A 134,747-nucleotide genomic window follows, 5' to 3' on the forward strand; every position below is an offset into this window, starting at 1 on the left:
TTTTAAAAAGCCTGGAGCCAACAGCGGTGTTGTTACGTGCATGACTTATATTTGATAGACTATTTTTCGATGTTCACTGGGGACGTGCAACATCATATGATTTTTGTTAAAATATCTACTCATGTTGATCGCGCCAAACAAAACTTCTTACCGTTCGGTCGAGTGGTAAAATTGTGGAACACTTCACTTATAGAGCAACGTTAACTCACTCGTATAGAATAGAAGCATGACGACACTTCTAACAAAGGGTATGTGCGTTAATGACCTGTATATTTGTATGTTTACACATACTTGCATAACCAGTATACCATTTCATTTTTGTATTCTCTCTTGGCTAATTTTCACCAACATTTTCCATTATCATTTAGACCAATTGTCGCTTTCCTAGTTTATTGGCCTAAACGAGCGTTGCCTACAATCTTGTCACTTCGGATACTGTCGCAACATCTCCCGATGCACCAGTTGTCGTAGTCTGCACAGTCGAAGTGCCTGCATCTTGAGTTGGTCGCGGCAGATGTGAATAGTATCCCATTTGACAACTATTGTGATGCGATACCTTTGCTGCCTGATTCAATTGATATTGGGCTGCCTTGAGCGCCTGTTGCTGCTGTTTCGTCATACAATCGCATGGTGTCTGTTGTACAGGAGCTGCAATCAACTCCTCCGTTGATTTAGCCATAATTTTCGTTGTTGTTGTGGTAGTAATCAGTTCTTCAACAAACTGTGAAGGTGGTGGCGCATAATTTTCTACATCAGTGTAAGTTGAATATCGGCCGTAAGGATTCTTGCGTGGTATGGAATGGCGTTGTTGCGCGATTTGCAATTTCACTGTCGGTTTCACAGTTACCGTATCCAAGTAGCCATACCCAAAACCATAACCGCTCACTGCTTTCGTTGTTAGATTATCCCAGGACTTCGGTTTTTGCACGTAAGTTGCTTGTGGATAAATCTGTGAAGGTTGAACCTGTGTAGCGGTTATATGATATCGTTGTTGATAGACGCCGTGCACATGCGCTGCCGGCTGTTGTTGATGATGTGAATGCTGTTGATGTTGCGGCCTTTGTGATTGTTGTGCATGTTGTTGCGTTTGTTGTTGATAAGACTGTCGGGATTTGGTGGAATGCTGGCGAGATGCAGTGTGCTCGCTGTTTGGATCCCAATACAAAGTGTCCGTACTAAGCGATGTAGTGTAAGAAGTAGAGTCAGCTGGCGGAAACTCACTAGAGGTGCACGAGTGTAAGCTACAATGGCTCATTAGACCTGTTGTCAAATCGAAATAACGCGAACGTATACTGCCATTATGTGAATCACAACTACCGTGAGTTTGTTGCTGCTGCTGTTGTGGCGGTAAATGATGGTGATGATGATGTGGCAGCTGCTGTTGCTGTTGCTGCTGCTGCTGCTGCTGCTGCTGTTGCAACATATCTTGTGTTGTGTGATGGTGATGATGATGCATATGATGCCTCGTGGTACCGGGAGAGGTGTGCGATGTCTGTGATTTGGGCCTCTGCTGACGATCTTTTGAATCACGTTCACGATCACGATGTTTATGCTTGTGCGTGTGTTCTTTGTGACGTGTTCGGCGACGCGTTGGCACACAATGTGCGTCACAGCAAGGACTAGCCAAGTCGTATGCATCTAAGCTGACATTGTCAAGATTGCCATTATTACCATTACCACTGGCGACACCAGCGCCACCCGCACCGCTCACTGCAGCGCTCGCCGTGGCGGCTGCCTTTTCTGCCGACTTCCATTTAAAATGGCCAATACAAGGATTGCAGGAATGCCCATAGCAATGTTTGCCAGACTTGTGTGGCTTCTGTGTGGTACTTGTTGATTTTAATTGATATGGCTGTTGTTGTTGTTGCTGTTGTTGATACTGTTGCTGATCCACTGAGTGCTGTTTGTTTGGTTGTTTGTGCTTTTCGCAAGTTCTTGGCGGGGGTATAGGTGCTTGAGATCCAGCACCGTTCCTTTGCTGGCTTAAACCACTTCGATGAGAAATATTCGCCATACCCGTTGCCTTATCAAACGATTCTGTGTGCCGCAAAATAAAATGTTGCTCACTTGGGCTACGTTGTATGCCGTCAGGGCCACTCGTAGAGCCAACAATATACTCCCCGCTGCTATTGGAAATAGATGGCTTCATTACATAGCGATAAGTCGGATCTAAATAATGGTAGGTAAGCATAAATTGCGCAGGCGGCGGTATAATAGCCTGTTGCGACTGAAGCCTGGCCATGCTGGGAACATCTTCGGTGGAAAGTGCCGGTCGATAGTATGGCAAATTTTGCGTTTCTCCATCTGTAGGCGAAATGCCGCTTTCAGCGTCCGTGGGTGATGTGGTGGCTTTTTTGCGTGCGGGCAAACTATGTGTCTTCCATTTGCCCTCAAGTAGTTCGCGTTCACGAAGGCAAATACGTTCCAATTCATTCATTTTGCTATGTAGAAGGTTTTGCAAATGTATGTAGCGCATATGAAGGTCGACCTATGAGTAGCAAAAGAGCGGTTACAAGCAAAATTAATATAAAAATTCATTCTCGTTAATACAATTAGAATACCTTTCGCACACAATCTTCAAAAAGCACCACCATACGCATGCGCGTATCAGAGCTTTTTATAAAATCCACAATTGTCTTATGATCAGCTTTTTCCATGTCAGTGCCATTAATGGAGAGTATAACATCGCCTTCTCGCATGCCTGCTTTATATGCCGGCCCATCATATTCCACGTAATCGACGTAGGTGATCATCTCAACTTCCTGATCTTTTTTATAGTGTATACCATAACTCTGCAGAGTGAAACCGTACGAGTCGTCCTTCTTTTCAATTATGATAGTACGCCTACGACGATCTTCATCGGGCTTCGATGCGAGGAAACGTTCCGACCTGACTCGTCCAATGATATGTGTAGACTGGGACAACTGAAAAAACGGTAAAATATTAATATTAAGATTACCCATAGCACTGTGCAACATTCTGAGTTCGGACAAGGGAGGATGGATTCCAGCTAATGGTTTTCATTTTCTACCTTATTTTACTTTTTAATTAAATAAAAGACATATTTTTTATTCAATGTCTTTTTATTGGCATGCAGTCTGCCTAATAGAAGCGTGATTGGAAAAATTCAGACCTACAGTTCCATTAATTAATTTTCCGTTCTAAATTTTAATTCTGCTAAGTAGGTGTATCCTTTTCATAAAACGCGTTACGCAATTTGTTAGTTTTGTGAGAATTTACAAAGTGTGCGTTCTTTTTACAAAATGAGTTCCGCATATGAAAAACGATTTGAAGCAGTGTTGCTATGTACACACTCTTAAGGTCTAAAAATGGCACGGGTATCTGCAGCAAAATTTTGAAGAAGTCAAAAAAGGTCCTAAATACACGGGTGCAATAGTATACCGAAATTTAAATCGTTGATGACTTTCCCAGAGGAAGCCCAAAACACTGCCTCTCCTCTAAGTAGTCGTATCATCCCACAAATACGCAACCCCCATAAACAGTGGTGTTAATGTATCCAAAGACATCATTCGTGAGGACTTTACGTGCGGAAGACCTCAAATTCCGGAGCATATTCCGCAACTCTCACTCATTGAAAAAGTCTTGCATGGGCTAAGGCAAACTCAGGTCGGAATTGTGCAAACTTAATATTCGAAGATGATTCTTCCTTTTGGACCAATAGTTGCATACGTCCTTCCTGGTGTACTGCTGATAATCGACAACCTTAACGAACTTTTAAGTATCCAGTTAAGGTTCGCGATGTTGTGACTGCTTTTCCGAAAAATATTTTGGCCGTTTATTTGTGTTTACCGCCAATTTGAATACAATTTTGAGGAATAAAATTTAACACGAAGCAGTATTACCGTAAGCTGCCAAAATATTTGTAAGAACTGGTCAACCTTGGATTTTACAAGAGACAACGATCCAAGCATCGAAGCCGACGGTCTACAGCGTGGAAGCACCAAATTGGGATTAAAACGTTGAATTTACTTTCACATTCGCCTGATGCCAACCCTATTGAAAATATTTAGGCAATAGTTACGTAAAAACTCAAAGAAAATCAAATATGGACGGTCAAACAGTTAGCAAGGCAAATTTGGCTTATTTGAAGCCGATTATATCCACAAGTTACGTAGAAATTAACAAAATGTATGACTCGAAGATGTGAACCCATCATAGCCAATGTTAGGTTATACTACTGTGGGCAAAAGTAAGGTGAATTTGGTTGTAAAATGAAAAATCTTTATTTATTCTTGTAAATCACTTTCATCCCCTTCAAAATAATCCCCTCCCGATGAAATACACTTATGCCAACGATTTCTCCAATCCCCGAAACATGCCAAATAGCCCATTTCCGGTATAGCAATCAGCACCTTCTTCGATTCAGCTTTTATCTCCTCAATCGACTCGAAACGCGTTCCCCGGAGTGGTCTCTTGAGTTTTGGGAATAGCCAGAAGCCAGGCGAATACGGTGGTTGCGGAACGATATGCGTGGAATTTTTGGCGAAATGGTCACGAAGAACGAGTGCAGTGTGAGGCGGTGCATTATCGTGATGCAAAAACCAAGAGGTGTTGGCCCATAATTCTGGTCTTTTTAGATGAATTGCTTCACGTAAACGACGCATAACGCTCAAATAATATTCCTTATTAACAGTTTGGCCAGGTGGAAGGAATTCATAGTGCACCACACCACGAAAATCGAAAAAAACTGTCATCAGGAACTTTATTTTTGAACGACTTTGACGTGCTCTTTTCGGTCTGGCTTCGCCTTTATTGGATGTATTGCGTTTAATAAATATTATAAGCCTGTATAATGCAGTTTCTAGATTTCGTAAAATAGTTATGACGGTCATGCTTCTATTATACAGACTGTACATACTTAGATATGTAAAAGGTTTTCCAATAACAAGCATTAGGTGTTAAACAGGAGAGATGATTAACAATTTTTTATGGCCTGAATTGGATGGTATTGATCTGAAAAAGTTTATTCTCTACAAGACGGCGCTACGTTCCACAAAAGCAATGAAACCATTGATAGGGCTTCCGGGAAAAGTTTCCGGACCGTGTATCTCTCGAAGAGGTAATTGGCCACCGAGATCTTGTGATTTAACACCTTGTGACTTTTTGCTTTGGGGCCACGTAAAAGAGAAGGTCTACGCCAAAAGCCCAGGGTCGATTCAAGACCGCAAAGATGGAATTCATGAGGCTATCGAGGTCATAGGGCAGCCACTTTGCAATTCAGTTATGGAAGATTTCATGAAAAAGATTTGGCCTGTAAGCGTGGTCGTAGTGGCTATTTGCCTGATATTACTTTTCACTCTTAACGGCATAATGAAATAAACATCCGATCATTTATATTAAAAAATAGCCTTTTTCTTTGAATATCAAAATAATACCTCTTATTGGAAAACCCTTTAGTATAGAGAGTACAATTTCTGAATAGAGGATAGTCCTTCAGTAAATATTATAATAGAAACGAAATTTAGGCATAAAGAAATGACGTGGTTTTATCTGCTCTCAATAACATTCTCGTTATTTCGTTATCGAGATCCCCAAATTATCCAAAAGTTAGCCTGGATCGAAAAAAATGCATCAAGGAAGTTGAATCAAATTTTGTATAAAAAAATTGGAATTACTATAAGTGCACAAAAATACTTGGAATGTTGACAGTGGCATACGGTGAGAATACTCTGAGTCAGAAAAATATTTACACGTAGTATAGTCTGATGAAAATGTTGAGAAAGTTGCTGATGATGTCGGCATATCTGTTGGCTCACGCCATGCAATCGAAAATGTTGTACATAAAGCGCGTGGCAAGGAAGCTCATTCCAAAATTGCTACACTTTTACCAAAGTCAACGTCGCTTGAGCATCGCTCAGGAATTGTTGAATGATGTCAACGATGATCCAGATTTGCTTAAAAGGGTCATAACTGGTGACGAATCATTGGTATATGGCTGTGGCATCAAAACTACAGCCCAATCATGCCATTGAAAGAGTTCAGGAGAGCCAAGAGTCGCCGAACACGCAAAACACTTGTCTTATTTATGCCTCTCACAAACAAACTAAACATGCTCGTATTACTAAAAACCATTAACATATCTTCGAGTCGAGTGTATCAATGTAAAAAATAATAATAATCGAAAGTCGAATGTACATACCCCACGAAATTGAAAATTTACCTTATTTCTTTAACAAACCTCGTATATGATACTTTGCCCAAGGTAGTTTGTATCTAAATCTATGCATGTCTATATCTATCTCTATATTTACCTCGATTCCTTTATTATTTTGCATACAACCGTTATGTGAACAAAATTATAAAAAACTTGTGCACAAGTGCGCGCGGCTAGTTTGATTTAGTTTAGTAGTTCAGACGTCGACTCCATTATACTAGACCAGGTTAGGTTAGGTTAGCCCTAAAACCCATTGTTATACCTGCATTTAATTTGCGTCCCCTAACTAAGTTGAATATTTTTAAGAAGGTAACCTCTAGTGAGACATTTCACAAATTTCCAGGATCTTTAAAGAAATAATCACACATATATTTGGCACGGCTTCTTTGAAGTGCAGGACATTCACAGAGGAGATGTTGTACCAACTCAATTTCTTCTTCATTTCTGCAGCTCCTGCAGAAATCATTGCGAGGTACACCCATTATACTGGCTAGGGTGCCCGTTATAACACCTATGAGGATGTTGGTAATTGATCTGTTGAATCCAAGCAGACATTTTGTCTAAGATTCAGTTTTGGCCAGAGCGCTTTGGAGAGCCTGCAGGTAGTAGCCAGGCACCACCAATCTATTGGTTCCCATATTCCTGACTAAGAACTTATGTTCTCTATTTTCTCTATGGAGACGCTATTTCGCTGAGCAGAGAAAAAATTAAATAAATTAATGTCATAACTTCTGATATAATACCCCGAAAAAGGTTTAAAAGCATCACAGTAAAAAAACACATTTTTGAGCGCTTTTATGTTACAAGCTCATAAAAAAGTATAATAAATAAACAGCTATAATAAAAATTGTTGCATTCACTTCCTTTTTAACTCATTTCGTTTTGCTGCTACCCTTAGTCTGCATTTGCTCATACACGCATTGAAATGTCTTTGTACTTGCTGCTGCGCCCAAAGGCATTGCTCATCATTTCTAAGCGCATAAAATTCTCGTTAGTTAATGGCAACTTTTTCAAGCAATCCCTTGTGATCTATGTTTGTTAGTACATTCTTACAAACAAGAGCGGGTACTCACACATGCTTGTTTACATATTCCCTATAGGGAAAATCTGAACTACATAGTTAAACAAATTTCTTATTTTGAATTTGCCAATTGCAAACCATTTCTGTACTCAGTGTCGAGAGTAGATGCATATATCTATCCGGAATGGTACCGAATATTTCGATAGCTCAGCAACGCAAGCAAAACAATAATTTGATTTCCCATACTTATACATATAAGAAGGTACTATAACCTCGACACTATTGAAAAGGGAATTCACTGTTAGTTCCGTACTATCGTAAAAGCTATTCAGAGAAGAACAAAAGATACCTGCTTGTGTGTCGCCATGAAAAATTTAGCAGTGATTTAGTTTTAACTAAAATGTAAGGGCTATGACTACTGGCCCTTATCTTTTATGCGAGTTTCTGATTATGTGTTCGTACTTACTGCATATAAGAAAGACGTAAATGTCACAGAAAAACCTCCATATGCATTCTTTCTCTTATAAAGACTTCATATGTATGTAGGAAAGATCTTTCTCACACACCCTTTCAGTTGTGCATCTCCTATATTTTAATATAATGTCCTTGTTTACAAATATGCACCTCCTTTCTCTATTTTTTGTAGTAAGTGAAAAAAATTTAAAAGTGCGCAATGTCAACACAGTGTTGCTATAAAGTCTTTTTTGTGAAACAACACAGGTCACATACGCAATCAAAACTTTCTTATATCTAAAGGGTGATCAATTTAGAGGTATAGGGTTTTAAATTGAAATAAAACAACGAAAATTCCAATTGATTGAACACTCTTTATTATTTTTGTGTAGCACCATTCATGACATTTATGGTATTTTTAAAAATAATCCCTTTCAAATGTTGGCCGCAGCTGCGCAGTAAATACCAATCGTAAACACCAAGATTTTGAAGATTTCGCTCGAAAAAAGTATGTATTTAGTTTGAGAGTAGTCACGCGCTTCTAAACGTAAAGATAGAAAATTGCATTGACGGTTTGGCCCGTTGACACGAACTCCTTGTGGAAAATTCCCTTGGAATCGTAAAAACAAAAGAGCATCGAATTGATTTTTGACTTTTCCAGTTTCCAGTTAGTTTCAGGTTCATGTTGGAAGCACCACGTTTCATCACCAGTTACAATATTGTAAAGCAAGTATTTTCTCCTCTCTTTAATGAGGTCTTTCAAATGTTGAATTCTGAGAAATTTTTGATCCTCAGTTAACTTGTGCGAAATGAAACGTGCACAAACCTTTCGTAAGCCCAAACGATCAGTTAAAATGCGATAAATCGATGTTTTGGAGATATTCAACTCCAATTTCATGAATTTCAACGATGATTTCGGTTTCAGTATTGGTAAATTTACAAACAATTCCCATGAAGTTTTCGGTGATTACTGATTTTGGGCGGCCCGTATGTTCATTGCCAATTATGCCCTCACAACAATCTCTGAAACGTGTAAGTCACTCATGAACTCTGGCACGAGATAGACAATCATCGCCATAAACGTTTTTCATCAATTCAAATGCTTCGGTAAACGTTTTACCGATTTAAAAAAAAAATTGATATTAGCTCTTTGTTCGAAACTCATTTTTGTACCGATGGCACAAACATACTGACACTTTAGACGCAATAACTTCGCTTCCACTGAACCGAATATCACCAAACTTTCACTGGAAGTCAGCTAGGAATGTAATTTCCAACGCACTAACTCATTAAAAAGATGGCGCCATCAAAAACATTTTTATAACGTCAGTCTTATTTATTTTGGACTTCACCTTGTATATGTAATAAGTACTGCTATAATTTTATTTAATTATTTAAAACCATCAACCTAAAATGTATCTAGTACCATAAATTTAAAAATAAATAAATGAAACGAAATTAATTTTTTAATGTTGATCAAAAATTTAGTTTCATGTATCTACAAAGAGCTATTTTTATCAACGTTGCCAACTAAATCTATCTTTTACCGCAAATAAAGTATAACTAAAGTTATGGTCATTTAAATTAAAAATTGAATAAAAACTGTACTTTGTTACTTCTATTGCGTTGTCAACCCTCCGTTCTTGTTTTTCATTTTCCACTTTTTAAATTTGCTTACAGCTGCGTTTCGGTACAAAATTTACTAAGTTTAACACAAACATCAATCGCAACTCTTTGATTGAACTCATTTTCCGGCCGTACTCAAAATATAATGACAAATAACGAAATAATTAAAATGTTCTCACAAAAGGGAACCATAAATTCTTTCTATGTAATATATATAAAGTACATTTGTGCTTAATAGAGGGTGTAGATTAAATGTATTGTATTTTGATCACATAAAAAAGTAGTTTGTATTGTAGAAATGTTGAGGTGCGGTCTTTTAGTAATTACGAGTACACCGTTGCAGTGGTGGCGGCCGGCAAATTATTGTATTTCACGCTACATTGTGACACATTCTACGAGTAAATAATATACGAATATGAAAGGTGGAAAATGTTAAAAACGCACAAAGTGAACAATGCGAAGTGAACACTTAAATACTTACATATACCTATATGCACTTATATGTGTGTAGCATACATAAAGTGGCTGTAAAAACATAGTAGTATATACAGAATAGTTCATACAATGTTTTTTTAGTTAAACAAATTTACAAATATTCATTTTTTCGGTATATTACTGGCTTATTTGAAAGAGAAAACATTCTCATTATTTACGGATCACGGCCGTAATCATATGGCTGTCTCGGCTGGCTTCGCAGTAGCGCATTCAGTTAACCCAGTTTTCCAAGACCTTAGTTACGATTTCTGGCTCCAATTCAAGCATGGCTTGTTCAATATTCGCCTTAACCGACCGAATCCTTAATGGATTTTCTTGCATAACATCGGCCCTTCAAGGCACCTCAAAAATCTAACGTGATTAATCACAGCTTCGAGAGAGCCGACTACCGAATTTGGCGGGCAAAATATTTATTGTGGCATAGGCTGTGTGGCATGACGCGCCATCGTACTGAAATTAAATATCGTTCAAGTTCATGTTTCATGCATTAGGAAATTGCCTGCCGAAAGCCCACAGTGGGTTTCCTGAATTTTGGCATCTAATAACTTGCCCTTCTCTTTTAGCACATCACTTGTAATTGGTAAGTTGTTGGCCCTTTGATCGGTAAACCATTTGAACACGCCTTTTTTATTTTTGGAAACTCAGAAATCTTAAGAGTCTTCCTTTTAGCTGGATCGGGGTCAGATCGTGTACCAAACTACTTTATAGACTAAGCACTTTGGTCTTGGAATGCCGAGGTGTATGCTGTTCAAGAAGCGTTGAACTTCGTTCTGGAAAACAGATGGAGAGGCAGATGTATATGTATCTACAGCGACAGCCAAGCTGCGCTCATGGCCTTAGACAGCCCCCCAACCACATCAGGAGTAGTCGAGTCCTGTAAATCCAGGCTGAAATATGTCGGTAGACATAATAGCCTGATGCTAACATGGGTCCCGGGACACGTATGTATCGTGGGTAATGAGACCTCTGACTCCTTAGCTAGGATGGGCTCTGAGGCCAACTTCTGTGGCCCAGAGCCCGTTTTGCCACTCCCCTCTGCAGCCATCAAAGCCACGGTTAGCAAATGGGTTACTACAACCCACAAGCGAGCTGGGAAGGCTGAGAGAAGCTGCAGATGGACCAAACTGATGTTACCTGTCATGTCCGATCGACTGTCGCAAATCCTCCTGTCATTAAGCAGAAGGAAGTGCATACAGCTAGTTGAACTGATGACGGACCACTTTCTATGGGCGAAGCACATGGAAAAGGTAGGCATCTCAGACAGTACACTTTGACCAGCTTGTGAAGAGAAGGATGAGTTGGCGGGTCACTTCCTGTGCGTCTGCCTGCCTTCGTTCGAATCAGGTTTGCGGTCTTTGGCACTGATGTGTTAAGAAGCGACCACCTGGGCTCCTTCGGTTTCTTCGGAGATCGGGTAGATTTAAAGAAAATTAAAAGAGAATCCAAGTGTAGTACAATGGCCTTAATTAATGTCTGAGTGCTGCACTTGCTAGTTGTTGCAGCGTTAATTTTCCCTTTTGCCATTATGAGACCACACCATGCAAAAGTTAACGCAAAACTGTCATTCCGTCAGCAAATTAATTAAACGGTGCTTCCTCTAAATTCATTAACCTGATTCAATCCAAAAAATGTCATTACCAGAGTAACATCGGCGGTACTTCCCTGAGCTTTATTCTCAAAAATACAACATGAAAAGAACAAAAGAGATAGGCAAAACAAAAATTGTTGGAAGTATCGAGCTAAAAATATTCTAATGTCGTAAGTACTGAGTACACAATGAAAAATAAAATTTGTGTTGCAAGTAACGAGGTGTGCAAGCATCGAGTTTTTACTGTATATACTTTCTCATTTTAAATCTACGGGCTGTTAAGATTAGAGTTAGACGATCTTGAGCACTGATGTCACGTCTATTATTATATTATTTATATTACACTCGTATGCTTGTTTTAATATGAATGCATACATAACTGTACTTATCGAAAATAAAAGTACACATATACTATTATTACTTACATATGTATACGTAGGTATATAAACCGAGAACCGTGCCGGTCGCAGGGATTTTGCTCGCAAATTTAGTTATTCAGTTAAATCTCAATAAATCGAAAATTATTTAATTTTTTACCTAAACTTTATTTATTTTATATTGAAATATAATATTATGCCGTACTAGTACATGTCTCGCGCTCAAGTATCAATCGTCAGAAATTGTACTAGTACGTGTCCCGTGCACAATTTGTTAACACTTGATTGATTTGTGCTAATACACTTGACCACACATGCCCTCACACTTTAACGCTCATAATCCCTTTATCACTTTTCAGCCAATTCGCCAATGTACATATGTACATACACGTATTAACATGCTTACATATGTACATATTTTCCTTGCTTCCCTGTAAGGAAAAAATACGACATTCCATACCGAGTTTTGTAAGTTCTGACAATCTAAATTTTATTATGCGATGTTTCCGTGGCACATAATTCACTCTCTAATTCCTAATTCACGTCTCAACTACCCTTCGAATTACGTAATTCGCCATACAAAATTTTGAAAACGAATTGGTGCATTTGTAAGTAAATCAGTCTTAATTACCTTACAAGTCGTTATATACTTTATCGGACAATCATGAAAGCCTATCAATTATTATTGATCTACAATATTATTATTGCTATCAAACCAGAACAAAAAGGTAAAACAAGACAAAATTAACAAACGTTGAAGATATCCAGAAAAAGTTAAATTTTAATAGCACTCATAGAAACAAAACAAAATAATGGAAGTAAATTGGCCTCAGAGTTTCCATGCCTGTATCACCGAGGTCACAAAACCTGGGCTCTGCAACTACTGCATCATTTTTAAAAGCGTGTGGCTATTTTTCCTGCAGCCACGCAACTCGTTTCTTTATATCCTGTTGCCATTTGCTGGAACTTTCCTTATTACTGGAAAATGGAGGGAATAAATCAACACAATCTTCGCTAAAAAATAAAGTAAAATCTTTCTTCCTCCAAATAATGATAATAATAAACAAAGAACAAGAACAAAAATAAGAGTTGTCAAAGTGAATTATGAATGCGCCGTGGAAACAGGTTAATTCGGGAATTACTTAGCAAATTACGTGCCCTGGGTATTTGATAACCAAAACCAATATAACCAATTTTGTCTAGCGGTAAGTGGCTTTCACTACACCTTTAATGGTAATGCGTTCCAAATTTCAATTTCGAATACCAGTAAATGAAACGTTCAGTGCACTTAAAATTTAATGCACTGTGCCCAACTAAGCTTTCGGAAATAGTTTATAAAAATTATGTTTAATTACATGTAGGTAAAGGAGCCATGGGTACCCTTTTCAAAATCATTGCCATGAAAGCTTTCTATAGTTCGAAATGGGCATAAAACTGTAAGTCCCTCTATTTGCAATGCGTCATTATGCATCCCATTTCAAACATTCATTTAAATATCTTTCGATGATTCATTATTAATCCTCAAAAGACTTTCGACTAAACAAAATATACAATATTACCTTAGAAATAAGTGTTTGGCTGAGTTCCTCCTCCTATTTTTTGTGTGTTTGGAGGTGTTGCGCCACAAATTGAGATACCTACATTTTTAAGCCGACTCCGAACGGCAAATGGTTTTTTATGAGGAGATTTTTCATTGCAGAAATACACTCGGAGGTTTGCCATTGCCTGCCGGAGCGACCGCTAATATATTAGAAAAAACTTGTTCTATCATCAAAATCGGATTTAACTCGTGAAAAAATGCATAGAAACTTTTCTAACCAAATTATATTTAGCGGTGATACACATACACTCCTAGACAAAATTGCTTTGTTTACTGTCATTCACTTCTACTTCCAAAATGATTTTGAATAAATCGTTACAATCAAACACCACATCTGTCGATCCATGAGCAAGTAGGTTTTCTTTAAAAAGTTCCAAAATATTTACGAATTATTCTATAACATCAATTTGTTTTCAGGTTTTCAGTGTAAAAAGATACTCTATGCAATAAATAATTATCGAAACTTGACAGCTGCAGCGTGAGACCACCCATAGTTTAATATATATGAAATACATTTTATCGATTGATTGTATGGCCGAGTACAGCTGGCTCTTATTCCCCATTCAAACAAATGGCAATAGTTATTATGCCCTTTCCTGCAAGGCCTTTCTAATGTTGGTTGGAGCATCATCGCAGAAAAAATCTTGCAAATTACAAATATGTTACATATGTATACTGTATTTATATGAAATTTATGTATAATGACGGTGGCTCATACAACATACCTATATTCTTAGTTTAAAGCTGTGTTACCCCTTTGTTAAACCCTTGCATAACTAATATTATTTAGTCACATATATAAAATATTCCTTTTCATCTCGGGCCAATACTCGTACAAATACTTTTGATGGAAAATGTGATTTCTGCTTTATGACTTAACAACATCGATACACTGCCGTTAAAGGTTTTGGTATTGCCATTCTGCTGTGAATTGCTCTAATAAAGCGTAACACTCGTACACTGGCTAGTAGCAATAAAAAATATTTACATGAAGGTATAAAATTTGTTAAAGCATTTAATGTATTTGAAAAGAAATCTTAATGTGGGAAGAAAGTTCAGAAGATGGGAACTGTGAAATAATATTGTAGCTCCACGACAAAATGGCGGCAGATCATCGGCCAAGATGGGGAAGATCGTTATCGTATCATATTTTCGCGATACAAAATGGATCGATGATGTCGCTTGAATAACTTTTCAAAGTATACAAAATTATTTTCGAAGTGGGTATTGAAAGGAAGTTTGGGGCGAAAAATATTTGCATTATTACGGCTTATGTTGGCGGCATTGGCAAGTGGTCGAAAGTACTGCTATTGGATTATTCGGGAAAAAATTTCGTTTTTTTTTGTGGATATATCGAGCCTCGAGGTTAAACCCAAGTCTTTCAGGGGGTCATAAACAGTTGAATTCGATAAATTTAACCTCTCACCAATCTCACGTGTTGTTATTCACCGGTTTGCATAAACTAGCGCCTTTATCTCGTCTTTATCAGCTAAAACCGGCCTTCCAGAACGTGGTGCATCTTCGACATCAAAATTGCCATATCAAAATTTTGCAAACCAGCTCTGGCACTGGCGTATTGTCAACACATCTTCTCCATACACTTTGGTTAATTTAATTTCACTTATCCAATTCCATCTTATAAAAGTCGGTGCTTGCTCATTAATCCAAATTCACTAAATATTAGAAGGACTATTCTCGCCATAGCGGCCGCCGTAGCCGAATGGGTTGGTGCGTGATTACCATTCGGAATTCACCGAGAGGTCGTTGGTTCGAATCTCGGTGAAAGCAAAATTTATAAAAACATTTTTCTAATAGCGGTCGCCCCTCGGTAGGCAATGGCAAACCTCCGAGTGTATTCCTGCCATGAAAAAGCTCCTCATAAAAATATTTGCCGTTCGGAGTCGGCTTGAAACTGTAGGTCCCTCCATTTGTGGAACAACATCAAAACGCACACCACAAATAGGAGGAGGAGCTCGGCCAAACACCTAACAGAAGTGTACGCGCCAATTATTTATTTATTTTATTCTCGCCATTACTTTCAATATTCCTCGAAGTTTACGGAATAATTTTTTTCTGGTTAGGGATGGTAAGAACTAATTATAGGTAGTTCCAATGCTCCGAACTCTGAGAGAATTTAATGCGCTTGCAAATCATACTGGCCTGGATTTCTTCAACAAAGAATCACTTCAAATTGGTACTAAATGAATTGTTGAAATTCTTAGTATTATCTTATAATCCTCCTCTCTTTCTTTCACTCATTACCATTGAACCTAGTGAATTGTAAGTTTAATTTTACTTTGATTAATTTATTTAGCATTAATCTTTTTTCATAGTCTCTAAGAAATACTGTATTTTGTAGACTATTAATTGAATAAATAAATAAATAAAATAAATAAATTCTTCCTACATTTGTGATGCTGAAAGGTTTCAATGTCGGTTAGTTCTCCATAATTGGAAGTTATTAGGAATAAAAAAATTGTTAAATTCGGCACCTACCGAATGGTTGTCACGCACGAAACATTGGGTCACCATTCATTAGTAAGCTTAGCAGTGCAATTTAAATTATGATTACACTCACTTACCGATAAAAACCCAATAACCCTGTGTAAAATCGGTCACTAAGTCCGAAAAACTAGAATTGACTTTTTTCTAAGCTTTCGTTCTGGTAAGCCTGCGTACCGTAAAAGCACTATTATCGACCCCGTACCACCGCTCCTTCATATTGGAGCTCAGCTCTGCTGAAGACAAAAAGCGAGATCGTGGGCATAAGTTTTTACAGTGTGCCACTTAAATTACCGTACTCTTTTTATATTTGCACAAATCAGCCTGTAACTTGGCCAAATTTTTGTTAAATTTAAAAAACTTTGATTCAGGCTTACAAAACAATATATTTTCTTTTAAATTATGAAAGCTTTCAAACTTAATGTAATATTATTAATTAAAAAACAAAAGGAACTTCAATATCTGCATCATCAAAAGTCCACGTACTCTTACAAACTAATATAACTTAGTATTTAGTGGGATAACCCTTCATCTTAATCACCTCTCTGAGGCGATTTGGCATTGACATCACCAGTTTTTCAATGTAATTGGGATCCATTGCGCACCACTCTTGGTACAATGCCTCTCGCAGGAGGTTTTTATTGCTTATGTGGTGCCTCCTTATTTTTTTTTTCAGCATATTCCACACGTGTTCAATCGGATTGATATCCGGGCTCTGTGGTGGCGTCTCCAAAAGGCATGGAGTGTTTTACGCGAGGTACAGCCTGGTGTTCATTGCTTTATGTTTAGGGTCGTTGTCTTGCTGAAAATAGAAATCCGAACCTATTTCCAATCTCTCGGCGCTGCTCTTCATATTTTTTTTTTTTAGATATCAATATACACGTATTGGTCCATCACTCCGTCAATATATTCCAAATTTCCGACTCCTGCTGCAGCCATGCAGCCCCAAACCATAATACCTCCGCCGCCGTGTTTTACGGTTTTTATGGTATTCTTTGGATTTAGGGCTTCTCCTAGTCCATACGCGGAGACGCCCGTCTGAGCCAAAAATATTGTATATTACTTCGACTCATCTGAGAAGATGACCTTCCAACAGAAGTCAATTGGTTTGCCCACATACGCTTTCTCCAATTAATTAAATTTATGTGCGGCTTCTTGAGAGGAGTGTAGGACCTAACGTTATATGTTTTTAGCGCTCTACTTACTGTTTCCGGGTGCATCTCCTTGTCAATGTTACGACGGATCCTTGTCCACCAGATGCTTTATTGTGCGCCTGTCACGATCGGAAAGTGCAGGGAGCCGGTCGGATCTTTTGTTATTTTTAATGCGCCCTTCGTATTTGAATCGCCCAATGACAGTCTGAATAGTGGATTTGCTTCTACCCATAATCTTAGCTATCTCTGCATAAGATTTTTGCTCCTTTGTGTGGAGATGCAGGATCTTACCACGATCATCAAGTGATAACTCTTTTCGAGGCATTTTGTCTATAAAAATCGAATATTTTGTCCAGCTCAAGCAAAACACGCCAACTATAATGAATTGACTCATTACTGCGCACCCCGTTATTTCTAAGAAGAACGCTGGCCCCGGACAGCACAAGAAATTAAGAGTAGACTTTTGTTCACGCAAATATGTGAGTATGTTTACATTCGCGCCAATAATATAAGACTAAAATTGAAAGTAATTGTTTTTCTTTTGTAGCTTAGAAGAAAATATATTGTTTTATTAGCCTACATCACAGTTTTTTAAATTTAACAAAAATTTGGCCAAGTTATAGGGTGATTTGTGCAAATATAACAAGAGTACGGTGATTTAAGTGGCACACTGTATAAATTTCATTTCATTCTGGCACAACAATAACTTGGCTGCATTCTACTCGTCCTGCTAATATATTTCTCTAGTATTAATAATATTTTAATTTTCTCAATATAACTCAAATATTTTTCATTCCTCAACGTTAAAATTAATTTCAAATTTCGTAACAAAATAACAAGATCGGCAAAGGGTACTACTACTAATGTTCATAAAAAATGATTGCCAGCAAAAAAACGACGCAGAAAATATTGTAAGAATTGAAATCTATTCAAAATAGACTTATTCTGTATTTTGTGGAGTGGGAACTTTTATCTGCAGAGTACTGTATTCCAGTTTTAAGCCGGCTTCAAACGGCCGGTGATTTTAAGAGAACCCTATTCACAGCAGTTCGCCATTACTTGCTGAAGTATAGTCCTATTGGAAAAGAAATGTCTATCGTTTGATTTTTCACATCCACAGTGAACATTAAATCCGGTATCAACCGAAAAGTAACCATGCACCAACTCTCCGCCGTTTATGCACATTATTAATATGTATGTACGAGTCTATTTATTCACCTACTACATACATAAATATTGTGCTTGTGCAAAATATAATCGCATATTGTAAATGTCAATTACCCAATAAAATTACCTGAGAATAATCGAGCTCCTCATCGCTTGCATCCAGACTCTTATGTTTGTGATGGTACTTGAGACGGCCCAAACTTCCAGTGCCATTGACATAGTGTGTTGTCGAGCGTTGGCCCGGTGTTGCGCCGCCAATGACAACCGTACCCAAACTACCTGCACTCGGGCCGCTAGCCGAAACGATGCTTTGGCAACTTGTGCTGATGGGATTGGCGCTGACCGCGGCCATTGTGAGTTGAAGTCTAGTAATTGAGTTTTAAAAATTGTTTAATTGCAATTTGTCGAATATTTCTCTATTTAATCTTCATAATTATGCACTCTCCATATGAGTATTTGACTGTGGCAAAGATCGCAAATGCAGTCGGCATATTAACGTAGCTGAATATGTATATTCTATGATAGACAATCCGTGTATTCTATTGATTTCTATTTGGTTTTGTATGATAAAAATTTCTTTTGCTGTTTCGCTTTTTGTATAATTACTGGAAATTAATTTTTTTTCTTCACTTTTGTTAAGCAATTCACTTCATTAAAATTATATAATTATTATACAAAAACTAATGGATATACACGTACACATATATTTATTCCTATATGCATGCACAAGCGAAAAGTACATTAACAACGACGGATTTTAATATTTTTCACGCTTCACAGGGTTTTTTTTATTCAACATGAGAATGATAATATTTCCCGGTTTCCCCTTTTAACATATTTTACTTATATTTTTAATCAACTCTTTCCTGTTTGATAATGTGTACATATGAATTTATTGCAACTTTCGTATTTTCCGTTCGTTGTTCTGCGCAGGCCAAAGTCATAGGCGATACTGTCATATTCGTAGCCACAAAAAAGGCAAAATACATTTGTAGGTATTGGCATACCCAAATACCACCTACAGTTATGCTTGTAAATATACATAAGTATATAGATACATATAATACATAATGTTTGTAGTTAAGCCCACATTTATGTTCATTTGAAAATAAGTATATATGTATCATATTGTGTTTTGTTTAAACCAACCACCTTTACATTTAACGTCCTTTTGTTTTTGTTAATATTATCGCAACATTTCCATACCGTCAATGTCTCACTCAATGTTTTCAAGCCATAAGCGGAAGTTCTCTCATCTGGAGCGGTTGTACATACTTACGTGCATATCCACATAAATGATTACGTATATGCAAGTATGCATACTTATAAATATATTTAGAACAACTGACTTTATGGCGCACATGTTGCAATCGGAAAGCTGTAGCATATGCGCAGGCGTTTATACAAACGCCAGATATGGGCATACCGAAGCTATCGATAACTAGCTATTGATAATTCTATGATTCGATAATTTTTTCGAAAAGTTTGATAGCTTTTAGCATACACTTATATACAACGTTATCACTTACGAGCTTTATTTGTTCTGTTTTCAGTGATTTGGAAAATTCAACTTGCTGAAAAATGGAAATTTCGTGCGATGATTTATTACGATGGTTGAAGGTACATCTATGGCATCGTAACAGGTGACGAATCTTGGACCGATGCATATGAGTCGGAAACAAAACAGCTATCGACAGTATGGGTGTTCCAAGACGAGCTTAATCCAACAAAAGTTGTTCGGGGAAGAAACAACTCAAAGCAAATAGTCACCTTTTTTTCGGAAAATCTGTTCATAACGCCACTGTACCTCTAGAGAAACTTAAAAAAGTCAATTATAACAGGTACATAACCATTTTTTAGTCAGAAGTTTATGGAGAGTTAAGGAAAACAAACCGCCGAAGACAAATCATCATTTTGCACTAAACAATGCGAGTTCTCACGTAGAGTTCTTTTGTACTCAAAAGATCGAATTAGTGGATTATCCGCCTTATAGCCTTGATTTGGCACCGAATAATTTCTTTTTGATTCCGAACAACAAATATAAAATGTGAGGTCAACGTTTTTCGCTAGAGAAACGCATTACACATCTTGTTTTCGAGATAAACATAAAAAGTGTCAACGAAAGTGCTTTGAAAGTTGGTTCAAACGAATGCAGAGGTGTATTGACTTTCAAGGAGATTAAAAAAAAAGCGTTCAAAAAATTATAATGAAATATTTTCCTATGTTTTCATATAAAAGGCTACCCTCGTAACTAGCTGCATTAAAAAATCGAATAATCACTACATACGCCTCTGGTTCGATCAAACTCTGCCAGCAAATGAACACTTTTTAGAAGCTACCAATTATCCTAGAAGTACTTATGCATTCTGTATTCGCCACATCCTGCTACATTGTCAATATCCCTCATCCATGCTCACCAAGTTCTTTGAAGATAACAATCGAATCCAATCGAAATCGAAATCCAGCCCTGCAGAAAACAATGTACTGCTTCCTAAAGAATATTAGCCCGCCCTGAGCCTACCTTTACATACTCGACTTTATTTAAGAAGAAAAATAAAAAGCTTCAAATTGATTAAGGAACCGTTAGAATTTATATCAACATTTATTTCGGCAGAAGTGTACCCCGAAGTTTCGTTTTGTTTTTACTGCCAGTAGAGTATAAAAAGTCAACGTGAAAGCCCAAAAAGAACTCCTAATAGCGAGTGATTTTTTAAGTTTTTAAAGGTGAGAATTATAAGTGTTTATTCTGATGCGGAATTTTTTTTCATTCATTTCATTTAAGTTAATTGGAGTTTTAGAAACAAATACGTTAACTTCGACTGGCGTCGATTCAAGTTAAAATTACTTTTGTGTGGTACTACATTTTACTGATGGTTAATTTCTTTTAATTTTGAAGCAATGGAGTGTAGAAATAGTGAAGAATAATTACTGTAGTGAATGGAATCAGTCGTGTTAGATGAAGATGATGAAGATTTTAGTGATGAAGCATTGGAAGACCCGAATTATAAGCCAGAAGAAATCTCTCCGGGTGACGAAAAGAATATATCAGCATGTCTGCAAGAAATGAATTAAAGGTCTGAGTCATTTATTCCAACCGCTGATTTAAACCGTCTCTTTAAATTGCTGGCTTATCTGACGTCCCTTCTTCTGGTAAATATACAGGAGTTAGTGTCATATGTATTTTTCACTAAAACCATACAATTTTCTTTACATATAAGATAAATAGGATTACAGATCTCGAAGCTAGCTTGAAAAATTCAAGCGAGTTTTCCAACAGTACACTTTAAGGAGGACTGATTACATCGTCCAAATGGTGACAGGAGCGAAAACCATAACGTTACTTTAATGTGGGTCCCAGGAAATCGGAACATTGACGGAATAACATTACTGCAGAATCTGTATTCACACCACTGGGTTCAATGAATACCTACAAACCTGCATATATCTAATACCTGCAAAAATGATATGTAAACAAACAAACATTAATAAATATGAAACTAAGGGTTGCCGACAGATTCACGGCAGTGAAAACTGGCTTCTGGTCTATAGGGGAGCAAGCAGGCAAAATGTATATCCCTTACAATATAACTGTCATAGTTGTAATTAACTGGAGAAAAAAGAAACTATCTTCCACTTTTTCTGCGAATGCCCCGCCCTATGTACGGCGAGGATGTTAACTCTTGGCAAACCGCTTCTGGAAAACCTCTAATAGCTGGCTGGTATAGACGTAAACAACCTTATAAGGTTTGTCAATCCCACAGACTGGATATAGTCGTGAAGGAATAACTCAAATAACTTGTAGATAGCGAGGATATGGCAACAAAATGTTGAATCACCACTTCAGCCAACCAAGCAAGCATATATATATATATATAATTGGCGTGTACACCCGTTTTGGGTGTTTGGCCGAGCTCCTCCTCCTATTTGTGGTCTACGTTGTTCCACAAATTGAGGGACCTACAGTTTCAAGCCGACTCCGAACGGCAGATATTTTTATGAGGAGCTTTTTCATGGCAGAAATACACTCGGAAGTTTGCCATTGCCTACCGAGGAACGACCGAACCAACGTTCTCTCTGTGAATTCCGAATGGTAATCACGCACCAACCCATTCGGCTACGACGGCCACCAAGCAAGCATACAAAGGTCAAAATCGGTCCTCTGACACTAAAAAAATTGCTGGGTTTTTTCCTTTAGGATCTCAACTTTGTCTGTTAGATGGTTAAACTACAATTTTCACATATTGACTAAGCCGTAACCATTGGAGAAGAAAATAGAAAAGAAAAGGACGAACTGCATTGAACAGCCGGTTTTTCGTTATTTCATTTTGTTCTGGCATCCGAATGTACACGGTGAAAGAAAAAAACAAACCAGCCGGTCTACTGCTAACACCCAAGGCGAATTGAATATCTAAGGTAGTGCCATTAAAAACAGTTACTTTATTTTCGCGATTTTGACAAGTCTGGCGTCAGCTCACTTCGCAATACAAAACACACCAAAATAGGAGAAATTACATGTTTGTGAAAATTCGGTGAATGGATTGGTAAATTGTGATTTGTGAGATTTAAATTAATCAAACTAATGAAAATGAAGTGCCGTGTGTTAAATTGTGAAAATACAAACTAATATAAAGCTTCTAAATTCAATTTGTTTACGCTTTTATGCGTAAGACGCCGTGGCAAGAAAGCATGTGTGTGTATAACTTCTTGTGTTTGGTTATTTCCATTGATTTCGCCTACTCCTCCGCTTCAAAAGCTAGTAATTCCCCTTATTTTTGCTTGTTTATTCATGGGCTCTTATGACATGGCGAATTCGGAAGGCGCAATCGTGTATTCTATCTTTTTTGGCTATCATCTATAACCGATTCGCCTTGAAACTCAAGAATCGAGAATGATAGAATAAGAGATTGCGCCTTCCAAGTTCGCTATGACGTCAGGCTCCGAAAATATACTGTAACGAACCGAACGACTTCGCGAACCGACTGGCAACAATACGAGCGAATGAGATACTAAAATAAAAACATGAACTCGCCTTGAAACTACGATATCTATTAAGCCAAATATGATAGAATACAAGGTTTCGCCTTCCGAATTTACTGTGTCGTTAGAGCCCATGAATAAACGAACAAAAGGAAGGAAAATATTTTTGTGTGAAGAATAAGAGTAGGGGAAAGCAATGGAAATAATCAAACACAAGAAATTATATACACGCGCACATACTTTCTAGCCACGGCGTCTTCCGCATAAAACCCAAACAAACTGCATTTGAACTCTTCATATTCATTTGAGCTTTCAGAATTCCGTTTTCCTTAGTTTGTTTAGTTTAAATGCCATTCACTACATTTACACAAACATGTAATTGTTTTGTATTGTTAAGGAGCCTGTCTTGTGAAAATCGCGAATTAACTGTTTTGTAACTTCGCCACCTTCAGTACTCAATCACTGTGCTTTGTAATCACTTTATCTCCAAGGATGATAGAATGCATGATACGCCTTCCGAATTCGCTATTCACATGTAATACTCCTTTTGTTTGTTTTGTTCGTTTGTTTTGTATTGGAGAGGGAACTGACGTCAAACTTGTTTAGGAAGGCGCCATCTATGGTATTCAATTCGCCTTGCTTTCTCTCACTCAAATGCAAACTGCGAGACATTTTTTTCTATCTATTATACAGGCGTTAAATGTAGAAAAGAAGTCGGTTAGGACCACGTATACTAAAAAACGAAAATATCAATTGTATTAATTTTGGCTCATCGAAAAATCATTTGAAACTGCATAAAAAAAAATATTCAATCTCAGTTGATGTAATGGATAAAAAATAGCAAAATGCGTATCTTTTTAAAGTATTTTTTTCTCCATTTGATGGCATCACTATAAGCTGCTTGCTACTAAGGCGAATTCATCGAAGATGGCTTTAGTAACGGAACAATTATACATGTATTCATTTTCTGCAATTTGGTGGTTTGATTGTCAAAATATCTACGAGAATCTAGAAAAAATCAATTAAGGTAACAAGAAAGAAGAGTAAATTAGCATTCAAACACCGAATGGCAAGAAAAAAACACAAATCAACTGCTATAGCGAAATTACTTTGTATGGGTTTGTTTTACTTCAACCCCAACGATGATAGAAAATCGCGAAAAATAAAGTAACTGCATTGTACAAAATGGATCTTGCAATGAGTAACTGCTTTGAGAAGCCGTCACCTTCAGTACTCATTTCGCCGTGGTTCAACCCTGTATAACCGGCACAGCTGAAAACAAACTCCACATTTTGTTGATCATTTTGCATTATTTTCAATCATTTAACGAAATCCCTTAAAGCAACTATTTTAAAATAGAAAATGACTGCAGTGCCTCCGCCTTCGAATGTATCCACATTGTTACCACTCGGTATGTATACCATAGTATGTAAAAGGAATATTTATCAACTACATTAACGTTTTTTTGCACGCGCAGAATTGGTGGACAAATGCATAGGCTCCCGCATACACATTATCATGAAGAATGATAAAGAGATGGTTGGTACCTTGTTGGGGTTTGACGATTTCGTGAATATGTTGTTAAATGATGTAACGGAATATGAAAATACGCCGGAAGGTCGTCGTATAACCAAACTCGATCAAATACTTCTCAATGGCAATAATATAACAATGGTGATTAGCGGCAGCATATGTGTATTATTTATAATCATTTAAGAAAGTATGTTTCGTCTTACAGTTAGTCCCTGGCGGCGATATACCGGAGTGAGAGGTTTGAAATAAATGAATCAACTCTTCTCTTAGGATTTACTGAGAACAGCTAAAAATATAATAAAATTAATTTAATCACTAAGTATATACATTTGTGTCTCTTATTTCTTATTGTGCATAAATGTGCACACTATCTCGATGTAAGTTCCCTAATTGACCTTCATAAATTATATCGTTTATGGCTTTCTTTGCGTAAATTTGTTGCTCGGGTGTCATTTTTTGTAATTCCATAGCCCATGTTTCAGCCAACACTTATATACAACGTTATCACTTACGAGCTTTATTTGTTCTGTTTTCAGTGATTTGGAAAATTCAACTTGCTGAAAAATGGAAATTTCGTGCGATGATTTATTACGATGGTTGAAGGTACATCTATGGCATCGTAACAGGTGACGAATCTTGGACCGATGCATATGAGTCGGAAACAAAACAGCTATCGACAGTATGGGTGTTCCAAGACGAGCTTAATCCAACAAAAGTTGTTCGGGGAAGAAACAACTCAAAGCAAATAGTCACCTTTTTTTCGGAAAATCTGTTCATAACGCCACTGTACCTCTAGAGAAACTTAAAAAAGTCAATTATAACAGGTACATAACCATTTTTTAGTCAGAAGTTTATGGAGAGTTAAGGAAAACAAACCGCCGAAGACAAATCATCATTTTGCACTAAACAATGCGAGTTCTCACGTAGAGTTCTTTTGTACTCAAAAGATCGAATTAGTGGATTATCCGCCTTATAGCCTTGATTTGGCACCGAATAATTTCTTTTTGATTCCGAACAACAAATATAAAATGTGAGGTCAACGTTTTTCGCTAGAGAAACGCATTACACATCTTGTTTTCGAGATAAACATAAAAAGTGTCAACGAAAGTGCTTTGAAAGTTGGTTCAAACGAATGCAGAGGTGTATTGACTTTCAAGGAGATTAAAAAAAAAGCGTTCAAAAAATTATAATGAAATATTTTCCTATGTTTTCATATAAAAGGCTACCCTCGTAACTAGCTGCATTAAAAAATCGAATAATCACTACATACGCCTCTGGTTCGATCAAACTCTGCCAGCAAATGAACACTTTTTAGAAGCTACCAATTATCCTAGAAGTACTTATGCATTCTGTATTCGCCACATCCTGCTACATTGTCAATATCCCTCATCCATGCTCACCAAGTTCTTTGAAGATAACAATCGAATCCAATCGAAATCGAAATCCAGCCCTGCAGAAAACAATGTACTGCTTCCTAAAGAATATTAGCCCGCCCTGAGCCTACCTTTACATACTCGACTTTATTTAAGAAGAAAAATAAAAAGCTTCAAATTGATTAAGGAACCGTTAGAATTTATATCAACATTTATTTCGGCAGAAGTGTACCCCGAAGTTTCGTTTTGTTTTTACTGCCAGTAGAGTATAAAAAGTCAACGTGAAAGCCCAAAAAGAACTCCTAATAGCGAGTGATTTTTTAAGTTTTTAAAGGTGAGAATTATAAGTGTTTATTCTGATGCGGAATTTTTTTTCATTCATTTCATTTAAGTTAATTGGAGTTTTAGAAACAAATACGTTAACTTCGACTGGCGTCGATTCAAGTTAAAATTACTTTTGTGTGGTACTACATTTTACTGATGGTTAATTTCTTTTAATTTTGAAGCAATGGAGTGTAGAAATAGTGAAGAATAATTACTGTAGTGAATGGAATCAGTCGTGTTAGATGAAGATGATGAAGATTTTAGTGATGAAGCATTGGAAGACCCGAATTATAAGCCAGAAGAAATCTCTCCGGGTGACGAAAAGAATATATCAGCATGTCTGCAAGAAATGAATTAAAGGTCTGAGTCATTTATTCCAACCGCTGATTTAAACCGTCTCTTTAAATTGCTGGCTTATCTGACGTCCCTTCTTCTGGTAAATATACAGGAGTTAGTGTCATATGTATTTTTCACTAAAACCATACAATTTTCTTTACATATAAGATAAATAGGATTACAGATCTCGAAGCTAGCTTGAAAAATTCAAGCGAGTTTTCCAACAGTACACTTTAAGGAGGACTGATTACATCGTCCAAATGGTGACAGGAGCGAAAACCATAACGTTACTTTAATGTGGGTCCCAGGAAATCGGAACATTGACGGAATAACATTACTGCAGAATCTGTATTCACACCACTGGGTTCAATGAATACCTACAAACCTGCATATATCTAATACCTGCAAAAATGATATGTAAACAAACAAACATTAATAAATATGAAACTAAGGGTTGCCGACAGATTCACGGCAGTGAAAACTGGCTTCTGGTCTATAGGGGAGCAAGCAGGCAAAATGTATATCCCTTACAATATAACTGTCATAGTTGTAATTAACTGGAGAAAAAAGAAACTATCTTCCACTTTTTCTGCGAATGCCCCGCCCTATGTACGGCGAGGATGTTAACTCTTGGCAAACCGCTTCTGGAAAACCTCTAATAGCTGGCTGGTATAGACGTAAACAACCTTATAAGGTTTGTCAATCCCACAGACTGGATATAGTCGTGAAGGAATAACTCAAATAACTTGTAGATAGCGAGGATATGGCAACAAAATGTTGAATCACCACTTCAGCCAACCAAGCAAGCATATATATATATATATAATTGGCGTGTACACCCGTTTTGGGTGTTTGGCCGAGCTCCTCCTCCTATTTGTGGTCTACGTTGTTCCACAAATTGAGGGACCTACAGTTTCAAGCCGACTCCGAACGGCAGATATTTTTATGAGGAGCTTTTTCATGGCAGAAATACACTCGGAAGTTTGCCATTGCCTACCGAGGAACGACCGAACCAACGTTCTCTCTGTGAATTCCGAATGGTAATCACGCACCAACCCATTCGGCTACGACGGCCACCAAGCAAGCATACAAAGGTCAAAATCGGTCCTCTGACACTAAAAAAATTGCTGGGTTTTTTCCTTTAGGATCTCAACTTTGTCTGTTAGATGGTTAAACCAGAGAACGTAAATTCATAGAGAAGGCGCAGGAACGAATGGACAGGTTAAATGTCAAAACACATCAAAACGAGGGTAGGAAATTAACATAAGAGAGTTAACATAGCGGAGCGTAGTCAACATAGCGGAGCGTAGTCAACAGAAATAAATATAGCGTTTGCATTGAAATGTAAAATGCCATGATTTGATGTTAGGGAAAAGAAAATAACAGCAGACTTGTACATTTTTCTTTCATGCTTATTTGCCGTCGGCATTTTGCATGCGCAAATGGATTATTTCTTGTGAGATGAATAAATTAATTCTAAGTAACGCAATAGCACCGTAGGCCTAAGTAGCTAGAGTGCTCTATCAGTTAGTGTTATATTTCATATTTCTCTAATAAATAATAATAATAATAATTCTAAGTATATGCATGCACGAATATGAAATTTTAAGTATCTCATTGACTAAATTGTATTGAATTTAGGTCTATTATCAAAATTATTCAAATATCATAACACAAAAAATAACTTTGTAAACCATTCATTTACATCAAGGTTTATTATTCAGCAAAGTGTTGAATTAATATAACATCTACCATCCATATTCATGTGGGCAGAAAAAAACATGACTTGCCTCAAAACCCAGCTCATACACCTCTCATACAGATCTACATATAAAGAATTCAAAGCAAATAGACAAACGTATGCAAACATATTTCTAATATACATATGTATGTATGTATGTATGCAAAAATCACATTTCTTTTTCATGCTTATTTCCCGTAGGCATTTTGCATGTCTATGTATTTCTTGTGAGATGAATAAATTAATTCTAAGTACATGCATGCATGAATGTGAAATTTTAAGTATCTAATTAACTTAATTGTATTGATATTAAGTGCATTATCAAAATAATTTCAAAATATCCACATAAAAAATTGGCTTTGTAAACCATTCATTTGCATCAAAGGTTATTATTCAACAATATGTGTCCTTTTTAAATTTTTATATCCATATATATGTATATTCATATACTAAATAGATATAACATCTACCATCCATATTCATGTGGGCAGGAAAAAATCTTGACCTGCCTCAAAACATAGCTCATATGTATCTACATATAAAAATTTAAAAGCAAATAGACAAACGTATGCAAACATATTCCTAACATATGCAAAAAAACTCATCTAAACGGTATTCGCGTACATATACATATGTATGTATGTATGCATATACATATGAATACATATGTTGGGACAACGTACATATGTACAATGAATATTCGTATATACCTACATATAACCGCACATACTTACTTTATGCCTCTACATGTGTATGCTTCCAAAACTAAATTCTAAGCCTAGCGACTACAAGAACAAAATGCATTCCTAGGAGTAGCTGCTGCGGCCATGATTATTTAGCCGCGACGGCGCTGAACAGTTTCAAATATTAAAAAGCACAACAAAAACAAATTCATTGATAAGTTCGAGCTCATATTTCTACGAGCAAAGTACTTTCATTCATAAAACGAGCCGTCCATATGCCAATTTTCACGACCATTCGAAAATAGTCAATATTGGAATATTTCGCGTTGAATTATTTGCCAATATTTGGTAAATCTTGAATTTTTGTCAAGTCGAGTGGCCGCGGCTCCGTATATATGTATGCATCAATATATGTATGTAAATACATATGTGTATATGTACAATGCTGTGCCAATGAATGTGCGCTGCGCCTATGAATGCGCGCTGGATTTCTTGATTTCTGTCGCAAGTGCTCGCAACCTCATATGTATGTATGTCTATGGAAGTTTGTAGGCATGTATTTATGTGTATGCGTGTTTGCTTTTGCACGTCCATATGAACGATTTTTCATATACAGATGTTCATTTGATTTAGCTGAACGAATATATTGATTTTGTAAGGAAATCCTGTCGAATTAAATTATTGGTATATGGTCATTTAAGTTCTTCTTACCAAATAAATATTATTATCCTTAAGAAAATGAAATACTAGTTTTTTTAATTTTAATTTTTTATTTTTATTCACAAGTAATTTAAGTACTCTTATATGTATATGTATGTATATATATTACAATACTATAAATAATAGGTATTTACATTTCCTGAAATGAAAACAAAAATTATATAAAATTGTGAAAGCACGAATTACGAAATTGTTCTCATACTATAACAATTTCTCACACGACTTCGATATTGACATCGATTAAGTCAATGCGATTTACCTGATTTTTAAAACACTACTCTCAATCCATCGTGATTAAGTGAAAATTGTAGTGGTTTAAAAATCTAGGCTCAGGTGCTACCTGAAAAAGAAGATAAAAGGAAAACCTGAAAGATAGAGAAAAATCTGAAAGATGCAGAAAACCCTGAAAAATAAAAAAATCTGGAAAATAGGAAAAATAAATATAAATGAATACATATAAGAATAAACAATAAATAAACGCTGGTTTTACTTACCCTAAGGACCTGCGCAACTCACCTTGTTGGACCCTGACCTACAACGTACGACAACTTTTTTAGTTTATCGTTGCGCTTCTGACACCTGACTTGGGTATTTTCTTGCCGTAAAAGCCATTTCGCATTTTTGAATAGAAGTACATATATCAAAAAATCGAGTAGCTTGATGCGATGATCCTGACATTCGCCAGATAGTGCGAACCAATGGGGAAATACTTCTTCGGTTTTTTGTTTTATAACCGGCAACATTAGATTGCGAATATTACCTACGTGAGCATATTTTGCAAAAAGCTGACGGTACCACATCATCTGAAGGCGACACACTTCGAATACCCTGTCTTCAGGATTCACCAGTCTCAAATCGGTGTCATCCGTGAAATTTTTAGACCTTATCAGGGCTTCGGAATGCAATTTTAAGTCTCCTTGTGTTTTCATCATAATGTGGGCGCATTTGTCGCATTTTAGCTTACACAGTAATTTTTGGTAAATACCATAGCCAGTGTAATAACGCTGCACCTGTACCTCAGCTATATTTTGTTCTTCGGCAAAATTCTCGTCTCCTACCTCTATATTTTCTAAAACGAGTTGCTCATTTAGCGGTTCTCCTACTTCTTCCTCCAGATGATGATCCTCAGTCCCTAAATTCCAGTCTAAATTAATATCATCATCATCTTCGCAATTATTGCCTTTGTTTTCGAACCGCTGTCGTAAAATTTTCATAGATATCAATCGCGCTACTATATACTGTACTTCGTGTGCTGTGGGATGAGTATTAATACCCTGACTAGCTCGGACCCGATAAAAGAAATTTTCTAGACAATCTTGGTTTAACTTTCCAAGGAAAATAAATTTTAAATTTTGATGCTGTTGAAAAAGTTCCTCGCACAATTCCAGCATCGATTTTATGGTAGTACGAAAACCTTGGATACATTTAATAGTGGAATATGCACGCATTGTAGACATTGGACTAAAGAACTCGAAGTAACTTAATAGTCTTTTAACTTTGCGTTCATTTCTTTAACAAATATCTGCGTGGGCTTGGCAAAATTTATCAAGTTTTCGTCATTACCAAATAAATTTTGACTACACATCATGTCAATACCTGACGCTACCGAATTGCTCAATACTTGTGTTGCGCGTGAAACGCTCATTTTTTCGAAAATGCTTGGATAAATATGAGCCTCCGTCAATTTTGGGCAAATTTTAAAATTGGAATTCTTTTGATCAATATCAAATAACTTCCTAATGACCTTAAAGCTTGCAGTGCCATGAGCGGTTGGAATATCATATTTCATAAATACATTACGGATGGACTTTATGAGATGGCAATAGTCAAACATACAAAAAATTTTATTGTTTTCGTGCATGAAAAAGGTGTTAATTTCAGAAATCTTCAATTGATTAAATAAAGTTATATTCGCGGGCCCTTGATCGCAAATCATAACTTTTATATTCAGTCCAATTTTCGTAATTGCGGAAATGTTACTCATCACAATTTGATGTAACTCTGTACCATTAAAACCATTTTTGGAAATATAGTAGGAAAATACATACTTCCACTTAGAGCACAACCCTTTAACCATAAAAACACTACATTTGTTCCCTATTCTGCTTTGACGTTGGCCTTCCCCATGGTCCACAAACCCATCAATTATATCCCTACTTTTATTATAAGTAAGATCCGGCTTGATGCTCATTTCATCAAATAATAAAATGCATATGCGTTCTGTGCCGGACATTTTGCTAGCAATTTTGCTTAAATTGTTAACGACATTGGCATCGAAACCTGGAACAACATACCTGATGGGGCGCCAACGCAAAAGAGATGATTTGTGTGGTAAACAAAAACCTAGATCGTCACGCATAAAAGAATATGCTTTAGTGGACATATAGTTCAAATTTTGTGCCAATGCCTTTTCGTCCTCATTATACCAACCTTTTTTGGTACTGACGATCATTTTTGCAAAAGTTAAAGCATCGCTGCTACAACTTTCTTCCGCAATTATTGCACGTTTCAACAACTCAGAATATTTATTTTTTAGGTCATTATTTTCTTTTTCAAGCTCCTCAATACGTTTATTTAATTTGACCGCGTTGCTCTGATAATAGCGAGCAGACTGAGCAAACCGTTCGCGAGTGGTTGTGGTTTCTAAGTCCACGCAGATCTGATTACTATAACTAGCCTGCCTGTTTTCCTCTATTATCGAATATTTCTCAAACTCTTCCAGAGTTAAATCTTCTTCTACTTCCTTAACTACCTTACTATAAGTTGCAGTGACGGGCGGGCAAACCCAATCAGAGCCAGCACTAGGCGAGCGACTTCTATTTACTGGCTCTAAATTGAAGCAAGGAAAAGCCCCTTTCAAGAGTTTATATTTTGCAACCAATGTGGGTTCAAAATGGCGTTGGCAAAGAAAAACCCTGTCAGTGCTTGACACTTGCACGTTGCAAGCCAAGGCCCAATTCTTACGGGTCTCTTCGTCCCTAGGAAACGCAAAAAGTATAACTTTATCCTTAGGCACGCAGCTCACGATACAGCAGCTCCTTTTTTTCTTTTTTTCGGTCCACTTGTTCGGTGGAACATCATCATAGCCTAATTAAAATTTTTATTTTAATTTTTACAAAATTTAAATTTAGGTATATTCAGTATAATCATACACATATATAAAACTAGAACCCGCACCCTCCGGGGATTTATAGTTTTCATCTAACATCTCAACCAAGTTTCATTAAATAAATCATTATACTTGGCCTAAAATTGCCCATACGGCATTATCCTAAACCCGATCTTTTAAATTCAAAAGTTTTTTATAAATATGTAAATAAAATAATGAGAAAGTGCGCATTCTAAATAAATAAATCCCTTCTCTGCTTTCTATTTCATGCATGCATGCATGAATGTGTATATTAAGCTTTTCAATAGGCACGAAGTATTGAAAACGACATCCAAGCATACGATTATCACTTTATGTATGTACAGTGAACCAAAAAGAAACTGAGACACTAATATTTAAAAAAATATTCACAGATTTATAAGAAATAATAATATTGACGGTAACTCCGTTTATTTTTTCTTCACTGTACATACATATATGGAGACATAATAATAAATTAATTTACTTACCCAAGTTTAAAGTTGGAACCGCTCCATTCTTGAGATATTTTGGTCCCACGGCATCCTCCTCAAAATGCTTAATGCATACAAATGAATTATGCATTGGCATTTGCATTGAGGGTGAGATCCTCAAATTCTCCTTCCACAAATTTAATAATTCCCGATTTTTGGGAAATGCAAACGAACGAACATTTTGTACACTATAACACTCGCGAACACGACATTTCGAAGCTTTAGGCATATTTTTCTTTTAATTATTACTTATTAACAATTTAAAAATGTTTGCTTCACCGCGCACGTGCACTTCCAATTGACTTTCTTTTCGAATTAAAATTCAAACCAAAGTTCAATTGGTTACAAGCAATCATAAGAGCTTTTCATTAATTTGGCGCAGTTTTCATATATGTACATATATACATTTATCCAATCAAAATCAAATCTAATGCAATCATACATTTTTTCCGATATTTGGCGCAATTTTCATATATGTAAAGCTAATATACATATGTCCTTTGCTAATATACGTATATAAACATGCATACATAATATTTCGCGCAATTTTCATAACTTAATTACATACATAGGTATGTCCTATGCTAATATAAGTATATAAACATGCATACATACAATTTCGCGCAATTTTCATAACCTAATACATATGCTATGCTAATATATAATATGTATATAAACATGCATGCATACATGCATTTCTTTTCGAATTAGAATTGAAACCAAAGTTCAATTGGTTACAAGCAATCATGAGAGCTTTTCATTAATTTGGCGCAATTTTCATATATGTACATATATACATTTATCCAATCAAAATCAAATCTAATGCAATCATACATTTTTTCCAATATTTGGCGCAATTTTCATATATGTAAAGCTAATATACATATGTCCTTTGCTAATATATGTATATAAACAATCATACATACAATTGCGCGCAATTTTCATAAAAAAACCAAAAAGAACAAATCTGTAAACATGCATACAAATCATATGGACATATCAAATGAACAACTCTGTTCTATACGCAAGCAAATGTAAGCTAATGTAAACTACATTTTTTTACATTAGCGTATCACTCTCTCCCTCTCATTTCTCTCCGGCAGCCATATTAATTAATTTCCTACTGTTAACTTGTGCTGATTTCATTTTCCTACCCGTATTTTGTTAGGAGGAACGGGCCGGGACTGCGCCTTCTCTATGAATTTACGTTCTCTGGTTAAACTACAATTTTCACATATTGACTAAGCCGTAACCATTGGAGAAGAAAATAGAAAAGAAAAGGACGAACTGCATTGAACAGCCGGTTTTTCGTTATTTCATTTTGTTCTGGCATCCGAATGTACACGGTGAAAGAAAAAAACAAACCAGCCGGTCTACTGCTAACACCCAAGGCGAATTGAATATCTAAGGTAGTGCCATTAAAAACAGTTACTTTATTTTCGCGATTTTGACAAGTCTGGCGTCAGCTCACTTCGCAATACAAAACACACCAAAATAGGAGAAATTACATGTTTGTGAAAATTCGGTGAATGGATTGGTAAATTGTGATTTGTGAGATTTAAATTAATCAAACTAATGAAAATGAAGTGCCGTGTGTTAAATTGTGAAAATACAAACTAATATAAAGCTTCTAAATTCAATTTGTTTACGCTTTTATGCGTAAGACGCCGTGGCAAGAAAGCATGTGTGTGTATAACTTCTTGTGTTTGGTTATTTCCATTGATTTCGCCTACTCCTCCGCTTCAAAAGCTAGTAATTCCCCTTATTTTTGCTTGTTTATTCATGGGCTCTTATGACATGGCGAATTCGGAAGGCGCAATCGTGTATTCTATCTTTTTTGGCTATCATCTATAACCGATTCGCCTTGAAACTCAAGAATCGAGAATGATAGAATAAGAGATTGCGCCTTCCAAGTTCGCTATGACGTCAGGCTCCGAAAATATACTGTAACGAACCGAACGACTTCGCGAACCGACTGGCAACAATACGAGCGAATGAGATACTAAAATAAAAACATGAACTCGCCTTGAAACTACGATATCTATTAAGCCAAATATGATAGAATACAAGGTTTCGCCTTCCGAATTTACTGTGTCGTTAGAGCCCATGAATAAACGAACAAAAGGAAGGAAAATATTTTTGTGTGAAGAATAAGAGTAGGGGAAAGCAATGGAAATAATCAAACACAAGAAATTATATACACGCGCACATACTTTCTAGCCACGGCGTCTTCCGCATAAAACCCAAACAAACTGCATTTGAACTCTTCATATTCATTTGAGCTTTCAGAATTCCGTTTTCCTTAGTTTGTTTAGTTTAAATGCCATTCACTACATTTACACAAACATGTAATTGTTTTGTATTGTTAAGGAGCCTGTCTTGTGAAAATCGCGAATTAACTGTTTTGTAACTTCGCCACCTTCAGTACTCAATCACTGTGCTTTGTAATCACTTTATCTCCAAGGATGATAGAATGCATGATACGCCTTCCGAATTCGCTATTCACATGTAATACTCCTTTTGTTTGTTTTGTTCGTTTGTTTTGTATTGGAGAGGGAACTGACGTCAAACTTGTTTAGGAAGGCGCCATCTATGGTATTCAATTCGCCTTGCTTTCTCTCACTCAAATGCAAACTGCGAGACATTTTTTTCTATCTATTATACAGGCGTTAAATGTAGAAAAGAAGTCGGTTAGGACCACGTATACTAAAAAACGAAAATATCAATTGTATTAATTTTGGCTCATCGAAAAATCATTTGAAACTGCATAAAAAAAAATATTCAATCTCAGTTGATGTAATGGATAAAAAATAGCAAAATGCGTATCTTTTTAAAGTATTTTTTTCTCCATTTGATGGCATCACTATAAGCTGCTTGCTACTAAGGCGAATTCATCGAAGATGGCTTTAGTAACGGAACAATTATACATGTATTCATTTTCTGCAATTTGGTGGTTTGATTGTCAAAATATCTACGAGAATCTAGAAAAAATCAATTAAGGTAACAAGAAAGAAGAGTAAATTAGCATTCAAACACCGAATGGCAAGAAAAAAACACAAATCAACTGCTATAGCGAAATTACTTTGTATGGGTTTGTTTTACTTCAACCCCAACGATGATAGAAAATCGCGAAAAATAAAGTAACTGCATTGTACAAAATGGATCTTGCAATGAGTAACTGCTTTGAGAAGCCGTCACCTTCAGTACTCATTTCGCCGTGGTTCAACCCTGTATAACCGGCACAGCTGAAAACAAACTCCACATTTTGTTGATCATTTTGCATTATTTTCAATCATTTAACGAAATCCCTTAAAGCAACTATTTTAAAATAGAAAATGACTGCAGTGCCTCCGCCTTCGAATGTATCCACATTGTTACCACTCGGTATGTATACCATAGTATGTAAAAGGAATATTTATCAACTACATTAACGTTTTTTTGCACGCGCAGAATTGGTGGACAAATGCATAGGCTCCCGCATACACATTATCATGAAGAATGATAAAGAGATGGTTGGTACCTTGTTGGGGTTTGACGATTTCGTGAATATGTTGTTAAATGATGTAACGGAATATGAAAATACGCCGGAAGGTCGTCGTATAACCAAACTCGATCAAATACTTCTCAATGGCAATAATATAACAATGGTGATTAGCGGCAGCATATGTGTATTATTTATAATCATTTAAGAAAGTATGTTTCGTCTTACAGTTAGTCCCTGGCGGCGATATACCGGAGTGAGAGGTTTGAAATAAATGAATCAACTCTTCTCTTAGGATTTACTGAGAACAGCTAAAAATATAATAAAATTAATTTAATCACTAAGTATATACATTTGTGTCTCTTATTTCTTATTGTGCATAAATGTGCACACTATCTCGATGTAAGTTCCCTAATTGACCTTCATAAATTATATCGTTTATGGCTTTCTTTGCGTAAATTTGTTGCTCGGGTGTCATTTTTTGTAATTCCATAGCCCATGTTTCAGCCAATTTAAGTTCATATTCCCCGAATGGCTTCGCACTGGACATGTTTGCAGCGTCCGGTAAAGAGACGAACTCATCCCGCTTTATGTTAATGTTATCCTCAGTTGTGGTGGATGAGCTCTCATCAATAATTTCTATGTTTATTCGTTCATTATCATCATCCAGGATTTGAAAATTCTTGTAATGAAATGCATGCATGTTAGGTTTGTTAATTAGGCACATTTTATTCGTAGCTTACCTCCTTCTTTGTAGTCATATGATCTTGTAAAAATTTCATTTGATCAAAATACCACAAATTGGAGTCCTTCCGCCCTTCTTGTGACAGACGCTTTAGCTCTTTGCGGAAATTTGTTCTCAACGTATTTATTTTCTTTGTTACATCTTTGCGATCAACATTTGCATATTTCTCACGAAATTTACCAACTAAAATTTCATAAGCCTCATTCTTTTTTTCTTTTTTGCGGTATTCTGGCGACTTCGAGTCCCACAGTGCCGGCAGAGACTTGTATACTTTAAGGCAATCGATAATAAAAGCGCGCTCCTCCTTTTTGTCAATGAGGCCCATATTTACTCCAACAAACTATGGAAAAAATTTAAATTTATTGCACAATTATTACCCCAATCCAAAGGTAGTGTTTTTACATTAAAATTGACGCACTGGATTGAAGACTTGTTCAATTAAATTGACACCAGCAATTGTCATCTAAAAATGCTACACTAGTGATGTACAAATACTTGTTTGAGTAAAAAGTTACCGATTAGCACAAAACCTAAGGTGATGTATTATTTATGTAATCGTATTGGCAGAGACGTTAAAAATGTGTATTTATAATTATTCTCATATGAAGGAAAGACATTATAAAAAATTGATGCATTATATGTAGTGTTAAATTATTCTCTATAGTGTAGTGGAAAATCAATAAAAGATTCATGAGAAACATAAAATTGTTTGTGATAACCCACGATATAGTCATGAAAAGCAAGGTAAATGAGTTTCCTTAGTTTTATAGCTCCTTAAATCTGAATAATTGTGAAATTATCAGTCATTTTTTTACTATTCTTGCTCTCATACCAGGCCAATAAGTGGCAAAAACCAATGGTGATTGAATACAAAATTGCGTCTTCTTAGCTGCACGCGTATATATTGCGTACTTTAATGTACGTTTGTTTGTTTATTTCCTGTACTGGCATCACTCATTTGCCAAATTTACCAAAATAATAATGTACCGGTTTTCGGAAGGCGCCACCTTCTGCCTTCTCTACATCGTGACAGTGAGGGCTGTTGAGCTGATTTTTTACGTATGTAGCAAAATATTTCATTGTTACAAAAAATGGAAGTAAATATAAAAATAAATGCCAATTGATTTGAAGGGAGTTGTCGAGAATTCTCAAGCAAGAAAACAACTGATTAACATCAGTTGCAATTTAAACACATCAAACAAAGGGACAAGGTGATTTCAAAGCACCAATTAAAATACAAGGAATTCAGTAGTGAATACTGGAATATTAAGGTTTGTACATTAAAAATTAACCATTCAGACAAAGTGCCGGCAAAAAATTATGGCTTTGTGAAATGGATAATAAGACGCAAATCAGCTGTTAACGCAAATCAGCTGTTGCAAGCATTTGGGAATTTTGCGTTCGCGTACTCTTTTTGTTTTATATTTTTCTCTTGCTACTACTACTGGATTTTTTTTCTCTGGCGATTTATTCAAACAGACTAATTTGTCCAGCATTGCAACTTCAAATTCAAAATTAAATGTCATTTTGCTCTCCGAATTTTCTCTTCGTTGTAGTTTTTCAGACAGCACGAAGGCGATTTGACAAAATTTGTGAAGATTTGTACCAATTATTTGCATCGCGAGCACACCTACTACGTATGAAACACAGCAAATAGTCAGCTGATCAATTTTAATAGGCATGTAAACAATTTACAAATCTTTCACGGAAGTCGTTTTATACTAATTTTAAGAAAACATGCCAATCACTGATCGTGAGAAACTTGGTATTGTTGATTTTTTGGTAAAGGAAGAGCAAAATGTACCGGTATTATTACAAGTGGCCAGAAGTGTGACAAAGAACATTTGCGATGTGGCGACAACGCATGGTAAATGCTTGTATAGGTCCAATCTTATACAGGTAGGGCATATTAATGAACTTCTTATATCTTATATTACTTGCAGAAGCACTGGACTACGTGTATGTACAGATTGGCGATACACTAACTTTGTTAAATAAGCGGCTTATAACTCGGGAAATGATATTTAAATACTTACATCAGCGGAAAATTCAAGTGAATGCAGATTTTACCAAGGGCGCTTTAATTAGCAAAATTTTAGAATATTGGAATTCCAAATCCGAGTCTAACAATGACTTCGCATTACTTAATGACAATTATACCACCACTAGCAAACAATTTTTACATAAAGTAAATGAAAATACTTTCAATACAGCCATCAGCGATAGTATATCTGGCTCAAACGAAGCGAATGACAATGAACCTCGGTATCCCATCCATTTATTGGCACGAAAATTTACTGAATGGTTTTTCAACAATCTTAATAAAGAAGGCTTAAAAGTTGAGGATTTTTGGTCAGATTCTCAACTGCAATTGAGAATCGCTGCCACAGATCAAATCAATGATTATGAGTGTGCCGGTGCAAATGAAGTGATAGTGAATATTTTACGATCGAAAGAGCAATTTGGCTTCTATTTCAATCCGAACCTCACTCATGCTGGCGTTCAAGGACGAATGAATGTGCACGGGCTAGTGTTGGTATTGGCATGTGGTACCCTTCATACGGAGCAGAATTGCGTTGGCGTATTTGAGTGTACATTTGGCCTCCTACGAGACCCGTTTGCCGAAAACAACTGGAAGGTGAAAACAATGCAATGTGTATTACGTAGTCAGGCAGCAGCAATGATGCCCAGTTTGTGTGACAGTGAAACTCTTGTAGAAGCACTTGGCTTACCGATACCGGAAGGAGAAATTACGTAGCCGTAGCAGATATACCAAATGTCCATGCTGAGTAATATGGGCATTATTTTATTTGTTCTTAGTACCATATTAAAAAATTATTATTATTTCTTCTTCAAGTTGTATTTATTTAATTTTCAAAAAGATTATATTGATGATAAGCTAACGGGAAAATATGTAGAGTTGGCGACGGAAAAAAAGTGGTCAATATATAATGAAGTTTTGACAAAACTGCCTCTATCTATTTGACTAGAAATAGCAGCCGGTTTTACGTTACCGGAATGACTCGGGTTATCCCGACCAAGGGTTGTCTCCCCAGTAAACTAGCTCTGTTTAGTATACGTACCAGAATTTTTATTTTAAGAGTAATACAGGATTTCTAATAGATGCATGACCGCCATAACTATTTGCTCTAGCAAACTACATTGTATGGGATTAACATATTTGTTATACGCAACATATTCAATAAAATGCATGGTTACCACCATTAGCTATAAAGGCTTCACATCTTCGAGTCATACATTTTGTTAATTTCTGCACCAGTTGTGGAGGTAATCGGTTCCACATTTGCCTTGCTAACCCTTTGACCATCCACATTTGTTTTCCTTTGAGTTTTTCCAAATATTTTCAATAGGGTTGGCATTAGGCGTCTATGAAGGCAAATTCAACATTTTAGTCCCTTGTTAGTGTTTCCACTCGATACACCTTCGACTTCGATGCTTGGAATCGTTACCTTCCAAAATTCTAGGTTGGTTAGTTCTTCAAATAACTTCGCAGCTAATAGTAATAATGCGTTTTAGTAAATTTTATTCATTAAAACTTGCAACGGCCACATCCTTTTTCGGAAAAGCAGCCCCAAACGTGAACCTTAACTGGATGTGTAACAGCTCGTTGAAGTTGACGATTATCAGCAGTACACCAGGACCGACATATGCAACTATTCACATAAAAGGAAGATTCAATCGTAAATATTATGTTTGCCCAATTCCGTTCTGAACTTGCTTTAGCTCATGCAATTATTTTTTCATTCTGTAGCTATGAGAGCAGCGATTTTTTTCAATGTGCTCCGGATACATTAACACAACTTTCCCTTACAACTGTTTCATCTTACACAACGATAAGTTCGGCTTCTACTCTTGCTTGGGAGAAGTATTTTTTTTTAGGCATCGTTCGTGGAACAACATTTTTAACTTCGGAATATACCACTGCACCCATTTATTTGTGAACATCTTCGAATTCTACAAATATTTTGCTACAAATGCATGTGCCATTTTTGGATCTTTAAGATGTGCACATAGGAACACTGCTTCAAATCGATTTTCATATGCGGAACTCGTTATTTTGTAAATACAACGTACGTTTGCTAAATTTCTTACAAAACTAAAAAAATGGAATTAAATTCTACCGGATACGCTTCCATTAGACAAACTATTAGCCTTTTATTAGTAAGAAAAAATACAAATGCAAAAATTTCGTCGTCATCATCTGTCTCATCCATCGGTAAGAATAGACTGTTTTGACAGGGTGGGACGAGAGGGATAGGGGTGTTGGATCAGTGGGTTTATGAGTATACTACAATATCCAAACGAAATTGCGCGAGTTACACCCCTGTCTCACAACATACCAACAGGTATTTTTTCACAAATGCAGGCACCTAGTTTTATGCCCTCTCCGAACGGCAAATGATTTTTTATTAGGAGCTTTTTTGTGGCAGAAATTTATTAGGAAATTCATTGTCTACCGAGGAGCGGCCGCTATTAGAAAATTCTTTTTCTACCAATTGGAGTTTCGTGCCCGGTGTCTCGAACATGCGCACTCCCGAATGGTAGTCACGCACAAATCCATTTGGCTATGGCGACCACATTTGCAATATGCGAGTGCATTAATGGTGTAGAAAATATGTAATTTTGCAAATCCGAAAGCTACGTAACTACAATTGAATAAATAATGCGGGCTTAATGAAATCTATTGCAACTAAATAGAAGTACGTTTGGACTGAAAATTCTTATCTGTATCCCATAAACGATTAAAGTTTGATTAATTTACATTTAAATGTCTAACGATTTTCCCTTGGTTAATTAATACTTAATAAGTATTTTAATGAAAACTTCTCCATTGTCACTTTTTTCGGCCAACAAAACTTAACTTAAATTAAGTACTTTACCAATAGAGGATTAACCTTGGTCTTTTCCCACTTCGACGCGATGATTTGACCAAGTGTACGAACGATTGTTTCTTTGTCATCGCAGCGCATCCTCGGTTTACCTTAAAAAATTCAAACAAATGTTTTGTATTACTGTATAAAAGCGCTTGCAGCTCAAAATTATTCACTTACTGCCATCAAATAAGTACAAATTTTACAGATTTAATTTTTTGTATTGTACTTAGCGTCGCTGTGCAACAGCCCCCTGGAAATTTAAAAGAAAAACAATATACACTTTAGATAAAAATTTAGCCTTAATTTTTTAAGTTCATAATTTCGTGAATTGTTCAATTGGAAGCACATGGCGTAGAAAATGATTTGCGTCGCTATCCGTTACAGCAAATCGATTCTCACGCCGTTCCGAAATGGAGATTTGTACTAAATAATTCACTTAAATCCCAAATTATTATTACCAGAGCTATAAACAAAAAACATGATGTTCTCACGTTCGACGCAGATGGAGGTAGGCATCAGCACGTCTGCGCTCTATTTGGTGCACAGCGACATTCTGAAATAAAATCAAATAATATAGAAATGTATTGGCATAAGAACATGCAGGGGGGAGGAATATACATTTTTTGGTTGTACTTTTTTTCGTTTGGAAAAAATAATGTTTTAAAAAAAGTCTGAAAAGGTACTTTTCGAAACCGGATTTAATCCAGTTATTTGCTTTCAAATAATCTAAAAATATTTAAATCTTAAAAATCCGGAAACTTTTCTAAATATCAAATTAATTTAAAATATAAGTTAAATTTAGTTACTAAAAACGAATTTTCCATGTTTAAGACGAATTTCGAATGTATGCCGATGTCGATTGTTTATACTAAATATTTATATAATGCCTTTAGACCATATAGAATTTCATTGCACAGTTTTCCTCATCTTATATATTTCTCCCCCCAAACTCCCGCCCCTTCCCCTCCCAACACACAACTTTTTTCAAAAGCTTCAAAATATGCATACATATATATGTCTATCAAATTAGGAAAAAGAATTGATTCATATATAATATCTGCACCGTAAGATACTATGTATAAGGAAAGGATCCATACACATGTGTAAAAAGCAAATTGTTTGCTTTACTATATTATATACTCAGTGAGAAAAATGAAATACTCGTTTAAATTTAGGTAAGGAACCTAAAATAGATCCCATAACCCACTAAAGCTATGTACAATAAGTATACGTATAACTAATTGAAATGTCAAATGAAAAGATACTTCAATATTTTGCATATTAACTAAGTTCGTTTAATATGATACAACTTCTTGATTTTGCTGTAATCGTGATTTTGAAACACAATCAATAAATTACTGGATTCAATTACGTTACATTCCAATTTTAAGTGCTAGACGAAGTAACAAATATTTTAAGTCTCCCCGCGCATATACGCTTCAACCTAGGATTGGACTATTGGTTTTGTACTTTGGCAAATATAATTTATATTAATTTTTCAAACCAGCCGAGATTTGTAAAGGTAAAACTTAAAGTTCAAATAAAAATGTGTTCAGTTCAAATATCTCTGCTGCATTTCTACTATTTTCCCGATGCCCACACTGGTACTCAAAATACTCGTAAAAGATACATCTATGGAAAAATGTTTTTATCGCGTATAAATAATTGTATAATGCTTAATTTATAAACACTATACACTGTCAGAATGTAACAGATAATACAATACTAGCAGCATTTTAGGAAAGAATTACATTGTGTGTATGCCTGGTGTCGTGGCGTCCATTATTCATTTTCATTTCATTACAAATTGCGGAGACACATTCCTTAATTCGTCGCTTACATCTTTTCCTGAATAAAAGGATGTGTGAGTGCTTGATTCAAAGAAATTCTTTTCGATGGATCAAGTGCAAAGATATTATCCAACAGATCCTTGAGTTGGGTTACTTTACGATGCTGGTCATCTGGTAAATTCTGATCAGCAATAAGTTCCTGCTGCATATTCCGTGTGGGTTTTACGACAGGCATAACCACGATCTTCTCCTAAACAAAAACCGTTAAAAATGTTTACACATGTATCGATGAAATATTTACCCTCTCTGTAATTTTATCTATTTCATGATAAAGGAAGCTGCAGCTCTGATCAAAGTGTTGGTCCTTGAATTGACCTTTGCGAATGATACGATTTGGTATTTTTCCTGCAAACGAAAAAAAAATTTAAGAAATTTTCGAAATATCGACTAAGCACACAAATTGTTGCTTGATATTCAATACTTTGAGCAATTTTAAAGAAAACTAACTACCTTTTTGACTTTACCTTTTAAGTCCATAAAAAATTTCAACATCTGGTTGTTACTCTTTCCACTGAAGAGTATTTTGCCGGTATATAGTTCATAGATTGTACACCCAGCAGACCACATATCAATTCCGTAATCATAAGTAATACCCAGTATTATTTCCGGTGCCCGATAAAAACGCGATATCAAATATGGCGTTATCTCGTTGTCATTGATTGTTGATGCCGAACCGAAATCACAAAGTTTTAGACACAAATTGTTTTCATTGACAAGAATGTTATCGGGCTTAATATCCGCATGAAGTATTCCTGTTTTTTTAAGTAGCTTAAGGGCCAGAAACAGTTGCTGTGTATAGCTACGCACTGCTTTGATATGTAAACCAACATTTTTGCCATATTTCTTAAGAACTTCGCGAAGGTTCATCGATAATGGTTCAAACACCATGCAAAGATGCTAAATTTAAATAATAAATCAGTATTCAAACATTTATTTATTTTCACTTTATTGTAATCATACCTGTTTATGGAAAAAATGCCGGAAAAGCCGTAAGCAGTGGAATCTATCTTCTGGATCGGCATCGTTTAACTTTTTAAGAATCTCCAATTCACGCAGACCCGTTTTATGCCTTAAAATTTAAAGATATATAACGAACCTATATATATATTGTATATTTGTCTTACATTATTTCGTTATTACGGATAATTTTTACTGCCACATTTGCATTTCCACGTGCTTGATCACGAGCTCTCACTACGTTACTGAAAACACCCTGTCCAGTATAACCGCTCACAACGTAACGATTGTCTAGTATTTCCCCAATACGGACACGATAATAGCCCTCAGCATCATCCCAGTTGTCTGTCAATGCCGGGTTTTCATTTTGGGTTTTATTCAACACAATAGCATTAGGAGACTGTAAAGAATAAAGTTTATTTGAAAAGTTTTCAATAGAGTTTGTATTGCAAGAGCATTGACAGTTACGAGCAAGCGACTCACATCAAAATTCGAGTCTACATCTTGATCAGCAAACATATCCCATTCGGGTCGCTTTTCCTTAGCACTACTTTTAGTTTTTCTATCATCGTCTACATCATTGAAGTCCTCGCGCTTAATCTCCTCTGGCGGTTGTTTTGAAGGTTTATTTGGTGAATTGGCGGTGTATTGAGTGTTCTCTTCAACTGGTGAGGCGTTTCGTTCTCTTCGATGATGTGAAGAATTACTTGGAGGAGAGGATTCGTTTTTCCCTCCTAGTTTCTACAAATATAATTAAGTTATTTAAAATAATTCAATCATTTCACAATATATATACTTTCAATAACTCCTCACGCTGTTTTCGTCGCATTTCAATAATTTTTTCTTCTTCGTCTTCGTCCTCATTGATATCAATATCCAAATTACCCTCATCCTCGCTGCTTGAATCTTTCACTTCAGCTTTTTGCCCCTCACTTAGCGAGTCACGATAACGATCCTTTTCCCTATCACGACCACGCTCCTCACCTCGCCAACCATCTCGCTCGTTTTTTCCAGTACGCTGACGTTCTCGTTCTATCCGACGCCGATCCGACTCGACTTTACTTCGGCTATGAGATCTCATTCGGCGATCACGCTCCCGTTCACGTTCACGCTCCCGTCCTCGAGAGTTGCCAAAGGAGCCTCCACCACTGCGTTCCTGTTGCCTTATTCGATCCTCTCGAGCGCGTCGGTCACGATCGCGACTATTTTCTCGCTCCCGTTGCTTATCACGATTTATTTCCAGGCGAAGGTCTTCTTTGTTTCTGTTTTGATCATGCAAGCCCCGCCGCTGACGGCCACAGCTGTGACTATCGTCTCGACGTCGATGAGTGTTGGTCTCTGACTCTCGACGTTGCGACCGACTACGGCTGGGGCTACGCTTAAGATTTGTGTGTCTGTCTCGCGAACTTTGTCTGCGTGAGTAGTGTGCATCCTGTTGTTGATGGCGATGATGGTGGTGGTAATGTTCAGCAGTTGACTTCTTCTGTGGCGACGGTAGACGCTCTTCTTGTGCTACACCAAGAGAAGTGCGCGAAAATTTGCGCTTAAATTCAGGTGTTCGGTGCCCACCGCTGGAATCATCCAATAATATAACATCGGGTTCATTTGATATATGTTTTTTACTTAGTTTACTAATATTTTTACTGGTTGACGAAGAAGATGATAACGAGCGTTTTTTAGCTGAGTGAGTGATTTCAGCTCTGTTGTCAAATTCAGTTGTTTTTGCCGTTTCGTTATGAAGACTGCGGTTTACAATTGGTACTTTATAAGCGCTATCTTCACCATCAGATTCTGATAAATAAGCTCCTAATCGGGCCTGAAGTAAAGCCTTTTGTTTCATCAATTCCTCGAGGTTGAGCTCATCCTCTATGATAGCAACATCTGGACTAGCGACATCAATGGGGCTGCAAATGAGGAAAATGCAACAAATTTAAAACTTTAACAACACTTCTACTTACACTTCACTTTCGCTGCCAGATGATGCAACTTCCATAGTAGGCAAAATATTATTTTTTATAGTTTTAGTAATCTCCTCCACCAAGCTACAAGGATCTGTTTGAACATTGGATTTTGTTATAGTGAATCTACCTCCATTTGAGGTCTGGTTGCCAGAATTCAATGTAGTGACATCTTTACTGACATGCAAATGCATTATTTCTGTAAACTTTTCATTCAGCGCCCCACTGCGTCGTTTATCACCAGTATCTTCCGAAACTGAGGATTCACTATGTTTATGGTGACGTTTCTTCGACTTTTTATGCCTCCTATGTGATTTCTCACTTTTGGTTGATTTTTTATGTGTCTTTTGTTTTTTGGCCTTTTTATGTGAGCTTAGAGAATGTTTAAAACGTTTTTCCTCCGTGGACTCGTTGGAGTCATAGCTACGGATAAATTATCAAAATTTTCAACACATAAGCATACACATAAGCATATTAAAAATGACTCTCATAACCTCATTCATATTGTTCTGAAGCTACTTACCTATTTTCATCGCTAGACATTTTTGGTATTTATTTTATGCAGGCACACGAAATTTAGCTAGCCAGTCGAACTTTGTCAGAATAATTAATTTATACCAAAATTTTCTTGGGTATTATAAAATTTCTTTTATAAATGAATGCAGTTAAATCTAAATCAGCCAATAAAATTTAACATTTGTTCGTAATAAACTTAGCTGTGGTAAACTCTACAAAAATACAGGGTTGTGTATAATTATTAATAAAAGTTTTGACCACGGCACATTGCATAGGTGGCAAGGATGGTAGAATACATGGTTGCATCTTCCGAGTTCGCTGAATCGTCAGTGCCCAAAGCGAATTGAGTACAGATAGTGGCGTGTTCCCAAAATTGTGTCTTTATTTTTCACAATTTCTTGCCAATACAAAACAAACGAGAAAGCCAAACAAAAGGAGGAGAAATTACATGTTTGTGAAAATTCAGTGAGTGGCGAAATTGAAGCATAAATGAATATAATGCCTCCAAATGCAGTTTTTTGCGTTTCTATGCGGAAGACGCCGGCGCAAGAGGCTGTGTGTATGCGTGCGTATAACATCTTGTGTTTGTGGTTTTCATTGTTTCCGCCTACCCTTCCTCGTCACAAACAAGTAATTACCCTCGTTTTGTTTGTATATTCATGGACTCTAACGACACATCGAATTCGGAAGGCACAGTCTTGTATTTTATCATCCTTTGAAATGATCGTTTAGAATTCGATTGAAACTCCCAAGTGACGTGACCATAGCTATAGCAAACCTGGTAATATATCATCCTTGGTCGTGAACAAACCGCCGCCACATCCCCTTTCACGTTAGCAAATCAACTGATTCACGCGAAATCCTTGAGTGTCAATTAACTGTCTGATGTTGGCCACGCTTTCTGAATTCTTTATACCATGCATCAAAAGGTACGAAAATGCAAAAAAAAAACACTTTTTATTCCTACTATTCAAGGTGGATTTAATAAGGTGACAGCATTCACCCAGCTGAATTTTTCGCCGTAGGTATGGCTTACGTCAAAATGATATGCTTTGTTTGTATGTATTGGTATGTTTACATTCGTATGTTTACATTTGCTTGCTGATTTTGACATGATGCTTGCACCAAACGCAACAACAAATACATGTAGGGTTTTACTTATATGTGTTTGCTGTCACCTGTAATAAATCCGCCTTGCTACTATTCTTTGACAAGCACCAGGTGAGAGTTTGACAGACACCTAGGTGTGTAATAGTGTGAGTGCTTGATCTTTTTGGTAGAGCGTATTGGCCATGCTATGCCAAATTCGAGTATTTATGGGAACATTAAAAACAACACAAATTGCCAAAGAAATACAAAATAATATCTGTGACTTGAAAATTTTACAATGAGAAATATTTTTAATATATTTCTTAGCTATAATAACGCTAATTAAGTTAGGGTTATATTGTAAGTATCTCCTATAAATAATAATAATAATGCTTTTCTATTGTGAAATATTTAAATTTGTACGAAATTTTGTAGATTTTTTTAAATTTTTTTTGCAACCATGTTATATAAAAGAGCGTTTTGGAATCAGTTGATCTGAGCTGAGGGCATTTTTTGACGACCAGCTGAGTGTGTTTTAAGTTATCTATTTGTACAATGATTAAAATGCAACCAACAGTTTTTCTTTTCGTCCCAGAAAAATGTAAACAACTATAATAGTAGTGAATAAGAAAATTCATAAGAAATATTTTGATATAGGGAGTCGAGTTCATAAATGTATATACAAACGTAATATTCAAATTATAACAACACTGGTTTATTTTTATTTCATGCACTCAATTTGGCTTCTATACTTCTCATATCTCGCAACAATTATATGGCATATCAAAGGTCAAGGGTGTGAAAAACCGCGCTATACGTAATATAATAATTCATGTGTATATAATAGTCCGCCGGTAAGAATATAAATTAGAGCAAGGATGTCTTTTGGAAAATTAGTCGGAGCAATTGATGAGGGCACAACGTCTGCCCGTTTCATGATTTTTCGAGCTGGTACAAACAATGTCGTATGTTACCATCAAATTGATGTGCCATCGATTTATCCACAGGTTGGAATTAGCGATTATCGTCTTAGCTAGTTACACTTTTATTTCTCGTTTTTAGGAAGGTTGGGTGGAACAAGATCCTATGATCATATATGATGTGGTTGTGAAATGTATTGAAGGAGCAGTAAACAAACTGGAAAAGTTAGGTGGATCGGTTAAGGTAAATTTGTATGAGCGCGAATAGCTTTATTATTGAATTAATATTTATCTAAACAATTTATAATCTATTCAAAATTCCAACATTATATAATATTTAAAACCATATACATATATACAACAAATCAATTGCAAAAATATCTACAGCACACTTGTAGTATATAACTTCAATTCCTAATATACATCAGTATTGTCTTTTTATAAAATCACGGTACTTCTGTGCCTCTGCTATACGATCCTCTATCGAACGGTCTGGCTGGTCCAAGCATCGATCGTCCATACGTGTGTAAATATGATCATTTTCACTGAAATCGCCTGGTCGTCGAGGCATTATGTGGAAATGCACATGCGGCACTGTTTGACCGGCATCCGGTCCATCTTGAACTGTTACTGTTGCTGAGGTTGTTCCATAGAAATCTTCTAGCATACGCTGTATTTTACAAACCGTACAAAACAGATCACACATTTCGTGGCACAACAAATTGTCTAGGCGTTTCATCTCTCGCTTTGTGGAAACCAAAACATGACCCTTCACTACACAACGCAAATTAGTAAATGCGAAGCAGTGTTCTGTTTCGTAGAAAATGGTTTCTTTTCGTATGGTATTTTTGGCAAATTTCCAATCCTGAGTAATATCTATAATTCCCATGCCAAAGGCTGTTAATGAGTACACATCATTGCGCTTATGGTGAAGTACTGGCATATTTCTTCGAACAGAAGCATTTTTGTTCAGATCAATTTCCGCCGTTGCTACAGCCAAGTTTTCATTTTCGCAATTGGCCAGCACTTTGCCCCAAGGATCTACTATTAAACCGTGGCCCCAACTGGTGCGTTTAGAGTTGTGTGCACCAATTTGAGCGGCAGCGATGACATAACATTGGTTTTCAATAGCTCGTGCGCGTAAAAGAATTTCCCAATGTGCTTTGCCTGTTGAGTAGGCGAATGCTGAGGGATATGTAAGTACTTGCGCTCCAGACTTTCGTAAAAGAGAACTAGCCTCACCAAAACGTAAATCGTAACATATTTGCATTCCCAACAAGCCGATGGGTGTGTTTACAGGGGGGACCATATGCGTGCCTGGATTAACGACATCAGATTCCCGAAAACGCATTTCCTCTGTTTCAACATCAAAGAGATGCAGTTTGCGATAAAAGCTTACCACCTCACCAATATCGTTAAGCAACACATGCGTGTTGTATATTTTTTCCGTTTTACATTTATTTTCATCGAGTATGGATTCATGTATACCACCCAAGGATAACCACATTCTATGAGTTTTAGCCAACTCTTTATATTTATTCATAGTAGCACCGTCCAAAGGTTCTGACAACTCCAGTGTTTGCTTACGATGCTCCCCGACGAAGTCGCAGCATTCCGGCAAGAATAAGAATGTTGCACACTGCATTTTTGCTTTTGCAAATAATTCTTCAACTTGCCGCATATTGTCAGCTTTGTTGTTTGTGGCACACATCTGCCCAATAGCGATAACCTTGGATGATTGATTTGAAGACATTCTTATCGAAAGGTTGTTCCAAAGAAAATGGTGTTTGGTTACTTTTCCAACCACAAATTCAAACAATTGTCGATGGCAAGACATAGATTGGGCCACTGCTTCTCACGTACGTCCTTTAGTTTTTTAACAGTTTTCACCTTCTGTACTTTGTTATGAAATGTCAGTTTTTTGCGAAAATATTCACCTCGTCAGGGTTGTTAAATCGATTTATTTCGCTAATATTAGACGGTACCTTTTTATGTTATCATTGAAATTTATTCAATAGAGAGTTGTTTTAAACCATTGAACAAATTAATGGAATTTATTATGAAAATGGTCGATCTTTAAGAATAATATATAGCAAAATTCGTGCTACTTTGACGGCAATTGAAAGATTGGGGAATAGAATTTAAAAAATGGTTCTGCCGAGGATAAAAAAAGGACTGGCAGACGTTTTGTTGAGAATATTGTTGCTGTAGTGCAAAGTGTTACTTAACAACTTTCAACATCGATATGTCGACGGTCTCAACAATTCGTGAGTCGACTGTTTTGAGGATTTTACCAGTATATTAAATTATTACCAGGATATTTAAATTATGCCATTTTGCACATGCAATTTTTAAGAACCGAAATAATAATACTTTCACATATAAGTAGTTGATCTACTTTTTCGGGCTTAACTCAAAATCCCTAATTAAAAAGCGCGATCAAATTTTTGTTAAATACTATTAATTATGGATTCATTTCACAGAAAAAAGCGTGTGTCCATGAATGTTTTGTCCTCTTATTACTTATTATAAAATGTAATATAGAATATCCCATGCGCATTGCTGCCACAATTTTTTGCAACCTCAGTAAACATCGCATACAGATTTCCTCCTACTGTTTATTATTATCAGACAATTGCGCAATTAAATTAGTCATTCCTTCTCCTTGTATTTTCTTCATATCGTTAATAATAATTAAAGAAACCAAAAACACCGAAATATTCCACCAAAATAATTTCCATGAAGAAAAACCTCTCAAAGCAGTACAGCTGATTGTCAATTTTGCAGGTAATCTGCCATATATGAACGGGTAGATTAGTTTGGTGGATTTATAGGTGATTAATGCATATGTGAACGTATTATATATTTGTACATGACTTATTTTGAAACAAAATCTGAGCGCGTCTTTGGAAATACCCCTTACCTACCAACAAACTCCCGAGGTAACGAAATTAGTGTGAGTACCCCTAGTATCGTTTTAACGAGATAGAAGAGCAAAAGGTCGTTCACACCGAGCTAGGGAATACAACTTAAACGAGTACGATGTGGAAATCCCTGTTGTAAACAAAACTAAACCGATGTAGAATTTCAGTGCATTTACAATCGGTGTTTGTTATCGAACATAGTATCTATAAAAGGTGGTGTGATTAGAGCAAGGCGAATTTAGAATTAGTGGATTAGAGTAGTTAATTTTTCTTCTTCCACTTGTCTTTAATTAGAAATGCCAGTAAAACGGAATGACGGAAGTTGTGTTGTGTATGCGCGACAAACTAATTTTATCTATTTGTCATTGGTTCTATTCTTCCCTAATTTAAAAAAGGTTGTTACTCGAATGCCACCACCAACTTGAAGAGATTTGCCTTGAAACTAACCTGAGATAAGCTAACCAAATCTTTGTGAAAATATAATTATAATTTCTAACCATTGTTGTTGTAGCAGCATGAACATTCCCCATTTTTACATACGGGGAATGCTGCTGGAGTGGCTATCCTTGGCAGGATATAAGTCCGGGTCGTTTCGGTAACGTAGAACCGACTGCCGACTAATTTCAAACTATCGTTAGGCTAGGTTTCCAGTTAAAGGCAATATGTACGGGGCATTGGAAAACTGACTTTATTAGTATTGACTACTTTTATTTCTAATTACGACTACATCTTTTACGGTAATTGAAGCTTAGACTAAAATGTTGTAAGTTAAGTCATTTAAAATTCAATTATCTTTTTATTCAAGGATATTGTTGCTATTGGCATAACAAACCAAAGGGAATCAACCATAATATGGGACCGTGAAACCGGTAAACCGTTACATAATGCTATAATTTGGTTGGATAATCGCACCTCAAGTACTGTTGATGAACTCGTCGAGACAATACCCAACAAATCTCGCAATATCAATTACTTAAAACCACTATGTGGACTCCCTATCTCGCCTTATTTCTCAGCATTAAAAATGCGTTGGATGCGCGATCATGTAGGCGAAGTTCAAAAAGCCATGGAGGCAAATACTTGCCAAGCTGGGACCATAGATACATGGTTAATCTATAAATTGACGGGGGGACCTAATGGTGGAGTTCACTTAACTGATGTAACAAATGCATCTCGAACTATGCTTATGAATATCGAGACGTTAAGGTGGGACCCACATCTGCTACGTTTCTTTGGGCTGCCAGTCTCTATGTTGCCACAAATTCGGTCAAGTGCTGAGAATTATGGTGATGTGGTTGTGGGAGTTTTAAAAAATGTTCCAATTACTTCGTGCTTGGGAGACCAGCAGGCGGCACTTGTAGGACAGCAATGTTTGAATCATGGACTTGCTAAGTCTACATATGGCACAGGTTGTTTTCTGCTCTACAATACGGGATCGTCAATGGTGCAATCTAAACACGGCTTACTTACAACAGTCGGTTATCAATTAGGTCCACGTTCACCTGTAATGTATGCTTTAGAAGGTAGTGTAGCGATTGCTGGTGCAGCTATAAATTGGATGAAAAACAATTTGGAATTATTTGATTCCGTCAGTCAAGTAGAGGAGATGGCTAGAAAAGTTGATAATTCACTGGATGTCTACTTTGTTCCTGCATTCAGTGGGCTTTATGCTCCATATTGGAACCAAGAAGCTCGCGGGTAGATTTAATAATTTGCAAAATAAAGCAGGAATAAATATAAATATATAATTTAAAATTTAGGGCAATTTGTGGACTCAGCGAAGAAACAACGAGCGAGCATATCGTGCGCGCAACTCTGGAAGCCATCTGTTTCCAAGTCAGAGATATTTTAGAATCAATGCGCAAAGACTGTGGTATTCCACTGACGAAATTAATGGTTGATGGAGGTATGACCGCAAATAATCTATTCCTACAGCTACAAGCCGACCTGGTGGGCATTAACGTAGTTCGTGCTAAGATGCAGGAGACAACAGCATTGGTAAATACGGTATTTTTTAAATTAGACCTTTTACTTAAACATTTTTCTTGTATCCAGGGTGCTGCGCTGGCCGCGTATATGGTAGTAGAATCCAGTTTTGACATTGCAGCACCCCTCGCTGGCAGTTCCGGTCAATTGAGCGTTTTTAAGCCAGCCATTGGCAATCATGAAAGGAATATACGTTACAAAAAGTGGAAGATGGCTATAGAACGTTGCATGAATTGGGAATCTTCTACACTGATGGAATCTTAAAAGATATAATGATAATGTTGTTTGCAAACGAACCATGAAAAAAACGACCCACATATGTATGCATGTGGGTTTTTTTTAATATGAATGATATAATGCTTTAAATATAAATAAATACGAATTTTATGTAAATAGAAAACGTATATTAATATCATAATTGTGTTTAGTTGTATGGAGGAGGAAAAATAGTACAAACGCCTACAAATTTAAATGTATTCTCACAAATGCTAAGTTTTTTGTGTTAGGACCTGTGCATTCAAATTGATTCTTCAACGCCACCACCAGAGGCTTGTTCAAGATCGTTCAGCATGATAACACCACCAGCAGCTTCATCAACTGCAACTGCAACAGGTGCTCCAATTGCTTCACCACCACCCACCCCTTCAGCATCAGCCACAAACGGTGCACGCACCTCAGCATTTATATTTACTTCAGGAGGTCGTATTGGATTACCACCTAGATGAAATTATTTATATATATATTGTACTTCAAAATATGTAAATATATGGATATATGTATATATTACTTGCGTCTAGTTCCAAGGGCGGATCTGCATTAGCTTCAGCCAAATTTGTCACTGACTTGGATTTGACGCATTGAAAATCAACGTGACGGCTTTTCGCTTCTTCTTTCTCCCAAGACATGTGTATAAACGGTCGTTGCACGTAACTGTAAATTACTTCAGCGCGGCCACCAGGCCTTCGACGTATCTTTTCTTTGTGCGTTGGGTAACCTTCAATGCCACAACGTATTTTCTTTAAGCCGCGATCTTTCATCACTTGTTTAGCTACGTCACGATTCTCGATGTATTTAAAAAATCGATGCATAGCGGTACTATGAACAGCTAAGATTATAAATAATAAATTTTACATATTAGAACATTAACTTAATTCTAGGTAAACATATTTTTTAAATCAAACACATACTTTGGCAGTATTCTTCACCCATTTGAGGAGGAAATTCTTCATCCCAGTCTACAACATCATCGTCCAATAAAACTACAACGTGACACTCACGATCACCGCGTTGTGCTGATGCAACCATTAGGGGCAGTATAAGATCCTCAAGGAAAACTTCAAATTGCTGTCGAGCACCTTCGTTGCTGAGTTCATGTAGTAAACCTCCTTTGAGATATACGCATACAAACACATAAGCGTACATATGGGGAAGGGGAATGAGTACGTATTAAAAAATCAACAACAACAACAAAAGAAAGAGGGAAGAGAGAGAAAATTGCTACTAAATGACAAATGACTTTTTTATAATTCCCTGCATGTATCTCTGTTCAAAAATTAAAAAACAAAAAATATATTGCATTTTTTATACCCGCGCACACTTGTGACCACTTTTGCTGTTGTATGTAACAGCTTAAAGGATTTGAGATAGATAAATAAATATATGAATATTCAAAAATACTGAGAATGATGTGAGGAATCGATTAAACTCTGGCTGTCCGTCCGCCCGTCCTTGCCTACGGTAACTTCAGTAAAAAATAATGTATGTGACCTGGTCTATGAATGTTGATTCGAATAGTGTGTGGAAGGCTCTTTAAAATGGTGAAAACCAGAAAGTCAAAATTTGTTTAAAAGTTTGTTAAAATTAAAAAAAAAAAAAAAAGTACAAATACGAAAATACAAAAGCTAACTTATTTTTTAAAACGATTTCTGCGATTTGCATTAACTTTTTCTTATTTATGTATATATAAAAAAAATGTTTTTCACTGCTTCTGTGATTTTATTGATACTGTGATCTATATTGAAGAAAATAAGCCAAACCGGATTGAAAAATATTAATATTTAAAAAAGTGACAAGGGTTTTTAGAAGTTTAAACTTTAACTGCTGTTTTTTCGAAAACTTGTTTTCGCACGTAAGGTACCTTTTCGTAGACCAGATCACATATTTCAATGAAATTTGTTACGCATATTACTTTTTGACAAGGAAAGGTGAATATTGAAAATGGACAATATCGGCCAATAACCATCAATCTATCGGTCAAGTACTCATATTTGGTACAAATGATGGATCTAAAAAATAAATATGTAGCAAGAAAAAGAACCAAGCCCACTTTTAGGTAAAAGGCGTCTTACTCGATAACGATTTCATAAAATTTGCCAATGTCATGTATTGCGATATAAATATAATACTATTGAGATCGGGCACGTTCACTTTTTGTATGTTAAGATTAAATTTATCTTCGCCCGTCTGATGTTACAAGCTATATCTTTCGTTGTCTACATATGAGTCTAATTATATTTTACTAAAATGTGCGCGGGTATTATATTATATAAAGTTCGGTCCGGACTGGTTCACCAGCGATTTGTTAAAAAAAAACTCACGTAAATTCTGGCACCGAACCGTAGTCGCATCGAATGGTATAAGGAGATAATCACACGCTTCCTTAAGTTCGGGAACAGATACCGTTGGAGGGCAGCGAATTATGCCGGTTTTATAATACTCTAGTATTGCGCGGAAAACTGTATGAGAAATTCCTTCAGCTACTTCGTATTCACCACGCTCATTGGGATGAACAAATTGAAAGCCTGAACTAAACATTGTACCCAGCATGGTGTTCGGTTGCGCTGTAACTAATGCCTGCTCAATAACAAAGCGCACATTGTCCACCAATAGTGCAATGCGATCTCCCGGGCGCATCACAATACCTCCTCCAACATTTTGGTTTGCATTATTATTAGATACATTAGAGCCTGCCGTGTTTGATTTGTCGTGTTTCGGTATAGCACCATTAGCTGCACTCATATTGGCCCTATGCTGTGTAAGGTGATGAGGCGGCTGTGATTTACCTCCGATGTTGCGCTGCAAATAACAACTGCTCCTACAGAAATCGTAGTAATATACAAGTAAAAGATATACGTTACATACAAAAAAAAAACTACAACCTTTTAGTACTTGTATTTACCTATTTCTGTTTTTTAAAATTCTTCGACGTCGCTCCTCGGCTTCAAGGTTCTCTTCAATACTACTACTGTCACTGTAAGAATCCTCACCGTTAAGTTGGTTTTGTTTTGTTGGTTTTGTAGAGTTGTTGCTACTACTACTATTTCCAGAATTCGGAGAAGTTGTTGACATCGTTTCCGTTGGATGGACGAAGCTGGAACGGCTTCTTAAATTCCAACCCTCTTTTGCAATTGACGTGGTTCGTTTTAAAGTCCCTGCGTCCGTCGCTGCCTTCGCGCCCACTTCTTCGACTTATAGAGAACTCTTCGAACAATGCCTTTGTTTTTAACGAATTTAACACAAGAGCCATTCAACCCTACACCCCAACCACGTCCCTTAATCCTAGTGATTTATTTCAATTTTCCTTGTGTATTATTTTAGATGACCAACAGATTTGTTAATTTTGTTCGTTTCAGGTGTGTTTTGAACACCATTAAAGTAAAAAATGCACGAGCAAATTTGGCAGAAATGTTGAAATCTATATAGATTTGACCAGTTTAACTAAAGTAATCACGCAAACTCTAAAACGTTAAAAATTTTCACGTAGTAGTTCACCATGATTTTAGTTCTAATCCCCTTAGCTGAAATGTCATTGCATGGTATACACCACACTGTATGTAGAGGTGCAATATGGACTTTTAAGAATAGATGGTATATATCATGGTGAAAAGAACTGAGGAGGTGCGCCCAATAGCAAACCGCACAAATTAATATGAAGCATTCAAATGTAGTTTGTTTGCGTTATATGCTGAAGGTACCGTAACAAGAAAGTATGTATGTGTGCGTATAGTTTCTCGTGTTTGGTTGTTTTCATTGCTTTCGCATATTCTTCTTCACACAAAAGTAACTCCCCTTTCTTTTGTTTGTTTATTCCTGGACTCTTACGACACAGCGAATTCGGAAGATGCAATCTATATCTTTATCATTCCTGGATGTAACCAGGACATGAAAACGGTTTGTTTAAAAAAAACTGTGTTGGTGATACACGAAAACAATGAACGAATACAACTTATTAGAGGAATCAACACGACATTTGCTTCACTGCGTTTGGTTGGTTCCATGTGTAGAAGTCCATGCAAGTGGGAAAATTCCCTGATTGCCATTCGCTTAGGAGCTCACAACTTCCAGGTTTCGCCCAAGTATCCTCTGCGTTGTTCCCGAACATCTGTTCGAGAGCGAGTTAATGTGCGATGTCGAAGCAACCCAGAATATCTGGTTGTACGCTGAGTTTGGGAGCCTCGGATGAAGACTGCTTAATCTGTTAACGACCCCTTCAAACGGACTAAGGATTATAATAAGCGAGTATGCATCTGGAAATGGCAATAGGCAACCAGAAGATTCGCCACTAGTACCTCAATGCTGCTATCTGAGAGTACTGCCCACAAATTCGGCATGCAGGAGCAATGGAGCAGTGTTTTTCGTTCTTTACGTACTGCCGCCGAAGAATAAATTAGATTTCGGCGAGCCTGAAAAAACAATTGGTAAGACAAGGAAAGTCATGCTGCCTATAGAACCACGCTGCGATCGGGCGCAACGTGAGCCATGTTGGATCGCTACCGGGAGTTGAAAAAGGAAGAGAGACATATTATCAGAATGAAGAAACGAAATATGTGAGTGTGAGGTGCTTGAGATACTGGCCAAAAGCAAAAAATCGCCGAAAATTCCACCAGAAAGTTCGACGGCTTACAAAAGGATCCACGATCGGGGCTTTTTTCTGTAAGAACAAAGTCGGGATCTGGTGACTGACATCTAGAGCGTACTTAAATTATGGAGGGAATACTTCTTAAACCCGCTAAATAGTGACAAATGCGCATTTCACAGAGTTATTGACGACGAAACTGTCGTTCCGACTATGACGAAGAAAAAACCCGTGGGAGCTGACGGACTGCGGGCTGAGCTATTTTAACATAGCGGCGAGGAGCTGGTAAGGTGCTTGTATCAACTCCTGTGCAAAATACGATCGGATGAAAGCATGCCTGCCGATTGAAATTTAAGTGTGCGCTGCCCAATCCATAAGAAGGGTGATAATGCAATCAGTGCCAATTAAAGCTGGATTATATATATATGTATATATATATATAGTTGGCGCGTACAGCCTTGTTGTTTGTTTGGCCGAGCTCGGCAATATTTTTATGAGGAGCTTTTTATCATGGCAGAAATACACTCGGATATTTGTCATTACCTGCCGAAGGGTGACCGCTATTAGAAAAATGTTTTTATTAATTTTGCTTTCACCGAGATTCGAACCAACGACATCTCTGTGAATTCTGAATGGTAATCACGCACCAACCCATTCGGCTACGGGTGCCGCCACATAGACATAGTGTAGCGAATAAAGTTCCAGCAGCCACGTTGGTTGGATTATGTCGTCCGAATGGATATGAACGTTCCGGCTTTGAAAGTATTCGATGTGGTACCAGCTGGTGGTAGCAGAGGAAGGGGGAAGGCGTTGAAAAGATCAAGTGGAGAAGGATTTGTCTTCACTTGGTGTTTCCTGGTGTGTTTTGCTAAACTCAGCCAAAATCGAGTAAGCGGTTATCGCGCCAATCAAGAAGAAGGATTAGGTAACGCTATAAAGTTTGCGTTTGTATTGGTATTTAGAGAGAGAAAATGATTTTATTGGAATTTTTAGGAAAAGTAGTTATTCATGGCCGGCAGGGTGCATACAAATGCCCGGAACGCTGAATGTACCCTTCTGCATACACAGCACCGGCCATAAAAAATGGTTAATCATCTCTCGATAGTGCAATCCATTTCAAAATAAAACCTCTTTATAATCACATACGAGTACATATGTATATGGTTGTATACATATATACGGAGCTGCCAATCTGGCAAATATTTAGATATATTGCGATGTTGACAAATTTCGAGTGGTAGTCGGTGATTTCTTAGCATTTTTGTCTTGTTTTGAATTGTTGAGAAAAATTGGTTAAATAAAAGCTCAGCTGCATGAGGGAGGAACGAGCTTTACTTTGTGAAATATGCGCTTGCGCTTATGTATGAAATAGTTTTTGTTTCGTGTAGAACATTTTAATATGTTTGGTAGCAAAGCTTCTATCGGGCTACGCGTGCTTCTGCTTTTGCGTCTATGAAGGTGTTTTGTTTTTAAGTACAATATTTAGAATTCCGGCTGGTTGAAGGCAAAAGCATACGGAAGCAAGAAATGAGGTGCTAGGTTAATTTAGGTGCAGTGGCTGTCCTTGCTTGTTGGCCTTTTCCTGATTAATTTGGAGCGAGGAGTCCAATCTAGCTTATCTGCCTTAAAGTTACCTTTGATTTTACTATGTCCTTACACCCAGAGTAGTAGTGAATTTGATAGAATCAGCTGATTTGCTGTCGTAATAAGAGGGCATCTGTTTGCATTTTATTGCTTATTATTACCGAGATCATTTTTAGGACTACACCGTTTTCTTTCTTGTTTCTCCCATTTTTACGTCGCATCCAGAAATACTCTCACGCCTATCTCGATCTAATTAATATTATCATTTGTGGACCAACTTCAGTCTTATTCTCAGACAGTTCGAAACCACGGGAACGAAACACATATTAAAAGAAAACGTTTTTTCTAATAGCGGTCGTCCCTCAGCAGACAATGGGAAGCCTCTGAGTGTATTTCTGCCCCAAAAAACTCCACATGAAACATCATTTGTTGTTCGAAGTCGATTTAAAACTGTAGGTCCTTGTAGAATCTTTTGTGGAACAACATTAAGACGTACACCACAAATAAGAGGAGGAGCTGGACCAAACATCCAATAAGGGCATAAAGTCAATTATGTATACCCCGCCATGGCTGCCACAGGGCGCCAAAATCGACTCGCGCCAATTGAAAACCCCTTATACATACATATGTACATATATAGGGATAGCATGGTTAGCCATGTTATGCTATTAATCAGACTAGAGCTAAAACTATTCAGACTGGGCACAACAGAGATAAACTTCGGGACTGGGGTAAGGCTCGATCGCAACCCAAACCGGAAGTGTTTGGTGCAATATAATTGCATACAGATTCTCCAATGATGAAAGACGAGTGGTGAAATCTATTGCCCTAAATAGGGGTTAGTTTAATTTGATGGCAGCTCTTGATCGGGGGAAAACCCCAAGTAATTCCGCTACGTAGAACTGTCAGACTTTTTATCCTTCTAGTTTTTAATGACCGACCTTCTTGGTGTGTACTTTCATGAAGCCACAGAAAGCTTCCAAACCATGGAATTCGCATGACATTGAATTCGTTGATTGACATTATTGGCATTGAATTATTATTATTTTGTAATGCATTAGCATTATGAGTAGTTTCTGATAATAAGACAAGATAATAATCACAGCACTGATTCCATTCACAATAGGGTTAAATTTAAGTAGTTGGGATTAGCCATCTAGCGGCTGCCAAAAGCAATGACAAATGCAGCGAAGAAGTGGCTAAGGCGAAGTAAAAATGGAGTGTCGAAAAATTAATAATGGCGACGACGTCTTGTAAATATAAAAGAAATTGAAGAAAAGCAATTTCTACGGTGCGAATTGATCGAAGGTATCGCGAAATATAAAAACTAAAGTAAAGATGCGCATTGCGCACTAAAAAATGGTAATAATTGTGTGTATAGTGAACGAAAATGAGTTCGACGATAAATTGCGGCGGCAAAAGTTAATTTTCTTAGCTTTCGAAGACAGCTATTCGCAAAAAAGGAACAAGTAGGAAACGGCACCAACATAGAAAATGTATTGTGCTAACTAAGTTGGAAAAATGGCTTCTTATTAGCTGAAATTAATTTGTGTCGCAAAAAAGTGGAATTTGATGCTCTAATTTAATAGTGGGTGCAAGATTTCGTATAAAATAATTTTCATGTCGTGGATATATTGCATGTACTCGATACGAGCAAAAATTTACCATTTAATTTTACCAAAAGATATAGTTGCATATCGGCTATCCCATTCACTCGCACGTGTATATGAATGGTTCGTGGGCGACGACTAGTGCGCTAAATGAGGTTTTGCAGTGTATTTAGTTTTGCAATTGCGAGAAATTCGCCTTGTGATACTGCTGCCATCTGTTGGCGTTAAAGTATATTCCGCTGGATTTCCCGGCGAATTGGAGAAAGGCACGGATAAACGAATATGTGGAGAAAAAACAAAAACAGTGTAAACTATTAGTTTATTTGCATGTAATTAATTTAACAGAATTTTTGATTAAAATATGGCAATAAATGGTAAAAGGGAGGATCACATTGGGCGGCTGTGTCATCCGCCTCATTGTGATTCTCCTTTTGAGTTTTTCCTTGTAATCCTTGTGCGCTGCGCTTCCAAAGTAGAGTGCGTAAAGTGGAAATTGAACGGTGAACCATTTATTTGCGCCGTAAGCAAGAATGAGAGAGTGAGTTTGCGAGAGTGAGAAAGAGGTAGAAGTCATTCGAAAAGATGAATAGCAAAGAGCAGAAACGTAGTGCAAGACAAAATTAAAAGCGCAGAGATTTATTAAAAAAATTAAGTTTTTATATATTTTACTTCTTCTAAATAAGAAATATGAGGGAAGTTTGAAAAACAGAACTTGAAGACATTTTATTTGGAAATATCCCATTAGAGGGAAACTAAGAATACCAGACGTTTGAAAAAGAATAAATCTATAAGGTATTTTCCAAAGTGCAAGGAAACCTAAAAAACAAAGAAGACATACACAAAATACACACTGCGAAAGCTGATGCACAATAAAGGCGGAAACTATTTTAAAGGAAGGCGATGAATCGAAAATGCGAATGGGAATAATTGCGTCAAAAATAATATAAACTAATTACCATTAGAAGTAATAAGCAGTTAAACTGGACACTTATTACTAGTAACGTATCGACAACAAGGCGGATGCTTTTGAATGTCCTAAAATTGTCATCATTGCTACAGAATATATCAGCGCACCATTTATGTGGTATTAGTCAACAACACTATTATCTTGCAGTACCTTTGTAAATACTAACGCCATTCTTGTAGAGTTCAAGTGGGCGGGGCGTGTTAAATACACATCTCCAGCTTTGTCGGTGCAGTGTCTCAAATTCAGCAAAGTGGCGCGATACGGGTACGGACAAGCAGCGTTTCGCTCCATGTTTTCCCGACGCTTGCGACGACGTGTACGAGAATTAACGGCCCGCCAGCATCGTACGTGCATACGTAAAGTGGCTAAAATTCCGAATCCCAACGCTAAAATATTGTCACGGCCCCTTGCAATAAAAGTGTGGACGAGTGTGGGGTTAGCACAATTACTACCATATCCTCATTATCAGCAGAAACTAAAGCCACTCCAAAGGCAGCTTTTGGTTAGCCTTTTAAGGATTTAAGCATGTAGTGAGTACACTTGTTGATACCAATGCCAAAATTTAAATTTAAAGTAATTAAAATTCTTAATTTCAGGTCTGATTCTAAATAAAATAATATAATAGTGCAAAAGAGAACACATTCAAAGGTATAATAGTGCTTATCCAATCATAATTAAAAAGTCAGCAAATACACTTTAGTGCATAAAACAATCAGAATTCAAATAAAAACTGCACCATTTACTAAAAGTCACTTAACCAAATAGAAAATCACAACCAAATTATTTAATGTTTTGCTTAAATACGGCAAATAAGCGGGTGTGAAAAGTGGCAAAAAGAATTATTCTCCTAAAATACGTAAAACGTAGGGTAATTTGTTTTTTCTTAAGGTCACTTGAGCGAATAGAAATTAACTGTTACCAATGAAATATGTCACAAAGAGGTAAACGCGGTAATCATCAACATCATCAACGACTCGACGTTGAACCACAACCTCCGCCAACAAAACGGCGTAAAGGTCGGCCGCCTAATGGAGGTGGTGGAAGTAATGGTAGTGGTAGTGGCGGCAGTGGCGGCGGCGGAGTTGGAAACGGACTTAATGGCAACAGTGGCGGCGCAAACGGTGGCAGCCATAGTGGAAGCATAGCAGGTGGTGTACCATTAAACCTGCCTTATACCGTGTCTTCTATAAGCAATAGTAATGCCGAAAATGACCAAAATAGTGTGGTAGCTTTGGTACCCGACGAAATGTCTGCATTAGCTTCCACAAGCGCCAAAGTAGCTGCCAGCCAGGGATCCTCTTCCTCAGCGGCAGCGTGGCAACCGCGCTCCGTGGCTGATATTAAAATTTCAAGTATTTACAATCGAAGTTCAACAGAGGCGCCGGCTGAACTCTATCGGTATGTATGAAATAAAGATCAACTTTATTTTATCTAATTACAGTTGTTCATATAATAAAAAAGAATTTCAAATATTTTCAACGTAATACACATATAATTTTTTACTTGCAGCAAGGATCTCATAAGCGCAATGAAATTGCCGGATTCAGAGCCTTTGGCTAATTTCGAGTATCTTGTAGTGAATGATCAATGGAAGCAAGAGTGGGAAAAGGGTGTGCAGGTGCCTGTAAATCCCGACTCCTTGCCAGAGCCTACTGTTTACGTGCTGCCAGAACCAATAGTGCCGCCTGCGCATGACTTCAAACTGTAAGATGAAATTAAATTTGAATCATTTGCACTTTTAAAAATAAAATATTTATGATATATTTATAGTCCCAAAAATCGCTTCCTGCGCATAACCAAAGACGATACCTACTCGAGTGAGTTACATTGTCTGACAAATGTGGTTGCGCAAGCAGAGAATACATGTGCCTATGACATTGATCCAGTCGATGAAGCTTGGCTGCAATTACTCAACTCTGATCGTGCACAGTACGGTGCCTATTCTATTACGGAGACGCAATTTGAGCGCGTCATCGAAGAATTAGAGGTGTGTATTTGATTCTTTTACATTTGTAAATATAATTTACCGTACTACCACTTTCAAAACACATACGAATACTACCTTTCTTCCCAAATTAGGACACGGTCCATTAAAGAGAAAATATATGTATATCTTTTTTTTAATTCAGACCGCATTTTCATTTATTTTTGGGAATATGAGATGTAAATTTACTCTAAGTTTGCATATATTTTGCTTGTGGCTTTTACTAAATAGACAACCAAACATGCAATTGCAAAAATTAAATTCAGGCTTAGTTTCTTATTTTATTACAATTTTTAGCCAGATTTACTTGTGCATAAGAGTATTATAATTTTGTTCCCATAACGGGTGTACGTAACAGCATAAAAGAATCGAGATAGAGACAAACATAGGGCGGGCCTTCTAACTTTCGAAACTTGAAATAGCTTTAAATAAGAAACTACTGATATTTTTCAATGTGCCATATTTTATTGAAAAGTGCAATCCTTGCGGTTCATCGTAAAAAGCTTCTAGTCGGTGAATGCTTGTAGTTTTTAACGTCCAGGCTTCTTATCCATTTAAAAGTGTCCATTAATGTAGCATTTTAAATATCGTGTCTTTAATTAATTGGTATGTCCCGGCGTGTCAGTAGTTTATTAATATTTATGAAGATCACTTTTTTGACCCCCGTTTCATGCACGCGTTTCACAAATTGCATGGAAGGCGACCCTCTATCGAATTCAGAACGTAATTTTCATGCAGATTCGGAAGGTGAATCACCATTTTTCAAGTAAATAATTTTTCCCAACGTTCAAGTGTAAATCGCCCCATTCAAAAGTAACCTAATGTTGACCGAAGTCGATCAATACCCACTCCAACTTCCCATATAACGGCAATTTCTGCAAACAAACAAAAACAATAAGCGAAAACTACTCATATTTGGTACAGAATATGATGAACTAAAGGAAATAAATATGACACAAGACAAATTTTGAAAAAACCCACTTATAGCTAAATACGTGTACCCCGATAACTACTTAATAAAACTTAGTTCACATGTTGCTTCTTTTTATTTTATCTGCGTCTGTCCGTCCGTCTGATGTTACAAGCTATAACTTGAAAATTAACAAATAACTCAAATTAAAAATGTCCGCGGTTATATAAAAATCGGTCCGGAACGAATTTTTCATTTCCTTACTTGTTAGACGTGCTAATCAAAGCAAAAAGGGTATTGAATACGAAAGATTTGTGATTTCATAATAAATCGAGGTGCCATAATTAGGGTAGGGTTATTAATTTTATAATTTTGAAAGGATATTTTATTGATAATAAAACGAAACTAATAGAAATCCGAAAAAAGTCACGATCTTTGAGATGGAAATATCTAGCAAAAAAAAAAAATAAGACAAAGCAGAATTAAGTAGGTAGTGCGGTTAACAATGTAGACTATCAAAATATGTATATCTAAATGTGTATGGTTTTAAATATGTAGATCCGATGTTGGGAGCAAATACAGGTAATCCTGAAAAATGAGGAAGGTCTTGGTATTGAGTATGATGAAAATGTCATATGCGACGTGTGCCGATCTCCCGATTCTGAGGAAGCAAACGAAATGGTATTCTGTGATAATTGCAATATTTGCGTACATCAGGCATGTTATGGTATTACAGCGATTCCATCAGGTTTGTAATCTATCGTCTTAAATAATCTTCATTATAATTTCGTTTGCTTAATTCTGTGGCATGTAAATTAATGAAATGTTAATTATTTTCGTATTTAACTTCTAATAGGACAATGGCTTTGTCGGACGTGTTCGATGGGTATTAAACCGGATTGCGTGCTTTGTCCGAATAAGGGAGGCGCAATGAAATCAACAAAATCAGGCAAACATTGGGCGCATGTTTCCTGTGCACTATGGATACCTGAAGTAAGCATTGGTTGTGTTGATCGCATGGAACCCATTACCAAGATTTCGAGCATTCCATCGAGTCGTTGGGCCCTTGTTTGCATACTGTGTCGAGCACGCGTTGGTGCATGCATACAGTGTTCAGTGAAAACCTGTAAGACCGCCTATCACGTGACTTGCGCATTTCAGCATGGCCTTGAGATGCGTGCAATTATTGAGGAGGGTAACGCGGAGGATGGTGTTAAACTGCGTTCCTATTGTCAAAAGCACAGCGTTAGTAAGGGCAAAAAAGAGGGCAGCGGAACGCATGCCAGCAGCACAAATAAACTTAACAGTACACATGGTGCAGCTAATGAGGAGGACGATTGTCGGCGACGAAAAAGTCGTAAATCAGATATGACTTCGGAGGAGCGTAATCAAGCGCGGGCTCAACGTTTGCAGGTAAGTGCCTCTGTCGGTCCCAGCTATTTGAATCACTATTTATCTGGTTTTGTTTATAAAATTTTATAATTGTGAAGCCACTAAGAAGGGAAGTGACAGATTTTTTTTAAGAGAGAATAGATGTAAATTATAATTAATTAATAGTCAGAGTTGAAAAATAAGAAATCATCGAAAACAAGCAAAAAATAACTTGGTAGTTAGAAATTCACTCTTATTATGGTAATCGGCAGATGGTTGCGGTGGGAGTTGTGCTCGATCCGATGGTTGTCGGTGGTATGGTAAACCATCAATAGCGCAGTGTGCGGATTGAAATGCATTCTATCCTCGCTTCGAAGGTATTGTTCTATTTAGCATCCGCAACTCATTATGTTGCTGATATTTGAGGTAGTAGGAAATCTATGTAGGCAGTAAAAAATTAACAAACTTATGTTTCTAGGAAGCGCAGGGAAAAATTGAATGAAAGAACGACCGGACATTGAGAGAAATGTTTGCCAAAAATGCTACTGACGAGGTGACAATATTTTGGGAGTGCGTGTAGACAAGTTGAACACATTAAGATATATTTTAGATAATATTCATAAACTTATTTCATTATGTTTTTTTTTTTTAATTTGTCCGTCGGTCTCCATTTTCATACAACGCTTGGAAATAAGCTGGATCATCACTATTTCCTAAGCAAAATAATCGTAGATTATTAATTTTTTTAAGAATTCATAAGCTTTGGCATATGTACATCATATAATAATATATACACATATATATATACCTATATGTATATGACATGTGTGTGTAGTATCATCAATAAATATTTCATAATATACTCCAAAATGTTATTAAGGAACTTCAAAATTAAATCTAACAGTTATACACAGCAAATACTTAAGACCTTAAAAAATGGAAAGGAAAGAAGGAAGAAAATTAGTGAATGTTAAAAATTTTAGAAGCTTATGGAATTTTGTAGAATTCTGCTTTTCATTGAGGAGATCAGATTTCCGCACATGACCTTTGGTATTTTCTTCCATTCCTGCTCTATTCTGGACCCATGGTTGCTCCAAAGTTGTTGGTTTCAGTGCCATAACTCTTCTCTTAATTGCCGTTATATTGGTTAAAATCCCGGCTCTGTGCAGGCCAATCGAAAGGGTATCGCCCGAAATCCAATCCATTGCTTTACGATTCTGGCTTTGTAGTATGGTGTATTATCTAGTTGAAATTCGGTTTTCGAACAGATTGATAACGGCAAGCTTTCCAGATATGACATGATTTCAAATTTCGGTAGAAGAGGCCTTCAAATTGCCTTTTATTTGGACAGCTGGCCGAACTCCAAGCTTGCATCGACAACCCCATACCAAAGCACGAACTTCACCGTCTTTCTAGTGAATTATCTTACCAGTTTTTTGTTAGGATGACGTCATACATAAGTTCTACCATCAGGCCCGCTCACTCCAAATCGCAGTATTCCAAAAAGACCGAAGGATTTACTGTTGCTTCTGGCGAACGTAAATCATTTTTGCGGTTGTCATGAGAAACTTTCGGTTTCTTTAAAATTTACGTCTCCAGAGGATGTTCTCTAAGAGCCTCTGTTTGCTAGTTCTGCGGGCAAGATTTCTTCTTCTTAATTGGCGCTATAACCGCTTACGCGATTTTGGCCGAGTTTAACAAAGCGCGCCAGTCGTTTCTTTCTCGTGCTAACCGGCGCCAGTTGGACACACCAAGTGAAGCCAAGTCCTTCTCCACCTGATCTTTCCAACGCAGAGGAGGCCGCCCTCTTCCTCTGCTACCACCAGCTGGTACCGTATCGAATACTTTCAAAGCCGGAGCGTTTGTATCCATTCGGACGACATGACCCAGCCAACGTAGCCGCTGGATCTTTATTCGCTGCGCTATGTATATGTCGTCGTAAAGCTCATACAGTTCATCGTTCCATCGTCTGCGATATTCGCTGTTGCCAACGTGCAAAGGTCCAAAAATCTTACCCAGAATCTTTCTCTCGAACACTCCAAGCGTCGCTTCATCGGATGTTGTCATCGTCCAAGCTTCTGCGCCATACGTTAGGACGGGCATGATGAGAGTCTTGTAGAGTGTTAGTTTTGTTCGTCGAGAGAGGACTTTACTACTCAATTACTACTTAGTCCAAAGTAGCACTTGTTGGCAAGAGAGATTCTACGTTGGATTTCAAGGCTGACATTGTTATCGGTGTTAATGCTGGTTCCTAAATAGACGAAGTCTTTTACAACCTCGAAATTATAACTGTCTACAGTGACGTGGGTGCCGATACGCGAGTGCGCCGACTGTTTGTTTGAAGACAGGAGGTACTTCGTTTTGTCCTCGTTCACCACCAGACCCATTCGCTTTGCCTCTTTATCCAGTTTGGAGAAGGCAGAACTAACAGCGCGGTTGTTAAGGCCGATGATGTCAATATCATCGGCATACGCCAGCAATTGTACGCTCTTATAAAAAATTGTGCCTGAGCGATTAAGTTCTGCGGCTCGTACGATGCTCTCCAACATCAGGTTAAAGAAGTCACACGACAGCGAGTCACCCTGTCTGAAACCTCGTTTGGTATCAAACGGCTCGGAGAGGTCCTTCCCAATTCTGACGGCGCTGCTGGTGTTGAGCAACGTCATCTTACATAGCCGTATTAGTTTTGCGGGGATACCAAATTCAGACATCGCGGCATACAGGTAACTCCTTTCCGTACTGTCGAATGCAGCTTTGAAGTCGACGAAAAGATGGTGTGTGTCGATTCTCCTTTCATGGGTCTTTTCCAAAATTTGGCGTATTGAGAATATTTGGTCGATGGTAGACTTTCCAGGTCTGAAGCCACACTGATAAGGTCCAATCAGTTGGTTGACGGTGGGCTTCAGCCTTTCACACAATACGCTCGCTAGAACCTTATAGGCGATATTTAGAAGACTAATCCCGCGGTAATTGGCACAAATTGCAGGATCGCCCTTCTTATGGATTGGGCAGAGCACACTTAAATTCCAATCGGCAGGCATGCTTTCATCCGACCATATTTTGCATAGAAGCTGATGCATGCACCTTACCAGCTCCTCGCCGCCATGTTTGAATAGCTCACCCGGCAGTCCGTCGGCGCCCGCGGCTTTGTTGTTCTTTAGCCGCGTTATAGCGGAACGACAATTCCGTCGTCAACGATTGGAGTATCGGGATCTTCACTTTCTCGGTGACATGCGCAGCTGTCACTGTTTAATAGGTTCGAGAAGTGTTCCCTACATAATTTAAGATTGCTCTGTACGTCAGTCACCAGTTCGCCGTCTTTGTTCTTACAGGAAAACGCCCCGGTCCTAAAACCTTCTGTAAGCCGCCGAACTTTCTGGTAGAATTTTCGGGCGTTGTTCCTGTTGGCCAGCATCTCAAGCTCTTCGCACTCACGTATTTCGGCCTCTCGTTTTTTCTTTCGGATAATACGTCTCTCTTCCTTTTTCAACTCTCTGTAGCGATCCCACATGGCTCGCGTTGCGCCCGATCGCAGCGTGGCTCTATAGGCGGCATCCTTTCTTTCTGCTGCAGCATGACATTCCTCGTCGTACCAATTGTTTTTTCGGGCTCGCCGGAATCCGATTTCTTCTTCGGCGGCGGTACGTAGAGAACGAGAAATGTTGCTCCATTGTTCGTGGATGCCGGTTTGTTGGGCAGTACTCTCTGAGAGCAGGAGTGAGAGTCGAGTGGCGAATCTTCTGGCTGTCTGTTGTGATTGCAGCTTTTCGATGTCGAACATTCTTTGCGTAGGTAGATGCACGTTTTTTGCTGCACAGAGGCGTGTGCGCAGTTTGGCTGCAACAAGGTAGTGATCCGAGTCAATGTTGGGTCCTCAGATCGTACGTACATCTAATACACTAAAAGCGTGTCTTCCATCTATCACAATATGATCGATCTGGTTTCGTGTTTTTCGATCAGGAGACAGCCAGGTGGCTTGGTGAATCTTCTTATGCTGGAATCTGGTGCTGCAGACTACCATGTTTCGGGCCCCGGCGAAGTCGATCAGCCTCTGTCCGTTACCGGATGTTTCGTTGTGCAGGCTGAATTTTCCGACTGTGGGACCAAAAATTCCCTCCTTGCCCACCCTGGCGTTGAAGTCGCCAAGCACGATTTTTATGTCGTGGCGGGGGCAGCGCTCATAGGAACGTTCCAGGCGCTCATAGAAAGAATCTTTGGTCGCATCGTCCTTCTCTTCCGTCGGGGCGTGGGCGCAAATTAGCGATATGTTAAAAAAACGGGCTTTGATGCGGATTGTTGCGAGACCCTCGTCCACCGGAGTGAACGACAGTACTTGGCGACGAAGTCTCTCTCCCACAACAAATCCGACACCGAATTTGCGCTCCTTTACATGGCAGCTGTAGTAGACGTCGCAAGGTCCTATGATTTTCTTTCCTTGCCCCGTCCAACACATCTCTTGCGCGACCGCCATAACTTAAACCATTTTACTAATTCGATTCTACTAAACTGCATTGTATGGGCTTAAGATATTTGCTATAGGCAATATATTCAATAAAATCTTCGAGTCATACTTTCAGCTAATTTCTGCGCAAGTTGTTTTGACTATCCATTTGTTTCCTTTGAGTTTCTGTTTAACTTCACTGATGCCAATAATTTTCAATAGGGTTGGCATCAGGGTACTGTGAAGGCCAATTTAATATTTCAATCCCATTTTCATGTTTCCACTGTACGCACCCTCGGCTTCGACGCTTGGGGTCGTTGTCTTCTTTTAAAATCTAAGGTTGATTAGTTCATCAAACATCTTCGCAGCTTATAGTAATAATGCGTTTTAGTAAATTTTTTCACCAAAATTGCATTTAAGATATCGGTAAACGAAAATGAACGGCCAAATACTTTTCCGGAAAAGCAGCCCCAAACGTGAACCTTAACTGGATGCTTAACAGCTCGTTGAAGTTAACGATTATCAGCAGTACACCACGATCAACATATGCAACTATTCGCCTAATAGGAAGATTCAACCGTAAATATTATGTATGCCCAATTCCGTTTTGAATTTGCCTTAGCTCATGAAAGTATTTTCATTGTAATGAGAGCAGCGATTTTTTCAATGTGGTCCGGAATTTTAGATCTTCTGCAAGTAAAGTCCCCGAATCGTGCCTTTGGACACATTAACACAACATTTTCTTAGGTTAGGTTAGATTGACCTGGCTGGCTGAAAGCCATCACATAGACCTATTGATCCTGAGTGTTACCAGATGGAGCTAGACCCTTACGTTTCTTTGTAGCAGACATCTTGTAATACGTCTGCGTCTTTTGCGAATCTAAGTAAGCTTTGGCGCTCTATCCGCGAGAGGTATTCTAACTTCTCATATTGTAAAGCTACCATTTTAATCTGGTTCTAGCTAATGCATGGCAAAAACATAGAAGGTGTTCTAGCGTTTCCCTCTTTTTAAGTTCATTGCAAAATCTGCAGCTGTCGTCGTTTGTTGTTGTTGTAGCAGCATAAACAATCCCCATACATATACTGGGAATACTGCTGAAGTGACAGTCCTTGGCCGGATATACATCCGGGTCGTTCCGGTTACGTAGAACCGACTGTCGTGGGAACGGACGTATTTATCTGCACTCTGTGTACACATGATTTTCGCGGTTTTGAAAGTGGCTAGATTATTCCACCTCCTATCTATCTGTATTTTCATGTCCGCAGCGATGTCTTTGTATACCGTATTTAAAGGTTTCAGTATGTCGTTTTCTTGTTCGAATTGTCTGTAAACAGGGCTTTTGGCAATCTCATCTACAATTTCGTTTCCTGCAATGCCCTTATGTCCGGGTACCCAATAGATATGCAACCGTCTGTCTGCGGCTAATCTCTCTATGGCTTCCCTGCTTTTTAGAACATTTTTAGATGAAATTTCATATGAGTTTATTGCTTTTATCGCAGCTTGGCTGTCAACGTATATATTTATTTTGGAGTTGCTTGATGTATTTGCGAATGCTATTTCCGCAGCCTTGCCTACAGCAAAGACTTCTGCTTGAAAGATACCCAACTTTTTCTTAAAACCGTTTCATTTTACACAACGATAATTTCGGCTTTGTAACAAAGAAATACATGACAAATACTCCTTTATTTTGTTTTATTTATGTTAAGCTTAGGTCTACTTCCACATGGCCATTTACCTGTGCTATCTATCGGTTTGCATTTTTGTCAGTGCAGTTGTAAAATTATCCTGATATCTGCATTATCCGCATACAATTTTATTTTAAAACCTTTTACTGTGTTAACGATATCAGTTATGTACATAAGGAATGGTATAGGAGTTAATATAGAACCTTGCGACAATGCGACTGGAGGTTCGTTAGATATGAAAAAAAAATATTACAGCTTTGCATTTTCTATCTATTAAGTAACTTTGAAACCACTTTAGTTCGTTTTGTAGTATTTATATTTGTTTATTTTTTTTGTATAAAAATTTCGTGGTTCACGGTTTCGAATGCTCTTTTTAGTTCTAGAAAACTCGTAACTATTCAGCTCTTCTTTTCCTCGCCTTATTCAAAACCGTGTCAGAAGAGCCGTGTGTTCCCACGGTTCTGTGTTACCGAAACGACCCGGGTTTATATCCGGCCAAGGACTGTCACTCCAGCAGCACTTTCCGTATGTAAGTATGGGGAATGCTTATGCTGCTACAACAACAACAAGCCGTGTGTTCCCACGACTGTCGGTTCTACGTTAGCGGAACGAAGCGTATTTATATCCGACTAAGGACTGTCACGGCGGCCGCCGTAGCCGAATGGGTTGGTGCCGGTCCCAGTTCGCTGGCAACAGCGATGCAGTCAACATCGCTTCGCGCGTGAATGCTGTTTTAAAAGTGTGTTAGGATTTTGCAGTGGCGAAAATGTTGACTGATGAACAAAAGCAATTGCGTGTGGAAAAGAGTCGCGAAGTATTGGAAAGTGACGAACAGGATAATACTTTGGACAATTGTATCGCAGGAGATGAAACCTGGTGCTTTGAGTACGATCCTGAGGGCAAGAGAGAGAGTGCGGAGTGGTACACGAGCCAGTCGCCACGAGTCGCGCCTTCTTGGCATGTCGAAATCCGAGGTCAAAACCATGCTGATCATCTTTTTCGACTCTCGAGGCATCGTCCACAAGGAGTTTGTACCTCCAGGAAGCAGTGTAAACGCGGCATTTTACAAAGAAGTGCTCCTTCGGTTGAAAAACCGCGTCGCCCGTTTTCGGCCCGACCTCGTCAATAATTGAACCCTTCATCACGACAATGCACCGACACACACCGTCTTCCTCTGCACCTCTGCATTGGCCAAGATGGGGGTTCCGGTGCTTCCCCACCCTCCCTACCGCCCAGACCTGTCCCCTCCGGATTTCTTGTTCCCGCGCCTGAAAAAAAAGCTGAAGGGGAGGCGATCCAAAAAACTGTGACAGCCGAATTGAACGCGATTCCGGCGGATGAGTTTATTATTATTGTATTATTTAGTGACTGGTATGAATACCAGTGAGTTTAAAAAATGTTTCCTGCAGTGGAAGGACCGCTACCAGCGGTGCATTGACACTTAAGGGTCCTATTTTGAGGAATATTAGTTGTATAAGCCAAAAGGTTTAATAAAACTGCTTAAAAAAAATAAGGCTCATTACTTTTCAATCGAACCCTGTATGTAAGGACTGTCACTACAGCAGTATTCCCCAAACATGTATGGGGAATGTTTAAGCTGCTACAGCAACAACAACAGTGTTGTTTTCTGAATTCCGATTACTCCTTATTTGTTAAGTGGGTTTTTGGTATTGGTGGTATTTTACTAACTTGGTTTTTATAATCGTTTCCATTATTTTTTCGTATGGAACTGTATTTGTAGGGTTTATGTGAGTTTTTCACGCTTTCGATTGTTATTATTGTCGCAATGCCAACTTCCATGCTTTCATTTATAATTTTTGCATAAAAATATGCTGCCTTATTATAATACTATCAGATGATACTTGAGTGAATTTGCGTTGCTGTTGGATTTACAAAAATAAAATGACGAACAACTGTTAAGTACGAAGCAACGAGCTTGGACTTGCACCGATTGCCGATACTGAATTCGATAGAAAACATTTTTAACTAATAAATTTATATAAAATTTAATATTGCCAGTTTTATGTAAATATATGTGTGTATGGATATAATTATATTATTAAAATTTGAAAGTTCATAATTTGGCAGCGGTAAGCAGAAATTAATAGGGTGATTCAATGAGATAATTTGTAATTTTTGTAAATAAAACACAACAAAATTTGGCGAAATTTTTATTTTTTATGTCATAATGTTTACTAATCTATCTTGGGGATCATTGCACTTACTGGACCCACGACAAGATGACAACCATCGAGGAGGATAAGTTGACAACTGACCCTACGCTCCAACCGGAGTTAAAGGAAAATATAAATACACATATGACCATTAAAATAGGGAAATGCAAGACAATAGGAACAAAAAAGAAATATCCATGTGGTCATTAAAAAAGGTACGAAATAGAAATAGATACGTTAAAAGCAGAATTTAGTGAACTTATTAAAAATGCTGTTTAAATTATCGAAGTTTAATCAATAACCGCTGTGTCCACCATGATTGTCAATGACTTTTTGTATTCGATTTGGCATAGAATTGAGAATCCTATAACAGGTTTCTGTGGGATTGGAATATCAGTTCTTTGATTTTTTGCCATAAATCATTCTTATATTTGAATGTTCGCATTTCTTATTTAAATCTTCCCAAAGGTTTCCAAAGCGGTCTAGGTCGGGTGACTAGCTTGACCAATCCATAACTTTAAAATTATTTTGTAAAAACCATTCACGTACTAACATCGAGGAGTGTTTTGAGCCACCGAAATGGCATATTTGCCTGAGCAGATGGTAGCGTCATTTCTTGAAGCATGCCCTCGTAAATAAATTTGTTCATTTTATTTGTTATGGGATGAATACTCCATGCCAAGAGAAGCATCAGCCAATCATTATGTTGCTGCAACCGCGATTGACTTTTCGTTTTGTGAATCGCGGTGAGAACTCTTGTCCTTTAGGACGTCTTGTATTTCGCCCAGCATCATTTCCAAATAAATTTATCTTATATTTATACATATTTTTCACACCGTCGGGTCCACATCACGACTTGTGTTTTTGCGCAAAACTTTTCCTCTTCTTTAAATTTGATTGTTTCTTTACGAGCTACTCTACCTGGTAGGTTTATGTTGTACAATCGACGCCGTACATTTTTCGCTGATACTACGTTGTTGATTTCAGTTGTAATGGCCTTTGATGACTTAAAAGGATCCCTCTTGGCTAGAGTCACAATTAAATTATCAGTATTGTAAGTCATTTTCTTTTTGCCACCACGTCGTTCTGTGGATTTTTTGGGCATAAGGGCATGTACAACAAAATGTTTGGATCGTCCAAGTGGGTCAGCGATAAATTTGTACTTTAGTTTTGTTTTCGAAGATTAACAACAAGTCTCCGCTCATCAGTTGCAATGCTGCGCACAACCTATCTTCCAAAGAAGTTCATATTCATTATTAGTTATTAAATGAACTGTCTAATTCACTACTTACGTTACATTTAATATTTTTCACTTAATTAGTTAAAATGCAAGGGTTATCCGCAAAGTACCTATTTTAGTGGCCACGCTGAATTACACAATGAAGCAGTTATGCCATTTGAAAAAAAAAGAATAATTTCAACAATAGTTTTAAATTTTTCCGAGCAAGAATAAAGGCAGCGTACCTATTTATAGTTCGGGTTGTCATGGTTCAAATTGCAATGTTTTTGCAGCTATTTGACCTAGTAGTTTTATGAGATATATCGTCTTGGGAACTTCGTTAGTAATAGAACCCAATGTTTAAAGCGCTGGCGCTGTCATGTTGAATTGCATATTGAATATTGCCTAAGTCCATATCTAATTCAAGCCATACAAAATTAGTTATCATGTCTCGATAACGTCCACCGTTTATCGTAACAGCGTTAACGATACTATTTTCGAGGAAGTACATTCCTATGACTCCGCCAGCCTTAACAGTGTCTCGTTGTTGGTGTATGTGAATTTTCAATACCGTAAAAGCGACAATTGTACTTGTCCACGTCTCCGTTCAATTGAAAATTTGCCTCGTGCTCTTTTTTCAGAACGACCATTTAACGTTTGGATCATTTTTACGCGTTATTCAACTGAGTATCGCTCCATGATTAAGCTTGCTAAGGATTGTAATACCAATTATCTGGAAAAAAATCAATATATCACAAATAATTATTGTTCGGTATTTTTTTCTGCACTTTGCTTTAATAAAAAGATTTTGTTATATAATATTATTAACTTTACCATAATATTACATCCATAATTAATAATATATCCATAATAATAATTATTATATAGTTACTAAGGAGTCACTAAAATTAGGATAATGCTGTTCGCTTGTGTAGTATGCTTGTTGTTGCATACACGGGTGTAAATGTCAAAGGTTATCTGGAAGAATATTTTTAACCAACACTTTATTGGCAAATGCCTCGAATTAATTCTATTTTATTTTATATATGTTCAATAATATAATTTCAATTTATCTACAATTTCATATTCACAGGAAGTTGAGGCGGAGTTCGATAAGCATGTCAACATTAAGGACATCAGTTGCCATTTATTCGATGTGGATGATGATGCCATCGAATCAATTTACAATTACTGGAAGCTGAAACGCAAATCCCGTCATAATCGTGCTCTGATCCCACCCAAATCTGAAGACGTAGAGATGATAGCCCGTAAGCAGGAGCAACAGGATCTCGAAAATCACAAGTTGGTCGTGCACTTACGTCAGGACTTGGAGCGTGTAAGAAATCTTTGCTATATGGTTAGTAGGCGTGAAAAACTTTCACGATCACTCTTTAAGCTGCGAGAGCAGGTGTTTTATAAGCAAATTTCAGTGCTTAGCGATGAGAATTTGCGGGAAGGTGGTAGTGGTGTTTCCAATGTGCCCAATGCGGCGATTGATGCTAATATTGATGATAGCTTCAAAAATGCCGTAATTTATGCTAATGATGGTCCAACGCTGTACGATAGGTTTTATTCATCGAATAGCGGTGAAAGTATTCCAGCACAGTATCAAAATATTAACTTCATTTTGGAGAAGCTTATAGGTAGTGTGAAAGGAAGTAAGGGAACCGGCAGAGGGGCCGGTGCGCGCACATCTACATCACCGACGAAACGGAAAACGACACAAAGTTCAGCGACGACTGGGGCAAGCAATGCAACCGCGAATTCAAACTCGACGTTTGCACCTGTTTCGGCAGGTAGCAGTCGTGCAAATAGTAATAAGCTTTCGCCAAATAAGAAAGTAAACAATGGTGCAATAGCAATGACACAAGCGAGCAGTGTGGGAGTGCCGACATCAGCAACAATAGTGGGTAATGAAAAGCAGGTAAATTCTAGTCGCCGCATCTCAACCGGCGATCATGGCGGTGGTGGAACGGCAATTGGACCTGCGACGATCACAGCGGTGTCGGAGAAAGGTCGTGCTTCAGTTGCCAAAACAAATACACTCGGCCATTCGGCGACGAATATCAGATCGACGACAGCGGACCCACGTTCTCGTGGTTCAAAAAGTGGCAATGTTGGTGCAAGAAAAATCACAGCTAAAATATTGGCAAATAACTCCGATGGTAGTAGCCATACGACTAATAACAATTCGTCAGGGAGTTCATCCTCCGGTGATGATGACTCGTCATCGGAGGAAGAAGGAACGTCAACCGATTCGGGCAGTTCTGGTTCCGATGATGAATCAGACTCTGGCTCATGCACATCTGCATCGACATCAAGTGCAGGCAGCGAGGCGCAATCCGTTAGAGCAACGGCAGCAACTTCGCGAAAATTATCACCTACCAAACCAAGCGCAACAACTGCCGCTGCGACAGTTTCGAATCAAAATCAGAAGAAGCAAACTTATGCGCGATCCGTGGAATTGCGGCAGAAACAGAGAAGAAAAAGTGGTAGCAATATCACAGCTGCCACGGGAGCGGGACGAGCCGAGGATACAGCAACAACAGTGTTGTCCAGCTCAAGTGATGACGAACAGGATAACCAATCAGTACCTGCCAAACACCAACAACAGCAACAGCAATCTAAGTCAACAAAGCAAAACCATATTAGTCCGAAAAAGTCTACTAGCCTCAGCACAACAAGTACATCCGCAGCAGCAGTGTCAGGGGCACAAACAACAGCAACTACAACGACCACAGCAAATCGTGGACGAGACTTCCTATCACAGATGGCCAAACAGTTGCAACAGGAGAAGGGCTCTGAGAGTACATCCAGCGATGAAAGTGAGGAGCTGTTGCCACTAAAGGCTGCCGATAGAAATGCCAACGGAGCGAGCAGCGCAGCAGTATCAACTACTGTCGTATCATCGATTTTGACGGGGCGCATGGCGTCGACCGTGCAACAAATATATTCTGATTCTGAGAGTATTTCTGGTGGCGAGGCCGATAAAGATGAGCGAGCTGTAGAAAGTAATGTGAGTGACTCACAAAATCAACAAACAATACGCACGAAGGCGGCACTAAAGGAGTTTACATTGCAACAACAACAACAGTCATCTACAGCATTGAGTAACCGCGGAAAGAAGGTGTCGTCGTTAAAATCGACAAGTACACAAAGGACAATTGAAAGAAAGTCAGATAAAAGATTGTCAAGTGGCAGCGGCTTAAATAAGTCCACAACCGAAGCTCATGGCCGAGGGAAAAAGGCCAGTGCAGCGGCTATTGAGCGGCAAAATAAGCTAACGGCAGATTTATTGGTCGTACCACAGCGACAGGCGGCAAAGAAGGCATCTGAAAATATGCGTTCGACAAGCATTTATACGACTTCTGTGTTAGTAACGGCTGGTTCTGCGAGTACATTATTCCCCACAGAGCGTGATACGGCAGAAAAGGCGAAAGATCAGCGCTCAGACAAAGAAAGCGAGAGATCAAGGAGAGATCAAAAGGATATTGGCACGAAGAATGAGGATAAAGCAGAAAAGTTTCGTTCAAAGGATAAAAACCTTAGCAGTGGTGGTATAAAGACTACAGAATCCGAGTTAAAGGAAAAAGAAAGAGAAAAGGAAAGAAATAAAGAAAAAGAAAAAGAGAAGGAGAAGGGAACAGGGAAGCGCGGCCGACCACCGAAGACAACGCGTGACTCAGAAACCATTGCTAGAGCCATATCAGCACAGAAGGACGGCGACCAAGTTTCTAAAAATGACTCCTGTTCTCCGAATCGAGCTCGAAGGGATGATAAGAATGTCGGAAAAACTGTAGAACAGCATAATGCCAAATCTGTACCCACAAGTGCGGACAGAAGTGAACGTATTTCCATAGATCACAACATGGCTGATGCTATAAAGTCTGGCGTGCCAACGACGCTGAAAGCTAATGACCTGAAAGGGAATAATATTCTTGTAGCATATGTGCCCCAGAGGCAAGCTGCTAAAAAAGCAGCTGAACAACTTAAGAGCAGTGGCAAACCTCCTGCTGTAAGTGAAACTACGCAGGATGATAAGGATCGCTTGGAACGCAGTGAAAAGGAAAGCAAATTAAGAACACCCGAGAGTCGTATTGCACGCATGCCGCCTTTACGACGCATGTCCATGCGTGAGAGTACTTCCATAGCTTTAAAAGAAACTGTAACGCCTAAAACACCCACAAGTAGCCGACGGCGCTCTAAGGATACATCTGTCGAAACAACATCACAACAACAGCAACAAACTCCAACGAAGAAAACAATAGTGGCAACGGCATTGTCGGAATCTTCAAGTTCTGGTACAGATGGTAGCACCAGCTCATCATCTTCGGGTGGTAGTACCGGTAGCGGCAGCAGTAGTGACTCGAGTGATGCAGAAAGCGATGTTGTTGCTGAGGGAGAAGAACGTCTTACCCGCGCATCTGCAGCTAATAAGCGTTCTCCGCGTAAATCGATTGACAAACCGCCAGCTGTGACTCGACAGAACTCATCCTCGAATATCACCACTCAAGGCACAGTTGGAGCTACAAAGTCGCCCAAGAGCACCCCTCAAAAGCAACTGCGACGTAATATTAGTAATACTAGCAGCAGTAGTGGCAACGTAGTCGCACCAGATGAGTCTGCGCCAGAAATTAAACAGCATAAATTGACTAAGCGTAAATTATCCTTGGATGATAAGGTAAAGAAGCCAGCAACACTTAAGGCTACTGATTTTGCTATTGTTGTAGACGATGATGAGGAAAGAGCTCCACCAACACAACTCAATTCGATGCGCACACGCGCAATGCGTCGTTCAAAATCAGGCCCATCCTCCCCTCCTCATTCATCGCAATCGACGACTGATCCAGATAAAAAATTCGAACAAAAGGTCCAATCAAAGTCACCGAAGACAGGGTCCTCAACTTCTGATCGCATATCTGAGAGCGACAGTGAAAAGAATAAAACCGTATTAACTTTAACAGAGGAAATAACGCAACGCAAGGCTTCAAACAGCAATTCTAACAGCTCCACCGCAGCAAGTCAACAGGGAAATAGTAAAAATCAGAACAAAAATCAAGGTTCCTTGGATAAACTATTAAATAAATTAGAGCAAGAGGCAAGCAAAAGTTCGACATTCAATGCAGTTGACTCTGTGGCACCACTGCCGGTATCACTGCTCCCAACAAATATTGTTGTAGAAAAAACTGATACCAAAGAAAGAACGCCTACTCCAATTTTACCAGTCATAGATATTTCATCCATTCCTCCACCTAAGCCTCTAAAAATTATCATTGACACGAAAAATGAAAGCGGTGAAGTACCAATGGATATTGATGAAGAGCTTACCACGGCACCTACTCATACAACGTTACCATCAAGCAAGATTTGTGAACTGGAGGACCTGGATGAGCGACCACCAGCAGCCCCCATGCCCGCCTCACCCCCATCTGCAACATCAGTGTCAGATGATGAGCTTTCTAATGCTTCAAATGAACAGAATTGCGTTACTGGTGGCCGAAGACGACGACGTGTACATCGAAGGCATCGACGAACGCGACCTGGAAGTCCCCCTCTGTCACCGGAAGAGGAACATACACATCACACACAGCATCTGCTTAATGAGATGGAGCTGTTGCGAGAGCTCGAAGAAGAACGCAAAATGGCAGCGAACGCTAGCAAATACTCAGCGTCATCTTCGTCACCAGCAGTGGCAGTTATAGCGCCCGAACCTCCGGAGATTATTGAATTGGACTCAAATTCAAACTCGACAGGTAGCGACCGACTCAAACAGCAGCAGCAACAACAAACCACGCAACAACAACAAACTCAGCAAATAAACTCATCACAGCAGGACCAACAAAATCAATTGGATTTAGCTGGGCAACTTGCAAAAGTTTCATCGGTACCACAAACTCCTGCCTCACCTTCGTCCTCTCCCGCTCTAGTGGTAGACATATCTGGCGGAACGCCGCTACAGAAAACAAATCACGAAAGTGGCATAAGTGTACCACCAACACCTCTTAACATTTCATTGCATGAATCTCAAGCTAATATGGACGAAAATTCCCAAGGTACTTTGAATATAACCGATTTGAATTGTAGCAATAGCCGACATCAACCTATTGTGGACACGATACTCGATATGGAGGATAATGCACATCAAAAGCAACGTCAGCAACACCAAAATGCATTCGCAAGTGCTTTGCTTAGTGCAGCATCTTCATTTTCAGCGAATGTGGACGCTGATTCGGTACTAGACGAACCAGCAGATGGTTTAAGCCTTTTGGGTACATCATCTAAAGAGTTAACCGAGGAAGATAGTTTCCTTGCAACGCGAAATCTGGTTGAAAAACTTCGCAAAAAGCGTATTCGTACCGATGAACCCAAAGAAGCCGACTTACTTAAGCCTCCTCCTACTCCAGCAATACCCTCAGTGTTTCCATTCCACAATGCTGCCGATCCAGAAGACATTATTCACGTGCAAAAAGAAAATGCCGCAGCAGCAGAGGCAGCGGCAGCGGCGACAGCGGCAGCTGAGGCAAACAATATCCTCTTTGTCGGTCAAAGTGGTAAAGGTAGCAGTGGACCATTGCAACCTCAGGAGCCACAGAATATTGGTGACATAACAAAGAGCAGCACTATTGGTGTTCCACCTGCGACGGTAACGACAACTTCTGGCGCATTCACTCGAACACCTCACTCGGTAGCCACAACGCCTAATGTTACTCCCAACTCCAATGCTTCCATGAGCGCAATAAATGTTGCCGCTAGTACCAACATGCCAAATAGTAACAACAGCAATACCAACCTCAGTGGTCTAACATACGTTGAGCCGGTGGTAAGCTTCATGGAAAAAACTGTTGCGGCTGACATTTGCAATGCACCGATTTCGCCACTACAACAGCAGCAGCAACAACAACAAACAGGGAACTATGCACAGGTGGAGCAAAGACAGCCACAGCCGCCGGATGTGTCTGAGATAACATCGTTCCTGGAAAAAGAACTCTCCAACAAACCAAATAACAAGGAAAGCGCTGGAAGCAATTTTAATAAACTGCCAAATGCTACAGGAGGAAGTGCCAATGAGGTTCCCGAAGCCCCAGATTTTGTAGACTTGCACGCCGCGGCGGCGAAGGATAATATTGATTTTACTACAGCTAATCGCGTTGGAGGCAACAATAATAAATTGGTGGTTGATTGTGACTATGATGAGAATACCCGTATGCAATCTCCCTATGCGTTGCGTGCCACTCGCCTCTGGAATGAGAATGAGATGATTGCGGCACGACGCTCTTCATCTCCAAGCTCAGTGTCAGAATCGAATGATCAGACGAGTGCAATGGAAATGCAACAACAGCAGCAGCAACACTTACAACAAGTGGGCCACACAATGCAACAACAACAACCAACGTCTCATCTTCAGTCTAAAGATGTGGTCAATAATGCACTGAATGTTCAAGGAGGAGGAATACAACAACCAACAGTTGCGCAAAACTGCAGCAAAGGTTACTTTAATAGGGTTGATTCATACGACATGCCATTTACCCATTCTCAGCAGCAACCGACGCAGCAACAGTCACCTCTGGTCAATGGTATTGATTCAATAATGAATTACAATCAGGGCTATAATCAACAGCAAACAACACCCACGCATACAACACAGCAGCAACAACAACAACAAACAACGCCGAATCAAAGTAATAACCAATACAACGGCGGGTCTGTGAGCCTTTTCCACAATACTCAAACTACCATGCCGGTAATGAATCAAATGCCTTTTGCTCCTAATTCTGCAGTTGGCGCTATGTATCCTACATCCACGAACATGAGTGGTAATATTCCCATGTCAACGGCAACTTCTCAACAGCAACAGCAGCCGACGAACGATGTGGGAATATATAGCATACGCGCTAATGATCCCAATTCAGCGGGCTCAAATAACAGCATATCTGGTGCAGCTCCCCAAACGCAATATGGTGCCGCTGCTTTTACGTCATCAACACACAACTTGGCGTTGACTGCGGCCATAGTTGGCACACCAGGCGGCCCATCATTGCTTGATCACCATTCTCCGCACCAGCAGCAGCATGCCATGCACGCACAACAGTCCGCTGTGCCACAACAACAACCACAAGCTGCCCAATACGGCATGAGTGTGCCGCCTGATAATGGTGCAGCATCCAGTTTGTATAATCAAATGATAATGCCCGTGCAGACTTCAAATCAGCAGCAGCACCAATCGCAAACGCCGCAAAATGCATCACCCACTAAGGAATCGCCATCTAAGCGCTCGTCATCACGTTACAATCAGCAACAACAACAAACACCTCGCAACTCGCACAAGTCCCCTCAAATACAGCACAAATCGCCTGGTAAATCGCCACGTCAAATGGAACTGCTTAGCAAACAGCTACAATTGCAGCAGCAGCAGCAACAACAACAACCGCCGCCACAACAGCAACAAGCTCTTACCGAATTTACAAACATTCCACAGAAACCGCCACCGCCACCACCAAAATATGATCCAATGACGCATACGCTGGCGGGCAAGCCACGTCAGCGCGCACCACGTGGTACTGGTGCTGGCTCGCGTGGTCGTGGACGTGGTCGAGGTAGAGGACGTGGCAGTAGCGCTGCTAACACAGTTATACCGCTACCGCCGCAGATGCAGCACGATGGCAACACACATTACGTGAACAATCTGGTCGGTACACCCTTCGAATTCAATTACGATGAGGATCTGACCACACCGGGCGTCGAGAACTTGCAGTCGTTGCGCGATCGTCGACGTTCGTTTGACGCCCGCTGTAATCAGCAAGCGACTATGTCGCACCCACATCACCAAACAACGTCCGACACACAAAAATATACCAGCCCATCTGCGTATGGCAGTTGCAAGGTGCGCGGTGCTGGCGCCGGCATAGCAAATTCTGCCACTGCTGGTAGCTTGGTGAACTGCAACAATAGTGGCAGTAACAACCGCAATACATCGCATCTAGCGGATGCGCTTAAAGCGAACAATACCACTACGTGCGACCACTCCAATACTCAGCAATCTCTTTTACATTCCATTGTGCAGCCGGTGTTGCCGGGTCCGGTGGACATGCGCACTTATAATGTCTACGAGGCATCCGCGTCGCAAGAGACGTACAACAATAATTTGCTGAGCGATTTCGATTCTGGAGCTGCAGAGCAAACACTTCCTGAATTCGACGAAGAAGATGAGAAGGAGTTCCAGTCAGCTTTGCGTGCTACCGGATCAACTATCTCCACGAAACAATTAACGCCAGCTTCGAGTGGCCTTAATTCCGCTTCAGCTAATGTCAGTGTCAATGCTAATGTGACAGCAACAAGTCTTATTGGAAATTCGAGCACTATGACATCGCTAAGTGAAGTAGCCGCTGCCGGTAGCCTTTCGAATGCCTGTTCAACATCGGTGATTTCGGATCTGGTTATTACGGCTGATTTGCAGACCTCTATGGAGACTACTTCCGAGGAAGTCTCAATTGATTCGGACACGACGCTCACCACTAAAGCTTCGCTTTCCGACTCGCGCAACCAGCTTAAATTAAAAATCAAGGGGCCACTTGCCTGCCCTGATAGCAGCTATAACTACATCTCGTCAAGCACATCAATAGGGGTACATACTACCAGCGCAACGCAGGTCGCTGCCGGAATTGTGCAAACATCGGTGATCGCTGCAAATGTGGTGGGCGGTACCTCAGTAGGGGGCGGAGGCATGAACTCGCGACGCATGCGTAAAAAAGAGTTACTCAGTCTTTATGTTGTACAAAAAGACACTCATGTGGAAGATTCGTCTGGAGGGTTGCCGCCTACTGAGGTAGGTTTGACCAATACTGTGGACAGCTTACGTAAAGGCGATGGCTTGTGCGGTACACTGGATGAATATGGTAGTGAGTTGGGACTTGCAGGGAGCTCGAAGCGGTCTAAGAAAAATTCAGGTCGTGAACTGCGATCAATGGATGCAGCTAGTGATTTAAACGACAATGGTGCAGCATTGGGAAATGACGGGCGTCGACGAAGTGCCTGTTCATCGGGCAGTACAGACGAACGAGGTGGGAAAACTGGAGCAGCATCGAGTGCAGGGAAGAGACGCGGACGAAGCAAAACGGTTGAAGGATCCGAAGATGAGCCCGCACCAAAATTGAAGATCAAAATACGTGGCCTGGCCGACGGAAGTGTGAGTGCAACAACGATAAGTGGCAATTCCACATTCGACAATAGTTACCAGTATGATATGTCGCGGCGCATGGTAGCTTGCCCTCCCAAGAAACGACTGACTTCAAACTACACACCGCACACGTTCGAAGATTATCGTCGTGAATCAATGAACTATCGCAAAATAATTATGCAAGATTTTGGCGAAGACGATGATGAACGCACAAGACGTGGTGCCGGTAGTAGCGTTTTAGATACTTCGGTGTTGCCATCAACCAAAAAACCAAAGTCTTCCAAACCGAAGAAAGATAAGAAAGAAAAAAGGCGTAATAAGGAAAAACAAACATCTCCAGCAACAGCAACAGTTATTGAAAATATGGCGAGTGCGTCACCAGGTGAAGCGCCAAAGCTAATTATACGCTTCGGTAAACGAAAAACCGATGCACCGGAGATTACGGAGCGACCCGCCTCTGAGGAAGCTACGGCTACACCACTAGTGACCGCTGCACCAATTCGTTTGAAATTGGCCCGAGCTTCTGATGGTGATGGGTATGTTATTGGACACAAAAAGAAAAAGGAGAAGCGTTCTCTGACATCCACTTCTACACCAACGTCAACACCTGCCTCAACTCCAGGTGGCAACACAAATTTTACACCTTTAGCGACAGCGACTCCTTCGTCAGCCCACACCACGCCTCCAACCAAAACTATTAGGGATTTAACTGGGGACGATTCTGCCAATTACAATTGCAATGTAAGCGGTGAGCGTACGACTCCAAACGTAGTCGCAATGCTAAATAATTTTGGTGCCGTCAATGCCGGTGGCGGTATTAGTAATCAAGAGGAAACGGATCCGCTTGCCTCTACGCCGAAAGAGGCGAGCACACCGTCTCCGCGATTGGTGATTGACACTTGCAAGGGTGTTGATGTACACGATTCCAATACAGCGAGTTCTTTAGTCGAGGCTATGTCGGTAAGCACAGGCATTGGTGGCAATTTGGGTAGTGATTTTGAGCCCATTGCACCTCTATCGGTTAACTGCAATGTGCTCAGTAGCGGCAATAGCAACAGCCACAGTCATAGCGCTAGCAGCAGCAGTAGCGGTACGAGCGCCAGCGGGAGTAGCATAAGTGGTGGCAGCCTAAATAGTGGCAACAATACAGCAAATAACAATAACAACAACAACAATAGTAGCAGTAATAGTCACAATAACAATAATAATAACAACAGTAACAGTGGTTTACTTCCATTAAACAAAGACTGCGAAGTCAGATGATAATCACGAAATTGGTCCCCACATAGTCATTAGCGGCTTTAGTGGGCGCCATAGTTATAATTAGATATTATGTAGTCGATTGCAAAGTGGGCGCATGTGCAAAGGAACACGTTTACATAGGGACAATGAGACGATCACTCGCCAGAAGGGTAGGGAAACGTACAGATTTTGCGTTTGAGCGTTATATTTTTAACATTATTAAAATTTCACTTTTGTATGATTTTAGGAAAAAACGTGTAATAGGTCAACATATTATTAATTGTTCAAAACACATATACGCATTGTTTTATTTAATTCGAAAAACTTGATTTTAAAAATTATATTTTTATTATGTTGAATATTCTATATTTTTAACTTGACTGAGGCACCACTCCGCCTAGCCATTTTGTATTACAAAAACAGCAAATGGAAGTCGTGAAGTTTCGTAGAATTCAAATGCTTTAAAAAAGATATTTGTCGTAAACTACAAAAAATATTGTCCAATCTTTATGCGACAAAAAAAAAAATTACCATAAATATTAATATGTATATTTTTAGGTTGAATTATTTTATTAGAAAAATTATTTTTATATTTATTGAACAATTTATTGCAGAAAATGCGCATGTATGCTTTATTTTGTGATGAGTGAAAATTTACTTTGTATTGAACTATTCCGTGACGTGTTATTCCAAAAGCAAAACATTGTACATTAAAACTTGTATATTATGTCCTATATTATTGTAAATAATTCAGTTAAAAGTCCAGCACCAGATACATGTGTATATACATGGCTGTCATTAATAAGTAAACAAACGAATTTTATTACCTCAAATCCATATGTTTCGTTGTTCGTTTTCAGAAACTAGAGAGTAACAATTATTTTCGAAAATCCTATATTTAAATGGCGAAGATAAGGAAAAAAATTGAATGAGTTAAAAAGTAGGTAATGACCGCAATGACCGCCATTGTTTTGTGACATTCTTGCTAATCGCATCGGTAAAGAAGGCACATGCAACATTTTCTACACATCTAATGTTAGACTCTTCAATTCCACCACATTTCGTGGTCCTTTTGCACTTATACGAGTTTTGAGCCCATCCGTGATAGATCTGGGCTTTGGGTGGGCCACTCCAAAATATTAATATTGCTTTCAGCAAAGTATTTTTGAGCAATTTTGGCTTTATGTATAGCTGTTATACTATTAATTATTAAAACATTATCTGTATATAAGTTAATCCGCTTTTGCTGTTTTATTTTATTTATATATATAAATTTTTTCGTATAACCCGACCGTGCTTTTCCTACTTCACACGACCTTCAGAAAATGTCTGTCGCAAAAATATTTTTTATTCTTTTATCTGTTTTTTCTGTTGTAATTTTTTAGTTGCTCTTGCGAATATCTACGCCCGCGTCTATTATTTTTAAATTTTTTTTTATCACTTGGCATATGCCAGCTGGTATTTTATTCAACAATTTTGCAATACTTCTGTGAGTTTACCCTTTTTCGTGTAGTTTGATTACAGCTTTTCGTTTCTCTGTGGCTAGACGCGCACAATTTGCCTTGTTTTTAATCGAAAATATTAATTGTACTAAACATTTTTTGTATTTTACGTAAAAAAGTTTACATTAACAGTTTGAAATATCAAAGTATCAAATTTATTAATTTATTATTTGTAAAAAACCCGCAACACCAATAGTTTATAACATACCGTTATGTCTGCAAAAATGTAGTGCAACGCCAAAGCGATGTGCTGGTTTACTTATTTTTGACAACCTCTGTAAATACGCTAATGAAGCTTTCTCATTGACACCTGCCTTTTTATATGTATTGTATATTTTCGAAAAATTGTTTTATCACATTCGGAAGAAAAAATTGCCTTTCCCGAGTGTATTTAGATCCTTAAATTTATCTTTTCAGTAGTAGACTGTTTTGGCAAATATTCTACCAAGTTCCGTTAGAACTTTAGATTGGACTGAACAAATATCTTATTTGACTGAGGTAGTTTAAGCCTTCATTGGCATTTTCTTATTAAAATTTTAAATCAAGGGTACATATATTTCCTCCTGAGGGACATGTGAAATTTCATTGTTTGCTGGGATTGGATAGTAATGCGTATGGCTAGACACACACAAATTTCGGAGGATTTTATTTTTCAGATAATCGAAGGCAGGTTTTATTATAGGTTTTAGATCATTTTTTATTTTATTTGTTATAAACTAAAAAGCAATCACACCGAAGGGGATACACAAATGATTCACGTGTAGCTATAATTATTGCGCTGGCATAACAAAATTTTACCATCTATTTTTTGAATACATATTTTAAAACACCAAGAATGTATATTTTGGGCTTTATGGCGCTCCCTCAATCTCTAATTTCAAATTAAATGACATTTAAACGCGCTGTTGTAATATATTTATATATAAGTATATATAATATATATAACACAAAAATATTTGTAATATATTATAAATACACTTAGAAAAAAAATTGTTAAACAAAAGTCGCCGTCGTATTAGTATAGAACAAAGGAATCATCCCTTAGCAATTAGTAAAAAAAATATAAAAAAAGCAAAAAAAAAAACTTAGACGTAACAGTGAGTATGTTTGTATGATTTGTACACACCTCCCAATTTGTAGATATGTAAGGCATGAATTTAGCATGGCAACATTAGTGTGTTTATTATTTGTATTTTCAATTACTAAATTTTATTTGTTTAAGAGTTATAAGTGAAAATTATTACTACTATTATGCATAAAATACTTCTAACTGGCAGAAAAAACAAAAAATAAAAATAAAAACAAATACAAATACACACATACATTATATGAAAACCTAGTATAATTAAAAATTAAATAAGTGAAAAGTTAATGTTACTGCAGTTGAGAATTAAATTATAAAATGCCAAAAAACCCGCAGTAAAATGAAAGAAAGATATGATATACATATATATTAATACAAATTAATGTATGCAAATGGCATCGCAGAAATTAGTTTTAAAAAAATAGAAACTTGGTAATGATGATGATGATTATTATTATTATTATATTAAATTTAATTAATTGATTAACTGAAACTAATTAATGTTTAAGTAAAACAAGTAATTAAAATATTAAGAATAAACATATTCCAAAATTAATAAACACTTTCAATTGAACGTCATAGATAATCCGTTTAAGGGATGTGGGAAATATGGGGCAATGCTCTTCGACAACTTGCATAGTAGAAGGTTAGTCAATTAACACGTTGTAGTAAGTGCGATTTCACTTCTAGGCGTAAGCCAAACATTTTTTGTAATTGTTTCATTCGTATTTATTAAACAGCATCTAAAGAATGACTGGCCGTCTGCTAATTCGATTATTCGACCAAATTTAGTAACTATTCAGTTAACCAATTAATAGATTAACCAAAATTTTGATTGCTCAAGACTATCATTACTTTAATAATCATCTCCAGGATTAGCCAAATTTCGTGTAGATATTAAATTTGTGCAGAATATTTTTCGAAGATTTTTCTGATACAAAACTTTTATTTCATTAAAAAAAATACAGTTTCATTAAATATTAATAAGCAATCAAAGAAGATTCTCTAAATTGAACATTTAAAAGTGTTATGTTTGTATACGGGGTGGTATTTTTATACATACAACGTATGCACATTAGGGCGGGTCGATTGATTCTTCAAAAATATAACCGACTTTGTTTCGGCGTCTGAAGTATTCTACTGGAAATTCTGAACAAAAAAGTCCTAGGAAGTGTAGCTCTAAAGTGGATTTCGAGCATCATTACTTTTAATTGCAGTTATGCATCCATAATAAATGTTTTTTTGCATTTTTTGAAGAAAATGTTTGTTTAAGGTCTTTTTGTGGGAGTAAATAAAATTTTGATGTTTATTTCGTCCCAACCCACCGCTACTCACAATTTTCAAAGAAATAAAATTGATGTTCACTACTTACAAAAACAAAAATTTTTTTGGAATTATATTATTGCAAATTATTAAAAAAAATATAAAAAAAACATAAGCATTCGTTAATAAACTCCAGCAGTGGAACGTTTTAGAAATAATTATATTCCCCACAACGCTTTATACTTCTTATCAGGTTTAGTCAAGTAGGAAAACTGCATTCTCCAAATTTTGAAATTACCCTCAAAATCCAGTATCAGGCTTGAAAATCCAATCCTTCATATATATGTATATTTGGGATGTTTGATCAAGCTTCTGCTCCTACTTGTGGTGTGCGACTTAAAGTTTTCCACGAATGGAGGAACCTAAAGTTTTACGCCGACTGCGAACGGCAGATGGTTTTTATGAGGAGCTTTTCCATGGCTGAAATACACTCAGACGTTTGCCAATGTCTGCCCCTTAACTTCATAATATAACACACCAAAAATCAAAATTCAATTTAAACACTAGAATTAAATCAAAACGGAAAATATGTTATGGTTAGAGATCAAAAAGACTCAGTTCTTGACGAGTTAAAAGGTTCAAACGTATCCACAAAAATTGTGCCCGTTGCTTTCTACATGAAGTGCTAAACAAATTTTACAATATATATAAAATGTTTCCTTTCTGTGCCGATTTAGCATAAGATGTGCAAAAGGATGAACATTTTGACTCTCCCTAAAATAAAATTCAGACGAAAACTTTCAAATCGCCGATAACGTATATTTTGTTTTGGGTTTGCTACCAGAAACCATTGCCAGAACGTTGCCTTCTGTTGCATTGTATAACGCAACTAGACGATTCGAAAAACAGTTATGTAAGTAAAAATACCAATACCTGTGTTGTTGTGTATTCTAAGTTTTAATGAGCTGGGATTTCGTCATCTATATGATGAATTGGAAAAATCGAAAACAAACGAATTATGGACCTCAACTTGCATATTGGCAATGTGTGTATTCTGAAAAGCAGCAGGTTGTAACTGCTACTGCTACGTCCTCTATAACACAGATGAATTTCTCGCACCCTTAAATATAGCCAGCCCTAAAGGGGACGCCTTGGCCGAATGGGTTGGTGCGTGACTACCATTCGGAATTCAGAGAGAACGTAGGTTGGAATCTTGGTGAAAGACCAAAATGAACAAAAAGATTGTTCTAATAACGATCGCCCCTCGGCAGGCAATGGCAAACCTACGAGTGTATTTCTGCCATGAAAAAGCTCCTAATAAAAAATATCTGCCGTTCGGAGTCGGCTTAAAACTGTAGGTCCCTCCATTTGTGAAACAATATCAATGTTTGAGCTCAAAAATTGCGCTAAGCGCACAACAACACACCGGAAACCAGTTCCACATATAAAAAAAATGAATTTAGTAGATCTGTACATTCAACTGATCGCATGAATTTTTTAACGTAATTTTTTAACAGTACTCAATCATGACAGTCATCACGTGCAGGCTAGGAAAGCTTAGTTACTACACATAAAGTGTGGATATTCAGATGCTTTTTGAATATCTAATAATGACAGAGGAACCTCGTGTAAAAGTTTGTTACTGTAGTCTTTTCAGTAATTATTCTCAGCGAAATTAGTTAGGCCGATACTTTTTCGAGTGGCCTTATATCGAGTGTTTGTAAGAGCTTGAGAACTTAAAATGATAATACAAAACAGAAATCTTGTTGGACTGATTTTTTTTTGTATTATAATCTGATAGATAATTTCATGGCATTTATTTGATGAATAATAATAAATCTCAATGACCCCAATCAGAAAAATTGCGACGCAAACAATGGCCATTTGGCTTCAATTCTTGCACGAACTATATTATTTTAGCACCTAAACCAACAACCTTACGTAAAATTTTCCACGTAGTCGAAGCACAAAGGCCAACAAGTTGAGAACGACGACGAAATAACATTTCGACGTCTTCTTTAACATTTCGTTCTATGAACTTCGCGAACCGATTTTGTTTTTTTTCAAAATAAATTTCCACAATTTGGAAACATTATTCTGGCGTTAAACGATTAATGATGACTTGACAAACTTTACTGAACAGATATTCTCAGCGGTGAAACCATAGTTATTGATATCGATGCAGCTAAAAAACACCCGATATTTGGTCGTAGTTTTTTGCGTGATTAAACGTATGCAAATCCTGAATCGCTCTGTTCAAAACTATTCGGGCAAATTTTGGGGTTTTTTCAGAGATCCTTCCTTTTGCTTATTTAATTACTTTTGAAGTGTAAAATATAGCCAGCGTTTTCTAGGTCTTTTCCTTTAGAAAATCATTAATTTTTTTTTATTCATCTCTACTTTTCCCAATATTGCTAAAAAATTGATGCAGGTCAGACCATTACCATAGTGCATCCAGCGCGAATACGTTATGAATTCCGTTTCCGGCAATTAATTTAAATGATTTATTGCAAAAGAAAATGAAAAGCGGTTAATATTCGCTGTTAAAGTATATAAAAAAAGTTTTAAATTAATTATTTTTAATGCTCATTACATTATAATTTCCTAATGTTGTCTCTATACTATGAGAAAATGAGGTGCTTACGTTTGGAGATTTTTCGTTATCTTCGTACGAATTACTTACCGATTTCTTCACTCGTTTCATGTACTAGTTTCCTGTAACCATTGTTGAAATGAAATGTTGATCTTGCAATATGAAATCGGGCCCATTATATGCTCTCCTAAAACCTTTCCGAAAATGACAATTGCGCATCAACATCAACCCATATGGGGTAGTCGGCATTGTATCAGATCCTTTGTTTAGAAAAAATGGCAATTATTTAAAAAACGATAAAAAACGTATGTACATGAAATATTCTTTATTTTTCTGCAGCATTTCTAAATTTTTTCGCACAGTACTTATATATTAAATACAATATAATTTGCGCATACATCTTTTATTGGTTTCTTGGCCGATCTCCTCTTCCAATTTGTGGTGTCCGTGTCTTGTTGTTGTTCCACAAATGGAGGGGCCTACAGTTTTACGTCGCTTCAAAATGGCAGAGATGGTTTTTTATGAGGAGCTTTTTCATGGCAGAAATATACGTACATTCAGATGTTTACCATCGACCGCTATTAGAAAAAAACATTTTATATTATTTTAGGATTTTGCTCTCACGGCGGGTTTTTAATATTAATCACGCACCTACTCATTCGGCTATGGTGTGTGCACAGTACTAAGAAAGAAAAACAGAGTGCAATTGTAACATATGAAAAAATACATTCTGTCATATATTATGAATACTCATATGTTCTATATGAATGCGTAGTTGATCTCGGGGAAACGGAATATAGTGTTAAGGTTGGCTTACAGAAACCAAACATTTTTTAATAAATTGACAGAAACGTCTGAGACAAGCGGTATTGAGAAGTAATTGAGCATCAGTTATAATACCTATGATTGAATAAATATGGATTTTTAAAGTAGTGTTGTGAGGAGTACGTCCTGCTTTCGACTTGCACTAGTAATAAAAAAAGTTCTTGAAATAAAGAAAACCAGTTTATAAATGTGCTTTGTTCAAGCTAAAATGGAAGGCGAATTTCAGGGCCACCCCATATATGCGTTCGAAAATACTTGGATTCGAAAGGCTTTTCCTGTTTTTGGTACTTGAGATGTTTCAAAGTGTTTAAGTACTATAGAAAACAGTTATTTAATTAAATTTGATTCAAGATAAGTAAGTCGTTCGATTGTAATTGCCGTAATTCGATTTTATTTTTTTCACTATTCCAATGAAGATTTTTCCAATGAACTCACCCAGTTCAGAGGCTCCAAATAAAATTGGTCGTGTTGTCAGTGGATAATTTATTAGAATACTAAATATGACAATGTTAATTTCAGTCCTTCGGTTAGCGTTCTTAGGCCTTGCCTTTTCGTCAAGCGTTCGCAAGTGGCGAATAGATGAAGCAACTGGTATAAATGAACATATCTTGGCAACCCTTATTATGTATTATTAAGTCTGTGTTTATTTTCGACAATTTAAGTTTGAGTCTCTTAATCATTTTTTTTTCGAACCTTATCATTTATTCAGTAAACGGTAACAAGTCTTCTACAAATCTCTCGAAAACTTGTGTTCACAGGAATTGCTGGAGAGGCTTACACTAGTTTTGGCGTTGAAACTTGGAACTATTGCAAAGCATATTTGTAATAATGTTAAATATAAATATGTCACTCCTTTCTTATATAATAACATCCAAAATTCCCGTAACGCTTTATATACAGACGTAACCTCTAAATATTATATTGTACAATGCATACTAAACCTATTTCATTGAAATTTTCTAACGAAAGTTTGAAATAAAAGTGCGGTTTCAACGGCATTTAAAAGTTGTAAGAGAAGGAGGTCGGCCAAACACCTAAAAGGTGTCTAAGCGCGAATTATGTATATATATATATGAATGTATGTAACAGGTGTTTTAGGTGATGAATATGATTACTTAATGGATATTCAGAGCAGAGTATATAGATTCAGCCAAATCAACTTATAACTAAAGCTTTCAGTACTTATCAGATATGTATGTATATAAAAGGCAAGCGCACATATCGCTCAGATTCTGTTCGTAATTCCTTTGCTTGCAACTGGAAAGCATCCCGCCTGAAAGTATGCATACAAAAATAAAAATACACCTATCGCCACTTGTTTAACGCGATATTATATGCAGTTGACAAGGAATATATTCCGCGCCACGTCTCATATAGAATTTTAATAAAAAAATGTGGTGCCATTCAATTATTTCTGGTATGGAATTTTAATACAAAAATGTGGTGCCAATCAATAATTTCTAGTAGAGTTTTCGCTAAAAATGTTTTGATTTCGTATTATTATAGGTGAGTTAGGGTCAGAATTGTACGCGCAACTATTGGTGCGTAAGAGGTGTACTATTTCGACAACGGCAGTCATCACACTTGGGCTAGGCAAGTTTAGTTACTACTCCTACATTGCGGATATTCAGATGTTTTTTGAACACCTAATAATGACAGAATAGCCACGCGTAAAAGTTGGTTACAGAAATCATTTTGCTGGTTATCCTCACCAAAATTAGTTTGGTTTATCGTTTTTAGGCTCTTTGCGTGCGTTTAGCCACATATCTTGAATAGTCTTTTCACGTTTTATAGGCAATGAAATAGTAAAAAACAATTGTATTTGATTCATCTCCAACTATTCTACAACAACTGTAGAATAAAAAACGAACTTAGTTCACAATAGTTGGGTACAAAAAAATTCCCATAAATATGTAGATTCCTTTGTTCTTCTGTTTTACGAGTACCTTGGTACCCTCAGCGACAATACATTATGAATTTCTTCCCAACAACTAATTTAAATGAATTATTGCAAGAGCTCGGCCAAACACCTAACAGAAGTGTACGCGCCAATTAGTTATTTATTTACAATATTTTATTGCAAGAGCACATGAAAAACGGTTAACATTCATTTTTAAAGTATATTGAAATGTAAATATCCAAATGTAAGTATGTACATTTATACACACGTCAATTATATTAATAAAACGCAGTAATTAAAAATTATATAAAAAATTGTACAATAAGATATAATATTTAGTACATTAGGAAGAGCATAGGGAAATTGGTAATTAATAGATCCAATAAGTAAAAAACATTCATTCATGGTTCCTTCATCATGCATGCACAGGCTACACTGTTAAAAAAAAAAAAAAAAATTAAAATTTGTTACTGTTTTTTCTGACAATTTTGGTAAGGGGGATATAAAAAGATGCATATATAGTATGTATGTACGTGTATCAGCGATTTGAAATTTTACGTCGGAATTTTATTTTAGTGTTTTCTGTAAGCAGTGAATATTTCCAGAGACAATGGCATCTGTATTAACCAGACGTTTATGGATGGAATGGAATTCATATTCGCAATATTGAGAAAACAAATGAATAGTGTAAATTACTAAAAGAAGAAAAAATATGAAAAATATACGTAACATAAATAAAATATAACAAACAGTTTAAAAATAATGCTAGCATTTAGTCTTAATCTTTAAACTTAATTTTAATCCAAGTCTTCAATACTAAGCTAATGTTAAGCAAGCAAATGCCAAAATAGTGCTATAGTAGCCATGTAGGTATGTCAGGCATATGTATCATGTAAGCAACACAATCAGATGATATTTAAATATATTTACACATAAGTTTGGACATTCACTTTTGTCTATAAGTATTTCAAAACTAATGAATACTATGTTATTTTAATTTACTTATGATTAATTTTTAACAGTTCAATCTGGTTGTTGTGTAATGCAATAGTAAAAAATACATTTAAATGAAAAAAAATAAATAAATAAGTATTCTCAAATAGCATTTGGTATAAGTAAACGGCATTACGAAAGGCGACGATTCCACTGCTCTTCTAGGAGCACATTTGGCGATCCTTGCCTTAAGTCTACTCATCAAATAAGCGAACAGAAGTTTTGTGTTGTTTCAAGCTTCAGAGCATTATATTGTATTACATCTTATATCGTCTTATGTGTAAATTTTAATGCATTTTACAATTTTAGTATTTGTCTTAATTTACCCAGGTGTTTGTCTCGCTTATGCATGTCCCGCAGTGCTGGTCACTGCTGGCACATATTTGACGGTTTCATCTTCTTCCCCTCTATATTTTCGGGTTAGTAAGATGATGACTCAATCTAGAATTCCCTGTTAGAATTCCTGTGTTGATTCTAAAATTATTATTTTTTAATTTTACATAATATATATTTGAATCGACTTAGATTAAAAATACCTATCATTGATTTTTGTTGCGATAAGCCCGGTGGATTGTTCCAGTAATACCTCCTTTACCTCTCCTCTACTTCCTGAATAAGAGAGGAATTACCCTTTTCTAGGCCACAAAATAGCTCTGGGCCTATAAGTGGGGAAGGCGCCCTTCCTGACTAATTTATCTGCCTTTTCGTTCCCACACAAAATGTCACAAGGAAAGTATTGCTTGTTTTAAATATTTTTTATTATTATCAAACACTTTCTGTAGTTAATTCGCTCATAGAACGATGGTCTTCGTCAGCCATTCTATGGTTAATCAATTAACTCGATATATGATAGTAAGCGAAATTTCACTTCTTAGGCATGCACTAATATTTTTTCTTGAATAGTTTTGTTCGAATTTCATTTGGTTTATATATTCCATAATCAACATTTAAGGAATACGAGGCATTCAATTATTCGACTAGTCGAGCGAATTTAGCAATCAGTTGTTCAGATAATTAAACGATTAACTAAAATCTTGATTACTGAAAACTATCAGCACCCGAATAATTACAGCAAGGGTTTTCAATCTTTTCAAAAGAATTAGAAGTTTACAAAGCAATTACGCACAGGTTTTCACTGCAATGTGACAGACATATAAATAACAGACAGATGGACATACCAACCTAAAGAAGAAATTATTTAAATTAAGACGAGTTTTTGAAAATTTCGGTTTTTCTCGGTGTTGGGTTGAGTAGTTGGAAGGTTAGACATTTCTGGTGCTGTCCAGAATTTGTTTTTTAATTTTAATTTTTTGATAAAGTTTTTTTTATATTTTTTTAAATTGATTTTTATATATATATATATTTTGTATATATTCTGTATAATTTCGAAAAAAAGTTGAAATGGCGCAAATTATATATTTTCTGCCTGTCCGTTTTGGTCTGGAAAACAGAGCGCAATGCAGTGAACAGGGTGTGTAAATAAATATATGTAAATGCAAGCTGTAAACATGTACATATATGTATGTCTTCAATAATACAAATAAATAAATATACTCAAATTCAAAAAAGGGGACTAGCGGCTCGAAGAAAGCAGCAAGAATCTATACCCGTGTGGGTAGTCCAGCCCTGAGACATAAAACAAACAAAACATTTAGAAATTAACTATGTATTTATGGTCCCATTACCAAAACACTAGCAAGTGCTAATATCTGAAATCAAATACATAAGTATATACAACTTTGTAAAAGTCATAAAGTTGATCGAATAACCTCTAAAATATGCCTAAAAAAATAAAAAGCAATTTTTACAGTAAAGTATGCATAATTTTAATTTGTGTTTTATGAAACATGAAAAATTATTAAAATTAAGTAAAACAGGAAAATACTATTATAGGTATATACAATAATACAAAACAAAAATGAATATAGAGCATTTATTTTTAAAAATTGTAAATAAATTAGTACTCATTTTAATCCATTCTAACATATTTCCAAAAATATAAACTTCTGTATTGGCAATCAAAAATTGCTACATAAATATGTTTTCCCAATTATGCTTAGAATACAGAAATAAGTATTTATACATTCATATACGTAAATACTCGTCTTTAAAGCCTGTCTGAATGAGTAGTGATCACCACTGACGTGCTCCTTCTGGGCATGGATAAATGGAAAATTAACTAAACATAGACGTTGCAATGAAATAACTTTTATACACTCAAAGAAATTTGTATAAAATTACAACTTAGTAGTAAGCAAAAAATGATAAAAAAAATTAAAAAAAAAAAACAAAAAAAAAGCAGCAAAAAAAAAAAAATAAATAAATAAAAATTAATAATGTAATGATATAATATAACTAATGACAGTCATTGGTTAAGTAAACAATTTTAAAAGAGAAATGTTTTCAGTAAGTATTTATTTAAACATAAATACAATAGTATATACATTAATATGCATATATGCATAAGTTTATGGAAAAAAGAATAAACATAAATGCAGTTAGCACTAATAATTATTCATGTTAATATCGAAGGGTGTAGAGAACAACTGAAAAACATTGAATTATTATTAAAAATATATTAAATTAATTAAAATATATAGATAAATATAATATTGGTATTAAAATAGTATATATACTTATACATATGTAAGTCTAAGGGAAACTGAAATAAAATAAAAAAGAATCAAAGAAAGAATGAATGTAATCTAGTATGTATATATGTAAATATGACTTGTATTATAAATAGAAAATAGAATGAATTATGTTTAAATCTTACATAAATAGTGTTTTTAATTTAAAAGAAAAATTAAGTAAGGAAGCGCTAAATTCTGTCCGGTTGAACAGTTCATTTTCAGAATCAAACAAACTCATAAAAAATTTAAGTTTTAACTCATAACATCAGAAGACGAAAGGAAATTTAGTTTTAACACATAAAATGTCGGCGTGGTTATTGATCGATCTTAGTAACATTTTGCTCGGACCTACTAGGTTGTTCAATAACTTTTGGGGTTCGATAAGAGAGCACGTTGCCTACTTTTTTGTTTTTTTTGTTATGTTGGTACTCTTTTCATATGAACGTATGTGAAGTTTTATTTTACGAGTAATCTGCCAATTCACACTTTGTTGTCACAGTATTTTCGACAATGGAAAAAAAATCAAGTATCGTGCAGTCATTACAGTTTTATTTTTGGAACGTTTAAAAGCAAAGGAAATTTATGAACGAATGTTGAAAGTGTATACAAGGTCCGGCACTCGAAGTGTAACCAATTAAATATGCCATATATTTAGTTTAGAAAATTACTTTTATTCAATTCAAAGTAAAGAAACGAGTGAAAATAATACAAAATTAAGAATCAAATTAATTTTGCTCGATATGACCACCTTCTGCCTTGGCTATGGCCTTGAGACGGTTCAGAAACGAATCGCAAGCTGCTCGAATGTGACTTGCAGGTATTTTGCCCCACTCGCGGAAAATGGCTTTTTTCAGCGCCTCAAGACTGGTGCATTTTTTAGTCCGGATCTTGCTCTGCAAAATAGCCTAAAGAGAATAATCCATCGGATTCGCGTCTGGTGAATTTGAGAGCAATTGTATGGACGTTAGGAAGTTCGGAACGTTGTTTTTTAGCCATTCTTGGGTCCTGTTGAAACGCCCATCATCTGCCACCGAAATGTTTGTTTGCCCACGACTTCAAAGCAACCTCCAGAATACTTTTCTGATAATATTTCACATTTACCTTGACGCCTGGCTCGATGAAAACGATTGGAGAGCGCCCATTTACGATTACAGCGGCCCCATCCATTACCTGTCGCGGATGCTGCCTCCTGGTGGCCAATCGATGATTTAAATTCTCGTATGAAAGGTCGGTCAAATAAACCCTACGTTTTGGGAGTTTACGAACTGCTCAATTCGAAAAATTGTTTCGTCAGAAAACACAATGTTCGGAAATGGACTGCATTCAGCCAAGCGAAGCAACTCCTTCGCTCTCTCTAGTCTGACTTGTTGCTGCTTTGGTGTGAGATCATGCATCTTTTGGATCTTGGAAGGCTTGACTTTGAGATAATTTTTCAGTATGCGGCGGATGCTATGGTCAGATATTTTCAGTTCTTTCGCCATTTCATTGGCACTTCGTCGGGATTTCGCTCAAGTCGCTTATTCACTTTTTGAACCATTTCACGTGACGTTGCAGTCTTTTGATGACCATCTCCATGACGTTTCGCGATGCCTCACCAGTATAATTGTAAGGAGTAGATAATGGTGCGATAAATAAAAACTTTTTTTACCTTAAGGTGCTCGAGCTCACGAACAATCGCTGGTTGTGATTTTCAAGCCAAATATACTGCAATCACACTATTATGTTTGAAATCCATTACTGATTTACTTTATTTATTTTCGCGGTTACTCTCGGCAAAATGCTTCCGCGCGCTTGTAAACAATACTCTGGACTGTCATTAGGCAACTAACAGTAGCTGATTCCCGTGCAACAGCTGCGAGAACGGTCTAAAGTTGGTTACATTTCGAGTGCCGGACTTTGTATATTAGTAGTTTCATGAGCAGACCTATCGTCTGAGGAGACCCCTAATGAAAGTTTTCGGAGACAATTTTCGTTGAGCATTTTAACACTCCATCGACCTTAAAAGTTTAATATTTTAAGAATTTAAAAAATAACGGGTAAGAAATATTGACTCCCCCACTTTTTTTTATAAGCAAATTGATCAATGCAATATTTTGAGTTATTTTTAATTCACAGAGAGAACGTCGGTTCGAATCTCGGTGAAAACACCAAAATTAAGAAAAATATTTTTCTAATAGCGGTCACCCCTCGGCAGGCAATGTCAAACCTCCGAGTGTATTTCTGCCATGAAAAAGTTCCTCATAACAAATATCTGGCGTTCGGAGTCGGCTGAAACTGTAGGTCCCTCCATTTGTGGAACAACATCAAGGTGCACACCACAAATACGAGGAGAAGCAGGGTGTTTGGCCACCCAAAAACGGTGTACGCGCCATTATATATGTATAGACATATATACATATATATATATATAATATTTTTAGTGATAATTAATATAAGATTTGAGGTGCATGCAAAGCCTTACATAAACATACCTAACGTATTGGTAAATAATATCCCTGTAAAATTTAAATTTATATCTTGGTTACTTTTTGAATTCCATTTGACAGCGCGGAAAAAAACGTATTTCGAGAAAAACGCGATTAAAATTTTTCGTTTTTTGTTTTTCATCGACTTGAAACAAATAAAAAATAATTTCACGAAACGGGAGGCAGTCCAATATTCTACAGCTCTTTCTCTTTCATAATTGCTATAGCGCTCAGTGTAATTCATCCTATACAAACCAATTGATCTAATCTGAAGATTGGATGGATGTGGCATAAAGCTTCAGGTATGTGCATCTACTATATACTTAATTATTCTATATCAGATATAGAAATATAAAATTATATTGATTTAAATGTTTACTCGAAATAAAATGATATCAATAAAATTTTAAAATAGGGCGTTTATTTATAATTTTTTTGAAAAGTTTGGCTTAAACTTTCCTGGAAATAGTTTTATCAAAATCTGTTTAAGCACCTACTTACTGTGTGAAAGTGTTGATTGTGCGTTTCCTAGTGTAATAAATTTTATTTTTAGTTGAATTATTTAAATTTAGTCGAATGATTTTTGCAAATTTTAGAATGATACCAACTTATCTTTCAAACTGTATGAGTTTGGCGTTACTGTTACGTACATTCGTTCTTACCTTTTAGAGTTTTCGTATTGCACTGTTATAATAGATTTTATAAAATAGGTTGATTATATTGTAAGACTTTCAAAATCTGTCATTCCTTTCGAATATACAAGTATACAAATTTTATTGTAAGCGTTCAAAAGAGGCAGTAAATTTTCTTCATCGAAGCTCCTTTTAAGTTTTAGAAATGAATAATTAACTGGAAGCGATACATTTGAACTAGAGATTATACCTTGGGTAAATTTTTCTTTGAGGAAAGTAGATGGGAAACAGCTGAACAGAGGGGAAAAGGAAGGAGGGCTTTGGGTGAGAAGACGATGATGATCAAATAATAGCTAATTACATTTGCGTAAACTGCTTCAGGCTGCTGATGAAATTATTCAAAAGTGATATCCAAACCCTTTATATCCGCAGGTGTAAAAATATATTAAGTGAAAGCCAAGATGTCTGAAATTCAGTCTAACGAAGCAGAAAAACTGAAAAGAACTTATTAAGATGATTCCATCTCATTCTCCAGATATCTGCTGCAAAAAGGACTCCAAGCATGACCACAAAATTCGAGAGCTGCGGCTTTGTTTGCCTTAAAAGTCTCCTCGAGTGGTTTCGGTCCTCGTAGAATATTACGTGCAGCGGCATTTTACCGCATTCAGCTTTAAGCCCTAGAGTAGGAATGATCCGAGTAGCCTCACTGATTCCAATGAGGGCAGACCTTTAAACTCTCTCTCTTTAGTGGTGGTTTTTAATCGATCTCTATAAGATATTATTTTCATCGGATTCCACCGAGGTGGGAGTTTAAGAGATTTTGAGAGTTTGTATAGTTTTTTATTTAAATACGCGCATTTACCCAAAAGTGGGCATCGTAACTCCCTTTTTTTTTTTAACTTTAATGGTAATTGCCCAATTTCGCCCATTTCCAATATAAAACTAAAGAGTACTATCAAGTTTCATAGAAATATAATAAATTTGCGAGATATCGTGCAAACAGATGAACAGATGGACGTTCGGGTTGATATAGTATGTCTAAGTCGACTCGTTTAATCATTCTGAGTATGTTAGGTTAATATTATATATGTCTAAATCTATCTTGATCCCTTTATGTTCTATAGCTGATCATATGTACATACGAAAAAGATCATCTAAATATCTATGCACATTGAATTAAAATTTGAAATACAAACCTTTGTGAAGTATGCCAAGCTATAGACAATGATATTCGCGCGATCTTTGATTATAATATGATACTTATGTACCGGAAAATTGAGAAAGTACGGATTTTAAAAAGACGAGTCACTTTGTCTTTTAAATAATCGCACAACTTTATAAAAGCGACTTAAATCTAAATTTAGTAATATATTAAAATTTTTTACCTACGTGTATGTATGTGTACACAAACAAGTCTCTAAGAAGATTGGTCGCGCAAATTGCTTACCTTTTATTCTATGTTTTCATTGAAAATCTTATATATTTATCAAGAACGGACTGAATCCTATTATGACAGATTGTGAGTATACTTATGAGTGCTTTTTCGGAAGTAACTTAACGATGTAATTATAATCCGGGCTCCGAAAAGATAATACAAATTTGCAAGAAGTTATACAATTGGCAGAGGAACCCTTCTTCTTCTTCTTAATTGGCGCTATAACCGCTTACGCGATTTTGACCGAGTTTAGCAAAGCGCGCCAGTCGTTTCTTTCTCGTGCTAACCGGCGCCAGTTGGACACACCAAGTGAAGCCAAGTCCAGAGGAGGCCGCCCTCTTCCTCTGCTACCACCAGCTGGTACCGCATCGAATACTTTCAAAGCCGGAGCGTTTGTATCCATTCGGACGACATGACCCAGCGAACTTAGCCGCTGGATCTTTATTCGCTGCGCTATGTCTATGTCGTCGTAAAGCTCATACAGCTCATTGTTCCATCGTCTGCGATATTCGCCATTGCCAACGTGCAAAGGTCCAAAAATCTTACGCAGAATCTTTCTCTCGAACACTCCAAGCGTCGCTTCATCGGATGTTGTCATCGTCCACGCTTCTGCGCCATACGTTAGGACGGGCATGATGAGAGTCTTGTAGAGTGTTAGTTTTGTTCGTCGAGAGAGGACTTTACTGCTCAGTTGCCTACTTAGTCCAAAGTAGCACTTGTTGGCAAGAGAGATTCTACGTTGGATTTCAAGGCTGACATTGTTATCGGTGTTAATGCTGGTTCCTAAATAGACGAAGTCTTTTACAACCTCGAAATTATAACTGTCTACAGTGACGTGGGTGCCGATACGCGAGTGCGCCGACTGTTTGTTTGAAGACAGGAGGTACTTCGTTTTGTCCTCGTTCACCACCAGACCCATTCGCTTTGCCTCTTTGTCCAGTTTGGAGAAGGCAGAACTAACAGCGCGGTTGTTAAGGCCGATGATGTCAATATCATCGGCATACGCCAACAATTGTACGCTCTTATAAAAAATTGTGCCTGAGCGATTAAGTTCTGCGGCTCGAACGATGCTCTCCAACATCAGGTTAAAGAAGTCACACGACAGCGAGTCACCCTGTCTGAAACCTCGTTTGGTATCAAACGGCTCGGAGAGGTCCTTCCCAATTCTGACGGCGCTGCTGGTGTTGAGCAACGTCATCTTACATAGCCGTATTAGTTTTGCGGGGATACCAAATTCAGACCTCGCGGCATACAGGTAACTCCTTTCCGTACTGTCGAATGCAGCTTTGAAGTCGACGAAAAGATGGTGTGTGTCGATTCTCCTTTCATGGGTCTTTTCCAAAATTTGGCGTATTGAGAATATTTGGTCGATGGTAGACCTTCCAGGTCTGAAGCCACACTGATAAGGTCCAATCAGTTGGTTGACGGTGGGCTTCAGCCTTTCACACAATACGCTCGCTTTCACACAATATTTAGAAGACTAATCCCGCGGTAATTGGCACAAATTGCAGGATCGCCCTTCTTATGGATTGGGCAGAGTACACTTAAATTCCAATCGGCAGGCATGGTCGGATGAAACCATATTTTGCATAGAAGCTGATGCATGCACCTTACCAGCTCCTCGCCGCCATGTTTGAATAGCTCACCCGGCAGTCCGTCGGCGCCGCGTTATCGCTATTCTCACCTCGTCATGATCGGGTAGCGGAACGACAATTCCGTCGTCAACGATTGGGGTATCGGGATCTTCACTTTCTCGGTGGCATGCGCAGCTGTCACTGTTTAATAAGTTCGAGAAGTGTTCCCTCCATAATTTAAGATTGCTCTGTACGTCAGTCACCAGTTCGCCGTCTTTGTTCTTACAGGAAAACGCCCCGGTCCTAAAACCTTCTGTAAGCCGCCGAATTTTCTGGTAGAATTTTCGGGCGTTGTTCCTGTTGGCCAGCATCTCAAGCTCTTCGCACTCACGTATTTCGGCCTCTCGTTTCTTCTTTCGGATAATACGTCTCTCTTCCTTTTTCAGCTCTCTGTAGCGATCCCACATGGCTCGCGTTGCGCCCGATCGCAGCGTGGCTCTATAGGCGGCATCCTTTCTTTCTGCTGCAGCATGACATTCCTCGTCGTACCAATTGTTTTTTCGGGCTCGCCGGAATCCGATTTCTTCTTCGGCGGCGGTACGTAGAGAACGAGAAATGTTGCTCCATTGTTCGTGGATGCCGGTTTGTTGGGCAGTACTCTCTGAGAGCAGGAGTGAGAGTCGAGTGGCGAATCTTCTGGCTGTCTGTTGTGATTGCAGCTTTTCGATGTCGAACATTCTTTGCGTAGGTAGATGCACGTTTTTTGCTGCACAGAGGCGTGTGCGCAGTTTGGCTGCAACAAGGTAGTGATCCGAGTCGATGTTGGGTCCTCGGATCGTACGTACATCTAATACACTAGAAGCGTGTCTTCCATCTATCACAACATGATCGATCTGGTTTCGTGTTTCTCGATCAGGAGACAGCCAGGTGGCTTGGTGAATCTTCTTCTGCTGGAATCTGGTGCTGCAGACTACCATGTTTCGGGCCCCGGCGAAGTCGATCAGCCTCTGTCCGTTACCGGATGTTTCGTTGTGTAGGCTGAATTTTCCGACTGTGGGACCAAAAATTCCCTCCTTGCCCACCCTGGCGTTGAAGTCGCCAAGCACGATTTTTATGTCGTGGCGGGGTCAGCGCTCATAGGAGCGTTCCAGGGGCTCATAGAAAGAATCTTTGGTCGCATCGTCCTTCTCTTCCGTCGGGGCGTGGGCGCAAATTAGCGATATGTTAAAAAAACGGGCTTTGATGCGGATTGTTGCGAGACGCTCGTCCACCGGAGTGAACGACAGTACTTGGCGACGAAGTCTCTCTCCCACAACAAATCCGACACTGAATTTGCGCTCCTTTACATGGCAGCTGTAGTAGACGTCGCAAGGTCCTATGGTTTTCTTACCTTGCCCCGTCCATCGCATCTCTTGGATGGCAGTGATGTCAGCCTTTACTCTCACGAGGACATCAACCAGCCGGGCAGAGGCACCTTCCCCATTAAGGGACCGGACATTCCAGGTGCAGGCCCTCAAATCATATTCCTTATTTCGTTTGCAGGGGTCGTCATCAGCATAGGGAGGTCTCATCCGAGGGTTTTTCAAACTTTTCATTGGGGGGGGATTTTTAAGTGGCGGGTCCCAAACCCAACGCACAACCAGCTATCCTGGAATGTTTCGCCTTCTCACGTTAGCTCACTCCCGAACGGGTGTTCGGAAGCTACCCAGAGGATACGTGGGCTAATCCCGGCCGTTGTGAGCTGCTTGAACCATATGCAGAAGAATCGTCCTGGCCATTCCCAAGTGAATGGCGATCAGTAACTTTCCCCACTTGCGTGGACTTCTACACATGGAACCATCCTCCGCAGAGGAACCCTACTGTTACTGAAAATGTACTGTAAGGAGAGTAATTCGTACTGTTAGGGTAGTAACTAAGGGAGCAGCCGTCGTAGACGGTATGGATTGGGGCATTACTACCATTCAGTAGTGTGCGGGTTCAAAACCCACGAAACATAAAATTGAAAGGTAATTCGTGAATAGCGGTCGCTCCTCGGCAAGTAATGACACATCTACGAGTCATAAAAAAGTTCCTCAGGTCCAGCTCTAACTGTTTCTACTTGCATGTAAATGAGTTTTTTGAGGAAAGGACGAAACTGACATCTAAATAACTTCCTAAGACAAATGTTGGTAATCATTGAGTTTGTTAAGAAAGGGTGACCAATTTAGAGGTATCCGATTTTAAATTGAAATAAAGCAATGGAAATTCAAATTGATTGGACAATCTTTATTACTTTTGTGTAGAACCATTTATTACATTTATTTTTCAAAGATAATCCCTTTCAAATGTGGCGACTGCGCTGTAATTCGGTCATTCGTAAACGTCAATTTTGGTTGATTTGATGGAGGGCTTCGGTCGGTATCCCGTGAATAACTTTAGTAATGTTGGCTTCCAATGCCTCAATCGAAACTGGTTTATCCACAAAGCATTTGCATTTTACATACCTCCCCAAATAATAGTCCAAAGGTGTGATATCACGAAGAAAAATTGCTCACCGAAACGAGTCATGGAGGGCTTCGGTCGGTATCTCGTGAATAACTTTAGTAATGTTGGCTTCCAATGCCTCAATCGAAACTGGTTTATCCACAAAGCATTTGCATTTTACATACCTCCCCAAATAAAAGTCCAAAGGTGTGATATCACGAAGAAAAATTGCTCACCGAAACGAGTCACCGACGACGCAGTCAATCCATTGTTTACGGGCTGTATGGCAAGTAGCCGGAACGGCTTTATAATTCTTCAGCCAATAAGTCGCCCCAAACGGTTGTTTTCAATAAATGTAATGGTTGTTCTTGAATGGCCTCGGGTTGCTTTTCCGCCCAAAAACGGCATTTTTGCTTATTGACGTAGCCATTAAATCAAAAATGGGCTTCATCGCTGAACAAAATTCGGGTCCTTGAGCGCACGATGAACTTTTTTCACAGTGTGCCGATTTTTACATTACAATTGTACGGTTTGTAAAGGTTGTCGAGGCGTAAGCTTTCCATGATGAAATGCCAATGAATGTCGAAAAAAAGGACATATTTAGATTGACAGTAGTCACGTGTGATCTGTCAAAAAACTCTATCGGAAAAAGTACCTGTTCACCCTTTATATAGAAAGAGGGATGTGTTGGCATAAAGTGATAATTCAGGATCATCCCTGTTGTTTGTTTTTTTGTATAACATTTTACATTTTACGGTGAGGTGATTAATTTTACGCCACCTAACTCTAAGCTGAAGCTGTTTTATTTACTTCCTCTTTTACTCAATAAAAATTTCGACACCAAATACATAATTGTATATGTTTGTATGTATGTACATTTATTTATATATCATTTTCATTTAATTTTTTTATTTACTTTTACAATATTTATTTGTATATTGTATATATATTTATTAGATAGTATTTAGTATGTATTTAATGTAATAATAATACTTACGTACATATGTACGTACTAATTGATTTATATTTATCGAAACTGTGAGTGTGGTATAATCGTAAGTATGTATGTAAGTATAGATGTAAGTATGAATGTGTTATTGTTTTGGTCTTTATTGTTTTTGACAAAAGAAATTTTCGTTTCATTTAATTTGTTCTTTGTTTTTGTTTTTGTTACTTAATTTGAAATATGTATTTATGTATCTATGCAATTTTAAATAATTTTTAAATTTAGTTATTTTTTATTATATTACATTTCATTCTTCTTGCTATAACTTCCAAATTCCATATGATTCCATATTTCTACAATCCTTCAACAGCTATTTTTGCATTTAATTACATGTGTTTGCATGTATTTAAGTATGTAACATCCAAAAATTTTACGATTGTTTGTTTTCCTCTGGATTTTGTGTGTAGAAGTTTGTGCAGTTTATACCTTGACAGCATGGAATTTCGATATAAAATTTGTATGTACATATGTAGGTATGTAGGGTTGTAATCAAAAATATTGTCAGAGAAGATCACTTCCAGAATAAGTAATTTATATACAAAGGATTTCGAGAATGAATGTGAGAAAGTGTCATCCCGATTCAACAAGATCAATGCAAAGAGGGGTCTTTTAACGGAAAGTAAATAAAATTGACAAGATTCAAAAAATACTTACATATTCTTTTAATTTTTTAAAAGGTACCTAAATTTCGACTTCGATCTTACTTCATTGACATACAAGTACATATATACAATAATTACAAATTTATGTATGTATATATGTATTTATGTACAATATATTGTTGGTCACCTAGTAATTTCATTTGATGGCAGTTTTTTGAGGCCGAAATTACTGGAAGATATTTGGGTTTTAATATCCCCTCACATAAACGACCTTTCACCCATTAAATGTGGTAAACTTTTAATTGGCCGTTTGAAATTCTAAATTGGCATCCACAAACCTGTGATTTGTTATTATTAAACCTCTGTACAGACGTGTATGTATTTGTTAAGTGAACAAAACACAAATGAATCCGGCTTTTAAAATTCAAAGTCTTCAGAGATTCTCCTAGTGGCTACATATTTGTGATATATGTACATTTGAGATGCACTTCCTCAATAATTGGAAGGTACACACCATCCACTTACACCTACACTAAGATGTTCAAAGACATACATTCGTTGACTCTATTATAACTAACATTCATACGTAAGTACTATATATAGATTTAAAAAGAAACCGTTTGGTGATGATCATACTAAATATATGAAATTCATTTGCACGTCTAGTAAGTACGTCCATATATATATTAAGGCGCGCCGATATTTTATTCCATAGTCAGTTGACATGAATGGAAATGAAATTGAAGTAGAAGACAAAACTATGTATATCTTTATAAAACCATCTACTCCGTCGGCGGTTCAATAAGTACCCGTGTTTGATGACAGAGGCCGTTCCTGAGGGAAATTGGTATTAGCATCGTCTGCCGCCATCTATCAAACGACGGCAAAACAAATTTCGGACCCAGATTAAGGAAACTTTATGGTTTTCACGCAAGGTGGTAAGGCTATATCTACTTTGCTCCACCACTTTAGAGGTTGTTGTAACCGAATCCATTGCAGCTTGGCGATCCGAAAGAATAGCGATATTGCCCTTAAAAGAGAAATCTCCGATTAGTAGCCTACCAACTGCTCCTACTGCCGATACTTCTGCCTGGAAGACACTGCATGTATTATTAAAATGATAATTTTTCAATTATAAGTCTATGTAACACCAATCCAATTTAGAGCCATCTGTATAGACCGTAGTGTCGAAATTGTTTAGAGAGAATCCCTTATTCCATTCTTCCCTAGATGAAAAGAGAGTGCCAAAATTGAAATCACCGTAGTCAGTCCACTCCGAGGTTAACTGAGCTTGTCGCAGAAATAGACTTGTATGACAATAAGGTTTTTTCCAGCGACCCGCTTCATTTAACCTAAATGCATTCATGGTTGCCGTCTTCTTAATATTATATGTAGGTCTATTGGAATAACGTGTGTCAAAGATGTGATTGCACCGATTGTTATTGTACAGGCTGATTTTTGTATTCTGCCGAGTAATTTGGTGTTGTAATCTCTCCCTAGAGCTTTCCACCAGACTACCGAGGCATACGATAAAATTGTACGATACGGGTTGTAGGTTGGGCTGAGTTTCCCGTGTTGGAGGTGTATGCTTTGATATTCAGCTCAATTATTTTATGTCACCTCCAAATCAAAGATGATTTTGAATAAAATATATGTTTGGGAAAAAGAAATTCAGGAGGAAAATTTAAACAGCTTTAAACCATTAGCGCAAAATTGTACGCAAAAATTTCTCCAAACTAATGTATGCAAATATAAGAATGTACAAAATATATATACTATGTATGTGTACAAGTAATGTAATTGAACTATAAAGCAGAGGAATGATCAATGAAGTCGATTTTGATGAAATTGGTGAAGAATATGTAATGAATTTCTGAAATTGTTATTGGAAGTGATTTTAAAAGGAGAAACGAGTTTGTGCAAAGAAGATTTATAATTCTTGCCAATGGCGTCGTAAGTCAATCTTGTGAACTAGACAGCACAGACTACAAACAGACAAGCAAAATAAAGATTTTCATCTCACAAAATCATTTATTTTACTTAGTAAAAAAGTTATTTAAAAACAAAATGATTAATTTTGCACTACCTTGTAACATACAAAAACTATTAAAAAGCAATATACACATAAATTAATTGAAAGCTTTATATTTAAAGTTTTCATTGATTGACTCTGCGTCACCCTGTACAAAAATTTTAGAAAATCAAGCACACCTTGGTATTGTTTTGTTAAACTATTAAAAACCAATAAACAAATTAAATTTTTTGAAAGCGTGCTTAGGTTATTTGTTTCCATTTTCCAGCTTAGGTGATTCAATACCTTTTAACGCACATTCAAAAAAGAAAAACAAAAAGAGACAAAAAAAAGCAAGAGAAACAGCAAAGATATTGGGGTAACTCTCTCAAAATGTAATATACAGTATGCATATGTATGTCCTTGTACATGTATATTTGTGGTATGCGACCACTTTCGTTCTTTTTCCTTAAATAAGTTGACCCGCCTACTATATAAGCATCTTTTAATTTCTATACTTCTATTAAACATATTTTTTCTTATATTTTCTATATATATTTTTATTTTTGTAATAATATCGATAGTTACTTCACTTTATAATGCCGATTGCTATTGATTGGTGTTCATTAAGTATTTGAAAACACGAGGAATTTGATGATATCGGTACAAAGGAGTTTTCTAAAATAATATTTTAGAGTCTAACTCATTGGCTTGCTTAAAAAAATAGATTTTTAACATGTCTTTTTCACAAGTTCCGTTTCCTTGTTTTACATTCTTCAAAGCTAAATTTAGTTAAATTAGTGTTTTATTTTTGGCTGCAGTACCTTTCACTATCCTCTCGCGTTCAAATGGCTTAGCCTGGCACATCTCTTCATCAAGTTCACTTCATATTATCTAAACTATTTACATTTGAATGCATAATTTCAAAAGCAATGTGCTGGTTTCATGAATGTCAATATGTATTCTTAATCTCTTGTTTTGACAAAACCCAAACTTGTCTTTAATATACATTTTTAGGTAGAAAGAAATTTGTTGATAGTAAAAAACATTTTGATTTTCATTTAATTTTATATTGCAAAATATAAACTTATATTTAACTAATATTAATAGAAATTTAACTAATGTTACAACTAATTAAAGTAAATTACTCAAAAATACTTGCATACAAACCTTAGCACACATATTTAGTATGAATATATTTTACACTATTTATAAACTAATTTAAATTTAAGTAAAATAGCAAATTTTATATTTAGTTGCTGAACAATTTTTGGCAATAAAAAGGGACGGCAATCATTATAAACGAGAAGAACCACTTAAGAGAAATGCTCAATTTTTAGCTATTTTGGTTGCACAAAATTGATAATTTTATGAAACTTAATTGCCAAGAGGTTATACGAAGAAAGCAAACATCTTTTTTTTTAATGGGACTTAAATACTTATTTTATATGTGTACTCAGGAAATTTCACGCCAATCCGATAAATATTCTCGCATATTTGTAAAGACGTGCCAAAGTGCTTTTCTCAAAGCTCTAGAAGCCACTATTTTGTTACCGATCTAATTTTTTTATTTTAGTTGTAAAAACAAATATAAAACTAAAATTAAAAATTACAAAAATAATTACATTAATAAATTAAAATAATTTTCCAGCGAAATTTTTTCACACATTTCTTTTTTGGCCTTTATAGACCGAAAACCACCTATAATGTAAATTTTCTGGCATTTAGTTGAATTACTTAAAGCGAGTTTGCTTGAAACCAAAATTACGATCAATTATGAGTGCTATACATACATATTTGCATATGATATAAATGGCGCGTACACCCTTTTTGGGTGTTTGGCCGAGCTCCTCACCCTATTTGCGGTGTGCGTCTTGATGTTGTTCCACAAATGGGGAGATATTTTTTATGAGAAGCTTTTTCACGGCAGAAATGCACTCGGAGGTTTGTCATAGTCTGCCGAGGGGCGACCGTTATTAGCAAAAACTTTTTCTTCATTTTATTGTTTCTCCGGGATTCGAACCTACGTTCTCTCCGGATTCCGAATGGTTCTCACGCACCAACCCATTCGGCTACGACTGCCACCATATGAGTTCTAGTTGCTTTTAATTTAAAGCACAATAGAAGTTTGAATGGGTGCTATTTGTATATACACTTTGTATTTATGACCTATTGACCCTTTGAATGCTCGAACAGTAAAAGATCCATTTTTTACTCTTTCGAAAATAGTGGTAATTTATATAAACTAACCTAAACTAGCCACTAAATGGAATTATCTTTGGGCATAGTATCTTTTTATTGAGCAAATAATAGTTACTAAAAAATACTGTAGAGACAGTGAGTATCAAATCGACCATCGCCAAAAAAAATTCTTCAGTCCCATGAGCGGATGACAATACCCTTCAGTATTACGCCAATTTCCCAAGTTTATAAGCTCTTTGGTCGTAATTAATAAATAAAAAAAATTAAATAATTAAAGTCACTAGTCACAGTTACAGTAAAGTTGCATTAAGGAGCGTTGAATGTAAGTAAGTTGGTGTCGAACTTTGTTGTAAAATGAAGCACACTTGAAAAATTTGCGATCATGGAAACACTGTATAAGTAGTGTTCGACTTAATAAAGCTCATTTCCGAAACATTTAAACACAGAATAAATAAATTGCGGAATTGTAGTAGTACTGATAATTATGCACAATCGATGAGTTTAGTTTAATCATTGGCTGCCACTGTACATACACAAGGGATTTCAGATTTGAGAAAAAGTTTTGGAAGACTGAAGAGGTTTAATGGAATCGACATTGCTTCACCGATTTTTCTCTATCACGTTTCACATTTATTTAGGTCATTTAGTCTAATGGACTACTAAGTATTAGTACTTAGAACGCGATAAATGCTGGAGCAAACGAATGTACTCGTAAAAGTTGGGGTTCTTTATACGAACGATCGTACAAAAGTAGTCGCTCGAACTCATCAACATAATTAATCGCGGTCGATTCGTTCGCCATTCCAACGATGACATGCGGCAAAATACCAAATATTTTTTCTTACCTACTTACTTATTTATTAACTGAGTTACTGAGATACACAAATGTTTTTTAAAAAATAGTCTGGGTTACCGTTTTTGTGATGGCAGTTAATTCAATAACTCAACTCTAGCTCGGCTGTATGTGCAGCGAAAAACTCAAGTAGAATTACAGTCAACTTACCGACACGTACCCATTAAGGTGGAGCGATAGTATAAATAATCTTATTTGTAGTTTTTGTAGTGGCATAGCAACAGCATGTCGCCTCTATAATTTAATTATTTCTGTGAAAGAAATACAATTTTTGTAGGCATGTCAAAAGTGGTTTAAAAAATAAAAAAAAATCGATCTACCCTAGTACATAGTTGAAAACCGATGCCCATTCCTCAAGGTTCTCAAAAATTCTGTATTTCTGTAACTAAGAAACAAAAATTGTTGAAATACTTTACTAGCAATACTAATTCATATTAGAAAAGGAATGCGATAAAAAAAATTGGAAAATGGGCGGTGCATCACCTAATTCTATCTTTGATACTATTTTCAAGCTGTAACATGCACATTGCATTTGATCCTGTTAAGAATTCCTTTGGTAATTATTAAAACTTCATACATAGCTTCTCCACTTTCTATAGTAATCAGCTAATCTTAACTGAACAAACATATTGCATTTCTTCTTATAGTACATCGATTATTTAACACAAAGTTAAAACGCGCACGAGGAGTACGAAGTTCGATTTTGCCCGTTCTTAAACTCTCTTTTACATTTCTTCACGCTGTACGAGTATTTTAAGTACTTATGTTCATATAATGATTTCTCGTCCCTGGAAATAAATTAACAAAATGCATAGATTCGATTTATAGCAAATAAATCAAATTTCTCAAAACCGAACTGAATGTTCATTGACAGTTAGTTAACAGTGCGTCCAGGTGTTTGTATTATTAATTGAGCCATCGAGTTGTCCTGGTAATAAAAAAATCTATAATTTGTGGGCCCTATCCACAAGCCTTTGTATGCATACTTCTCAAAATCGAGCTTTTCACGTTTCCAATCTGGTTTTGAGACACATTTTTGCTTGAGCTTTCTTTTCATTTGTAGTTAATGCAATTCTAAAAATCGGGTGTGTACCAATATAGAGGTCTCCTATGAAATTTGTTGTTATTCATTAATATGGAACAATTCAAAATTTTTTAATTATTTTAGTATTTTCTTATTTTTCTTTTTTAACGCGATGATGAGTACTTCATTCATTTTGAAATTGTTGAAGACAACAATTTTCTTTTAATTGTGTTCATGTTTTTTGGAAAAAATAAACGTAAACCGCAAACCAGCACTAACAATATCTATGTAGTAGTACAACGTATCCATTTTGTCAACCAGCGACTCCATTTCGTCCAATCTGCTTACTCTATATATATATCTTCGATCGGATATGCTGTTTCTATGAATTTCTGGTAGAAACGTTGAAATGCACGACTATAGAAGAGGCAAAGGAAAAAGAGCGCATACAAATTTGGTAATAAAAATACAGCACAACTATAGCACGGGGACTTATTGACAAGTTATGACGATTTATTGATTTCTTATTAAATTTTACTAACATTTTTATGAAAATGCAGTTAATTTTCTTACAAAAAAAACCATGAGACCAAATTGGAAAAAAAAACTTCAAAACTCCAAAAAACTTTTTTGTAATGAGAACGTAAGTTTCAAGACAGTCACCAAAAAAAAATTGTTATAAATCAACGCGTTTTTGAGACACTTCATTTAAAAGCCCAAAAGGGGTTGAAAAATAACAGACTTGAAATTTTTCTAAAAATTCTAATTAAAAAGTTAAAAATTTGTATAATGCAAAGTGTGAAACTCGGATTTATATGGTTTTTGTAGAAAAATTAACTATGCCTACTTTAATAAAAAAATTGTGAAAGTTATATAAGAAACAAATGAACTATCAAAACTTGTCAATAAGTCCCTGGTGCATGGTTAGTAAAATCACTGTGTATTAACTTACCCAACCGCTTCAGCTACAGGTCGCGTAGATTCCGAGCCTTTGAAGACATGGCATGCAAAACGTTGCACCGTTGGATGTTTCGTTATGAAGCCAATGAAACGATGATCACGTGGATGAAATGCGCAGAATGATACATTTTTTAACGAGTAGAAGTAATCGATGCACGGTTTCTTGTCCTTCTTCTTAAAGAGAACCCATATAAAAAATTATATTTATGTTAATTAAATTTTCATGTAACAGTAGAGCCCAACACAAACGACTTACATTCGGGCCAGAACGATCCACCATTCGTAGTCCCTGATCCGACACCTCCAGTATGCACACCTGTCCGGTTGGTGAATTTCCATATTCGCCAACAATTTTTCGTACAGCTTGGCATACAACACCTGTACCCTTGTGAGCCAATGTCTCTACCGAACCTAAATAACCGAGTAAATAGCGCTCTTTCTTCACCTGTTGCACTGTGGGATCGAACTCATTGTAGTCCAAATCAACTGCATAGGCCGATGGGAAAATACCCTGCCTACCAGTGCGCAAGTTTACACCCTCGCACCAAAGATCATCAGCCTCTTTTTGTACGTAAATAGCATCGCCGATTTCAACTTCGATCTCATCATGATGACGCGGTATGAATTTGTGTAAGCCACGATGTGTAGCTTCAAGCATTTCCAATTGAGAGAAGGGCACACCGCCTAATGGTTGAGGAAATGGTGATTGTGAAGTGGGTGAAGTGATTTGTGGGGACATGCTTTTGAAGTCATTCGGTGAATGCGCAGTGCTATGACCGCTATCCACATCACCCAAACTCTGTAAACGCTCCGAATCGGGACTAGAGTCCTCATCAAGTAAATAACCACATTTAAGTGTCAAAAATGAGCGTTGATTATTTCGCACAGTTCCATTATTAATGGAATTCGTATTACCGATAATTGTATGGCCTATGATAGCGTTGCTGTTTTCATTCAATTGATTGCGTCCATTATTCATTTCATCAGCCAACGAAGTTTGACCATATCCACCACCTAAAAGATGCAGAATGGAAGCTGCAACGAATATGTTCGGGGAGCACATTAAAAACTCACTACAAATAAGAAACTTCTCCAATTGGTGCAAATGATATTTGATGCAAATTTTGTTGCAAGGAAATGAAATATGAAAAACGAAATATGACTATGGGTTAGGGTGTAAAAAGGTATATATAAAACGTGTCTGGATATGACAAATAATTGAACATAAATTTATAACTTTATTCAAAATATGCCAACAAATTTCTTTTAGTATATACGAGTATTCGTAATGAAACCAGATAATTTGTAAATAAAGTTTTATCTATTGACTCATTATATATAAAAACTAAGTTATGTAGGTAAAAATCGCAACAGTTATGTTCGAAATATTTCAATTTAGGCGAAGATGTGAGGTGATACTTTTGTTTCTTTGCTATCAAATTCATAATGATAGATTTATATCCAAATGAAACTGGGTTAATTTGTATGGAAAAATTTTTTTGACATCATTCCTAGAAGTTTCGGATTCTACATAATCTATAAAGAAGAAAAAAAAGTCCATTCAAGTTTAGTTTGAAAGGCAATTTCGAACACCACGAATTTCAAAAGAAGCTGTCTTTAATACTCGAGTACTCAGAACTGCATTTATACATATATGCCTAACGCCTTAAGATTTAAGGGCAGATGTGCGGTCTGAGGGCGGAGCACAAGACTTTTCTTTTACGAGCTCTTTATTTGTAATTCAGAAAAAGAAGTTTGATTTAGTTAAAAAAGAATTAAACTTTTGAAAGTTTTTATTAATGAACATATAAAGAACAAAAGTTAGAGTCCAGGTCCGTTTCTCTAATAAAAATCGAGTAAGAAATTTTACGACAAAAATAAATGTATTCTTTTTATACCCTCATTTGTGCTAATTTCTCAACAGTCTATTTTATATACGACGCTTGATTGCGATTGCACAATTGTTAGTGTATACATGTATATGTATTGTGATTTTTTACATCATGCCAACTAACTAAATTTAATCTACAAATTAATAAAAATAAGTAATTTTATAACAAAACAGACGTCACAGGTTGTAACATGAAATAAGTTTCATGGCCATGTCAACTAACCACACAATGCACCAACCAACTTACATTTCTTGTTTTTGGGTATTTCCGGTAATTTTCGTCTACGTCGTTGTTGCAGCTGAATTGCGCCAGTGGCAGCAGCTGTATTTGGCGAGAGCAATAATTGGGGACCGACAAGGCAATCGCTGCTGATTGTATTACCAGTGCCGGCGCCCATACCAGTGCCAACTATACCACCTATTGCGTCCTGATGATTCAATGGATGATGACGATGTGAATTGAAAGAGTCGTTTGTGTCCAGCGAACCATCCGAAGAGAGTGATACCACTTTCAGACCATCACCAATTTCATCATCTTCCACTTGACGTTGAAGTTTCGTCGACTCACAGCAGAGTTCTCCACCGCCAGCATCTTCCTGATCGGAGGTATCACTTTTTGAAGATGGCGAATCCTCAAGATCGTCATTGGGAATGAGGCTAAAGATTCGATAAACGAAATACAAGTGCGTATTGAAATGAAAACGATACCTCTAATATAATTTATTTATTTAAAGCCGGCTTATTTCAGAGTTTTGTGTAAGAAATTATGCAGCAAAATTGATTTTTCACATACGGAAGACCCTCATAAAACACGCACTTACACACATGCTCGCAAATTACGTACACCTATGAATTGGACGGCACAAAAATGTACCAAAACACACGTACACATATGCACATACACATGGCTGCTGTTGAGTTGAGCTATTTTAGCTGCACTTCGGAGGAGTTTTCATGTGCCTCGGTATGCCTTGATTCGCATATCCGCTTGCATTTTAGTCTTGCATACTTTCTTTGCGTATTTACACTCTTTTAGTTAATTGATATTTGTATGTACTTACGAATAGAACGTGTGGGCATTATTTTTCTTTTGGCCAGGGCTCATGTATGTTTGAAGCTGATGTGGTTCAAAGATGGGCCTATGGAATTCTTCAAATTCGCTGTCAGCCATGATGCTGTGATACTATGACGCTGCTCCTCGACGCTGGGTGTGGGTACTGGGAGTTTTATGTGCTTTTTGCGTGATATGTCTTTGTAGAATACCAGCTGAAGCACTTCAACAAATATTTTACACTTGAAACTTGAAAAACTTGCAACGGGCTTAAACACACCACACACCAGCCGGATTAGCACTTACGTATCGTTGTTCTAATAATAATTTTTCAACTTTCAACTTCTATATTCTACTTTATTTTAAATGCTGAGATAAAATTTTTCCGAAAAAGCAATTTGTGTGCCCTCTTTGCCAAAGCAAATCAGGCGTCGAATGACTTTTTCACTCTTCGATCGATAATTTCCTTTTCGCTTTGTTGGCTGGTCGTTCGGTTGATTTGCCTTCTACTTCGTTTGGGTCGTAGAAAATGTCCATGGCAGAGACGGTGAGCGCCTTGAAAATGACTTTGATGGCTAAAACGAAGGGGGAATCGCAGTGTTAACGGCTGGTGGTCACATTTCGTAGTTCTGTACTCAGAGCACAGGGAAATTTAGCTGTCATCCGTTGAATTTTTGTTGAATGCAGGGATTGAGGCGAGGAGGAGGGCGGCACAGTTACATATTCCTACAGTTATGTGTCATTTGTTTGAGCTGCTGTTTTTTGTTTACAACAATAACCGTCTAACATCCCCCGCCGCATATGTGGCATGCTTTAAACTGTAAGACAACCCTTACAGTTGGGGTTGCTTTGGGAAATTTAACTGTCAGTTTTAGGGGAGTACAACAGTATAACTAAAGTAAGTAACGAAGCCAGGTCATGTAATAATTGTGTTATGTTTACAACAAAGACGAATGAGAGGAGCGCATCAAGGCAGAGAGTGAAAATTGGCAAATTGTGTCGATAAAGGAATATGCGCAGTGGATATTAATTTTTATGTGGAAATTTCAGTTTCATTCAAATTTTTCAAATTAAATTAACAGCTTAGTGTATTAATCTACATACCTATATTCATACAAATCCATATACAAATTAAAATGCCTCTCCGTGACTTTCGATTTGATGTCAACTTTTGAGTTATAAAATGCATTGGGGATATACGGGTGCAATTAGCTAAATTTATAGTTTTCGTCTGTCTGATTTTCAAGTTCGTCACAATAAATACTGATGCTTTCCATTTCAATTCAACCGGGCTATTCGGGTCATGTTCTTCGATTTCGATGTAACTTAAATATGTTGCTCTCTGGTCAACATAATGAGACACGTATTTTTTTGTTCGCCCGAAAAAAATTTTTTTCAAGAGTTATCGGCAATTTTGTTTTTCGCCTCAAACTCGATTTTTTTTAATTATATAATTATATAATAACTCCGGGTTCAAAATGATCGTAATTACTTACACAAGCGACTTCATGTAGAAACAATTGCAAAAAAGTAGTTGAAAATTTTTTATTTAGCAAAAAAGAAAAAAAATTTAAATTTTTTCAAAATTCAATATTTCAAAAAGTGTATTTTTTTTTTATAACTTTTTCCAAATCAAAAAAACATCTCAAACTTTAATTGAGCTGCATGCCTAGTAGCTAAAATGAGTTGTTTTTGAGTAATGAATTTTTGAGTAAACACCCTGTTTCGCACTTTTTGTTTTTTGCAAAATAAAAAATTTTCAACTACTTTTTTGCAACTATTTCTACATGAAATCACTCGTGTAAGTTATGACGATCATTTTGAACCCAAAATTATTAAAATCGGTTCATTTTTGACTAAGTTATGGGCATTTAAAAAAATTTTTTTCTTATATAATTAAAAAAAATCGAGTTTGAGGCGAAAAACAAAATTGCCGATAACTCTTGAAAAAAATTTTTTTCGGGCGAACAAAAAAATACGTGTCTCATTATTTCGACCTGAGAGCAACATATTTAAGTTACATCGAAATCGAAGAACATGACCCGAATAGCCTGGTTGAATTGAAATGGAAAGCATCTACTAATGAAATTTGCTATTTACTGTGAGAAGTTATGCATACATTTTGACAACTCAGTCAGTAGCCGGAGGCGAGCTTCAGGCTAGACACATGGGTATTATGACCAAAATACAGGAGCAACCAATTTTCAAATGTGTGAATTTTTTTAGTAATTGACCAGTAATTCAATTATTGTGATGTTTACCAGATATTTATCGAGTACTAAGTAGTACTATTTTTTCAGTATACTACAAATCCACAGCTATAAAACCCTTACTAATTCCTTTGTAAAATAGGTCGCTGAGTTCAAAAATCCTAAGTAATTATTTGATCCGAAAAACGAACAATACCACAAAAAACTAATATTATGTGTTTTCCACTTTTTGAACTTTACTAAAGTAGATACATATAGTCAATGCAAAAATTATCAGTAGCACTTTCATTCTCAGGCGAATAAATTTTATTTAGCAATATCTTGAAAACTACATAGATACCTCATTTTCGAGATGAAAACAATTATCACTTTTATATATATGTATATAGATACGAGTATAATTGGCGCGTACACTCTTGTTGGGTGTTTGGCCGAGCTCCTCCTCCTATTTATGGCTGGCGTCTTGATGTGGTTCCACAAATGGAGGGACCTACAGTTTTAAGCCGACTCTGAATGGCAGATATTTTTTATGAGTAGCTTTTCCATGGCAGAAATACACTTGGAGGTTTGTCGAGGAGCAAGCTATATCAGAAAAATCGATTTTAAAGCCGCATTCGACAGCACGAAAAGGAGTTATCTATAATCCGCGCTGTCTGAATTGGGTACCCGGCAAAACTAATACCAGCAGCTCAGTCAGAATTGGGAAAGACCTCTCCGAGCCGTTTAATACCAAACGAGGTTTCAGACCCCATGACCTTATATCGAGTGACTTCTTTAAACTGATTCTTAAAAGGATTGTGTGAGCTGCGGAACTTAAATGCTTAGGTACCATTTATTACAAGAGAGTGTAATAGCGGACGTATGCTGACGATATTTGAATCATACACCTTAACAGCAGCTTTTTCTAAGCTGGATAATGAAGCAAAGCGTATGAGTCTGGTGATGAGCAAGGACAAGACGAAGAACCTCCTGCCATCAAAACAGCGTATTCGCGTATTGCACCCACGTCACGTTATGATTTTAAGGTTGTAAGAGACTTCGTTTTTCTAGAAACCAGTATTAACACCGATAATAATGGCAGACTTGAAATATAACGCATAATCTCTCTTGCCAACAAGTGCTTCTTTAGAATAAGTAGATAATTGAGTAGTAAAGTCCTCTCTCGACGAACAAAACTAACACTTTATATGTTTCCCATTATGCCCGTCCTGTTGTGAGGCGCAGAAGATTGGACGATGGCAATATCCGATCAGGAGTGCCTTGGAGTGTTTTAGAGAAAGATTCTGCGAAAGATTTTTGGATTTTTGAATGATGGAGGCGACGACAATTATAGGCGATGAGCTCCATAATGACATAGACATAGTGCAGCAAATAAAGATGCAGCTGTTCTGCTGGCTAGGTCACATTATGTTAGTGGTGCCGGTTAGCCCAAGAAATAAACGACTGACGCGCTTTATTAACGAAGAAGAAGCAGAAGAAGAAGAAGATTTTAAAAATAGGCAAGCTACCATCTTTACGTTTTCTAACCCACTAGGCAAAGTCAATTCTTTTGACTGACCTATGAAAATAACTAAAAACGCGCTAATCGGGGTCATAAGACAATCATCCTTATTACAAAACAGTGAAACTTTTCTTGGATGAAGCCTTTTGACGTCAGCTAGGTTTCTTCCGTCCAAGAGAGGTGCCCACACAAACGTGGACAACTTCTTCCGATACATAAGATTTAGTATAGTAAAAAATTCCCTCTCAATCGAGGTGTCCGAGAGGTTACATTATATTAAATTGTATTTTCACGAATAAAAATGTATATGTATGCATCGACATATGTATCTACATATATGTAGCTATCTGAAAATTAAACATGCAAAGAACTATGACTAGTTGCTTGTATCCACAGAAACTTTTAATTTTATTATCTAGGTCTGTGTCACCTTGAAGTAGCGAGCAAATAAACGAACTACCATCTATAAGTAAGCCATTCATTAAGCCACATTTCATTCATAATTGGCCATGGTAGATATGCGGGTCCTTAGTTGATACGCAGATAATATTATATTTTTGAATTCATTGTATGATACATACCTATTCATGATATATGCAATATCATTACTCATTTACTCTAACAAAGTCAAAAACAAACAAGTAAGGCAGGGCTAAATGTGGTCCGGAACGGACATTTCTATACGCGCGCAAATATCAGTAAAATTCAAAATAGGCTGTTTTTTCATTTTTGGAATCAAACAAACTCATAGGCAATGCGCGTCATGGCTTGCAATATCAGAGGGACATATGAATTTTGCCTTAAATTAAAAAAAGTGGGCGGGATTTTATCAAATTTCAAAACTACCTGTATTTATGTCGGATATATAGCTTCCCACAGCTAAGTGCAGTATTAAATGAGTTTTATTATGCCTTTTCATCGAAATAACACATGGGCTGAAAAGTCCCGGGTCTAACACATATATGGCATTACTTTTATTGTATTCAACTTTTTTCAATTAGTACTAACCTTAAAAAGATAGCTGCTAAAATTTCATGATATTCTATTCATGAGTTCGTGAGTTATAGTGCTAAGAGTGGCGCTTTCTTTTTATTTTCAAAACCATGGATCAAAAAGAATTTCGTGTTTTAATTTTACACTGCTAGTGTATACGTTGATGAATAAAGCTAATTTTGAACAATAATGTTGTGTGTTCTTTGTTAGGTAAGGGACTTTTCAGCCCATGTATTATTATATTAATTTTTACTCCAGTTATTGTGCTCATTCTGAGTATTTTGATAAATAAGGGTATGTCTATATCTACCTTGATTCATTTATGCTGTTCGCACAGCCGTTATGTGAACAAAATTATAATACCCTTGTGCACAAGTGCGCACGGGTATCAAAATATATGTATTTCATTAAGACTGACGAGGGCAACTAAAACAGGAAAAGGCGAATACTGGTGCCGACGTTTTTCGGATTGATAAATAAGGAGTGATGGTCTGAGCATTTATCTCATATACATACATACATACGCACATACATACAACTACTTTTTTCTGACATATACTGCTTAAGATACTTACATACTTTATTTGATACTTGCATCACTGCTTCTGTGTACGCTCGTATGCTTGTATGTATGTAGGTGCTTTTAACAAAATCAAATAACATAAATCCTCTAGAGCGCGTGCATAAATGGTTTGTTGTGCAAATAAGCGTTTTATTCACTGACACACAATTACTTCCAATCATTGAATTGACTATTGAAAAGGCAAACAAAAATTAAATCATACAAAAACAAAAACAGAACAAGGAAAAGAAATCATGATAATATTAAAAAAGAAAAAATGTTCTGTACCATCAGCTCCTTAGAGAAAATTAAGTAGCGAAGTCAATAGAATACCAAAAACAAATCAGACTAAAAAGACCGGAAGGACAGCAAATAAATAGAAAAAGTAAAAATATTTTTCGTTTCGCTAAATATACGAGGGCAAGAGAAAACTGTCAGTCTATCATTTAGTCGGCCATTTATTAAGGCAGTCTGTCAATAGCGCATAGTTTGTAGTACCAACCGCTTTCATCCATCTACGAGTATAGTACAACAATTGCATCGCCCACCGTTTCGTATGCGCATATTTTAATAGTAAGTAGTTAGTTTTATTTTTACATCTTCAAGCACTTTTACACAATTGATTTCCCACCTACATTCGTAGATACTATAAGTATAGCCACGATGGCGTCGGAAACTGAAGGGTATGCGCTAGCAACATTTACTTTCACTCTACTTTGATTGTGAACTTGAAAGAGGCGCATTTCATCGGAGATCGGGGAAAGTAAACATCTTGAGTCGTTTAACAAATAAAAGCACTTTGACTATTATAAACGATTTATTACGTGTATTTTGTGAAAAAGGAAATGGAAAAGCAGTGTTAAGTGTGTACTAACTGTTTCGCACGGTTTAATAAGGATACATTTGGCTATTTGCTAATTAAAGCTAGAAAGATTTTTCCATTAAAGAGGTCGGAAGCGTTAGTACTTAGCCATAAGTTTTCAGTTTTTAGCACTGCAAAATAATTCTTAGAACTAAAAAAGTGCTAGTAAAAAGTAAAAGTATATAATTTTGTATATCGGTATACCCGAGCTCATGCTCGAAAAGTTTCGCGAATACTCAGTGGTTATTTTCCCGAACTGTTCGAAAATATGCAAGCAAAATCGAGAGCTCTAATAAGTAACATTTTAATTACCATTAGGTTTTGTAAATTTTTTGGAATGTTCGTATCAAATTTCACATTTCTTTTTAATTCCTTTGAAATATTATCTGAGCCTTCATCGAGTGTGACTACTGAACAAGTCAGTTCTACACCGGTGGACAGATTCTCTAGCAAGTTGGAAGTGCTGATAAGCAAATGTTAAATCTGCTCAAATTTTCATTGCTTTTATCATTGCAAATTTTTGTGGTTAATGAAATTTCAAATATAATTACTTTGAAAATGGTATAAGTCCAATTTTCTCAAATACATACTAAAACTAAACGGGGAACTATATCCCCGGCATTTCGGTTTTACCCCGTTTATTATAGAATATAAAGTCAACCAGGGGTGCCCAAATTGCTTCTGGTTGGCTGAAGCATTTAGTTGCGTGGTTAACAACATGTAATAATCCACAGCGATATGTTTTTTGTTTTTTTTTCCTTGTTAACTCCACGGGAGCATAAGGCCTCGACTAGACATCAGTCAGGCGGTTTTTTCGTTAATCTATTTTACTTTTCTGGCAAGGTAGGTGATTAGCCTGCCGCTAGAGCGATATGTGTACCAGACAAAATATTGTAGAAATTTGAAATTGGCTTTAATATGGCTTAAAGTTGTTCAGTACCTTAAGAACGGCGTAGAAATAATCGACTATAAATTTGTATATCCTAGGCACTGTTATCTAAAGATGATACCGATTTTGGAAGTATCGAGAGTATTATAAGAAAAAAAGATTAATTTTATGTCCCTAAAGACTATTATTCGATACTACCATAAAAGAACGTCGAAAATATACAAAAGCCTTAGAAGATACGATTTTAAGAAAAATCGGAAAAATACCAGTGGTGCAGATGGTAAATTGGTTGAAGATATGTTGGACGAGGGTTTTAAAAGGCAAACCATATACAATGTTCTATAAATTTTCACTTAGTGAGAATTTAAAATCCACATTCTAAATTTATTGCTCCTTCAGGGAAGGCCACAGAACTTTGGAAATATAATACTAACACGATTATATAAACATTCCAGACTCATTACATTCGAAACCTTTATAGATATGATTGACTTATTGCCATATATCCGTCTAATAGATACACCATGACTATTTTTGAAAACTTGATCATAATGAAGGAAGTTAAAATATATTAATAGTAAGAGTATATATATAATTTTGGTTGAATAGTAAATGCTGACATTGAAAGTGCCTTTTGAAGTCATTAAAAGTATTCATTTTTGTTAATCACATTAAAAGAGTACTACATTATAAATTTGATTCAATTTAATGTTGAAAAAATATAAAACTAATGTAATAAAATATATTCATATTTTTCAAATTATTCACATGCAAATCCTTAAATATCTCCATATAAAATAAAACAACATGACTTTCAAAGACAACGGCTCATATTATATATTAAATAATTACTGCGTGTAAAGTTTTTGTTTATCGCACCATTACTCGTTACAATGATACTGGTTGCATCGCAAAACGTCATGGAAGTGGTCATCAAAAGATAGCAACGTCACGTGAAATGGTTAAAAAAGTGAAGAAGCGACTTGAGCGAAATCCTCGACGAAGTGCCAATCAAATAGCAAAAGAACTGAAAATATCTGGCCGTGGCATCAGCCGCGTCCCAAAGTCAAGCCTTACAAGATCCAAAAGGCGCATGATGTCAGACCAAGGCAGCTAGAACTCAAACTTGAGAGAGCGAAGGAGTTGCTTCGCTTGGCCGAATGCAGTCCATTTCCGAACATTGTGTTTTGCGACGAGAAAATTTTTCAAATTGATCAATTCGTAAGCTCCCAAAACGATAGGGTTTATTTGACCGACCGTTCGTACGAGAATTTGAGTCATCGATTGACCAGCAGGAGATAGTACCCGTCACTGATAGTGGTTTCGGCACTGTAACCGCAAATGGGCGATCTCAAACGTTTTCATTGAGTGTGGCGTCAGGTAAATGTGAAATATTATCGGGAAAGTATTCTGGATGTTGCTTTGAAGCCGTGGGCAGGCAAGCATTTCGGTGGCAGACCATGGGCGTTTCAACAGGACTCGGCACCGTCTCACAAAGCTCGAGTGAACCAAGAATGGCTAAAAAACAACGTTGCGAACTTCATAACGTCCACACCATGGCTGTCAAATTCATCAGACGCGGTTGCGATGAATTATTCGTTTTTGGTCATTTTGGAGAGCAAGGCCCGAACTAAAAGATTCACCAGTCGCAAGGCGCTGAAAAAAGCCATTGTCCGCGAGTGCAAGTCACATTCGGACAGCTTGCGATTCGTTTCTGAACCGTCCCAAGGCCATAGTCAAGGCAGAAGGTGGTCATATCGAGTAAATTGATTCTAAGTTTTGTATTAATTTCACACATTTTTTTACTTTGAATTGAATAAAAGTAATTTTCCAAACTAAATTTATGGCCTTTTTAATTGGTTACACTTTGAGTGCCGGACCCTGCAATATACACAAAAGCTCATCCCTAAAATGCATTTAAGAATATGGTTTCCATTTGCGGAATTTCGTGCTTTTTCATGCAATAACTTGCTAAAGTCATTTGGATTAAGATAGTACTTATTGAACTTATCCATTTATTAAATGAGATGATCAGTCTAGAAGTAAAATTATTAAAAACATACATATGCTTTTAAGCACATATTTACCACCTTGATCAAATAGTTATTGGAACAACGGCCAGGTGACGTGTCAACTGAATTAAGTTTTGTAATTAATATCCGAATTATCTAAATATCCAAATTTTAACACCATAACTTGACATTTGCAAAAGTTATGCCGTCTTGAGTAAATCTACTTCTACACGTGTTTTCGATTGTTTACAGTTTTAAAAATAGGTTTGAATTTGCAACCCCGAGTTTGCATTAAATTTTGCGTCAAAAATGGATTCAACGGTGCGAAAACCTTATGATACTCTAAAGACAACAGCCATTTACGAGTGGCATGAATGCTTCAGAAGAGATCGTGAACCCATCGAGGATGGCGAACGTAGTGGCAGGTCGTCGACAACTAAAACTGATGAAAAAACCAATAAAGTGAAAGAAAAGTTCATCATTAACCGCAAATTAAGAACTTACAGAAGGCTTGAACATTGCTTATGGATCCCATTAGGACATTATTGTTGTAGCAGCTTACATTGTAGTTAATGATGGTTTCATTGAAAGTTGGTTCCAAAGGATTTGAATTTGCAAATAAGAGACCGCGTTGATATCGGCAAAGACATGATTTCCAAGGCTGAACGTTCTTCAGACGACTCAACATCCATTATCATTACTGGAGACGAGACGTGAGTTTACGAGTATCACGGGAGTGAGTTGAGAGCTCCGAATGAACCAATTTAGGTCAAGACCAAAAAATTGCTTCGTTTTCAGTCAAAAAAGAAAGTGATGCTTACAGTTTTTATACGAAAAGGTCAGACGTTAATAAGAACTATTATTTGGGCGTTATGAGACGTTTACGTGAAGTAATTCGCCAAAAAAGAAATGATTTGTAGGAAAGGAACTTGTGAATTTTGCACCACGATAATGCACCATCACATAGTGTCATCACTTTGGCCTCCTGCGATTTTTTTCTGTTTGATCGACGCGTTTTAAAAACCGAAAAGAAGTTAAGGAAAAATCGAGAATGGCTCTGGCTTTACCCAAAATAGAGTTCCAGAAATGTTTCGCGAGCTGGACCAAACGCTGGTATAAATGCGTAGCAGTTGATGGCGAGCACGTTGAAGGCGATAATATCTCTTTTGAGGAATAAACTTGTATTTCTTGTTAAACTTGTTTTCTGAAAATATTTCGGAAAGTTACCAGCAAGCTACACAGCGGACCGTCAAAGTAAAACTTGGCTCGGCTAAAACAGCGGTTTTCAAAGTTGTTTACTTGAATATGTGCAGTTTGTTTCTTCATTAACCAACCTTACATAAATACCTATAATATTTATTGCACTTGTAAATATCAAACCTCGTCCGTATCATCTTTATCACCGCAAGGAGTGACTCAGGATCATATTTTCGGTCTGATTTGTAAACTTTGTGAGACAACCATCCCAAATAATTTCCAATAAATTTAGATATGGTGAATAAGGTGATCATTACAACATTACAATTACGAATTAACATTTTGCTCCGTTATCCATGCTATCATTGCTATTGGATGTGAATCGGTGCGGAAATATTGATATTTGATAATAATTTCAAAACGATTAAGGTGTACCGAATCACTTTGAGACATTTGACTTTCAAATCATTATAACAAGCACAAAATCACTATATTTTTTAGGATAATGTGACAGTTAACATTACAAAATAAGCACGAACTGAAAATTTTACTAAAAAGTAAAAGAAATGTATGACCGGAATAGACCTGCTGCAAAGTGAGGTTAAGTTATAATTATAGGAAAAAATAAATGTTCTTATTAAATCGCTGCAGTTAAATGGAATGCAAGAAACTTTAAGATAAGATTATAGCGCTTGAAAATAAAATAATAAATGAGTAGTAGAAAATGTTCCCCTTTGCAAAGAAAATCCGATTAGGAATGATAAATATTTTACAGGGAATCTTGATCAATCAACTGGAGTAGAGCCCAATCGATAATCGATAATCGATTCCATCCATCTACACTTCAATAGCTAAGGGGGAGAAACTGTTAGAACTATTTTTTGATACGTGTCTAAAATTAGTACTGTAAGGCCTCGTTTTATGCGGATTATTTTTATGCGATTTTGAAGTTGTGCGGTTTGTATTTCTGCCATAAATTTCTTGGGCAAACATATTTATAGGTTTGTTTAGGAAGCCCGCGCAGTCTCCAAAAATCGTGGAACGCAAAAAACTCATACATTTTTTATTTATTCATCAATTAATGCATCGCCTTTATCGCAAATATCTATTGCAGTGACAATCTCTTCTGATGATGAAGTAGATTTGGAACCACTTCGCAAACGGTGCAAACCGTTATCAGATTGTAATAATGATTCAAAAAGGAAAATACTTTCTTACTTTTCAATAAAATAAAATGAATTAAGTTTGAATAACAGTTTATTTTAAGCTTTCATATGAATTTCTTTCAGAAATTTAAAGTAATTTCTTAAGCATCCTATTTCTTTTAATTTTCGCAAACTTTTTTGTGCGGTTTTATGTTAATTTTAGCTCGTGGTTTTGACTTTATGCGATTTTGGAAAATTACGGAACGTATCCCTATTTTTCAAGGCAAGTAAAGTCCTTTTTAATGGGATTTTTTTATATGCGTTTTTCTGTAGAACGTATCCACCGCATAAAACGAGATCTTACAGTATTCGACAAATACAGACTTTTTCAATTTTTTAGAAATGTACACGTATACCAAGAAGACGCTATTTCCAGTATTAGTTTGGAGTTAATTTCACCTCTTCTACCATTCGGAAGTGCACAGGTTCGAAACTTCAGGCGTTAAATACCAATTAATAAAAAACGTATTTTCAATAGCGGCAGACGATGGTAAGCCTTCGAGTGTATATCTGCCTGGAAAACCTCCCTCATAAGAAACCGTCTCGTTCGGAGACGGCATAAAACCGTAGGTAACACCATTTGTGGACAGCATTAAGACGTATACCACAAATAGGAAGAGGAGCTCAGCCCAACTCCGAAAAAAGGTGTAAGGCCAATTATATATAGAATAAATCGTTCCAGCTTTTTTTGAAGTAATTAAACATATTTTTTTTCTTGGCAAAAACGATGTATATGAACTATCAGCGGCTAATCTAAAAACACATCACAAATATTTAAATTTAAAAAGAATTCATATAAATTTCTCGTTTAAAAAAACTATTTCTCTACCGTTTAAATATGTGCCATCTACATATATGTATAAGTAAACATCATTACAAAAACCAGCATAACTTTGAATGTATGTATGTATGTATGTATGTATGGAAATTGCTTGCAAACTTGAACTACTTTATAAAAGTCAGATATGAAAGTTCACTTAAAGCCAAAAAATAAAAGCAAAACAAAACAACAAAACGGTTTTGAAATGATAAAGTTTCCTTTTCGTTGTAGTGAAATGAGTCGAGACCATTTTTTTTTAGTCAACTCATGCTTAAGCCGAACAATTTTACGTCATCCACCAATTGATGGTATCATCTCGAAGTGCTTCTAGATTTACTCTTAGCACTGCGCCTTGTAGCAAATCGTGTATGCTGTTCTGACTATTTGATGATTTGGCCAATCAAAGCCAACAAACGAGTAACCTATATGTATAAGCATTGTGCGACGCCATCCATTGCGTAGGTGGAGTTAGTAGTGTGTGAATAAGCAGCGTAAACTTGAGCACGCCAACTTGCCACTTGTAGCACAGT

The 134,747-nt window shown here is 37.1% G+C and overlaps 13 protein-coding genes and 2 long non-coding RNA genes across 30 annotated transcripts; 7 read left to right on the forward strand and 8 right to left on the reverse strand.

The window, feature by feature from the left end:
* Positions 1-318: 318 nt before the first annotated feature.
* LOC128861437 (uncharacterized) lies at positions 319-19,078 on the reverse strand. The gene is made up of 4 exons (XM_054099573.1): positions 18,286-19,078; positions 2,562-2,924; positions 1,895-2,488; positions 319-1,816 (listed from the first exon to the last, which is right to left on the reverse strand). The coding sequence occupies exons 1-4, from the start codon at positions 18,508-18,510 to the stop codon at positions 413-415; spliced, it is 2,586 nt and encodes an 861-aa protein (XP_053955548.1). The 5' UTR covers positions 18,511-19,078; the 3' UTR covers positions 319-412.
* A 650-nt stretch (positions 19,079-19,728) lies between these two features.
* On the forward strand, positions 19,729-21,996 carry LOC128861546 (uncharacterized). The gene is made up of 3 exons (XR_008454386.1): positions 19,729-20,882; positions 21,055-21,308; positions 21,377-21,996. It is a non-coding gene; the product is annotated as an uncharacterized LOC128861546 (long non-coding RNA).
* Positions 21,997-24,369: 2,373 nt separating this feature from the next.
* LOC128861438 (U6 snRNA-associated Sm-like protein LSm5) lies at positions 24,370-24,992 on the forward strand. The gene is made up of 3 exons (XM_054099574.1): positions 24,370-24,546; positions 24,613-24,809; positions 24,874-24,992. The coding sequence occupies exons 1-3, from the start codon at positions 24,498-24,500 to the stop codon at positions 24,901-24,903; spliced, it is 276 nt and encodes a 91-aa protein (XP_053955549.1). The 5' UTR covers positions 24,370-24,497; the 3' UTR covers positions 24,904-24,992.
* A 219-nt stretch (positions 24,993-25,211) lies between these two features.
* Positions 25,212-27,489, forward strand: LOC128861525 (uncharacterized). The gene is made up of 3 exons (XR_008454384.1): positions 25,212-26,375; positions 26,548-26,801; positions 26,870-27,489. It is a non-coding gene; the product is annotated as an uncharacterized LOC128861525 (long non-coding RNA).
* A 2,529-nt stretch (positions 27,490-30,018) lies between these two features.
* LOC128862289 (uncharacterized) lies at positions 30,019-31,319 on the reverse strand. The gene is made up of 2 exons (XM_054100833.1): positions 30,340-31,319; positions 30,019-30,265 (listed from the first exon to the last, which is right to left on the reverse strand). Exon 1 carries the CDS (start codon positions 31,300-31,302, stop codon positions 30,358-30,360), a length of 945 nt encoding a protein of 314 aa, XP_053956808.1. The 5' UTR covers positions 31,303-31,319; the 3' UTR covers positions 30,019-30,265; positions 30,340-30,357.
* On the reverse strand, positions 30,019-34,002 carry LOC128862288 (uncharacterized). Its single transcript, XM_054100832.1, has 2 exons — positions 33,464-34,002; positions 30,019-32,932 (listed from the first exon to the last, which is right to left on the reverse strand). The coding sequence occupies exons 1-2, from the start codon at positions 33,693-33,695 to the stop codon at positions 31,326-31,328; spliced, it is 1,839 nt and encodes a 612-aa protein (XP_053956807.1). The 5' UTR covers positions 33,696-34,002; the 3' UTR covers positions 30,019-31,325.
* A 2,671-nt stretch (positions 34,003-36,673) lies between these two features.
* Positions 36,674-37,296, forward strand: LOC128862292 (U6 snRNA-associated Sm-like protein LSm5). Its single transcript, XM_054100837.1, has 3 exons — positions 36,674-36,850; positions 36,917-37,113; positions 37,178-37,296. The coding sequence occupies exons 1-3, from the start codon at positions 36,802-36,804 to the stop codon at positions 37,205-37,207; spliced, it is 276 nt and encodes a 91-aa protein (XP_053956812.1). The 5' UTR covers positions 36,674-36,801; the 3' UTR covers positions 37,208-37,296.
* Positions 37,271-43,277, reverse strand: LOC128862291 (uncharacterized). Of its 2 annotated transcripts, XM_054100835.1 has the most exons (5): positions 43,046-43,277; positions 42,765-42,837; positions 42,594-42,694; positions 37,691-38,032; positions 37,271-37,629 (listed from the first exon to the last, which is right to left on the reverse strand). In XM_054100835.1, the coding sequence occupies exons 3-5, from the start codon at positions 42,681-42,683 to the stop codon at positions 37,318-37,320; spliced, it is 744 nt and encodes a 247-aa protein (XP_053956810.1). In that variant the 5' UTR covers positions 42,684-42,694; positions 42,765-42,837; positions 43,046-43,277; the 3' UTR covers positions 37,271-37,317. The 2 variants fall into 2 exon arrangements, with proteins under 2 accessions (XP_053956810.1, XP_053956811.1); XM_054100836.1 differs by lacking the exons at positions 42,594-42,694; positions 42,765-42,837; positions 43,046-43,277 and adding an exon at positions 38,095-38,237.
* Positions 39,283-41,022, forward strand: LOC128862290 (uncharacterized protein C3orf38 homolog). Its single transcript, XM_054100834.1, has 2 exons — positions 39,283-39,559; positions 39,636-41,022. Exons 1-2 carry the CDS (start codon positions 39,430-39,432, stop codon positions 40,448-40,450), a joined length of 945 nt encoding a protein of 314 aa, XP_053956809.1. The 5' UTR covers positions 39,283-39,429; the 3' UTR covers positions 40,451-41,022.
* A 580-nt stretch (positions 43,278-43,857) lies between the features above and the next one.
* LOC128862293 (serine/threonine-protein kinase PRP4 homolog) lies at positions 43,858-48,073 on the reverse strand. Its single transcript, XM_054100838.1, has 9 exons — positions 47,876-48,073; positions 47,353-47,775; positions 46,191-47,298; positions 45,878-46,135; positions 45,562-45,794; positions 45,398-45,506; positions 44,902-45,334; positions 44,679-44,782; positions 43,858-44,627 (listed from the first exon to the last, which is right to left on the reverse strand). The coding sequence occupies exons 1-9, from the start codon at positions 47,893-47,895 to the stop codon at positions 44,424-44,426; spliced, it is 2,892 nt and encodes a 963-aa protein (XP_053956813.1). The 5' UTR covers positions 47,896-48,073; the 3' UTR covers positions 43,858-44,423.
* A 1,033-nt stretch (positions 48,074-49,106) lies between these two features.
* LOC128862294 (glycerol kinase) lies at positions 49,107-55,144 on the forward strand. Of its 3 annotated transcripts, none has more exons than XM_054100839.1 (6): positions 49,107-49,317; positions 49,747-49,964; positions 50,020-50,121; positions 53,607-54,499; positions 54,562-54,799; positions 54,857-55,144. In XM_054100839.1, exons 2-6 carry the CDS (start codon positions 49,836-49,838, stop codon positions 55,049-55,051), a joined length of 1,557 nt encoding a protein of 518 aa, XP_053956814.1. In that variant the 5' UTR covers positions 49,107-49,317; positions 49,747-49,835; the 3' UTR covers positions 55,052-55,144. The 3 variants fall into 3 exon arrangements, with proteins under 3 accessions (XP_053956814.1, XP_053956815.1, XP_053956816.1); XM_054100840.1 differs by lacking the exon at positions 49,107-49,317 and adding an exon at positions 49,473-49,558; XM_054100841.1 differs by lacking the exon at positions 49,107-49,317 and adding an exon at positions 49,628-49,644.
* LOC128862295 (nitrilase and fragile histidine triad fusion protein NitFhit) lies at positions 50,189-51,786 on the reverse strand. The gene has a single exon (XM_054100842.1). The coding sequence runs from the start codon at positions 51,712-51,714 to the stop codon at positions 50,302-50,304; it is 1,413 nt and encodes a 470-aa protein (XP_053956817.1). The 5' UTR covers positions 51,715-51,786; the 3' UTR covers positions 50,189-50,301.
* A 25-nt stretch (positions 55,145-55,169) lies between the features above and the next one.
* On the reverse strand, positions 55,170-58,587 carry LOC128862296 (BTB/POZ domain-containing protein 10). Of its 2 annotated transcripts, none has more exons than XM_054100844.1 (5): positions 57,966-58,587; positions 57,385-57,881; positions 55,975-56,169; positions 55,575-55,892; positions 55,170-55,504 (listed from the first exon to the last, which is right to left on the reverse strand). In XM_054100844.1, the coding sequence occupies exons 1-5, from the start codon at positions 58,133-58,135 to the stop codon at positions 55,305-55,307; spliced, it is 1,380 nt and encodes a 459-aa protein (XP_053956819.1). In that variant the 5' UTR covers positions 58,136-58,587; the 3' UTR covers positions 55,170-55,304. The 2 variants fall into 2 exon arrangements, with proteins under 2 accessions (XP_053956819.1, XP_053956818.1); XM_054100843.1 differs by having other exon boundaries at positions 55,975-56,172; positions 57,966-58,586.
* A 3,817-nt stretch (positions 58,588-62,404) lies between these two features.
* On the forward strand, positions 62,405-92,474 carry LOC128862297 (PHD finger protein rhinoceros). Of its 10 annotated transcripts, none has more exons than XR_008454451.1 (9): positions 62,405-62,588; positions 63,520-64,333; positions 64,400-65,201; positions 65,313-65,507; positions 65,574-65,790; positions 67,256-67,445; positions 67,554-68,110; positions 78,682-89,174; positions 89,252-92,474. XR_008454451.1 is itself a non-coding variant. In XM_054100846.1 (9 exons), the coding sequence occupies exons 4-9, from the start codon at positions 64,732-64,734 to the stop codon at positions 89,023-89,025; spliced, it is 11,973 nt and encodes a 3,990-aa protein (XP_053956821.1). In that variant the 5' UTR covers positions 62,405-62,588; positions 63,313-63,374; positions 63,520-64,333; positions 64,400-64,731; the 3' UTR covers positions 89,026-92,474. The 10 variants fall into 10 exon arrangements, 9 of the variants coding, with proteins under 9 accessions (XP_053956821.1, XP_053956820.1, XP_053956822.1 ...); XM_054100846.1 differs by adding an exon at positions 63,313-63,374 and having other exon boundaries at positions 78,682-92,474; XM_054100845.1 differs by having other exon boundaries at positions 63,520-63,920; positions 63,983-64,333; positions 78,682-92,474.
* Positions 92,475-111,298: 18,824 nt separating this feature from the next.
* On the reverse strand, positions 111,299-122,385 carry LOC128862300 (JNK-interacting protein 1). 3 transcript variants are annotated; one of them, XM_054100856.1, is made up of 5 exons: positions 121,977-122,385; positions 121,163-121,572; positions 119,281-120,038; positions 119,017-119,198; positions 111,299-118,481 (listed from the first exon to the last, which is right to left on the reverse strand). In XM_054100856.1, exons 1-5 carry the CDS (start codon positions 122,084-122,086, stop codon positions 118,409-118,411), a joined length of 1,533 nt encoding a protein of 510 aa, XP_053956831.1. In that variant the 5' UTR covers positions 122,087-122,385; the 3' UTR covers positions 111,299-118,408. The 3 variants fall into 3 exon arrangements, with proteins under 3 accessions (XP_053956831.1, XP_053956830.1, XP_053956829.1); XM_054100855.1 differs by having other exon boundaries at positions 119,017-119,195; positions 119,281-120,059; XM_054100854.1 differs by having other exon boundaries at positions 119,281-120,059.
* Between the last annotated feature and the right edge of the window lie 12,362 nt (positions 122,386-134,747).

The sequence above is a fragment of the Anastrepha ludens genome, chromosome 4, assembly GCF_028408465.1.
Source record: "Anastrepha ludens isolate Willacy chromosome 4, idAnaLude1.1, whole genome shotgun sequence".
Taxonomy (NCBI): domain Eukaryota; kingdom Metazoa; phylum Arthropoda; class Insecta; order Diptera; family Tephritidae; genus Anastrepha; species Anastrepha ludens.

Coding starts and splice junctions, on each gene's coding strand:
- LOC128862300 (XM_054100854.1), bottom strand. CDS start 122,086: ATGGCTGACAGCGAATTTGAAGAATTCCATAGGCCCATCTTTGAACCA. Junction 121,573..121,976: donor AATGCCCACACGTTCTATTC/GTAAGTACATAC, acceptor TCGAATCTTTAG/CCTCATTCCCAATGACGATC. Junction 118,482..119,016: donor CCTGTAGCTGAAGCGGTTGG/GTAAGTTAATAC, acceptor CCTCTTCTATAG/TCGTGCATTTCAACGTTTCT.
- LOC128861438 (XM_054099574.1), top strand. CDS start 24,498: ATGACTGCAGTGCCTCCGCCTTCGAATGTATCCACATTGTTACCACTC. Junction 24,547..24,612: donor ATCCACATTGTTACCACTCG/GTATGTATACCA, acceptor TTGCACGCGCAG/AATTGGTGGACAAATGCATA. Junction 24,810..24,873: donor ATGGCAATAATATAACAATG/GTGATTAGCGGC, acceptor TTCGTCTTACAG/TTAGTCCCTGGCGGCGATAT.
- LOC128862297 (XM_054100846.1), top strand. CDS start 64,732: ATGTCACAAAGAGGTAAACGCGGTAATCATCAACATCATCAACGACTC. Junction 65,202..65,312: donor GCGCCGGCTGAACTCTATCG/GTATGTATGAAA, acceptor TTTTACTTGCAG/CAAGGATCTCATAAGCGCAA. Junction 65,791..67,255: donor GCGTCATCGAAGAATTAGAG/GTGTGTATTTGA, acceptor TTAAATATGTAG/ATCCGATGTTGGGAGCAAAT.
- LOC128862289 (XM_054100833.1), bottom strand. CDS start 31,302: ATGTCTACAATGCGTGCATATTCCACTATTAAATGTATCCAAGGTTTT.
- LOC128862292 (XM_054100837.1), top strand. CDS start 36,802: ATGACTGCAGTGCCTCCGCCTTCGAATGTATCCACATTGTTACCACTC. Junction 36,851..36,916: donor ATCCACATTGTTACCACTCG/GTATGTATACCA, acceptor TTGCACGCGCAG/AATTGGTGGACAAATGCATA. Junction 37,114..37,177: donor ATGGCAATAATATAACAATG/GTGATTAGCGGC, acceptor TTCGTCTTACAG/TTAGTCCCTGGCGGCGATAT.
- LOC128862295 (XM_054100842.1), bottom strand. CDS start 51,714: ATGTCTTGCCATCGACAATTGTTTGAATTTGTGGTTGGAAAAGTAACC.
- LOC128861437 (XM_054099573.1), bottom strand. CDS start 18,510: ATGGCCGCGGTCAGCGCCAATCCCATCAGCACAAGTTGCCAAAGCATC. Junction 2,925..18,285: donor AGGAGCTCGATTATTCTCAG/GTAATTTTATTG, acceptor CCGTTTTTTCAG/TTGTCCCAGTCTACACATAT. Junction 1,817..1,894: donor AACCAAACAAACAGCACTCA/GTGGATCAGCAA, acceptor ACCACACAGAAG/CCACACAAGTCTGGCAAACA.
- LOC128862288 (XM_054100832.1), bottom strand. CDS start 33,695: ATGCCTAAAGCTTCGAAATGTCGTGTTCGCGAGTGTTATAGTGTACAA. Junction 32,933..33,463: donor GGTTCCAACTTTAAACTTGG/GTAAGTAAATTA, acceptor AATTTTAATTAG/GCTATGATGATGTTCCACCG.
- LOC128862290 (XM_054100834.1), top strand. CDS start 39,430: ATGCCAATCACTGATCGTGAGAAACTTGGTATTGTTGATTTTTTGGTA. Junction 39,560..39,635: donor CGATGTGGCGACAACGCATG/GTAAATGCTTGT, acceptor TATTACTTGCAG/AAGCACTGGACTACGTGTAT.
- LOC128862296 (XM_054100843.1), bottom strand. CDS start 58,135: ATGTCAACAACTTCTCCGAATTCTGGAAATAGTAGTAGTAGCAACAAC. Junction 57,882..57,965: donor ATTTTAAAAAACAGAAATAG/GTAAATACAAGT, acceptor CGATTTCTGTAG/GAGCAGTTGTTATTTGCAGC. Junction 55,505..55,574: donor GCCCTTGGAACTAGACGCAA/GTAATATATACA, acceptor AATTTCATCTAG/GTGGTAATCCAATACGACCT.
- LOC128862293 (XM_054100838.1), bottom strand. CDS start 47,895: ATGTCTAGCGATGAAAATAG. Junction 45,507..45,561: donor ATCCGTAATAACGAAATAAT/GTAAGACAAATA, acceptor TTAAATTTTAAG/GCATAAAACGGGTCTGCGTG. Junction 44,783..44,901: donor ATTTTTTATGGACTTAAAAG/GTAAAGTCAAAA, acceptor TTTCGTTTGCAG/GAAAAATACCAAATCGTATC.
- LOC128862291 (XM_054100835.1), bottom strand. CDS start 42,683: ATGCGCTGCGATGACAAAGAAACAATCGTTCGTACACTTGGTCAAATC. Junction 38,033..42,593: donor CCAAGGTTAATCCTCTATTG/GTAAAGTACTTA, acceptor TTTTTTCCATAG/TTTGTTGGAGTAAATATGGG. Junction 37,630..37,690: donor ATATGACTACAAAGAAGGAG/GTAAGCTACGAA, acceptor TTTCATTACAAG/AATTTTCAAATCCTGGATGA.
- LOC128862294 (XM_054100839.1), top strand. CDS start 49,836: ATGTCTTTTGGAAAATTAGTCGGAGCAATTGATGAGGGCACAACGTCT. Junction 50,122..53,606: donor AGTTAGGTGGATCGGTTAAG/GTAAATTTGTAT, acceptor TTTTTATTCAAG/GATATTGTTGCTATTGGCAT. Junction 54,500..54,561: donor TGGAACCAAGAAGCTCGCGG/GTAGATTTAATA, acceptor TTTAAAATTTAG/GGCAATTTGTGGACTCAGCG.